The sequence below is a fragment of the Rhodamnia argentea genome, chromosome 9, assembly GCF_020921035.1.
Source record: "Rhodamnia argentea isolate NSW1041297 chromosome 9, ASM2092103v1, whole genome shotgun sequence".
NCBI lineage: Eukaryota > Viridiplantae > Streptophyta > Magnoliopsida > Myrtales > Myrtaceae > Rhodamnia > Rhodamnia argentea.
Window position 1 is genome coordinate 23,883,705 of NC_063158.1, and position 141,077 is coordinate 24,024,781.

At 41.5% G+C, this 141,077-nt stretch overlaps 9 protein-coding genes and 1 pseudogene across 15 annotated transcripts; all 10 read left to right on the forward strand.

Annotated features, from left to right (window-relative positions):
• The first annotated feature begins 1,974 nt into the window (after nt 1–1,974).
• LOC115739698 (G-type lectin S-receptor-like serine/threonine-protein kinase At1g11330) lies at nt 1,975–5,441 on the forward strand. 2 transcript variants are annotated; one of them, XM_048285714.1, is made up of 7 exons: nt 1,975–3,438; nt 3,712–3,816; nt 3,908–4,095; nt 4,175–4,385; nt 4,582–4,819; nt 4,907–5,057; nt 5,139–5,441. In XM_048285714.1, the coding sequence occupies exons 1-7, from the start codon at nt 2,139–2,141 to the stop codon at nt 5,439–5,441; spliced, it is 2,496 nt and encodes an 831-aa protein (XP_048141671.1). In that variant the 5' UTR covers nt 1,975–2,138. The 2 variants fall into 2 exon arrangements, with proteins under 2 accessions (XP_048141671.1, XP_048141672.1); XM_048285715.1 differs by having other exon boundaries at nt 3,911–4,095.
• Nucleotides 5,442–20,204: 14,763 nt separating this feature from the next.
• On the forward strand, nt 20,205–25,553 carry LOC115739699 (annotated as a pseudogene).
• Nucleotides 25,554–25,919: 366 nt separating this feature from the next.
• On the forward strand, nt 25,920–51,275 carry LOC115739790 (G-type lectin S-receptor-like serine/threonine-protein kinase At1g11330). The gene is made up of 14 exons (XM_030673044.2): nt 25,920–26,252; nt 26,587–26,691; nt 38,482–38,684; nt 38,773–38,983; nt 39,202–39,439; nt 39,525–39,675; nt 39,764–40,064; nt 47,661–48,983; nt 49,297–49,401; nt 49,493–49,695; nt 49,785–49,995; nt 50,213–50,450; nt 50,536–50,686; nt 50,775–51,275. Exons 1-14 carry the CDS (start codon nt 26,051–26,053, stop codon nt 51,081–51,083), a joined length of 3,951 nt encoding a protein of 1,316 aa, XP_030528904.2. The 5' UTR covers nt 25,920–26,050; the 3' UTR covers nt 51,084–51,275.
• Nucleotides 51,276–52,091: 816 nt separating this feature from the next.
• On the forward strand, nt 52,092–55,864 carry LOC115739793 (G-type lectin S-receptor-like serine/threonine-protein kinase At1g11330). Its single transcript, XM_030673053.2, has 6 exons — nt 52,092–53,693; nt 53,888–54,171; nt 54,266–54,476; nt 54,703–54,940; nt 55,027–55,177; nt 55,265–55,864. Exons 1-6 carry the CDS (start codon nt 52,391–52,393, stop codon nt 55,571–55,573), a joined length of 2,496 nt encoding a protein of 831 aa, XP_030528913.1. The 5' UTR covers nt 52,092–52,390; the 3' UTR covers nt 55,574–55,864.
• An 11,992-nt stretch (nt 55,865–67,856) lies between these two features.
• On the forward strand, nt 67,857–74,443 carry LOC115739788 (receptor-like serine/threonine-protein kinase SD1-8). 3 transcript variants are annotated; one of them, XM_030673041.2, is made up of 7 exons: nt 67,861–69,340; nt 72,366–72,539; nt 72,639–72,829; nt 72,927–73,137; nt 73,245–73,482; nt 73,569–73,719; nt 73,871–74,443. In XM_030673041.2, exons 1-7 carry the CDS (start codon nt 68,032–68,034, stop codon nt 74,177–74,179), a joined length of 2,583 nt encoding a protein of 860 aa, XP_030528901.1. In that variant the 5' UTR covers nt 67,861–68,031; the 3' UTR covers nt 74,180–74,443. The 3 variants fall into 3 exon arrangements, with proteins under 3 accessions (XP_048141125.1, XP_030528901.1, XP_048141126.1); XM_048285168.1 differs by lacking the exons at nt 73,569–73,719; nt 73,871–74,443 and having other exon boundaries at nt 67,857–69,340; nt 73,219–73,410; XM_048285169.1 differs by lacking the exons at nt 67,861–69,340; nt 72,366–72,539; nt 72,639–72,829 and having other exon boundaries at nt 72,996–73,137; nt 73,219–73,482.
• A 3,624-nt stretch (nt 74,444–78,067) lies between these two features.
• LOC125312454 (G-type lectin S-receptor-like serine/threonine-protein kinase At4g27290) lies at nt 78,068–82,241 on the forward strand. Its single transcript, XM_030673056.2, has 7 exons — nt 78,068–79,540; nt 79,989–80,123; nt 80,644–80,795; nt 80,936–81,146; nt 81,235–81,472; nt 81,553–81,703; nt 81,784–82,241. The coding sequence occupies exons 1-7, from the start codon at nt 78,295–78,297 to the stop codon at nt 82,090–82,092; spliced, it is 2,442 nt and encodes an 813-aa protein (XP_030528916.1). The 5' UTR covers nt 78,068–78,294; the 3' UTR covers nt 82,093–82,241.
• A 3,021-nt stretch (nt 82,242–85,262) lies between these two features.
• LOC115739794 (G-type lectin S-receptor-like serine/threonine-protein kinase At4g27290) lies at nt 85,263–89,376 on the forward strand. Its single transcript, XM_030673059.2, has 7 exons — nt 85,263–86,645; nt 87,160–87,294; nt 87,818–87,969; nt 88,109–88,319; nt 88,408–88,645; nt 88,725–88,875; nt 88,979–89,376. The coding sequence occupies exons 1-7, from the start codon at nt 85,400–85,402 to the stop codon at nt 89,285–89,287; spliced, it is 2,442 nt and encodes an 813-aa protein (XP_030528919.1). The 5' UTR covers nt 85,263–85,399; the 3' UTR covers nt 89,288–89,376.
• A 2,379-nt stretch (nt 89,377–91,755) lies between these two features.
• Nucleotides 91,756–108,804, forward strand: LOC115739792 (G-type lectin S-receptor-like serine/threonine-protein kinase RKS1). 2 transcript variants are annotated; one of them, XR_007199683.1, is made up of 8 exons: nt 91,756–93,249; nt 93,453–93,575; nt 93,958–94,163; nt 94,634–94,844; nt 94,933–95,170; nt 95,368–95,518; nt 95,621–96,063; nt 108,793–108,804. XR_007199683.1 is itself a non-coding variant. In XM_030673047.2 (7 exons), exons 1-7 carry the CDS (start codon nt 91,971–91,973, stop codon nt 95,927–95,929), a joined length of 2,517 nt encoding a protein of 838 aa, XP_030528907.1. In that variant the 5' UTR covers nt 91,756–91,970; the 3' UTR covers nt 95,930–96,215. The 2 variants fall into 2 exon arrangements, 1 of the variants encoding a protein (XP_030528907.1); XM_030673047.2 differs by lacking the exon at nt 108,793–108,804 and having other exon boundaries at nt 95,621–96,215.
• Nucleotides 108,805–124,471: 15,667 nt separating this feature from the next.
• On the forward strand, nt 124,472–125,300 carry LOC125316479 (G-type lectin S-receptor-like serine/threonine-protein kinase RKS1). The gene has a single exon (XM_048284818.1). The coding sequence runs from the start codon at nt 124,599–124,601 to the stop codon at nt 125,298–125,300; it is 702 nt and encodes a 233-aa protein (XP_048140775.1). The 5' UTR covers nt 124,472–124,598.
• Nucleotides 125,301–127,949: 2,649 nt separating this feature from the next.
• Nucleotides 127,950–131,822, forward strand: LOC115733162 (G-type lectin S-receptor-like serine/threonine-protein kinase RKS1). Of its 3 annotated transcripts, none has more exons than XM_048285170.1 (7): nt 127,950–129,332; nt 129,518–129,640; nt 129,784–129,989; nt 130,463–130,673; nt 130,755–130,992; nt 131,190–131,340; nt 131,422–131,822. In XM_048285170.1, the coding sequence occupies exons 1-7, from the start codon at nt 128,051–128,053 to the stop codon at nt 131,749–131,751; spliced, it is 2,541 nt and encodes an 846-aa protein (XP_048141127.1). In that variant the 5' UTR covers nt 127,950–128,050; the 3' UTR covers nt 131,752–131,822. The 3 variants fall into 3 exon arrangements, with proteins under 3 accessions (XP_048141127.1, XP_048141129.1, XP_048141128.1); XM_048285172.1 differs by having other exon boundaries at nt 131,446–131,822; XM_048285171.1 differs by having other exon boundaries at nt 129,787–129,989.
• Nucleotides 131,823–141,077: the final 9,255 nt, after the last annotated feature.

The window sequence follows — 141,077 nt, forward strand, 5'->3', positions numbered from 1 at the left end:
ACGTGATGATGAAAATTGTCCTTAAGGTATTATTGCCCCCATTACTGTTGCTGCCGGGCTTAAAGATACTAGACCTCCATGATAAACACCACAGTCACAGAGAAACAAGTTCACTAATTAGACAATTTCTCTGTTGAAATTTCGCATTAAGGCTCTGTTTGTGTCGCGAAAAATGCGAGGTATTCGAAAAATATTTTCTGGAAAGTTATTTTCGGGGAAAATGACAATGTTTTCCATTATTTGACTAAACTATGAAAAAGACCCAAAAAATATTTTCCATTTTTTGGTATGAAAAATCGGATTTGATTTTTCTCCATATAATCCTTTTAGTAATTTTTTGTTCTTTTATTTTCATTTTTTTAGTTTTTTAATTTGAATTTTTTATTTATCTATATATTTTTTTCTCTACTATTTTTTTTTTATTTTTTTCCTTTCTATTTTGGCTGGTCACCGGCCACAACGATGGCTGCCAACCTGCCGAAGGCGAGCTTGAGGCTTGGTTGGTCCCAATTATCTTAGGCTCCCTTGAGGCCGGTGAGCCACGAGCTCGAGCTCGTCTAAGGCTAGTGAGCTCCGGCCTCGCTTGCCGCCCAAGCTTCGAGTTTGCCGGCCCGCGTCATGGCCGATCGCCAAGGTCCCCGGTTGATGGAGGAAGGAGCAAGGAGCAATGGGCGGAGGAAGGAGGAACAAGGAGAAAAGAAAAAAAAGAAAAGAAAAAGAGATAAAGAAAAAAGAAGAAAAGAAACAAATAAAAAATAAAACTTTCGAATTTTAAAAAATAAATAAAAAATGAAAAGTAAGTAAAACAATATTTATGAAGAAAGGAAGTGTGAAAGAGAAGAGAAAGGAAATACGAGGAAAATGTTTTCCTCTTCTCAAAAAGAAAAAAAATATATATTTTCTCCAATTTTGAAGGGTTTTTTCTATGGGTAGAAAATATTTTCTTAGACTAACTTATTTTCTACTAACCAAATGCCACAAAATCTAAAAAAAAAAAAAATTCTTGGAAGTTGTTTTCCACAAAATAAATGGAGCCTGAATGTGTTATCAAACTTGTGTATGAAAAGCGAAGGATAATGAAGAATACTGTGAAGAAACGAGAGTCAGGAAGAAGAGACGGTTGTTGTTCTTTAATACGTGTAATGAACAATCAGTGATTGGGCCTATTCACTTACAACTAATCAATATATCTCTTGGGAATAGGAAACTTATCCAAACCATCACCCTTTTCCATGCTCAACCAATGCTTCTATTCATGTCAACAATTGCTTCGTTTCATATCCAACAATCACCTCTTTTTTTTATAACAATCTATTTCAATAATCTCCCATTTAGTTTGTTGTATGTATTAAATCATAAATATTCTCCAGAACCCTTGTCTGAAGGAGATATTCAAAGCTATGCATAACGCGAAGCTTGAACGTAAAACTTCATAAATTGTTTCCGATCAAACCAAAATCCGTACTAGATTTCTGTCGAACCCCACAGCTTCACAACTTCCTAAACTATCATTGCCACATATACCTACAGCTCGACAACTCTTCAATCAAACGTCACGGTTCAAAATTCACATAACTTCAAATATACAGCCTAACTCCCAAAACTACTCTGATTATATGAATAAAGGGCTTGAATACTTACCAGAGGCTGCAAAACGCAGTTATTCCGATTTGTCGGGTGTCAAACGAATTTTTCTCATTGTTTTCCCTTCTCCTTTTCTTGTCCTTTTCTCTTCTTTTCTTTTCCTCTGTTTACGGCTTCTTCTCCCCTTTTTATATTCTCGGGCGTCTTTCTTCAACTAAGGGGGTGAACCTTTCATTATTATTATTTTTTTTGCGTTTCAAATTGTTGACTTTTGACTAGTCTAACCGACCAAATACATACTTTTAACGTCGAATAAGGGTCAACTAGCACAGAAATAAAGCATTGGATCCATATATCTCCATCGGAAAAGAATCATAGTTGGCAGTAACAGTCTAGGCCATGTTGACATCTTTCTCGCTTCAGAATTGTGATATGTTTCTTCTGTACTAAACTTCAGTTTCAGGATTCTGGTGGTTCTTGGTCCTGTTCTCTGTCAAAGCCAGTAATGCCGCTTGTTCTTTGCTGTTGCTGACACGAAAGATTCAGGTTTCATCATGACACTTCTGCGGAAAGCAAACTTATTTACTCTTGTTTCAATGCTCTGTTGTGCCTTGAAGTTTTGCGTTGGAGGGGATGTCATCACAGCAACTGAGCACATCCAAGACCCCGGAAGTATAGTGTCGAGTGGAGGTCTCTACAAATTGGGGTTCTTTAGCCCGAATAGTTCGGCGAATCGGTATGTTGGAATTTGGCACAACAAGATCCCTGCATATAGTGTCCTCTGGGTTGCCAACCGTGATAAACCAATTTTAGATTCTACTGGGGTCATGATGATATCTGATGACGGTAATCTGGTGCTAATGAATGGGAAGAAGGAAGTTATTTGGTCATCAAACGTTTCGACCTCCATAACAAACTCGAGTGCCCAAATATTAGATTCGGGAAACCTTGTCTTGATAAAAGGAAGTTCGAGTTCTGTTGCGAATGATTCAGGCATACTCTGGCAAAGTTTTGACCATGGGTCCGACTCATTTCTCTCAACAATGAAGCTCAGCACTAGCGTAAGAACAAATGAGAAGCACGTATTCACATCCTGGGAAAGCCCTTCTGATCCATCAATAGGAAGCTTCTCACTTAGTCTCGAACTGCTGAACATTCCTGAAGTTGTCATTTGGAATGGCAGTACATTGTATTGGCGGAGTGGTCCATGGAATGGTAGTGTCTTCATTGGAATATATAACATGCGTTCGGTCTATCTTGATGGGTGGACCTTAGTAAATGACAAGGAAGGAACTATCTATCTAACCTACAATTTTGCTGAGGCGTCTTACATTTCCTACTTTTTATTGAAGTCAAATGGAATTTTTGTGCAGCCATACTGGCACGAAGAGCAGAATGATTGGCAGAATGTTTGGTTGACTCGGGATAGTCTTTGTGATGTTTATGGCACATGCGGGCCATTTGGAATCTGCGACACCAACACAGTACCTATTTGCAGCTGCTTGAGAGGCTTCGAGCCTAAGAATATCGAAGAATGGGGGAGAGGGAATTGGTCTGCAGGATGTGTCCGGAGGTCATCGCTTCAATGCGAAAGGATTATTAATGGAAGAACTAAAGCAGGAAAAGAGGACGGATTTTTGAAGATAGAGAATGCAAAAGTGCCATATTATGCAGTTTTGTTTTCCCCTTTGGAAGACCAATGTCAGAAGCTGTGCTTAAATAACTGTTCGTGTGCAGCATACGCGTATGATGCTGGCATCGGTTGCATGTACTGGAGCGGAGACTTAATCGACATACAGAAGTTCTCCATTGAAGGAGCTGACCTTTACATCCGACTGGCCCACACAGAATTTGGTAAGTTCGTTACGCAATTTAAGTTCTGATCCATTCAGGTACCATTGTCACAACTGACGGTTAAGCATAACTAGTATAATCCTCATATCCCATTCCAAGGGAAATTTTTTTTTTTTTTTAAAGGATATGATATCACATGCTTGTTGGCTGTGATTTTCCAAGTCCAACCGCTAGCTGTTTCTCCTTCTGGTACCCTCAACATTAGATGCTGAATGAGGGTTCGCAGCATGCATTTTGTTCAGCAGCTGCTTATGTCATCAATCTGATATGCAGGTGAAAAGAGAGACCTGAGAGTAATCATAGCAACTGCTGTGATTGTGGGAACAATTGTTTTCATTGTTCTGTGCTTTTTCTGGAGAAAGCTGAAGAAACGGCGAGGTAATTGGTTATGGTGCTACTAGATTTGGTACTCATGCAGTTCGATTGTTTTCTGGATGGATGAAATAGCTGACTATGTTTATGTAATCAGCAGTAAGAAGACGCACAGAAGGAGAAGCCTCATTAGAAGTTTCCGGCGAAAACATGCTTGGAGAGAAACTGGGCAAAGCTAATGTCCAGGAGCTAGTACTATATAAATTGGAAGAATTGGCCACAGCAACAAGTAACTTCAGCGACACCAATAGGCTAGCGCAGGGTGGTTTTGGGCCAGTATACAAGGTAACAAGTTACCGTTCGAAGGGATAGTGACGTCTTTTCACTTTGCTAATTTCCTCGACTCACAAGTCCTTGTGTGCAGGGGAGACTGTCAAATGGCAAAGAAATAGCGGTCAAAAGACTATCGAAAGCTTCAGGACAAGGGTTCCGGGAATTCATGAATGAAATGGAGGTCATTTGTAAGGTCCAACATCAAAATCTTGTTAAAATCCTTGGATGTTGTGTCGAAGGAGATGAGAACATAATAATCTATGAGTTCATGCCAAACAAGAGTCTCGACACTTTTCTTTTTGGTAAGATATGTCTTCTGTTAATGTTTGCCGTCTAATCCCACTTTTAGCGTTCTCAATGTCAGCGATGCATTGGACTCTATGCTGCACATAATTGTTATTTCCAGCTTGCATTTGAACTTCTTTGTGTGCATTTCACTATATCCCAGTCACAAAAATGATGCAAATTGTTTGCATTTTGCTTATGTTTTCTATTCAGATCCACTCAAGCGCGAACATCTTGATTGGAGAAGAAGGTCCAACATCATTGATGGAATCTGTCGAGCCCTCCTGTACCTTCACCGGGACTCTAGACTAAGAATAATTCATAGAGATCTAAAGGCAAGCAATATCCTGTTGGATGAAGAGCTCAATCCAAAAATTTCAGACTTTGGTATGGCAAGGATCTTTGAAGGCAACGAAGATCAAGCAAATACACGAAGAGTCATGGGGACCTAGTTAGTACTTCTCTGCATTTTGAATTTCCTACCAGCTTTATTTTTTATTCTGCATCAGGAATCTAAACGTTTATGATGGGAATCCAGTGGTTACATGGCGCCTGAATATGCAATGGAAGGGCGTTTTTCAGAAAAATCAGATGTCTTTAGCTTTGGTGTATTATTGCTAGAGATCATAAGTGGACGACGGAACACTAGCTCTATCGAGGAAGATCGATCCTTGAGCCTTCTGGGATTTGTAAGCTCTCACTGATGTAGAGCTGTGATTCATTTCCATAAACTGACATCCCAGTAGTAACTTGACTCGAGTTTTGTGCAGGCGTGGAAGTTGTGGAAAGAAGGCAATGCTCTAGCACTAGCAGACCCAAAAATATCTGTTAGACGCTTTGAAACAGAGGTTTTAAGATGCGTAAATGTGGGTCTTCTTTGCACACAACTTGCAAAAGATAGGCCCACCATTCCGACCGTCATTTCATTGCTCCACGGCGAAATGGTGGATCTTCCTAGCCCGAACCAGCCAGCGTACACTGAGAGGCAACCAATCCAACACACAGATGGCTCCGAACAAAGCCAAAATAGAGGTTCTATCAACGTCACTCTCGCATCTATTGAAGGCCGATGACTGGTGTTCTTGAAATGTACATCTTTCCGTGTTTGATTGCCCTCTCTATCGCGAATGAGAATAAGACGAGGATTCTTCACCGTGGGCAAGGGCATCCAACATTCTCGAGCAGGCATTGCCTTGGAAGCCTCCCACCACACTCCCTTTCTGTCAAGGAATGCGAAGTGCGGGATAACCTCACTCTATACATATATAGTGTTGAAGAAATTATATTAGATTTTGAAAGAAACAAAACTGCTATGTCATGTTGAAAAGACTTTGTGAAATACTCTAAGGATATTCTACAAATATATCATTATGCCTTATGTACTTAATCTCCTAAATGTTTATATTCTGATAGAGGCAGGTTTCGTGGAGAGAGGTAGACTCATTTGAGTTACTTATGGCGAGATATATTCCAGAACTTCAAATGATCCTCATTGTTGTTATAAACATATTCTTTATGTTTATTAGGCAAAATATCCCTCACTAATGGTCAATAATCTGGTTTGGTATTTTGTTACTCAGTTATATTGACTAACGAGCAATATAAAAGATAATCTCATAACTTTCTATATGAGGAGTCTTGATTGATTGGCAATCAGCCGGTAGATAATTTTTTTTTATTAGAAGCTTGATTTGTAGATTCGAGGATTTGATTCTATGGGCAAACAAATCCTTTCAAATCTTTGATGTCTTAAACCTCAAAGGCTACGTGATTCTTATCCATCGATTTGTCGACGGCTAGTTTGAAGAATGATCCTTGGTGTGGTTCTATCGGGAAAAGCTTAGGAGACGAGGAGTATATAATGAGCACAAAGTTCGAAGGAAAAGAAAAGATCAAGACTTCATCATCCATATTTCAAGAGAGCTACACTTACTCTAAATTGTCTACTCAAGCTTATAAGTGAGATCTTGTGAGAGGTATAATACAAAGTTCAAGTGTGTAAACTGAGATAGCTTTGGTAAAAACAACACTCGCTTATGTTGAAATGCTTGTGTTGAAGCCATCATATCTTTCTGTAATTTCTCATTTGAGTACTCAGTGGAATTCAGCCAGGCGGCTGTTTGTATGTAAGAGTGGACGTGAACTTTACCGAAAGCCAAACCACTATGATCATTTGTGCTGCTATTTTCTATATCTATTGGTGTCTCATAGAAGCATTGCACAGTTCTGTTCACTATTAATCTATTCTCCCACTCTAGATGATTATTTTATTAAACATCACATAGAACCTTGATTATCATTGACCATTGGAATTCTCCTTCTTTTGCTAAACCTGAGTTTTTGGGAGCTTTACGACATACTTTGAAAAAATCTAAATCGAAGGGATAGCCAGTTTTCCAAGCAGGGTGTGCCTGGGCCTCGGGGATCTAGATCCAGGCTCAGGGACCCTAGTCAAGGACGCCAGGACCTGAGTTTTGGCACCGGGTCTTGGGTCCGGGCTATTGAGGACCCCAATTCTGGCTCCGGGAATTGGGCACAGGGCGCACCCCGGTTCCCCATCAGCGGGGCACCATGACGGTTGATACCGTTGGCCACTTAGAAGTCTTGCACCCACAACTTGGTTCTCTCTATCCCTTTTTCCTCTGGTGCATTGCAACAGGACAGCTGTAAAGATAGCGTCCAAACTCAATCCCTTTCAAAAGCATGTCCTGTCTTTGTGACGCAGGGAAAGAGTTAACAAGAAAAGCTTTCCAAGCATATACTGAAATTGATTGAACAATAATACCGATTACATAGGGCGGACGTTCTTTATATTAATAGGACTTCTTGAGAAATTAAATAAGAATCAAATCTAATCCTAATCAAATAAAAATCAAATTAAATCAAACATAATTCAAATCAAATATCGCGATCGGATATATCGCAAAGTTTCCTAAAATAGAAAACTGGTTGAAAACCTATCTAAACGACTCCAAAACGCGAAAATCCATTGTATGTCACAACAAAGTAGTGATAATTGATCAAAAGACTATTTCGCTCCAGCCGACCAAATTTGAGCGCAATCCGAGCTCGCCAGCCCCAAATCAGTAAAATCGACCTAATTTCTACCGATCACATTTTTCCAAAAAATCACACGCTAATTGTTCTACATCATTTTGCACCGATTTTCCTCTGTCAGTGTTCTTGAATCATCGAGAGAGTGGGCCTCCGTCGCTGTGGTTTTTCGTGCAAACGACTTTGACTGACCTCGTCATTGATCTTGGAGTCATTGAAGTCACGCTATCTAGTCCCCCGCTTCTCACGGGCGCACTTGACAGATTCAAAGGCAACTGATGGTTTGACGTGGGATGGATGTTTGTAACTTGAACTGTGGATGGCCCTGAGATGGATGTAACACACATTTTTTGGTCTGGGGTTGCTGATCATCGTTGGACGCCACAGAGCGGTGGCTGGACATGTAACGCCTCGAAAATTGAGCGATCAAAATAGTAAAATCTAGTCTATGGAACGACTAGAAAATTTTAATTTAATGCCCAAGATCGGATATTAAGAAATTAGAAATCGGAAATTGGAAATTTCCGGGATCGTTACTCGAATTGGAATAAATTCCGATTAATTGAGTAATTGCGTATTAGAATTAGAAAATTTCACATTAATCCTCGTTCAGGCTAAATTGACTAGAGTTCGGATTACATAACCCTCCGTTGGGTTTCTGGACGCCCGAATTACCTAGGGTGTGAAATTATGAAAATACCCTTGGCCAAAGTTAGAAATTACGAAAATGCCCCAAGGGTTTTATTTGTGAAAAGACAAGGTTATCAGTGAGATGGGCCCCACCTTATCATCTCAGCCTACTTGGTCAAAATTCCAGATCTCTCTCTCTCTCTCTCCCTCACAGCTGCCCAAGTACATGTACACCCCCCCTCTCAACCGACTTGCAGCAGCCCTCCTTCTTTCTCTTAGTTCTTCATTTTTCAACCATTAGACCCATTGCATGAGCTACCGGGACCAACTACAACACTCACGGAACCCCCTCGACACCACCGGACCACCGCCGCACCGCCGGAGTCGCCGGAAGGCCGGTGTAAGAAGCCTTCCCGACCCTGCCTTGTTTTTCGTCGAGTTTGGGTGCTCTTGCCTTTTTGCCTGCGGTTGTTGGAGATCAGCCACCACCACCCATCCCGACCCCCACCTTAGACCTTCCCCGACCTCCAGCCACCACTTCCGATCTCCGGTGATAGCCGCGAAGCCGCCGGAGAAGGCAAAATAGCCGCCGACCCATTTTGCTCTGTTTTGGGCCTCGGGAGTGCCGATTCTGTTCTTGACACCCAACCGCCGCCACACTGCCCTTTTGCGCCGAACTCCGACTACCATAGACTCCTTGACACCCCTACAAACCATTGCCATCAGCCCCACGAAGCCCCGTCGCTGCTGGAGCCCCGAAACAACATCCGACCACCCGCCCTGTTTCGGCCTCCCCTGGCCTGTTTCGCCATTGCGGCTTTCGTTGGTTGTTGCCGACGTTTGCTCCGGCCACCACGAGCCACGGCCGACCACTCCCAGCTACCTTATAGCCCCCGCAAGCCTCTTGCCACCGCCACAATGCCCACCGGAAAGGCCGCCACGATCGCAAACAGCCGGCCCCATAGCCCGCCCCGTTCTGCTGCACCCTGTTTCTGGGCTAGGCCGGATCTGTTGGGCCCGTTTGGTCGACCTGCGTATTGGGCCTCGGCCCAATCTGTTGTGGGTTGTTAAGTTGGGCCTTGTAGTAGACCGGTGGGCCCATTGCGCCGTGAGTTTGGGCTCGTAATCCGAATTCTTCGGTCGCGATTCGATCGAGCCCAACGCATGCGCCGAAGATTTCCAAGGACCGCCGCAGCATTCGCTTCACCTATTTGACGGTGAGTCGACCTCTAATCCTTGGTTAGGTCATTAATTACGTTCGGATTAGTTTATTTAGATTATTAGGTGTTTAGGTAGCTCTATTAGGGCCAATTTAGGTTAGAAACTTGGTTTAAGTTTAATGGCCCTAATTGGTCAAGCTAGTCTAATTAGCTAGGATTTTATGGCTAATTGGATGAGATTGATTGATTGAATGTTTGTTATTGCTTAACCGAGAGCGAGCGATAGACTAGAGACGAGCGTACGATCGATTGACTAATCGAATCGGTTAATATTAAGTTGTCTCTTGAATTGAGCTTAAATGTGCATAATTCGATCAAATATTCATGATTGAATTGATTGACTTGCTTGGATCGATCGTTTCTATCAATTATCCGATTGAATACTTTGATTGACTATTAATGGATTGGATGTTCGATTTGAGGGTAAAATCGCCCCGTGATGCATGCGAAGATCAGTGCATAATTTCGTGCAGTCATATGACTATATTTGGCGTCAATTGTATGTGTTGACGTGAAAACGGCCTTGGGTCAAGGCTTTGTGCATGACTATGCGAGCATCCGCCTATAAGGAAAATTGATTAATTGGCTTGATCGATTGGCATACTTGTGTGGCCATGTGATGGTTATCGTCGGCCCGGGGGTACCAAGGGGATCATTATCGTTGGCCCGGAGGTACCAGGGAACGATATCCGAGATATTTATTATATCCGTCCTGGGGGTACCAAGGGAATTATGATCGTCGGCCCAGGGGTACCAGGGGACGATATCGGATATGTCCGTCCCGGGGGTACCCGGGGGACTATCGATTATCATGACCGACAAAAATGGAACGATGCATCGTCTTACCTGAAAAAGCACCGATTAACGAGAGCACTAGCACCCACCGACTAGTGTGCCTGATTGAATGGCCTTAATCATGTCGATCGAATCGTGTGGGGGTGTTACGTAGATTAATATCTATACGATATTCTGCTAGTGAGTTAAATTGGGGTGACGTTGATTGTCGTATTAAGTTGTCCTTATATTTTGTGTGGCTTCTTAGCGGGTAAGTTGCATATGGTTGAGATATCTGCACTGTGAGATATGATTGATTAATAGAATGTTACGGACGAATCAACGCCCTGGCCGGGCTTAGGCATTGACTCACGGGGATTTATTTCTTACCCCGTTGTGGTTAACCTTTTTTAGGTCCGAAATGATGGAATTTAAGGTTACGTTGGAATTAATGCTGAGGGCTATGTTGACATAGCCCTCTACCCGGAATAGATGTGAGTTGACCCTATCCACTCCGAATTGTGGAGCTAAATGGTGTATTGTCTTGATTGGATAAGACAAGTTTGTCAATAAAATGATGTTTTTGCATTAACATGTTTCCCGCTTGTCTATCCTGGTGATGTGATATTGTCGAGGAGTGTCATACATTTCCACATGCGTAATTGATCTCAAAGGTCAATAGCGTGCACGGGTCGCTATTCTTTATGACCCGAGGGACGAGTTGGCGGGGATGCCGCGTGCTCGATGATCGGGTTGTGACATCCCCGCCCAAGGTGGTATCAGAGCAAGGTCGGCCCGATCCATCCGGTCATTAGCCTGGAGTGCTAAGGAGCGATGAGAAATGGGATAGTTAGTAGAATTATATGCCTTATGCATGTGATTGTTGCTTGTGTTTTAAAGTTTTGGGGTTGCCTTCTTATCGCGCTTTGCTATGGGGTGAGCGGAACTCCGTACGATACCTGCAAAATGAGTGAGCGCAGTGGAAGAACACCCCGAGCTAGACCAGCTAGGCACGTTAGGTAGAACCCGACGATCGCGGGACCAGCTAGGCCCGTTAGGTAGAACCCGACGATCGCGGAGATCATGGAAGGTGAAAGAGCACCTCGAGTTAGGCTCGCCAAGCAAGACCCAAGGATCAATGGGATCCTTGAGGCGCTAGGAACAATGAGTGACTTGATGGGACGGCAGGTAGGAAACCGTAATGCCGCCATCACTACTAAAGCCCCACCAAGGAATTCACCAACTGGAATTATGAATGATGGATACCAACCACAAAGGTTGGTGGAACAATTCCTAAAGCTGAAGCCGCCCAAGTTCACTAGTAGTGGAGATCCTAAGGCTACTACCTTGTGGATCGAGGAACTTGAGAAGGCATTTGACCCTCCGAGGTGTGCTGATGAGAATAAGGTCATTCTGGCCGTGTATCGGCTATAGGGAAATGCGAGTGCTTGGTGGAGAGCCACCGGGGATAGGATTTTTCCAGAGGGTATGGTCCCAATGTGGGATGCCTTTGTGGAAGCATTTAATAACAAGTATTTCTCTGATCTTGCGAGGGAGCAAAAGATGGCTGAATTCCTTCGTTTATGCCAAAACCAAAGGATTGTGGATGAATATGAGGCGAAGTTTGCTCACCTATCAAAGTATGCCCCGAGAATGATTGAGGATCCTATCGATAGGGCAATGAGATTTCGAGATGGGCTGAAGCCCGAAATCAAAAGTGTCCTAATGCCATTGAACCCGAAGGATTATGATGACTTGTATGAGCGAGATCGGTCAGAAAGAGCAGCCGCATCCGCATCGCGGTTTATGCCCTCTAGAAAAAGTGATCGCCGGAATGGGAAGAGGCCGGCATCGGGAGAAAAATACCATCTCCGAATCGATCGCAAGAGCGCCGTAGGGAAGCCAACACATCACCATGTCGGTGAGTGTTGATTCTATAAACATAGGCATGGAACGACTCCGTGTCCCTTTAGGATGGGAGCTTGCTTTGGCCGTAGTCGGTATGATCACCAGGTGAAGGATTGTCCGTAAAGAAAAAGGGGAACGCACGCTCAATCACCACCAGGAGGACAATTGCGAAGGAACGATCCGGAGGGCAACCTTAACCAATCTCGCTAAGGAATAGTGAATTGTCTGTGGTAGGATGTTCTGACGGTCGGTTGCTCCCAGATAGTTGTAGTGAAGAATGCCGGTCGATAGACTTGGCTTGTGAATATGAGTTGCAATAAGGTGACTGGTATTTTTGTGTATTATGTAAGATCGAACTAGTGCGGTGTTTTGATGGTTTAGTTACTAACTTTCGATAATGCTCCCGATTGGTGATGCTGTTAAGCTATGCAAGAAAGGTAGTGAGAATTAGGAAGTTCTAAGTTTCGATTTGAATTGGTAAAAGCATTTGGGTTGAACGGTTCTCTTGTGGATGAGGAATAGCTAAATAATATGATTGTGATTTTGGGTTGTTATAGACTAAGCCTCAAAAGGCAAAGACTCAGCTTGAATCATTGGGATCAACGAATAGTCCATTTGAAGGGATTGTGGATATGGAATTGTAGTAATCGACACTAGAGAGCATAAATTTGAAATTGGGCATCATCTTAACAAGTTCAAGTTACTGATTTTGTTGACGGCCCCAATTGTTGAAGCAAGCATCGCAAAGACATCTCGAGATATCGATACATGCTATGGGATTAGTAAAGAGTCATCAACTACTGCTGCCAGAGCATGGCTTGAGAAAACGAGGATATTATTTATAAAAAAAGGGGCTCAAGATTTTTCTCTCGCAGTATGATCACCGGTGACGCCTTTGAGAAGATTAGCATTTATAACATGAATTATTCGTAAATTTGGTCGATAAGAAGTTAAGTAGTAAATATTGAATAGTGGAGACGATCTTGACCCCATGCATTTAAGACCATGTGAGCTAGTTGGTTGATGACTCAATAATGTCGTGGTGGAGTGTACTTCGCTGGAGAATTGTAACCATTGGAGCCTCGGGCAAATGTGAGGAATGAAAGATGGTGGAAACGAACAATAAAGGTTTGTAATGACAGGTTATGAGTTGATGGTGCAATGAGGCTCGTTAGCTGGCTCTGTAAGTTGTTGGGATCGATGCTGACTCAGTATAAGGTTAAGATTGCGAGATGTGGCAATTGGGGAAGATGAGTGATAAGAGGACGCAGCGAAAGCTTGGTGAGACCACAAAGTTGAGAGAGATAATGCCCATAAGAGTTTTGCTTGAGACTCGGACTAGTCACAAGTAACGGCTAAGTTGAGGAAGCCACTGAGATATCAAAGGTCGCCTATGACCTGGACCATGGCTCAACCTACCCGTTGATTGCGCCGTTGATCGAGGTGACGACCTTGAATCAAGCACGAAGCGGCAAATAAGTTAGCCATGGATCCAATGAGAGACGATTGGTACTAGAACCCCGTACCAACCGCGCACTAGTCGAGGACCGATCACCCTAGGGTGTGTGACGTGTTGTTGGAAGAATACGGATCGAGACGAATCAATCCTGCATCAACTTGAGTTGGTCATGAGAGGTAATCTCGATAGTGTTCGATTGTACCATCGGTCTAGGAACGGGTGATTCCAACCCTAAACCAAGATAATCAAGGTGGCCCTTGACTCGTCGATTGTTCGTGAGTCGAGCTGTCTTAGCGGAATGAGTGGTCTGACTCTCGGTTCGAATAAGTACACGAAGTCAACGATTCCATGAATATTCCAATGGCTGCCAAGTGATAGTTCCAATCATGGAACGTCAAGGAAGAAATCAATCATCAGTTGATCTTACCCATTCGAAGAGAATGCTCAAATTGCCATTAGTGTTGATTGTAAATGGCCCCCGTAAAATAAGAAGAGAGGCGGTGACAAGTCTTGTTTGTTGATAGTCAAAAAGTATCGATTGATATGTGAGGATGGCTGACCTTGCGGTTAACTATGGCTACTGTATGACATTCGACATTTGGTTTGGATGGCAAGTTTAGATGATGACAATTTAAGTGTGAGTTGTTGGAGTTTGACAACCCAACTTATTTAGACATATAATGGGTGTGAATTGGGACAAGTTGATATTTGAGGAGAGGAGATAAGAATTAATTTGGAGCAAGTATTGTCCGATGAACAAAAAGAACGTTATAAGATGCCATTGACTTTGTCCTTCAAGATTGGGTAGTGGTATAAATTTCGGGGACGAAATTTCCTAAGATGGGGAGAGTTGTAACGCCTTGAAAATTGGGCAATCAAAATAGTAAAATCTAGTCTATGGAACGACTAGAAAATTTTAAATTAATGCCCAAGATCAGATATTAAGAAATTAGAAATCGGAAATTGGAAATTTCTGGGATCGTTACTCGAATTGGAATAAATTCCGATTAATTGAGTAATTGCGCATTGGAATTAGAAAATTTCACATTAATCCTCGTTCGAGCTAAATTGACTCGAGTTCGGATTAAATAACTCTCCGTCGGGTTTCTGGACGCTCGGATTACCTAGGGTGTGAAATTACGAAAATACCCTTGGCCAAAGTTAGAAATTACGAAAATGCCCCAAGGGTTTTATTTGTGAAAAGACAAGGTTATTAGTGAGATGGGCCCCACCTTATCATCTCAGCCTACTTGGTCAAAATTCCAGATTTCTCTCTCTCTCTCCCTCACAGTTGCCCAAGTACGGGTACACCCCCCCCTCTCAACCGACTTGCAGCTGCCCTCCTTCTTCCTCTTCGTTCTTCATTTTTCAACCATTAGACCCATTGCATGAGATACCAGGACCAATTACAACACTCACGGAACCCCCTCGACACCATTGGACCACCGCCACACCGCCGGAGTCGCCGGAAGGCCGGCCGCAAGAAGCCTTCCGGACACGCCCCGTTTTCCGTCGGGTTTGGGTGCTCTTGCCTTTTTGCCTCTAGTTGTTGGAGATTAGCCACCACCACCCATCCCGACCCCCTCCTTAGACCTTACCTGACCTCCAGCCACCACTTCCGATCGCCGGTGACCGCCGCGAAGCCGCCGAAGAAGCCAAAACAGCCGCCGACCCGGCCTGCTCTGTTTTGGGCCTCGGGAGTGCCGATTCTGTTCTTGACATCCAACCGCCGCCACACTGCCCTTCTACACCGAACTCCGACCACCATAGACTCCCCGACACCCCTACAAACCATCGCCACTAGCCCCACGAAGCCCCGTCGCTGCCGGAGCCGCGAAATGACCCCCGACCACCGCCCCTGTTTTGGCCTCCCTTGCCCTGTTTCGCCACTGCAGCCTCTGTTGGCTGCTACCGGCGTTTGCTCTGGCTACCACGAGCCACGGCCGACCACCCCCGGCTACCTCACAGCCCCCGCAAGCCTCTTGCCACTTGCTACTGCCACAACGCCCGCTGGAAAGGCCACCACGGCCGCAAACGGCCGGCCCCATAGCTCCGCCCGTTCTGCTGCACTCTGTTTACGGGCTGGGCCGGATCTGTTGGGCCCGTTTGGTCGACTCGCGTATTGGGCCTTGGCCCAATCTGTTGTGGGTTGTTAAGTTGGGCCTTGTAGTAGACCGGTGGGCCCATTGCGCCGTGAGTTTGGGCCCGTAATCCGAAGTTCTTCGGTCGCGATTCGATCGAGCCCAACACATGCGCCGAAGATTTCCAAGGACCGCCGCAGCATTCGCTTCACCTATTTGACGGTGAGTCGACCTCTAATCCTTGGTTAGGTCATTAATTACGTTCGGATTAGTTTATTTAGATTATTAGGTGTTTAGGTAGCTCGATTAGGGCCAATTTAGGTTAGAAACTTGGTTTAAGTTTAATGGCCCTAATTGGTTAAGCTAGTCTAATTAGCTAGGATTCTATGACTAATTGGATGAGATTGATTGATTGAATGTTTGTTATTGCTTAATCGAGAGCGAGCAATTGACTAGAGACGAGCGTACGATCGATTGACTAATCGAATCGGTTAATATTAAGTTGTCTCTTGAATTGAGCTTAAATGTGCATAATTCGATCAAATATTCATGATTGAATTGATTGACTTGCTTGGATCGATCGTTTATATCGATTGTCTAATTGAATACTTTGATTGACTATTGATGGATTGGATGTTCGATTTGAGGGTAAAATCGCCCCGTGAAAACGGCCTTGGGTCACGGCTTTGTGTAAGATCGTGCGAGCATCCGCCTATAAGGAAAATTGATTAATTGGCTTGATCGATTGACATACTTGTGTGGCCATGTGATGGTTATCGTCGGCCCGGGGGTACCAAGGGACGATATCTAATACACCTAATGTATCCATCTCGGGGGTACCAGGGGGATCATTATCGTTGGCCCTGGGGTACCAGGGAACGATATCCAATATATTTATTATATCCGTCCCGAGGGTACCATGGGAATTATGATCGTCGGCCCGAGGGTACTAGGGGACGATATCGATTATGTCCGTCCCGGGGGTACCAGGGAGACTATCGGTTATCATGACCGACGTAAATGGAACGATGCATCGTCTTACTCGAAAAAGCACCGATTAACGAGAGCACCGGCACCCACCGACTAGTGTGCCCGATCGAATGGCCTTAATCATGTTGACCGAACTGTGTGGGGTGTTACGTGGATTAATATCTATACGATATTCTGCTAGTGAGTTAAATTGGGGGTGACGTTGATTGTCGTATCAAGTTGTCCTTATATTTTGTGTGGCTTCTTAGCGGGTAAGTTGCATATGGTTGAGATATCTATACCGTGAGATATGATTGATTAATAGAATGTTCCGGACGAATCAATGCCCTAGCCGGGCTTAGGCGTTGACTCACTGGGATTTATTTCTCACCCCGTTGTGGTTAACCTTTTTCGTGTCCGAAATGATGGAATTTATGGTTCCGTTGGAATTGATGCTGAGGGCTATGTTGATATAGCCCTCTACTTGGAGTAGATGTGAGTTGACCCTACCCACTCTGAACTATGGAGCTAAATGGGGTATTGTCTTGATTGGATAAGACAAGTTTGTCAATAAAATGATGTTTTTGCATTAACATGTTTCCCGCTTGTCTATCCCGGTGATATGATATTGTCCGGGAGTGTCATACGTTTCGACATGCGTAGTTGATCTCAAAGGTCGGTATCGTGTCTGGGACGCTATTTTTTATGACCCGAGGGACGAGTTGGCGGGGATGCTGCGTGCTCGAGGATCGGGGTGTGACGGGACAAAGGTGAAGTTATTGTGGTGGTTTGAAAATCAGATGTTTGTGGTGTTACATGGAGAAAGGAGTGAACATGTGTTATCAAGCTTGGCCCAAAAGATGTAAAAGGAAGATTTAGAAAGAAGGTTGGATCAATGTGAAAAGGGTGATTAAGTCAAGAAAAATTCTAATTCTGGACTCATAATCGCAAATTAGCTTCTGAAATCAAGAAATTATTGAAATACACTCACATTTTGTGGGCAATGATGATCACTTTTCATCATATTCTAATGTAGAAACTCAAAACTCATGTTTAATGCATCAACATCTTCAAGGTGCAGACTAGACCAACAGTCTTGAGAGTCACAAGTCCTCTGCCTAGAAGACTTATGCACAAACCAATTTGGCCTCTAGCTGGTAAAAGTAGTGACATTGACGGCAACAGCCAATGTGGGAAATCTTGTGGTTGGAGTGATGAGACTGTTTTCAGATTCTCCACTGTAAATCTCTTCATGGAGCTTCTCAAACCCATCAGTCAGGATAATTTCCAGGACACTAAGAAATTTATCTTCCACCACATGGTTTTCCCTCCATAATTTTTATTTCCACCCCTTTGTTCCAACCTTCAGGTTGTGGCTTCTGACGTCTTTGGTCCTCTCTCTATCAGAAGCCAGTAGCAAAGCCTGTTTCTTGGTCGTTGTCGAGAAGAAAGATTCACGCAGTCGTGATGCTTCCGGGAAGAGCAAGATTGTTTATGCTGGGAAACTTTGCATTGGAGGAGATGCCATCACAACATCTGGGTACATCCAAGATCAGTATGACTGTTGACACCTAAATTTTGATTTTTAGAAAAATCATTCATATAAGTATAAAATGAGAGTTATTCATAATTCTCACAAAAAATAAATTTTCATGCATTGCATATTTAATTTTCATCGGTCAAGTGTACGTCATGTCAGCTAGGGCCGGAGATGAGTTAATTGAGCATGGTTCCGACAGATGACCGAGTTAAAATCAACTCGAAAGTCACTAGAGAGGGTGTAGAATTTTTTTGGACTCAAAACAGCCCGTTCGAGCTCTTAAAATTGCAAAAAGGCCTTAATTAGTTACCCATTTTATTAGTTAAGGTCCAAGTGAGTCCGAAATCACAAAACGAGCCCATAAAACATTGAAAAGTAGCCCGTTTCACTCCCCTCATTCATTTGGCCGAAAATTGTAAGAGTCTAAGTCTAGTAGGACTCCTCAAGATCAGAATTTTCGATCTAACGATCAACATCTAATTGGAGCTTTTGATCTAACGGTTTAACTAAACCCTACAACTCAAAGCCCTACTTTTCTCTATAAATACATCTTTATGCCTAGGGTTGAAGGGTCGGAAAATTTTCTACTCTCACTTGAGAACTCACGTGGAATAACAAGGGGTGAGGGAGATCAACTTTTTTTGCTGGGCTCTTAGCTCCCTGGATAGGCCAAGAATAACAAGGGAAAGTCCCTGGCTGTTCAGTCCGAAAAATCTGCTTGGAGCTCCTAGGCGTACGCGATACTCCTTAGCCGATTAATCTTGAGAGATTTGCTCACCAATATTTTTCGGTTCAAGCTTTGAATTAGGTAACAAAGAATTCTATGTCGTATCTTAGAATTTGTTATCTATGTGATTGATTCCTTGCCTTTGTACCTTATTCTTTGCTAAATTTCAATGACTGATATTGGCCCGGGTTACAAGAAGTTGTCGAATTGAAAGCATGCATGAAAAATTCGGATTTTTACTCATGATATCACTAGATCCGAAAATATGAACATGATTTGGTTGAATTTTACTTCGTCTTGTTTGTCTTGATTGAATTTGGATTACCTTGCGTATTCTAAAATTGATTAGATAAAAGCGAATTTTGGCAAATAAGTTAGTGATATTCAATTGAGATTTGGTGGATCGTTCATGGATAATGATTAATCTTTGTATATCAAATTTGAACTTTTCCGCATATCTTTTGGCTTGTGGATGATCATGCATATCTTGAGCATATTTTTGGATTCTTTAGGGGATAACTATTTGGTATATCTTATGGATAATCTTCGAATGGTTGGATTAGAATTTTTTTCGAAAATCTGAATATTTTGGATAAGATCGCATCCCGATTGAAAATTTCAGACATATCTTTAAAATCTGGGAAATTATCTAAAAAATTCCTCTCAAATCTCAAGAGATAATCTTTCCTATTTTTAAGAGATATGAAATCCTTTGTGGATAGGAGCTTATCTCCTTGAAAATTTCAGAATCCCTTAAGGATTTTTAAAAAAAATTCAATAAATATTTGCACATCTTTAAACAAACATGCCTATAATGTATGCTCCCCGGTGCCTAGTCCCGTCGGAAAATTAAATCACACGCCTTAGCCATGATCTCGTGGAATGGGATGGTGATTTAAATATAGAAATTCGTATTCTGCCCTTTGGCGAGAAGGGATGTTGTATTTCTATATATTATCCGCATACTGGCTCGAATCTTCGAGGATGTAGCGGATAAAATCTCGCTCCGGCCCGGATCTTCGGGAATGAGAAGATTTATCGGAAAATCGGATTTAAAGGTATATTATGGGCATTTTTGTTTAATCTTGTTCAAATTCATTTGTTTCAATTTGAAAATCCGAAAATAAAAAAGAAGGGAAAATCCGAAAATAAAAAAAGGGAAATCAAAATCACAAATCATCAATCGGAAAAGACATTTTCATGAAATTTGGTACCGAAAGGGTATTAATTAAAAATTAACATAATCAAATCTCCGAACCCTAAACCTCCGGTTAGCAGAAAATAAAGTATTCTCCCGTACTTTATTTAGGTATCTAATCTACCTACCAAAAAAGATTAGTGGCGGCTCCTAAATTGAAAATCAAACCTAAGTTGCGAATTGGTAGGGCTTGGGAGAGTCCGTATTAGGTTAGTTAATTCATCTAATTAACCTAATAATCCATTAACCTAAAAATCTAATTTTTAGGTCGCGACAATGACATCGAGTGGAGGGCGATACAAATTGGGATTCTTTAGCACTAATGGTTCTGCACATCGATATGTTGGAATTTGGCAGAACAAGATTCGTGCATATGATGTCTTATGTGAGGTGAACAGGGAGACACCGACTTTAGACTCTTCTGGTATTGTGATGATATCTGATGACGGTAATCTTGTGATGATGAATGGAAAGAAGGAAGTAGTTTGGTCATCCAATGTTTGGACGTCCGCAATGGATAGAACAGCTCAATTGTTAGATTCTGGAAACCATGTCCTGCTCAAACAGGGTTCCAGCTCCAGTGCAAATGATTCGAACATACTCAGGCAAAGTTTTGACCACATGTCCGACTCATTCCTGGCAAAAATGAAGCTCAGCACTAGCGTAAGAACAAATGAGAGGAGGTTCTTATCATCTCTGGAAAGCCCTTCCGATCCACCGGTTGGAAGCTTCATGGATACTCTGAACCACTGAACATTCCCGAATTGTCCTTTGGAATGGCAGCATCCGGTATTGGTGGAGTGGTCCATGGAATGGTAACATTTTCATTGAAGTGCCCCTCATGCACTCTGTGTATCTTAATGAGTTCAATTTAGTAGATGATAAGGATGGAACTATCTATCTTACTTACAATTTTGGTGAGTTGTCATATATCTCATAGTACATAGTGAAGCCAAATGGAAATCTAGTGCAGCCATCCTGGCCTGAAAAGGATAATTATTGGGTGATCTATTGATCATCCTGGGAGAGTGATTGTGATGTTTATAGAAAGTGCGGGCCATTCGTATTCTGCAATGCCAATGTATCGCCTATTTGCAACTGCTTGAGAGGCTCTGAGCCTAAAAACATTAAAGGGTGGAGCAGAGGGAATTGGTCCGGGGGATGCATCCGGAGGTCATTGCTGCAATGTGAAAAGATAAATGATGGTAGCACTAAAGCGGGGAAAAAAGGATGGACTTGTGAAAATAGAGAATGCAAAAGTGCCAAATTATGAAAGCTGGTATTCCCCTTTGGATGACCACTGCTGGAAGCTGTGCTTAGGTAATTGTTCAAGTTTAGTGTATGCATATGATGCTGGCATTAGTTGCTTGTACTGGGGCGGAGACGTGATTGACACACAGAAGTTCTCCTTCTCTGGAACTGACCTTTACATCTGACTGGCCCACACAGAACATGGTAAGATCATGCATCAATCCTAGTTCTGATCAATTAGGTATCACATCGCAACTGATTCCTAGATGCTGATGGTTAAGAATTATCAAGTATACTTTTTATGAACTCAAGAATCCATAAAATCTTTAAAAAGAAATGAAAAAAGGACATGGATTTCAAGTGCGTTTTGGCTTTATCTGCGAAGGCTAATTTTTAACTATATTTCTTTTTCGGCCATTAAATCTTGGCTGTTGAACGGGGGTTCTAAAATGCTTTTTGCCCAGTGGCTGCTTATATGGAGCCACCAGAGCCATCAGTTAATGCCTTTAGTCAAGAGAGAGATCTGATAGCCATCATAGCAACAGCAGTGATTGTGGGTGCAACCGTTTTCATATTTCAATGTGCTTTTGCTGGAGAAGGTCGAACAAAGACAACGTAATTACTTTATGCAGTCATTCGGATTGGTATCTTGCAAATCGTTCCGTGCACGCACTCAATTACTCACTTTGTTTATGGAATCTGAAGTAAGAAAAAGCACAGAAATTTGGTTTTCTGACGGAGGAGCATCATTAGTGGTTTCTGGTAGAAACATGCTTGGAGAGAATTTGGGGAAAGTTAATGTCCAGGAGCTAGTGCTGTATAAATTGGAAGAACTGGCGGCAGCAACAATCAACTTTAGTGACAGCAAGAAGCTAGCACAAGGTGGTTTCGGGGTCAGTATATAGGGTAATAATTGCTGCGTGAAGGACAGTAATGTTTTTTTATGTTTCTGCAGGGGAGACTGTTAAATGGGAAAGAAATAGCAGTCAAAAGATTATCAAAAGTCTCAGGACAGGGGTACAAGGAGTTTATGAATGAAATGGAGGTCATTTCTGTAGTCCAACATTGAAATCTTGTTAGAGTCCCTGGATGTTGTGTTGAAGGAGATGAGAATATGATAATCTACGATTTCATGCCAAACAAAAGTCTAGACGCTTTTATTTTTGGTAAGATTCACTTCTTTTTAAGATTGTCGAAATCTAGTCCCACTTTCTTTTTTGCCAAGCAAAGAAAACGATGAGTCTCATTCTTCATATTAGCCATGCATTTGACTGTTCTTGCTGCACATAATTTCTATCTTCATCATAGTTTTAACTTCTCTCTGTGCATTTGACTCTACTCTAGTCTAAAAATGATGGAAGTATTCGGCACTCTGCTTATATTGTCTACCCAGATCCTCTCAAAGGGGAACAACTGAAGTGGAAGAGACGGTTCAACATTATCGATGGAATTTGTCATGGCCTACTGTATCTTCACTGGGATTCTAGGCTTAGGATAATTCACAGAGATTTGAAAGCAAGTAATATCCTGTTGGATGAAGAGCTCAATCCAAATTGGAGGCAACGAAGATCAAGCAGATAGGAAGAGTTGTGGGATCCTAGTTGGTATCTCTTCACATTTTGAAGTTCGTAACGACTGCATTTTCTACTCAGCGCAAGCAATCTGAACATGTTTGATGAAACGCAGTGGTTACATGGCTCCCGAATATGCAATGGATGGGCGATTTTCGGAAAAATCAGATGTCTTCAGCTTCGGGGTGCTATTGTTAGAGATCATAAGTGGAAGACAGAACACTGACGTCAATGAGGAAGATCGATCCTTGAGCCTTCTAGGATTCATAAGCGGTCACTCAGATAGAACTCTGACTTAATTCGCATAACTGTGGCAAATTGACTCCAGCTTTTTGCAGGCATCGAAGTTGTGGAAAGAAGACAATGTTCTAGCACTGGTGGACCCAAAAATATTTGTCCTATGCTTTGAAACAGAGGTTACACGGTGTGTAAAAGTGGGTCTTCTTTGCACACAAGAACTCGCAAAAGATAGGCCTGCAGTTTCAACTGTTATTTCGATGCTCCACAGCGAAATTGTGGATCTTCCTAGTCCAAACCAACCTGCTTTCACTGAGAGGCAAACAAGCTGAGATACTGATTTCTTGGAACCAAGCCTGGATGGAGGTTCTATCAACCATGTCACTCTTACCACCATAGTAGGCCAGTGAAGATTGTTCTTGAAATGGACATTCGTGAAAACTTGAACTCAATGCTGAACCTCTATCACAATACTGTAATCGTTTCCTCTTGTTTTCCAGAAGTACTATGTTCACTGTTCATGGGTTCTTATGTCTAGTGGTGCTGGCAATTGTTTTGAACGGGTCAACTTCTGTAAGTAGGTGACTCTTTGGTGCTGATCAAGCAAGTTAAGCATGAAGTGTATGTTGGAGCAGTGCTCTCTTAGAATGAGATATGCTGAGCTAGATTCAGTTCATTTGAGCAACATTCAGTTTGTGCCAATACAAGTTACTGAAATCTGGCAGTGAGACCACCAAAATAAAAGCACTTGCAAGTTGCAGCATGCGACATAACACGATCCGCTGGGTAAAGGCCTCAGTTGCACAGGTTAAGAGAGTTGAAAGGATTTTCTTTTTCATTGAATGGAACACTCTTGTGGATTTTCCCTTCCAACACATTTTAGGGCCACAAAAAATGGAGGGTAAGGGGAGTGTACGTTGACAATGGCAGAGTGAATATGAAAATGACTGATTTTCGTGATGTGAAATTGGAGGAGAAGTAATTTTGATAGGTTGGAAGTTATCAATCACACGAAAAAGTTGCCAGATGGTAAAAATTTATACAATTATGAGAAGCTACCCCGCATAATACAAAAGCCAGATGAAATCCATACGTTTTTTCATGCAAAATGTTGTTAATCACCTACTAAAATTATTCCTTAGCTTTATATAGCAATAGATTTTTCCTCATGAAAACTCACTAATCATGTCAAAATAGTGATTCCGGACGTGTTACAATGGTGCCCAGGTAGCACACCGGGGACAAGCTCTCAAAGTCCTTCATCTGACAACAGGGTTTGCTTGTGGTCTCTCTTCTTACACGACGAATCGATTGTCGCCTTGGGCGGTTGAAAGAGTTGGGAACTCTAACGATGTGATCTCAGTGGAGACGACTTGACCATGTAAGAGTTTTTTTGACTTGGGCTACATTGATTGAGATTGTAATTAACCGTTTTAAGGGATTGGTCTCATAAAGTTTTCAAAAGAGGGCCCAAAAGTGAACCTTGTCTCGAAAGAGACTGGTCAAAAATGTGAAATTTAATGCGCTAAGCAAAAATTAAGAGTCAACTGAACATATCCTAAAAATCTAATGACCAAATGCAAAGGAAAATGGTTGATATGATGAACAACTAATTTAAGTGAAGATCACAGAGATCCGATGTGCAACTCTTGTACGCTGAATAGTCAACTCTGCAAGAAGCTGTTGGGCCCTTAGCTAGAAAAACCAGATTCTTCAATACCGCATTCTCCGTGGAGATCCTTAAGTCCAATAGCCGGGGACTATGCAATGATAATAAGGCCATGTGGGTATCCCTTGTAGTGGGAAACTGCCTAGGCCTTCCTCTGCAGAATTCTGATTTTCATCTTGAGTCCTCAAATTCACTTGCAGCTCGTGGTGTTCTTCGCACTTTCTCTACCAAAGCCTGTAGTGCTGCAGCAGCGTGCCGTGTTATAGGTTGTTGCTGAGGAGGAAAGATTCAAGTTGTCATCATGGTATTTCTGGGAAGAGCAAGATTGTTCTCTCTCTTGGTAATGTCAAATATGTTAAAAAATTTTGCATTGGAGGAGATGTCATCACAGCAACCGAGTATATCCAAGACCCTGGAAGTATAGCATCAAGTGGAGGTCTCTACAAAATGGGATTCTTTAGCCCTAATGGTTCTGCGAATCGCTTTGTGGGGATTTGGCATGATAACTTTCCTACATCTTATGTTCTCGGGGTAGCGAACAGGGAGAATCCGATTTTAGATTCTTCTGGTGTTGTGATGATCTCCGACAGTGGTAATCTTCTGGTCCTGAATGGAAAGAGGGAATTGGTTTGGTCATCAAATGTTTCCAACTTTGTAACCGATGCAAAAGCTCAGTTGTTAGATTCTGGGAACATTGTCTTGCTCAAACAGAGCTCTAACTCTAGTGCAACTGATGCAGAAACTCTCTGGGAAAGTTTCCAGCACATGACCGATTCATTCCTAGTGGAAATGAAGCTCAGCACTAACTCAAGAACAAATCAGAAGCAGGCACTAACATCTTGGAAAAGCCCTTCTGATCCTTCAATTGGAAGCTTCTCGGCGAGTCTTGATCCATGAAACAGTCCTTAACTATTCATTTGGAATGGCAGTTCTCTGTATTGGCGGGGTGGTCCATGGAATGGTAATATTTTCATTGGAGTACCTGAGATGCAATCCATTTTTATTGATGGGTTTTACTTGGTCGACGATCATGAAGGAACAGTCTTTCTGACTTACAGTTCCGAGGCATTTTATTTGTCATACCTGTTATTGACATCAGATGGGGATTTGGTGCAACCATATTTGGATCAGAATTGCTGTTCCTGGGGGTTCGTTTGGGCATCTTGGGTGAGCAATTGTGATGTCTATGGCCAGTGCGGGCTGTTTGGAATCTGTAATGCCAAGAAATCACCAATTGGCAACTGCTTGAGACGCTTTGAGCCTAAGAACTTCGAGGAATGGAGCAGAGGAAACTGGGCCAATGGATGTGTTCGGAAGTCGTTGCTACAATGCAATGGAACTACAAATGGTAGCAGTGAAGCCAGCAAAAAGGATGGATATTTAAAGCTGAACTTATGAAAGTGCCAAATTTTGGAATTTGGTTTTCTACTACTGAAGACGATTGCCAAGGAAAATGCTGCAGTAATAGTTCATGTGTCGCATATGCATATGACACTGGTGTCGGCTGCATGCACTGTAGTCGAGACCTTATTGACCTACAGAAGTTCTCCACTGGAGGAACAACTCTTTACGTTCGGCTGGCCCATTCAGAACATGGTAAATTAACTTTATTCTTAGATGATGGTTTTGATCAATTTGGCACTGCAGCTTATGTATAGTGCTCAATATGGCTCGACTCATTCTTCCAGACTCAATGGTTTGCATTGGCAAATCAACACATGCGCACATGGAGCACACTTAAATATAGGCACGAACATGGTCTAACATGGAGTCCTGGAAAAGGGACAGATTTCACACATCTTCTTGACTATGACCAGGTCTCATTATTATCTATAAAACAAGTGTTCAAAAGTTGTTCATTCAGATGTTGCTTACGAGAAGCATCAACATCCCATGAGACATCAGTTTATGTCTCCATTCTGATCTGCAGATGAAAAGAGACATCTGAGAGAAATCATAGCAACTACAGTCATAACAGGAACACTCATTGTCATCGTCACAATATGGCTTTCCAGGAGGAAGGCGAAAAAACGAGGTAACGAGTAATGCAGCTTTCAGATCTTGGTACACAATCAGTTCTGAGTTTGCATCGTTTAACTAACAAAGATTTATGTCTGGATCAGCAATAAAGGAAAGCAAGGAAAAGCATTTATCCAACGGAGAAGCACCTTTAGTGGTTTCTAGTGAAAAAATGCTAGGTGAGAACTTGAGCAGAGTTAAATTCCAGGAGTTTGTGCAATATAAAATTGAAGAATTGGCTGCGGCAACAGGAAACTTTGGTGTCGCCAATAAGCTTGGACAGGGTGGTTTTGGGCCAGTATATAAGGTAAAAGTATACATGCAAAGTATTATAAATGCAGTGTGTGTGTGTTCATCTTATTAGCTCATGTAGTCCCTGCGTACAGGGGACACTACCAAATGGTCAGGAAATCGCAATCAAGAGGATATCGAGAGCCTCAGGACAAGGGCAGCAAGAATTTATGAACGAAATGGTGGTCATTTGTAAGGTCCAGCATCGAAATGTTGTTAGACTTCTCGGATGCTGTGTTGAAGGATATGAGAAAATGTTTATCTATGAATTCATGCCAACCAAGAGTGTAGACCTTTTCTTTTTGGCGATATTTCGCTTATTTTAATGTTGCCTCAAACTGTCATTCATACCACTCTATTCGGAGATGCTTCAAGTTTTTTGTTTGGCCTTTGAACTTCCTTCTGTGCATTTCACCTTTTTCCAGTTGCAAAAAATGAATTTTTCGCATCATACTTCTATTGTCTACTCAGATCCACTTAAAAGTGTACAATTGGATTGGAGCACACGGTCCAGCATAATCGATGGAATTTGTTGAGGTCTTCTCTATCTTCATAGGGACTCTAGACTACGGATTATTCACAGAGATCTGAAGTCAAGCAATATCCTGCTTGATGCAGAGCTCAATCCAAAAATTTCAGACTTTGGAATGGCTTGGATATTTGGTGGGAACGAGAATCAAGCTAATACACGAAGAGTTGTGGGAACAGAGTTAGTACCTCTTCAATTTTGACGTTCCTAGTGATTCTATTCTCTACTCACAGTAAGGAATGTGAAGCGGTTTGATATTTATGCAGTGGTTACATGGCTCCCGAATACGCAACGGAAGGTTGGTTTTTGGAAAAATCAGATGTCTTTAACTTTGGCATATTATTACTGGAAATCGTAAGTGGAAGACAGAACACTAGTTTTCATGAGGAAGATCAATGCTTGAGCCTTCTAGGACTGGTAGGCTCTCATTGGTATTCAAGTTGGAACTGCATTCTTTTTTCATGAACTGGAACTCCAATAGCAAATGGACTTGCTTAATTTACAGGCATGGAAGTCATGGAATGAAGACAATGCTTTAGCACTAGTGGACCCAACATGCCTGTTGCATGCTTTGAGGTTGAGCTTTTAAGGTGTATAACTGTGGGCCTTCTTTGTACACAAGAAAGGGCAAAAGACAGGCCTTCCATGTCAACTGTTATTTCAATGATCAACAGTGAAATTGTGGATCTTCCTCGTCCGAAGCAACCTCCATTCACCGCGAGGAAAATAACCCAAGACACAGATTCCTCCGGACATAGCCAAAAGACATGTTCTGCCAACAATGTTACCCTATCTGTTCTTCAAGGCAGATGACATGATCTGAACTTTTGAACGATTCTTACTGCCAACGAGTTCGACTAGGTTTATTTTTACACAATCTTGCTTGGAAATGTATAGAAATGCAAAACATGAACTATTTTTTTCCGCTTTACAGTTCTTTAGCACACACATTTGTGTCATCAAAAGGTGGGGTTCAAAATAATTGGGACCTGTTGCTGGAAATAATGCTTCTACTCCTTATCTCAGGAGGCAGTGGCTTAGGTAGAAGTTCTGGAAAAATTGCAAACTACTCCCCTCCACTGTGGGGTGAATTGCAATTAGGCCCCTCACCTTCAAATGTTTGCAACTATCCCTTGACATTTCTATTTGTTCCAAATTTGAATCCAAATCTTGGCAACGATAGGAATAACGTCAAATCTGCAATAACCTCAAGTGTTCACTATTGTTCATCTCGCATCAGAAATTCAATGGCATGGCTAGCTCAAAAAATACCAGTAATTCAGTTGATGTGACAAAAATATAGCTGATTTTACTCGACTCTGCAGTCCTTGTCGATCGATTGTGTGGTGTCAATCAGAATGACTAGTTGCCAGCATCTGGAAACGATCTATGTGCGTGGAAATGCTCATGAAGTTACAAAGAAAGTGGCAATTCAAGGAAAGCAATTGGGGCCACAATGTTGAATGAAAAAGCAATGCTGGAAGCATAATATACGTAACGCAATACCGTTTGTTGTGACCAGAAAATACAAACGGAGATAGTAACTCTAAGAAACTGATAACAACTTCAATAACAATAACCAAGTCGATATTTATATGATCTTTATAAATAAATATTACAAGACAAAAATAAAGTTGATAGACACTATAAACTCGAAAGAATGAGACAAGAGGTGAGGTACGGATTACCGATCTCCTTAAGGCGATTAGTTCCTCCTAACAATGTTAAACAGTTTTGCGAACAAGACCTCCCAAGATACAACACATCGAATCCGTTTGTATCAGAACTATACAAGCAGAATCCAGTTGAATGCTTCTGGGAACCGACGCACTTAGAGCACGACTACATAGAAAACTAGAAGAGTACTTCGAGGAGTTATTGTCTTTTGAACGAAAGAGACATGTCTATTTATAAACAAGAAAACCAGCTGTAAAAAACTAAAAAGACATGAACTCAAGAGTCATGTTGGCTATGCTCACATTTGTTGAGCGGTTAACACGTAGTAACAACAATATTAAAGTCATAAATTACACTAGAATGAAGAGTCACGTTGAGCAATTAGGACATGATTCGAAGTGATATAACTAATGCGCATAAACTAAAGAGACGTGGACTGAATAGATGTCTCACTAAAGGTGAGCCATTAATATCCTATGATTACAACAATACCTCAAACAATGGCTCAGCAAAACATTTTTCACTCAAAGAATTCTAAGTTTACCTATGCAGGTCGTTAGTGAAAGCCTATCGGACTTACTTAACAAGTCAATGGATTAAGACTTGAATCGTTAGTTGTTTGTGTAAACCTAGACAATAGATCTCACATAAAGTCCCTCAGATTCAAGATTGGTTCTCGATTGTGTTCATTTTTTTCGGCCCTAAACCTTTTAGGATTCATTCGTGCTTTAAAAAATCTAGCCTTAAAGAATTTTCCTAGAGTTGGACAGTTCCATGCATATATGTGCATTCATATCAAAGGTATCCTATCATACCTTACTAGATGTTGAAATCCAAGTTATATGAATTACAATAACGTAAAACGCTGTAGGAAGCACATTTGGCACACTAGAGTTTTCAAGATTTCTGTTGTCCTGTTGTAGTGAATCATCACATCTAAAAATTGCACTTTGCTATTATGATCAACTGACCACAACTCATACTTAGACACATAAAACATATGAAATATAAATAAATTAAAAATCTCGAAAAAGGAAGCCCAAATTAGTAATTTCAAATTACACATTTATCATCGGAGGTCATAAAATATTGCAGAATCATAATAAAGACATAAAACAAGAAAAACATAAAAACAGCTTCTAAGTTCCGAGTTTCAATTTTCGGGCCTGACACCTGCCAAGATATAATTTGTTGATCGGATCTATTACAACAATTCGACCAAAAAAAAAAAACAAAAAAGGTCCTATCCGGAGCAGCCCAATCGAGGGAACCGGCCGGACCCCAAACCGTGCGTGACACCCGAGACCCGGACCACCTCTCAAGTCTCGACCCATTTTCAAACGGCTTGGTTCGCTTGTGGTCTCTCTTCCTCCACGCCGAAACGACAGCGATGGCTCAATTCGTTCCTTCCAACACGTCCTGTCGTTCCTTCCCCACCGTCCCCTCCGTCGTCGTCCCATGCGAGTAAAGACCGAGAGAGCTGGTGTCACAACCCGAACCCTACGAACCGTCGACATCCCACCTGGCCTCGCTTGCGTACGGTTTTCCAGGATCCTCAGGCCAACAATATTATACAACACATGCGGAAGCAACAAAATCTCCGTACAGAAAACCAATAAATCTACGATAACCTGGGATGGTAAAAACACACATATGTACATATATACATAGTTGTTACAAACTGTCAAACCTAGGGCTTCGGGGGCCTTTGTACAAGCCTGTGACCACCTAACAAAAGACATGTGGTCGAAGCCCGCTACACAACCAAAACAAAGTACTCTACAAAAGTCGAGAGGCCAACTATCCTAAGCCTCAACCTCGCTATCTCAAGCGGCTACTCAGCTTCCGAAGGCTCCACCATTTCTCCCGGCGTCTCAATCTGCGGGTCGGATCATTGCAGCGGAGGGTCTGAAAAACAACGAACCCACGACGGGGTGAGATAAAAATCTCAGTAGGAAAATCTCTAACCCTAGATCAGGTCGCTAGTGCCTCCAGACACAATCTAGGCGAGCAACAATTTCCAACAACTCTTTCTTTCTTACCCAAAAATTCCCCAATTAAATTCCAGAAAATTCCATTCTTTCTCCGAAAATTCTCACACCTTCTCAAATATTCTACGTTACTCAGTCCGACAATAAAATATTCTACGTACTCCGGGGCCCATTTTTAACACATCCGGCCATAATATAAATATCCACATTACTCCAAAAATATTCCACGTCACTCCAGAATATTCCACGTTACTCCAAACATATTCCACGTCACTCTAGAATATTCCACGTTACTCCGGAATATTCCACGTTACTCCAAATATATTCCACGTCACTCCAAAATATTCCACGTTACTCCAAAAATATTCCATGTTACTCCACCGCCATCATAAGTTCATCAAATTGAGCCTCGGACCTTTATGGAACACGGCTCTATATATATCAAGGTCTCAGACACATAGGAATACGACCCACGGATCTCGGTCTCGGACACATAGGAACACGACCGGATCAAGTCTCGGACAATTAGTCGAACACGACTCACTTTGGTCTCGGACGACTTAATTGAACACGACTTTCTTGCTTTCTCGGTCTCGGACAATCAAACGAATACGGATCACTTTGGCCTCGGACGACTTGATTGAATACGACCCTCACATTTCCTCGGTCTCGGACAATCGGACGAATACGGCTCACTTTGGCCTCGGACGACTTGATTGAATACGACCCTCACATTTCCTCGGTCTCAGACAATCAAACGAATACGGCTCACTTTGGCCTCGGACGACTTGATTGAATACGACCCTTCTCATTTTCTCGGAATAGATCGGGACCACGTGATTCACTCACGTTAGAGAATTAATAATTTGGGGTCACCCGATTAATTCACACTAATCCAAATATTAATTCAGACTACCCGATCAATTAATACTACCATAGTATCCAATCCACGTCATGCGACCATATTACGCTAACGTAGCAATTTATAAATCACGCGCCACTAAAATTATACTAACGTGGAAATTTATCACGGCCGAACAATAATAATTTTCTAACATATAATTAATTCACGACCATAGTACTATACTATAACAATGTCACATTTAATTAGCACCGTGGCATAACGACTTTATGTCACATAAAAGTAACCCTAGTTAATATATTAACTAACCATGGTTCAAAAATTAACTAGAGTTAAATACTAACCTAACCATGATTAAACTATAGCATAAAGTAACTCTAGTTAGGGCATAAAGTAACTAGGGTTGGTAGGGTAACCATGGTCAAACTTTGACCAAACAAATATCCTCTTGCAATTACTATTCATTGCAAGAACAAGCATATCTCACCTCCATTTCTGCAATTTTCGTCCAGCCCCTCCACAAGCTCAAATCCAACACTTTTCTCCATCAAAAATTCACAATTTCATGGTCTTTTAGCAACCTAACCACCTAATTTAGGTTTAGAAACAATCCTACCTCAAAAACTCGCAAAAAAACTCCGTTGAACGGTTGAGGAAAAGCTTGAACCAATCGGCGATTCCGGCGATCCTTGCACGGCCGGCGACTCGGCGACGATCTAGCGACTCCAAGCGCTCCAAAGCGACACCAAAGAAGGCTTGAAGAATTTTCGGCAACGGAGGGTGAGAGAGAGGGTGTTCGGCCAAGTGAGGGAGAGGGAGAGTGAGGTAGAGAGAAAGTGAGCTAGAGAGAGAGAGAGAGTCTTTGGATAATGAAGAAGAAGATGCCAATATAATAATTAATATAGGTTAATAATAATTAATTATGCTCCCAAAGTCAAGAGAAAAATAATTATCTCCCCTCATTGACTAGTCAATCTCGGCTAAAAGGGAAAATGGCCAAAATACCCTTAGTTCCAAGTGAAAAATGAGGTATTTTTCGAGGGCAAATGGGTCCTTTCCCATATCCAGTCCAAATATACTTTTCCCGAACCTCTTTGGGGCGAACCGCGAAGGAATTTCACACAGGATGAGGAAACGTCCAAAATTTTATTTATTGAAACCCCTGAAGGTCCGACGTCAAATTCTGAAGCTCGATTCGCGATCAATCTCGATCAATAGAATTTTCAGCGTATCTCAAACTAACGGGCGGCTTTTAGGAGCTACGCGTATCGACCCGTGATTAAAATCACGTTTAAGAATTACTCGAGCCATGGCGACCTTGGTTGTCAATCAATTGCGAGGGTCAATCACTAGTCCCGATGGACACGATCGTTTAAAAAATAATTCGGGGACGTTCGGAACCCATACGAGGTCGAACGGAATCACCCGTGATCCAAGCGTTGGGTATTATCCAAATCGTTCCTTAATTATTCTAGGATCGGCCTATATTGGTTCAAAATATTCCCTCGACAATTTTCATGGTCAAAGACTCAGTCCATGACCAAGTTCTAAGGTCCACGTACTTGATTTTCCTAGCTAGCCATTCCCATTTGGTTAGTCTACTCGAGAGGGATCGGTTCCGAGTGAGATTCAACTAAAGTACATCGATGAGACTTTTCATTTATTCAAGGCTTCAAAACGAGCCAGATTACAGGATGTCACAGCTGGGAGATCGTGAACGATGTGGTCTCCTCGGTGGAGACGACTTTGACCCACCGCCACTCGTTCATTCTTCGTCCCCTCGTATTGAGGTTGATGTCTTGTATTCTGTTATTCAAGAGATTATGAGGCGGTTCCGAAAGGCCCCCTGCGACTGGACAGCAAGGGTTTCGCTATATATGTTTAGGGCGAAACAGGTCTCTATGATATAGAGAGGGTGAGAGAAAGAGCGGCTGTACAGTTTTTTACGTTATTAGTGAAACAGATCTCATCTCCCCATAGACGTAGGTAGGCGGAACATCTCCGCTGCCGAACCACGTAAATTCTTGTATTATGCGAATTTCCATTACTTTCTTGCATCGTTGATAGGATCGAATTTAGATATTCGACACCTCGGTCCCATCTCCCCCGACCCACACAGCTGTAACGAGCCATTGAAGTGCGAAGATGTGATGTCCGGTCATCGTCCTCGTCCTCGTCCTCGTCCTACTCCTCTCACGCGTGGCTTGACAAGTGTAGTGCGATCTGAATTTGGTGACTCAAGTCGTCCGCAGCCTTGAGACGAGGAACAGGTGCAGAAAGATTAGGGTTTCGGGGGGAAATTAGAGATCTTTCTTTGTGGTTCTTGAAGAAGAAAGTTTGGACAAATGCAGTTCAGCCATGAGATGGCAAAGTTGGTAACTTCTAGAAGGGCACCTGTGTGAAATGCGAACAAGATATTAACTATGCTTAATGTTCTTATTTGATATAATATCCGCTAGATAATTTCTTTTGCCTTTTCGATTGCAATTAATTAATGATGCTTAATGGAAACAATTATCCTATGACGTAGTTTACCTGGATTACCGATCCAACCACTCACCAACGGAAGTTGACATTGATATAAGGTATTAAATTTGGGTGTTCGAGGCCTTAATATGTTAAATTTGGACAAAAGTACGGCAGAAGTGTCAATATTTGTGTATGGCGCTCACTTTAGTGCCAATAATTTTTTTTTAGATCACTTAAGTGCTAATTTTTTTGAAAAACGATTATTTCAATGCCAACTCCGATGAGTATCGCCGGAAAGTATACATGGCGTCTATGTGGCTCGCCGAAGCATCCTAGTCAGCAAAAAAAAATCAATAAAAAAAATCCAAGTAATATTAAAAAAATTACAAATAAACTAAAAAGCTAAAAATAAGCTAAAAAAAACAAAAAATTTAAAAAAAAATCTAACATTGCAACGGCGCCTACCATTGCCGGCTAGCCGACGATGAGTGGGGGAGTGCCCGGTCACCGATGGCCGAGGCCCCGCAGACCCCTGGCAAGGCCTCGGCGGGGGTCGCCGGGGATTAGTGACCTCGCCGGGTACTCCCCACCCATCGTCGGCCACCGCCGACAATGGTGGGAGGCGGCAAGAATGCCGTTGCAAATGCAAGCTTTTTTTTTTTTTTTTAAGTTATTTTTCTGTTTACTTTAAATTTTTTTCAAAAATAAACTTAATTTTTAGGTCCACCTGGCATCTACGTGGATTGAATTTCAAAAGAAAAATTGCCACATGGGTGCCGTGTGGACAAACTTTTTTAAAAAAAATTCCACATAATGGTAAGAAATTAAAAAAAAAATGACACATGTATTGTTTGGCATAGGGGTGAGCAAAAAGGACCACCCGGACCGGATCGGGACCGATGGTCCGGTTCCCGGTTTTAGGGGGATCCGGTCCGATTCCCGGTTCCTAAAATTGGAACCGGTGACCGGGTGGTCCGGTTCCCGGTTCCTAAAATTGGAACCGGTGACCGGGTGGTCCGGTTCCCGGTTCCAAGGCCCAGGACCGGATTGGACAGGACCGGTCCTTTTTTTTTTAAATTTTTTTTAAAAAACAAACCTAATGTTTACTTGTTGTTTAGGTTTAGGTCATTTAGAGTTCGATCCGGAGCTGCCAATTGAAGAGGCCTTGACTCCACCGAGCTCGTGGTACACCAACCCTTATTTCCTCGACCTTGAGCTCGACCACGTCTTCTATCAAAGTGTGCATACACTTTTTGGAACCGCGGACCGGAAACCCTTAGAACCGCCCGGGAACCGGACCGGACCGACGGTCCAATCCGGTTCCCGGTTCCGAGGGTGGCCGGTCCAGTCCGCGGTTCCGAAAAGTGGGAACCGGGACCACCGGTCCGGTTCCCGATTTTGTATGGGAACCGGACCGGACCGGGAACCCCTCACCCCTAGTTTGGCATGAATGAGCACTTAAGTAATCATTTTTGCTCGAATTGGCACTTAAGTGATTGTTTTTTCTCCGATTTGGCACTTAAGTGATCCAAAAAAATAAGATTGGCACTAAAGTGAGTGTCGTACACAAATATTGACACTCCTGCTGTACTTTTGCTGTTAAATTTGTGACGATGCACATGTTGTTGGCACCTTTTAAGAAAATTAAAAAAAAAGTCAAAGGTTAAGGGTTTATTTGAAATGAGTTTTTCACCCTTGAATGGTCTTTTCGAAAATAATTTGTGAAAAAATCATGTGATTTTACATGAGTTCAAATGCTAATATTCATATGCTATATGAAATTGGAGGTGCTCAATACTTCAAATGAAATTTAAGAAGCTAAGCAGAAAATGAAAGTTGACTGAACATATCCTGAGAATCTCATGACCAAGAACAAGAAAATTGCTAGAATGCAACACCTATTGTGAATTGTAGGCACCACAATCTTAAACTCTCTGAAAAGCTGCGGGTCATTAGCTAGAAAAATCAGATTCTTCAATACCGCCTTTTCCATGGAGCTCCTTCTTCCATTAGCCAGGGACCATGCAAATGATAGTTAGGCTATGTGGGTATCTTTTGTAGTGGGAAACAACCATCACCTTCAACCGCTAGGCCTTCCTCTGCAGAATTCTGGTTCCCATATTCTGTCCTCGAATTCGCTTGTGGCTTGTGGTAGTGCTCTGGCGGCATGCCTTGTTATAGGTCATTGCTGAGGAGGAAAGATTCAAGTTGTCATCATGATATTTCTGGTAAAAGCAAGATTGTTCTCTCTCTTTCTAATCTCTCATTATGTTGCAAAATTTTGCATTGGAGGAGATGTCATCACGGCAGCTGAGTATATCCAAGACCCTGGAAGTATAACATCAAGTGGAGGCATCTATAGAATGGGATTCTTTAGCCCTAATGGTTCTGCAAATCACTACGTCGGGATTTGGTACAATAATGTTCCTACATATAATGTTCTCTGGGTAGCGAACAGGGAGAATCCGATTTTAGACTCTTCCGGTGTCGTGACGATATTGGGTGATGGTAATCTAGTGGTCTTGAATGGAAAGAGGGAATTAGTTTGGTCATCAAATATTTCCAACCCAGAAGCAACCGATGCAAAAGCTCCGTTGTTAGATTCTGGGAACCTTGTCTTGCTCAAACAGAGCTCTAACTCTAGTGCAACTGATGCAGAAACTCTCTGGGAAAGTTTCCAGCACATGACAGACTCATTCTTAGCGAAAATGAAGTTCAGCACTAGCTCAAGCACAAACGAGAAGCAGGCACTAACATCTTGGAAAAGCCCTTCTGATCCATCAATTGGAAGCTTCTCGGCGAGTCTTGATCTACAAAACATTCCTGAACTTTCCATTTGGAATGGCAGTTCTCGGTATTGGCGGAGTGGTCCAATTGGATTACCTGAGATGCAGCCAGTCTATATTAATGGGTTTAACCTGGTGGACGATCATGAAGGAACAGTCTATCTGAATTACAGTTTTGATCAGGCGTCTTACTTGTCATACTTGTTTTTGAAATCAAATGGGGAGTTGGTGCAACCATATTGGGATCAGAAAAGCGGTTCCTGGCGGAGTGATTGGTCATCTCGGGTGAGCGATTGTGATGTCTATGGCAAGTGCGGACCATTTGGAATCTGCAATGCCAAGAAATCACCAATTTGTAGCTGCTTGAGAGGCTTTGAGCCTAAAAACTCTCAGGAATGGAGTAGAGGAAATTGGACCAGTGGATGCATTCGCAAGTCGCTGCTGCAGTGCAATGCAACTACAAATGTTAGCAGTACAGCCAGCAAAAAGGATGGATTTTTAAAGCTCGAAACAATGAAAGTGCCAAATTCTGCTATTTTCTTTTCTACCCTCGAAGGGGATTGCCCAGGAAATTGCTCAATCAATTGTTCATGTGTAGCATATGCATATGATTCTGGTGTCGGCTGCATGCTCTGGATACGAGACCTAATTTACCTACAGAAGTTCTCCATTGGAGGAACGACTCTTTACGTTCGGCTGGCCCACTCAGAACTTGGTAAATTAACTTTACTCTTAGATGACGGTTCTTATCAATTTGGTACTCAGAACTAGGCTCGATTCATTCTTCAAGATGCGGAAGTTTTCGTTAGGAAACCATCACTCACGCGCATATGCATGGTCAAATATATGCTCCAGCAGTGTTTAATATGGAGCCCTGATAAAGGAACAGCGTTTGCATTGCTTCTTGACTATGACCACGTTTCATTATTAGCTATAAAGCAAAGGTTCCAAAATGATTCAACATAGTCTCATGCATCAGTTTAATGGCTCTGATCTGATCTACAGATGAAAAAAGAAATCTGAGAGAAATCATAGCAGCTACAGTCGTCATTGGAACTCTCATTGTAATCATCTCAATATGGTTTGCCTGGAGGAAGGTTAAAAAACGAGGTAACGAGTAATGCAGCTGTTTTGAATCTTGGAATTGCCAATAATTTCTGAGTTTGCATGGATTAAATAACAAAAAAATTTGCTGGATCAGCAGGAAAGGAAAGCAAGGAAAAACATTTGTCCAGTGGAGAAGCCCCTTTAGTGGTTTCTAATGAAAAAATGCTTGGAGAGAACTTGAGCAGAGTTGAATTCCAGGAGTTTGTGAAATATAAAATTGGAGAATTGGCTGCAGCAACTGGAAACTTTGTTGAGGCCAACAAGCTTGGACGGGGTGGTTTTGGGCCAGTATATAAGGTATAAGTATGAATGTAGAGTTAGTTTTATAAATGCAGGTGTGTATGCGCGTGTTAATTTTAGTAGCTCATGTGGTCCCTGTGTACAGGGGACACTGCCAAACGGTCAGGAAATCGCAATCAAGAGGCTCTCAAAAGCCTCGGGACAAGGGCAGCAGGAATTTATGAACGAAATGGTGGTCATTTGTAAGGTCCAACATCGAAATCTTGTTAGACTTCTCGGATGCTGCGTTGAAGGAGATGAGAGAATGTTAATCTATGAATTCATGCCAAACAAGAGTCTAGACACGTTTCTCTTTGGTAATATTTCGCTTATTTGAATGTTGCCTCAGACTTTTACTTATACCATATATCCCGAAATCCTCGTTTGTATAGTTAGCCATTTAAACAGGGTTTGACTGTTCTTGCTGCAGATGCTATGAGCTTTCTGTTTGGCTTTGGACTTCTGTCCATTTCACTCTTTTCCAGTAGCAAAAATGAATTTTTCGCATTAAACTTCTATGTCATGTCTTATTCAGATCCACTTAAACGAGTACATTTGGATTGGAGAACTCGGTTCAACATAGTTGATGGAATCTGTCGAGGACTGCTTTATCTTCATAGGGACTCTAGGCTAAGGATTATTCATAGAGATTTGAAGGCGGGCAATATCCTGCTGGATGAAGAGCTCAATCCAAAAATTTCAGACTTTGGAATGGCTCGGATATTTGGGGGAAATGAAAATCAAGCTAATACACGAAGAGTTGTGGGAACCTAGTTAGTACCTCTTTAACTTTGACGTTCCTAGTGATTTTATTCTCTACTCAGAATAAGGAATCTGAACCTGTTTGACGGAATGCAGTGGGTACATGGCTCCTGAATACGCAATGGAAGGGCGATTTTCAGAAAAATCAGATGTCTTTAGCTTCGGCATATTATTACTGGAGATCATAAGTGGAAGACGGAACAGCAGTTTTCATGAGGAAGATGAATGCTTGAGCCTTCTAGGACTGGTAAGCTCTCATCGATATAGAAGTTGGAACTGCATTCTATTTTGATAAACTGGAACTCCAATAGTAAATTGACTTGATTGACTGGCAGGCATGGAAGTTATGGAATGAAGACAATGTTTTAGAATTAGTGGACCCGAACATACCTGTAACATGCTTCGCGGTTGAGCTTTCGAGGTGCATAAATGTGGGGCTTCTTTGTACACAAGAAAGGGCAAAAGATAGGCCTTCCATATCAACTGTTATTTCGATGATCAACAGTGAAATTGTGGATCTTCCCCGTCCGAAGCAACCTGCATTCACGGTGAGGAAAATAACCCAAGACACAGATTCCTCCGGACAAAGCCACAAGACATGTTCTGCCAACGATGTTACTCTAACCGCTCTTCACGGCAGATGACATGATCTGAACTTTTGAACGATTCTTGCTGCCAACAAGTTCGACTAGCTTTATTTTTACACAATCTTGCTTGGAAATTGTTGGATTTTATGGGGGTGTACGGGAAGTACCGTGGTCCGCCTATGTAGGCTAGTACACCCCTTTTACCCATATGCATAACTACAAAGGCAGTTATCATTTTTGACGTGAAAAGTCACGTTACAAGTGACGTTTAACTCTCCCTTCTCTATCAGTTCTACATAACAAAAGAACAGAGAAGACAAATATATGATGACACTCTCTTGATCCTATCACGAATGCGAAATCGGTAGACGACGGATTCTCTCGCTGTATTGTAGACACTTAATCTGTGAAAACCTAAGGTATATCCTTTCTGTGATATATTTTTCCGATCGGTGATTCAAGATGATCCTATGACTTGTTGATTTAGAGTAATTCCGCTGTGTATGTAATCGGGATACGTTCCCCTCAGAAATGTATAGAAACGCAAAACATGAATTATTTTTTCCACTTTTGCAGTTCTTTACCACACATATGTGTCATCAAAAGGTGGGGTTCAAATACTTGGTACCTTCTGCTGGGAATAATGTTTCTACTACTCATGTCACGCCCCGACCCTCGGGTACGTAATATCCCTACCAAATCGCCTCGGGTCATAATGATAACGTCCCAGGCACGCTATCGACCCACGATAACATATGGCACATGCGGAAACGAACAAACTCGCAACCATACAAAACAACGGGGATAGTCAAACATATCACCCGTAACTGTAGGATATCAAAATACATATCTATCGGATACTAGCTAGCCCTATAGAGCTACAGACAAGGCAAGGTCAAATCCTCATCTACTCCAAAAAGAATCAACGGCTCCCGGCCTACGAACTTCATCACTTCGGACCTGAAAATGTTTCCACAAAGGGGTGAGATAAAAATCCCACCGAGTCAACGCCTAAGCCTCGACAAGGGCGATGATTCGTCCGTATACGATATCAGGCAATCACATATTCATATCAATCACATGCAACTTACTTGACATTAAGTCACGCAGATGTGCATCATGAATATAACGTGAGACCATGCCAACTCGAGATGATCATCGAGGCAATCAAGAACCATGGTACACTCAAACATAAAGCAACCTTGGACATCACACGTAGTCCATTTATTAATGATGATTTTCGTGAATGAAATTCTTTGGATCCATACAACGCAATGCTGGGGTCCATTAATTCGACCCGCACAACACAATGCCGGAATCGACTTCTGATAAACAGGCATCGTCCCGACTCCTTTCGGCGACGGCAACCACAAGCGATAACTCAATATCTCAAGTAGGCATTCCCCTAAAGGGCTTCGGTCCGTCACAAGCTGCGACCGGCAACCGACAATCCATGACTCGACATGGAAGGTCGGGCAACCGACAAGTCGTGTGATCCGTACAAAAAGATACGATACGAACTTGACGGGCCACGAATCATCATCCATTATGTGCTCACTCAATTCATCCATTAGTCATGCCACTTACTTTATTTAAATTATAACCAGATGCCCAAAACTTGACCACAGGCCATTTTCATGCTACGTGCATCACAAGAGACAATTGAATGCATATCGTTATCTACCAGTTTTAGCAAGTAAATACAGGATGGACGGTTATCAAACGATCATACAATCATGACAGTCAATGGCCTTCTATTTATAGACAATCCATGCTAATAAGTCAAGTTAAATATAAACCCAACTCGACTATGTCAACTAAAATCCATAATAACAAAATTATCGTTAATCAATTATTAACTAATCAATCGCTCTTAGCTAATCAATCATTAGCTCACTATCAAGCAAGGCCAAGCACAAAATAAGCAATCTCAAATAAGACAACCATAATTATGAGTAACCCAACCGATTAGGGCCATTTAACCTAAATCCACTTTCTCACCCAACCGGCCCTAAATCGAACTACCTAAACGCCTAATAATATAGGAAGACTAATCCAAACGTAATTAAAGACCTAATCAAGGATTAGAGGTCAACTCACCGTTAATTGCGCGAGTTTGGGCCAACGGCGATCCTCGGAAAAATTCCTCGGCACGAACTTTGGGCTCGAACGGATCGCGAACTAAAATCCTCAAACTACGGGCCCAACTTTTGATCTAATGAGTCCGCGGGCCTAATAGAAGGCCCAACTTTGTGCCCAAATTAATTGGGCCTCAGCCCAGCTCGCGGGCCCGCAGAATTGGCCCAAACAGACCTGGCCCAGCTCAAAAACAGGGCACTCACAGCAGAAACAGGGCAGGGCAGGCGGTGAGGTGGCTGTTCGTGGCTGTGGTGGCTTTTCCGGCGGGCTTTGAGGCGGCGGCAGGTGACAGGAAGCTTGAGGTGACCTTGAGATAGCTGGAGGTGGTCGGCGGTGGCTTGAGGTGGCCGGAGCAGGCGTCGGCAGCAAGCAGAATCGGTACAGGCAGATTCGCGGGTGCAGGGGAGAAGAAACAGGGGAGGTGGTCGGGGGCTGTTCCGGGGCTCCGGCAGCGACGGGGCTTCGCAAGGCTGGTGGTGATGGTTCAAGGGGATATAGGGGAGTCTATGGTGGTCGGAGTTGGGTGGAGGAAGGCCTAGTGGCGGCGGATGGTGGGTGAAAACAGAACCAATGCAACTGAGGGCCAAAACAGGGCAAACCGGGGTTTGGGGCTGTTCCCGCCTTTCCGGCGGCTTCGCGGCGGTTGCAGGCGGCGCAGGATGGTTGATAGTGGTCTAGGGAAGGCTGGAGTTTCCGTGGAAGGCGGCGATGGCAGCCGGAACTCAAGCAGCAAGTGCCGAGCAACTGCAACAGCAGATTCGGCCCAAAACAGGGCAGTCCGCCCGACGTGATTCCAGCCGGTTCTCCGGCGACTCCGGCGGTGCGGCGACGGTCCGGTTGTGTCGAGGGGATTTTGTGAGTGTCGTAGTTTGTCCTGGTAGCTTGTGCAGTGGGTGTCGTGGTTGAAAAATGAAGAACGAAGAGGAAGAAAGAGGAGTAGTGCAAGTCGGTTTGGGGGGGTGGGTGGGGGTAACGTGTGCAAGAGAGAGAGAGAGAGAATTCTGGAAATTTTGACTAAGGCTGAGCTGATAAGGTGGGGTCCACTGAGTTAATAGCCTTGTCTCTTAGCTCATAAAACCCTGGGGGTATTTTCGTAATTTTACATTTTGGCCGGGGGTATTTTGGTAATTTTGCACCTTAGGTAATTCGAGCGTCCGGAAACCCGACGGTGGGTTATTTAATCCAAACTCGAGTCAAAATAGCTCAAACAAAGATTGATATGAAATTTTCTAATTCTAAGACGCAATTACTCATTTAATCGGAATTTATTCCAATTCGAGTAACGGTCCCGGAAATTCCCAATTTTCGATTTCCAAATTCTCAAAATATAATTTTGAGAGACAAAACGAAATTCACGGTCATTCTATAGTTTGAATTTCACTATTTACGTAAGATGAGTTTCAGGGCGTCACAACTCATCTCGGGAGGCAGTGGTCTAGATGAAGTTCTGGAGAGATTGCACGCTACCCCCCTCCTCTATGGGGTGAATTGCAATTAGCCCCCACCTTCAAATGTTTGCAACTATCGCTTGACGTTTCTATTTGTTCCCAATTTGAATCCAAATCTTGGCAACGCTAGGAATAACGTCAAATCTGCAGTAGCCTCAAGTGTTCACTGGTGCTCATCTCGCATCAGAAATTCAATGACGTGGCTAGCTCGAAAAATTCCACTAATTCGGTTGGCATGAGAAAGGTATAGCAGATTTTACTCGACACGGCAGTTGTTGTCGCTTGATTGTACGATTTCAATCAGTATGACTTGCTGTAAGCAGCTGGAAACGATCTATGTTGCGTGGAAATGCTGATGAAGTAACAAAGAAAGTGGCAATTCAAGGAAAGCAATTGGGGCCACAATGTAGAATGAGGGCAACGATATAAAATTTTCCATGGCATGCTCTCTCTGACTGGTAAATCCTCCAAGACTCAAAAGATTCAACTAATCCAGTTGATGGGTTGCTGATTTTACTCAACGCAGCAGAGGATTTGGATCACCCGACATTGGAATTTCTGTGACATGTTTACCATTACTCAAATCGTGCCATCTAAATGAAAATGGACGGCTTTATTTGAGAGAGGGTTGGGATTCAAAACTTTTCAAATCACAAAAAAATTCCTGCCCAATTTTTTTCCCTCCTCCTCAACAAATGACGTGGCCCATTATTGGCCTTCCATTTTCATTTGGACGGCTTGATTTGAGTAATGGCAAGCATGTCACGTAAACTCCAATGTCAGCCGATCCAGATCCACGCAGCAGTCCTTGTTAATCGATTGCATGATGCCGATCAGTTTAATCGGTTGTAAGCAACTGGAAACCAAGTGCATAGAAATGTTCATGACACTGCAAATAAAATGGCAATTGAAGGAAAGCAATTGGGGCCACAATCTCGAATGAAGGCAAGGCAACAACCTGAAATCAGGCTTGCTACATTTGAGCTTCTTTCAGCGTGCATTTCACTCTAACTCGGTCGCAAAAATGACACAAAACTTCTGCTTATGCTGTCTATTCAGGTCCATTCAAGCGTGAAAGTCTCGATCGAAGAAGAATGGTTCAACATTATTCATGAAAGATCAATCCTTGAGCCTTATAGGATTTTTGACCCGATATGATGTAGAACGCTGATTTGTTCCCGCACGACAACTTGCGAAAATATCTGTTAGATGCTTTGAAAAAGAGGTCTTAATGTGCATAAACGTGGGCGGTCCTCTTTGCACACTAGAACTTGCAAAAAATGGGCCCGCTAGTTCACCGAGAAACAACTAATCCGGGACCCAGATAGCTCCGAACCAACCTGCATTTACTGAGAGGCAAACAACGTTGGAAGCATAATTTACGTAACGCAATGCTGTTTGTTATAACCAGAAGATTTAAACAGAGCTAATAAGTTTGAGAAAGCGATAACAACTTCGGTAACAATAATCAAGTTGATATTTATGTGATGAAATAAACTTGTCAGATACTATAAACTCGAAAAGAATTAGACAAGAGGTGTGGTATGGATTATCGATATCCTTAAGACGATTAGTTTATGCCAACGATGTTAAATAGTATTACGAACTAGGCCTTCTTAGATACAACACATTGAACCCGTTTGTATAAACAAGACTCAATCGAACATTTATGGAAACCGGCACACCTAAAGCATGATTAGAGAGAAAACTAGAAGAGTACTTTAAGGAGTTACTTGTCTTTTGAACCTATAAGACACGTTTATTCATAGATAACGAAAAAGCTAGAAAAATAAATAAATAAAAGAACATGAGCTCAAGAGTCGTATCAATTATGTTCACATTTGTTGAGCCATTAGCCCTTACTAACGAATAACGTTAATGTCAGAAATTGCAGTAGAACCAAGAATCAAGTTGAGTCAGTATCGCATAATTGCAATAAGTAGGACATGATCCGAAGAGACATAACTGTCGTACAAGAATTGAAGAGACATCTTTCTAATGTAGTTGAGCCATTAATACAATAATTCTTCACATAATAGCTCTGCACAATATTTTTTGTTAAGAATTCTAAGTGTGCCTATGAAATTAGACTACATCAAAATAGGTAACTTTCGCTTTAACTTTTTTTAGTGGAAGGCCGTCAGCTTACTTAAATAGTGATAGACTAAGCCTTGAACCGTCACTTGTTGAACGGGCCTATTACAACAACAACAACGGGCAAATCCGGAGCCGCCCGATCGAAGGAACCGACCGGTCCCCCAAACCGTGCGGGACGCTCGGGAGCAGGACCACCTCTCGAGTCTCAAGTCCTTTTTTCACACGGCTTGGTTATGGTTCGCTCGTGGCCTCTCATCTCGCACGCCGAAACGACAGCGACGACACTATTTGGAAAGCGTCACAAGGGCAGTAAGAGTCCTCCTCCAACACGTCCTGTCGCTCCTTCCCCACCGTCCCCTCCGCCGTCATCGTCTCGTGCGAGGAGGATTTCGACAGACCTGGGGAGTGTGAACGATGTGATCTCAGTGGAGACGACTTTGACCCACCGCGCCACCGCTCATTCTTCGTCCTTCCCTCAGTCCCATCGCACCCAACCCACATGGCTGTAAAAGGGTCACTGAAGATGTGATGTCCGGTCGTCCTCGTCCTCGTCCTCATCCTCCTTCTACTCCTCTTGCGCGTGGCTTGATAGGTGCGGTAGTCGCTGGAAGTTGTGGCGTAGCATTGACTTTCGTAGCTCGAGTCGTCCGCAGCCTCTGAGACAAGGAGTTGGTGGAGATCGCTTTCTGTGGTTCTTGAAGAAGATAAGAGTAATCTGGGCTAATGTAGTTCGGCCATCGGACGGCAAAGTTGGCAACTTGTAGAAGGGCGAAATGCGAATAAGATATAACTTTTCTTAATTTTCTTATGTAATCTATGTAAGTACAAAATATTTTCTTATGCCTTTTCGATTGACATTGATTAACTATGCTTAATGGAAACGATCAGCCTATGACGTAGTTAATCGAGATTAGTGACGACTGAATAAAGAAAGTTGACAATGATGTAAAGTATTAAATTTGGGTGCTCATGGTCTTAATAAGTTAAAATTTGTGATGATTAGTGCATCGAGGGAGTTTCGAATATTTTGAATTGTAAGAGAAATAAAATGAAAAGTCGAGGCATCTTTGAAATGAAGTTTGTTTCTCCCTTTAATGGTTTTGATTTGGGCAAAGCGTGAAGTCATAAAACTTGCTATGAGAGTGTAATCGTGTGCTAAAACTTGTCAAGAAATTGTAATCGAGTCCTAAAACTTAAAAAAAAAAAAAAGTGCAATCAAGTCCTTCCGTTAATTGCATTTTTTGGTAATTTTAGGATTCGATTGCACTCTTTTTTTGTTTGTCGTAAACTCGATTGCACTTTATTGACAAGTTTTAGGACTTGATTACAACTTTTGACTGTTTTAGGACTCAATTACACTTTTCTGAAGAAGTGTAGACTTGATTGCACTTTCTGAAAATTTTAGAACTCAATTGCATTTTCGTGACAAGCTTTACATGAGTTCAAATGCTAATATCAATATGCTATGTGAAATTGGAGATGCACAGCATTTCGAATGAAATTTAAGACGCTAAGCAGAAAATGGAAGTCTGACTGAACATTTCCTGAGAATCTCATGACCAAGTACAGGAAAATTGTTGATATGAAAGGAGTGTTTTAGGTGAAGACGATAGAGATCCAATATGAACGCCAATGCTGAATATTAGAGACCACAATCTCTGCGAAAAAGCTGCCGACCATTAGCAAGAAAAATCAGATTCTTCAATACCGCTTTCTTCATGGAGCACCTTAAGTCCATTAGCCTTTAGCCGGGGACTACGCAAATGATTGTTAGGGCATGTGGGTGTCTCTTGTAGGGGGAAACCGCCATCACCTTTGACCACTAGGCCTTCCTCTGCAGAATTCTGGTCTCCATCTTCTGTCCTCGAATTCACTCGCAGCTCGTGGTGTTCTTTGCGCTTTCTCTACCAAAGCCAGTAGTGCTGCGGCGGCGTGCCTTGTTATAGGTTGTTGCTGAGGAGGAAAGATTCAAGTTGTTACCATGGTATTTCTGGGAAAAGCAAGATTGTTCTCCCTCTATCTAATGTCTCATTATTTTGTAAACTATTGCATTGGAGGAGATGTCATCACGGCAACAGAGTATATCCAAGACCCTGGAAGTATAACATCAAGTGGAGGTATCTACAGAATGGGATTCTTTGGCCCAAATGGTTCTGCAAATCGCTACGTCGGGATTTGGTACAGTAACGTTCCTTCATATAATGTTCTCTGGGTAGCGAACAGGGAGAAACCGATTTTAGACTCTTCCGGTATAGTGACGATATCGGGTGATGGTAATCTAGTGGTCTTGAATGGAAAGAGGGAATTAGTTTGGTCATCAAATGTTTCCAACCCAGAAGTAACTGATGCAAAAGCTCAGTTGTTAGATTCTGGAAACCTTGTCTTGCTCAATCAGAGCTCTAACTCTAGTGCAACTGATGCAGAAAAACTTTGGGAAAGTTTCCAGCACATGACAGATTCATTCCTAGCAAAAATGAAGCTCATCACTAGCTCAAGCACAAATGAGACGCAGGCACTAACATCCTGGAAAAGCCCTTCTGATCCATCAATTGGAAGCTTCTCGGCGAGTCTTGACCCGCAAAACATTCCTGAACTTATCATTTGGAATGGCAGTTCTCGGTATTGGCGGAGTGGTCCATGGAATGGTAATATATTCATTGGAGTACCTAAGATGCAGTCAGTCTATATTAATGGGTACAGCCTGCAGGACGATCATGAAGGAACTGTCTATCTGACCTACAGTTTTGCTGAGGCATCTTACTTCTCATACTTGTTGTTGAAATCAAATGGGGATTTGGTGCAACCATATTGGGATCAGAATAACAGTTCCTGGGAGATTGATTGGTCATCTCGGGTGAGCGATTGTGATGTCTATGGCAAGTGCGGACCATTTGGAATCTGCAATGCCAAGAAATCACCAATTTGTAGCTGCTTGAGAGGCTTTGAGCCTAAAAACTCTCAGGAATGGAGTAGAGGAAATTGGACCAGTGGATGCATTCGCAAGTCGCCGTTGCAGTGCAATGCAACTACAAATGTTAGCAGTACAACCGGGAAAAAGGATGGATTTTTAAAGCTCGAAACAATGAAATTGCCAAATTCTGCTATTTTCTTTTCTACCCTCGAAGGTGATTGCCCAGGAAATTGCTCAATCAATTGTTCATGTGTAGCATATGCATATGATTCTGGTGTCGGCTGCATGCTCTGGATAGAAGACCTAATTGACCTACAGAAGTTCTCCGTTGGAGGAACGACTCTTTACGTTCGGCTGGCCCACTCAGAACTTGGTAAATTAACTTTACTCTTAGATGACGGTTCTTATCAATTTGGTACTGCCTCTTATGTTTAGATAGATCAATACACTAGGCTCGACTCATTCTTCAAGATGCGGAAGTTTTCGTTAGCAAACCAACACGCACTCGCACATGCATGCTCAAATATATGCTCCAGCAGGGTTTAATATGGAGCCCTGATGAAGGAACAGCGTTTGCATTGCTTCTTGACTATGACCACGTTTCATTATTAGCTATAAAGCAAAGGTTCCAAAATGATTCAACATAGTCTGATGCATCAGTTTTATGTCTCCGGTCTGATCTCCAGATGAAAAGAGACATCTGAGAGAAATCATAGCAACTACAGTTGTCATTGGAACTCTCATTGTCATCGTCACAATATGGTTTGCCAGGAGGAAGGTTAAAAAACTAGGTAACGAGTAATGCAACTGTTTTGAATCTTGGAATTGCCAATAATTTCTGAGTTTGCATGGATTAAATAACAAAAAATTTTGCTGGATCAGCAGTAAAGGAAAGGAAGGAAAAACATTTATCCAGTGGAGAAGGCCCTTCAGTGGTTTCTAATGGAAACATGCTTGGAGGGAACTTGAGCAGAGTTGAATTCCAGGAGTTTGTGAAATATAAAATTGGAGAATTGGCTGCAGCAACAGGAAACTTTGGTGAGGCCAATAAGCTTGGACGGGGTGGTTTCGGGCCAGTATATAAGGTATATATGTATGTATGTAGAGTTAAGTTTTATAAATGCAGGTGTGTCCGCGTGTTAATTTTAGTAGCTCATGTAGTCCCTGTGTACAGGGGACACTACCAAACGGTCAAGAAATTGCAATCAAGAGGCTCTCGAAAGCCTCGGGACAAGGGCAGCAGGAATTTATGAATGAAATGGTGGTCATTTGTAAAGTCCAACATCGAAATCTTGTTAGACTTCTCGGATGCTGCGTTGAAGGAGATGAGAGAATGTTAATCTATGAATTCATGCCAAACAAGAGTCTAGACACGTTTCTCTTTGGTAATATTTCGCTTATTTCAATGTTGCCTCAGACTTTTACGTATACCAGATATCCCGAAAGCCTCGTTTGTATAGTTAGCCATTTGAACAGGATTGACTGTTCTTGCTGCAGATGCTATGAGCTTTCTGTTTGGCTTTGGACTTCTGTCCATTTCACTCTTTTCCAGTCGCAAAAATGAATTTTTCGCATTAAACTTCTATGACATGTCTTATTCAGATCCACTTAAACGAGTACATTTGGATTGGAGAACACGGTTCAACATAGTTGATGGAATTTGTCGAGGTCTGCTTTATCTTCATAGGGACTCTAGGCTAAGGATTATTCATAGAGATTTGAAGGCAGGCAATATCCTGCTGGATGAAGAGCTCAATCCAAAAATTTCAGACTTTGGAATGGCTCGGATATTTGGGGGAAACGAAAACCAAGCTAATACACGAAGAGTTGTGGGAACCTAGTTAGTACCTCTTTAACTTTGACGTTATTAGTGATTTTATTCTCTACTCAGAATAAGGAATCTGAACATGTTTGACGGAATGCAGTGGGTACATGGCTCCTGAATACGCAATGGAAGGGCGATTTTCGGAAAAATCAGATGTCTTTAGCTTCGGCATATTACTACTGGAGATCATAAGTGGAAGACGGAACAGCAGTTTTCATGAGGAAGATGAATGCTTGAGCCTTCTAGGACTGGTAAGCTCTCATCGATATAGAAGTTGGAACTGCATTCTATTTTGATAAACTGGAACTCCAACAGTAAATTGACTTGATTGATTGGCAGGCATGGAAGTTATGGAATGAAGACAATGTTTTAGAATTAGTGGACCCGAACATACCTGTAACATGCTTCGCGGTTGAGCTTTCGAGGTGCATAAATGTGGGGCTTCTTTGTACACAAGAAAAGGCAAAAGATAGGCCTTCCATATCAACTGTTATTTCGATGATCAACAGCGAAATTGTGGATCTTCCTCGTCCAAAGCAACCTGCATTCACGGTGAGGAAAATAACCCAAGACACAGATTCCTCCGGACAAAGCCACAAGACATGTTCTGCCAACGATGTTACTCTCACTGCTCTTCACGGCAGATGACATGATCTGAACTTTTGCTCGGTTCTCACTACATGTCCTGTTCTTACTCTTTCGAGTTCGACTAGTTTTATTTTTACACATTCTTGCCTGGAAATGTAGAGAAACACAAAACATGAACTTTTTTTTTTCCACTTTGCAGTTCTTTGCTACACATATTTGTGTCATCAAAAGTTGGGGTTCAAATTTTTGGTACCTTCTGTTGGGATTAATGCTTTCTACTTCCCATCTCAGGAGGCTGTGGTTTAGATAAAAGTTATGGAAAAATTGCGAACAACCCCCCTCCACTGTCTGAATTGCAATTAGTCCCCTCCTTCAAATGTTTGCAACTACTCCTCGACGTTTCTATTTGTTCCGAATTTGAATCCAAATCTTGGCAACGCTGGAAATACTCCCAAATTTGCAATACCCTCAAGTGTTTACTAATGTTCATCTCACATCATAATTCGATGACACGGCTAGCTCAAAAAATTCCGACACTGCAGTCATTGCCCATTGAATGTACGGTTACAATCAATATTAAGTGCGTGGAAATGTACATGAACCTACCAAGAATGTGGCAATTCACAGAAAGCAATTTTGGCCACAATACTGAATGAAGACAAGAATCTAAAATTTCCAGGGCATGCTCTCTCTTACTGGTCACTTTCAAAGACTCGAATGCTTTTTTTTTCTGGCATTCATACGAGGAAAGCGATCAGTACGACTAGTTGTAAGCAACTGGAAACTCAGTCCAATTGAAATGTTCATGAATCGACAATATACGAGGAAAGCAATTGGGACTACAACGTTGGATGAAGGCAGCGATCTTAAATTTCCATGGCAGGCTCTCTCTGACTGGTAATTCTCCAAGACAGATTCTTTTTCTAAAGTTGAACTCGTCAATGGGGCTAAAATCCTGACGTAGGAACTCAAGCACTAGTTGTCAATGGTCTCACGTTTGGCTCGCTAGATCAATATCGTTGACTCATTAGTCAATGTGAAGTGACACTTCAAGAATGTCGATGAGAGCCAAAGACGACCGTGTGGAAAACTTTTGAAAGGCCAGTTTCAACCCACTAGCGAGAGAAAATCATGACATGATGGCGATAGTTGACGAGGAAAATCGTCTTGCTAGAGCAATATAAATTTGTTCATGGAGATGCTTAACCCATCTTGTGCAGTGGAGAAGTTCACCTTTATCTTCAACCACAAGGTTTTCTCTCTGTACTTGTGATTTCCACCTCCTGTCCTAAACTTCAGATTGTGTCTTCCTGATGTTCCAAAGGTAGCAAAACCAGTTGTTGCTGAGAAGAAAGGTTCAAGGAGTCATGATACTTCTGGGAAAAGTAAGGATATTATTCTCTCTCTTTATTTTGTTTCGTTATGCTGCGGAATTTTGCATGGGAGGAGATGTCATTACAGCATCTGAGTACATCCAAGACCCTGGAAGTATCATATCAAGTGGAGGTCTCTACAAGCTGGGATTCTTTAGCCCCAATGGAACTACAAACCGGTATGTCGGAGTTTGGCATAACAAGATCCCTAAATTTAACGTATTTTGGGTTGCGAACAGGGACAAGCCGGTTTTAGATTCGTCTGGCGTCATGACCATATCCAATGATGGTAATCTCGTGATAATGAATGGAAAGAAGGAAGTAGTTTGGTCAACAAACGTTTCCACCTCTGGAGCTAATGCGAAAGCCCAATTGTTAGATACTGGAAATCTTGTCTTGCTCAAACAAAGTTCTAATACTGGCACAAATGGTACAGTAACTGTATGGGAAGGTTTCCAGAACATGTGTGATACATTCATGGCAAAAATGAAGCTTATCACCGATGAGAATACAAATGAGAAACAGGTACTCACATCGTGGAAGAGCCCTTCTGATCCATCGGTTGGAAGTTTCTCGATTAGTCTTGAACCGCTCAATATTCCTGAAGTTTTCCTTTGGAATGGCACTACACTACATTGGCGGAGTGGTCCTTGGAATGGTAAGGTTTTCATCGGAATTCCCCAGATGCAATCAGTCTATCTTGATGGATTTAGCTTAGTGGATGATAAAGAAGGAACTGCCTATCTGACTTACAATTTTGCGGAGGTGTCTTATTTGTCGTTCTTTTATATGAGGTCAAATGGGGAGTTGTTGCAGCCATTCTGGGATGAAAAATATAACCATTGGCGAATCGATTGGTCAACCCGAGAGTCCGAATGTGATGTTTATGGCAAGTGCGGGTCGTTTGGATTCTGCGATGCCAAGAAATCACCAATTTGCAGCTGCTTGAGAGGCTTTGAACCTAAGAAAGTTGAAGAATGGAGCAGAGGGAATTGGTCCAGCGGATGCGTCAAGAGGTCATTGCTGCAATGTGAAAGGATGAAAAATGGTAGTACTAAAGCAGGAAAAATGGATGGATTTGTAAAGCTCGAGACTGTGAAAGTGCCGAATTATGCAATCTGGTCATCTGCTTTGGAAGATGATTGCCGAGAGCAGTGCCTCAGTAATTGTTCGTGTGCAGCATATGCTTTTGATGCCGGCGTGGGTTGCATGTACTGGAGCGGAGACCTAACCGACGTACGGCAGTTTACCAATGGAGGTACTACTCTGTATGTTCGACTGGCCCATACAGAACTTGGTAAGTTCATCCCTAAATTTAATTTCTATCAATCTGGTAACGCTGACTTACTGCTAGGTAGTTAGGAATTTCAATCTATGTGATATTCCAGGTGGAGTTGTGACCGATGAAAGGTAGCCAAACAATACTCTTTTTTCGTCTTAATATCTGCTTCCATCTCAGACATCATTGTATGTCCGTATTTTGATATGCAGAAGGAAAAAGAGATCTAAGAGCAATTATAGCGACTGCAGTTGTTGTGGCAACACTTATTTTCAGTATTTGTGCTTTCTTCGCCTGGAAGAAGTCCAAAAAACGAGGAGGCAAAGACACAGAACAATTTGCAGAGGCTTCTAGTGAGAACATGCTTGGAGAGAGCTTTCGCAAAGTTAATCTCCAGGAGCTTGTGCTATATAAATTGGAAGAGCTGGCTGCAGCAACAAGCAACTTTAGCGACGCTAACAAGCTAGGAGAGGGTGGTTTTGGGGCAGTATATAAGGTAATACTTTGTCATGTAGAGGGCAGCAGCTACGGTTTTACTTCTTTTTTTCTTTTTTCAAATTTCAGCAGCTCATTTAAGTCCTTTTGTACAGGGGAGATTGTTAAATGGAAAAGAAATAGCAGTCAAAAGACTATCAGGGGCCTCAGGACAAGGATTGCAGGAATTTATTAATGAAATGGTCGTGATTTCGAAGGTCCAGCATCGAAATCTAGTTCGACTCCTTGGATGCAGTGCCGAACAAGATGAGAAACTACTAGTCTATGAGTTCATGCCAAACAAGGGTCTAGATGCATTTCTTTTTGGTAATATCCCATTTCTTGCAGCATTCCCTCGATCTATCATCGAATAACAGTTTATAGGGAGGTCTAATTTATAATTTTAGCTGTTTAAAGCGTATCTAGCTGTTTCCTATTGCACATACTTCACATTTTTGGTTCACATGGGAACCTCTTTTTGTGCATTCAACTCTTCTCTAGTCACAAAACTAACACATTATTTTATGAATGTCACTTCTGTTGTCTACTTCAGATCCGCTCAAACGAGAGCAACTGGATTGGAGAAGACGGTTCAACATTATTGATGGAATTTGTCGAGGCCTACTGTACCTTCACCGTGACTCCAGACTACGGATAATTCATAGAGATCTTAAGACGAGTAATATCCTGTTGGATCAAGAGCTCAATCCAAGAATTTCAGACTTCGGAACGGCTAGGATATTTGGGGGAAAAGAAGATCAAGCAGATACGCTAAGAGTTGTGGGAACCTAGTAAGTCTTACTTATATTATGAGTCTCTTACTGGTTTAATTTTCCTACCTAGCATAAGGAATATGAAAGTGTTTCTTGGAATGCAGTGGTTACATGGCTCCAGAATATGCGATGGAAGGGCGGTTTTCGGAAAAATCAGATGTCTTTAGCTTCGGGGTACTATTGCTGGAAATTGTAAGTGGAAGACACAACACTACCTTCAATGAGGAAGATCAATCCTTGAGCCTGTTGGGATTGGTAAGCTGTTACAAACAGAGAGATCACCCTATTTCCATCAACTCAATTCCAAAAATAATTGGACTTGAATTCTGTTTTCTTTGGCAGGCATGGAAATATTGGGAGGAAGACAATGTACTAGCTCTAGTGGACCCTAAAATTTCTGTTGGAGGCTTTGAGGTTGAGATCAAGAGGTGCATAACCGTGGGGCTGCTTTGTGCACAAGAACTCCCAAAAGATAGGCCTACCATTTCAACTGTTATTTCAATGGTTAACAATGAAATCATTGGTCTTCCTACTCCAGACAAACCTGCATTCACCGAGAGGCAAACAACCACCGACACAAGTTCCTCCAGACAAAGGCAGAAGAAATATTCTGCCAACCATGTCACTCTTACAGCTCTTGAAGGCAGATAAATGAGGATGCCCAAACCAATACGTTTGGAGGTTCATCTCAGAGATGCAAACTATAGGCAGCTCGTGTCTTGGACATGGAGTGAATAATGAGTTCTAGTATGATCTTATTTACATGTACTGTTTTTAAGGCACAGCCTTTGTTTTTGTTTTTTTCCCCCTTAGTCGAGTTTAATCTTGCTTGGAAATGTATGGACATAAAGTTGTGCAATAGCACATTACAATACGTTGGGTGGCAGTAAGGCCTCACTTGTTTGTGTCATTCCAGAGTTGGGGTGGGCAAATATTTGGCAATTTCTGTGTTGGTACAGCAATTGCTCTTTAGCAAGAAGCTCTGTTCGATTAAGGAGGCTAGTTTGAAACAAGAAAGGGAATGCCATTACACAAGACTTTTCGCAGTAATGTCAATCAATGAAACTAGAACTCAGGTGAACTTTTTCTTCCTTGTCGTGCGTGTGCTCTTGTTGAATTTTGCCTGTTTTCTTCCAGAGTTCCAATTGTCTGAAATCATATTAGTAACTAAAGCATCAGGCACTGCGAAAACAATCAGATAAACTTCTTTCATTGTTGGTTCTTAATACATTGAAGAATCTTCTGACTTTAACTCTACGGAAAGCATTGTCGATGAGAATGTCCTGTGGGCATTGTAAAAATGCCAATCAAAGTTTCGAAGAAACAACAGAGAATAACAATGTTTAGAAATGGTTTTGGAGGATTAGCCGATAGGTGCTTTGGAATTTGTCAAGAGAATCACCCTCTGAAATAAGCTGAAAACAAAGTTGAGTCGGCCTATAGGGGCTTGCCGGGAAAGAGAAAAGGAGGGTTGACACCAAGTCATTACAACAGAAAAGGAAAAGCAGCCATGAATGTCCCATGGAGATGAGTCAAGAATAGACACTCTTTTTATCTTATGATGCACAATTTTTATTCATGAAGAATCTTAGGATAACTTCTTTTTCTTTTGCAAGATGAAAATTTTCCTGATACTTTGTGCATGCTTGTGTATGATACTGTTGCAGGACACATTCTTGTGTTACGATATTGTTACAGGAGTAGGGGATCTTCCTATTCTGACCGCGTAAAAAACCAGCAACCAGAGATCCATAAGACTCCAAAGATGCCCCACACGCTACGGTTTGAAACTACGACATTTGATGATTTATAAAGCAACGACCTGAAAAGGAACTCCTGAACTGCATAAAACAATCCAAGAAGACAAAACGACGAAAAACAGCTTGTGCTCGACAAGGCCGTCCTGTTCTTCCCGAATTCCCACTACCAAACCGTCCATTAAGGGACAATAGCAAATGGCTAGGAATACATTGGACCCACTTTGTCAACGGGTGTAAAGGTTATGCTGTAGCCTAGAGGAATTGATACCGCCATTGGCCATATGGGCATATAATCAAAACTCTTACTTACTATTCTATATACGCATTAAAGATGCAAATTTAGCAAGAATGTGGGGAATGAGTACTTCTCAATTTGGCAGGTCGGATAGAAGTATAGAAAGTAATGTCACAGTTTTAGTCTCTATCGAGTGAACAGAAAAAGATTGAATCTGTAATGGAAATAAAGTGGTAAGCAGCTTGGAATTCTTGATGATAATGTTTAATTTAGCTAATCATTATTTGCGACCTCGCGAAACTAATGAAAAGTGAAATGTAGAAGTTACTTCTGATAGAGCCTGCACCTGAGAACCAGCCAAGCCTCAAATGGAGGTCGTCCAAGACGTCACAACCATGGACACAACGAAAGACTTCAAGTCCTTTCACAAAACTTGGTCTGTAGTCTTTCTGATTCAATTATTCCAAGCGGGCATAATTCACGTTAAAGGAACCACGTAAAATGATGTGTTACGTGCTGTTTTCTGTTTTTCAATTAGCAACATTATCTGGTGGGAATCCTGTAAAGCTCCTTACAATGACGGGCGAATCTCTAATCCGTTGGTTCATGCCATATATGACTTTTCCCTTTGATTTTCACATCATCTGTCTAGTACTTGTAGCAGTTTGACAAGAAATAGGAGGGTCGCCAAGATTGCTAAGCTATCATTCATGGGTGCAGGACTTCTTTAACTTTCTAGTAATTGTTGCCAGGCCTGTACAGAAACTATATATAGAGAAAGTGGACTAAGATGAATGAAGCGGGATTCATGCTTTAGTCTGCAACATAACAACAAATTTCAAGAAACGGATAATGGAATTTGCGAAGCCACAAAGTCCCCTATATGTTGCAGCTTGAGAGGGTTTGAGCCAGAAAACGTTGAAGAACGGAGCAGACAGAATTGGTCTAGCGGGTGCTCCCGGTGATCATTATCGCAATGTAGCAGGATTACCAAAAGGTAGAACTACCTCAGGAAAAAAGGATGGAAAATAAAGGTAGAGATGGTAAAAAAGTTCCAGATTCTGCAATCTAGTCATGTCCTTTTCAGAAGATGGGTGCCAGGGACATGCGACACCGGCATCGATTGCATGTACACCATACTATAAAGGCTAGATTTCCCCATGAGAGAAGTTTCATCTCCATCTCCGTCACTCAAAACTTCGCTTTCCCTTAACCCCTTTCATCTATCTATTCTGGCTACAGGGCAAGGTAGATGCCAGTTTGCTTAAGACTAGGAGTTCGAAGTGGTATGGATCTAATGAGCTATTCCTCGCATTGCCTCCTTGTTGAAGGCAATTGCCACTAATCCCCATTGCTGTCCTGAGCCTTCTTTTCTTATTTATTATAGGAATCTCAATCGGGTAAGCTAGGAACCTCATAGACATGTATTGGGGTTATCTCATATCGATTATGGAAATGGCTGGTGGTCGGTTTATAAGAGTGTGAGGGAAAGTTTCATCCTTTAAGCTAGCTTTTAGGATGAGAGAAACCCAAAACCACCCAGCAATCTGAAATTCTCCAAGGGACCGATCGTTAGGATCATGTGGCCCCACAGAGCCGGCTAACAATTTGGTACTGCAAATTGCCCCTAGATATTCTAATAAGTCGACTCATTGCAGACTAGCTGAACAAGAAAGTTCAGAAAAAAAGAGTCTAATTCTGAAGTGACAAATGGTTCTTTCATCTGTATTTTGCGACATGCACCATAATTTTTAACCAGTTGATCTGATAAACGTTTACTAATGTCATCATATATGGCCCAATAACCACAACCCATTATAAAGCCCAAGCCCAACCCATTTTCCCTTTCTTCTCAATAGATGGTGCAACGGAACGTAAAAGGAAAGAAGACGACAGCGGCGGCAAAAGCAAGGAAAATAGAAGAAGGCCTCGTAAAGTGGAAAAGGAGAAAAGAGAGAATTTTTCGCACGTAGCCGTTTCGAACGTCACGACAAGCCGAATCAACTCCAAATGCAACACTTTGTAAGTATTCAAGTCCACTGTTTAATTAATCGGAGTAATTTTCGGGACATAAATTTTGAGTTATGTGAATATTGAACCGTGAGGTTTGAGATTGAGGAGTTGTCGAGCTGTGTGTATATATGAAAATGATAGTTGTGGGTGTTGTGGAGCCGTAAATTTGACGAAAATCGATTCTGAAGTACGGGTTCATCGGAATGAATTTTTGAAATTGCGTGTGCGATTTACGCGTAATCGACAATGAACATTCGTTATAAATTAGTTTCTATATTAGCGTGTAGGAGTCGGTTGGTTGGTGATTAAGCATAGTTAAATCGAATCATTTGTTAAAGAAATTATTACCCGGATTTTTCATATCGTTTTAGAATTAATTGATAGGAATATGAGTGTTTTGACTCGAGCAACCTTCCTTCTTTAGTTTTGGGCATTCACAAGTGAGTAATGCTGTCTCTTTTTCGAGTTCTAAATTGATATTTTGAAAACTTGGTTTAGTTATATTATGAGTTAAGAAATGACATTTTTTGTGGTATAAAAGTATGAATCGCCCATTTACTACCTTGTGTATTTGTCAATGGTGTGAGAAGCGTTTTAGTTATGATACTGTAAAACGTTCAATATAATTGCTTTTCAAATATGGTTTACGGAATGAATTCTTAAATGATTTGAGATTCGTTTGTACGAAAGACATAATAGTTGATGAACCGAGTTATTGGAGATTAATGTTTTGATTTACGAAAAGTATTATGCTGTGAAATGTTATATGATTCCGTTTGAGAAATTGATTTATAATGCATATCTCGGATTGTTTTTGTGGATTATTGGGGATGACGGATTGATGTTTATGATTGTTGCAAATCCAGTGAAGAGTTGTAAGTATGCATACTGCACAAGGGTTGAGCGATACACAAGGATATGTGTCTCGCATGAGCCACCTTTAGGGCCTTGTACTATGCAAAGGCTAAGGGCAACGTGTGAGTCTTATGGGATCTACCTTTGAGCTGTGTTTGGTCGTCTGGATAAAAGTTATTGTATCCTATATTTGGTAAGCTATTCAGGACAGGATAAAGTCAGATATAGAGGGGATATAGATAGGATAAAAAAAATCCTAGGGAGTGAGGTGGTGTAAACCAGGATAGGATTTCTCTTGTCCAACTATTTTTAAGAAAATCCTACACTCTTCTTTTCCTTTTTTGTCGTTCACACGCATGACTAATCTCTCACATCATGGCAAAACCATCTTCTTCTTCGTAGCTCTAATCAAACAAATTCAAGTTCCATCTCCGGCATGGAGCCACAGGCGATTTTGCTTCCTCGCAAGTTTGTGTCTCTCTCTCTCCCCTTTTTTTTTTTTTCTTTTGCTTGCGAATTTTCATTTATGTTCGAGTCTCTCTGTTCGGTTCTTGACGAATCGTAACATGCCATCATTTTATTTGTGATTGCCCCGTCAATTGAGAAATCAGTGTGCCACGTCTTGTCTTGTCTCTCTTATTACTTTGCGTACAAACACATCATACAAACACATCTTACGATTACTTGCTGTTATTAAGCTTCATATATCTAGCTATTTTTATACCAGAAAATTTCTACAACGATTGAGATCACTTCGTACAAGATCAATGCTAACCAGAAAGAATTAGTCTGAGCAACCAATCTACTTCTTTTTGGCCACAGAGTAAACAATCTACTTACCTTTAGGCAGATCTTGAATTTTGGAATTTAGGATAGCCTTAGAGAGAGACGGGTAGAGTTCCTTTAATTACATTTTGAGGATCTGGCATTTAATTAATAATCTATTGGTAGTTCCTGATAGGGCCTTCTTATGGTCAGAGAGTTGATTTATGCACTCATGATTTCTGTGGTACATTGCAGTCCATCCACGTTAAGTTATTGATGATCTGCTGCTACTAGAAAAGTAAGGAATTGTAGGAGTGTCAAGTTCGGTAAAATAAAAGGGTTGCTTTATGATGACCCGAGGTCCATGATTAAGTCAAGATACCTGCACCTTCACAAATAGGATAACTGGAATGTTCTACTCTGCTTAGTCCCTTTAATGTGCGAACTTCGTGCGTTGAGTTGCTCTTTTACTATTAAAACTTGCAATGTTGGTTTAATGTAATCGAAGTCGTTCTTATTTTTTTCATCGTTTGAAGGATGTACTAAGAGGTACCCAGCCCTGTGCTAAAATTGCAACCCTTATACACAAAACAGATTGCATTTAATATTCCTACGAACTAGAAGTATAAAATTGGTCTTTCCTGCTATACCAGAAGAGAAGGGTGTGTGAAATAGCTTTTCAAAGTTGCCTCAATGATTGTTAGCCACCTAAACATGTGGTGCTGCATGCTCTCTCTTGGCTTTTGGTTTCTGATTCATCCTTAAATGTTTATAATCTCAATGTGTCTATATTGTATTTCCCCTTTCTATTTGGTATGGCAAAATTCTTTTGATAGATAGCTTGTAGAAATTTGACTTAAATTTGTCGGATTCATTTTCATGCATGCTGTCCATATCCATTCGTTATGCAAACAACAATCACCAAAGATTGTTTTTGTTTAGGAATGGAAGGTGGAGATTTTAGTCAAACTCAGTGGAAGGGGACCAAAAGAGAGACCGACATGTATGGACAGTTGATGAAGAAAATGCGCTTCTAGATGGTCTTGAAGAACTAGTTGCGCAAGGAATGAAAGATGATAAAGGGTTCAAGAGTGATTACATGATTATTTTAGAGAAGTGGTTTGAAGAAAAGTTCCCTAATTTTGGCATCAATAATCTTCACATAGAGTCGAACAATTTTTTGTGAACTTCTTGTGGTTTGAGAACATTCAACTATTTTTTGGATTTCAAGAAGAAGATAGGAAGATATTTGTGGAACAACTACTTCAAGAGATGATGGATGGGAAAGACTGATGATTTGTTTTCTAAATGTGTAACTTAGTGTGAAGTTTGGAGCTTGGTTTATAGTTTGTGCGGTATTAAGTGAGTTTGGCATGGTTGGAGCAATGAGTCACAGTACATTTGTGCAAGTTGGAAAGGGAAAGTTGTCCCTAATTTTGTCTGTAAGTAATTGTCATTTTGCCTTTGTTGTTTTATAAAAATGACAACGTTGGATAATTGTTCTTTTTTCTATTTCTCGGAATCATATATGTTATGAATGTGCTATTTCTTGTGTAAGTCTAGACCATTTTTTTTTTATAGTTGTTGTGGTGTTTAAAGAATTAAGCAGGGTTGCTATTTCTTAGATTAATAAGATCAATATTTTTCATGGGCGCTACACAGGGGCATATATGTCGTTTATATGGATATTCAGTTTCTCCCAAATAATGAATGGGATAGGATATAAAGATATCTGACTTTAAATCAGTAGTTCACCAAACAGTAGATAGGATATAAGAAAATTATGGGATTTCTTATCATATCCTATCCAGTCATATCCTGACTAGAAATCCAGGCAACCAAACGCCGTTGTAGAGCCTTGAGATGTCATGTAATATGAAATTTATCAATGGGATAGACCATTGATGTGTAACATGAGATTAATCAATGAAATAGGCCATTGATGTATGATTCGATGTTGTTGATTTACAATGAGTATCTCTGATACGTATAAATTTTTATTGATAAAATATGACTCATATTTAGTGGGATTATGAGCTTTTATGTTCTGTGTAAATATACATAGTGGATGCTCGATCCGCTTAGAAGAGATATTCACTACTCGGTGAGCGGTGGCTGCTCACACTGGTTTGTTAGCATGTTTTCCAGGTCCCTCGGTTTGCATCGAGTAGGATGAGAGAGTTGATAGAGAGAAACTTTTGATAATTGAATTTTGGGTATACATTGGAGATGTATACATACGTTTTATAGGATTACATAATCAATGATATGTTGATTTGAGTTTGAAACTGCTTATTTCAAGTGGAGAGAAGGATGGCCATGTCGTTACCCTTATTCCTATATGATACGATGTGACAAATGTGGTGACAAAAAAAACAAATTGGACATGTTGAGTAAGTTTGAAAAACTGATTTTAAAAATCAAGTGAGTTAGAGGACTTAATTATACAAAAAAAAAAAGGAAAATTATCCAATAAGTCCTTAACTTATTGCGTATTTTTCAATTCAGTCCTAAATATTTTAATTGTGTTAGTTGAATGCTAAACAGTTTCAGGTTTTGCCAATTAGATCAATCCGGTCAATTTTGGCCGAAAATCGCTAACATGGACGTCAAGCGTCCTACATGGCTCGGTTGATGTTGACATGGATAATTTTTAATATTTTTTCAAACTTTTTATTATTTTATTATTTGTTCTTTTTGTTTTCTATATATTTTTTCCTTCTTCCTGCGTTAATGCCCGAGCCTCTGCCATGGCCAGCGATCGGCAATGTCACCCTCATTGGGATCAGGCAAGAGGGGACCTTGCCGGACTCTAGCTAGGCCAACCCTCACCTAAAGCTATCAAGGCCGACCCTCACTAGCCTTCAGCGAGGGTATCACCGATAGTTGCCTTCAGTCGGTCCCTAGCCATTGCCGAGGCTCAACGACCGGCAGAGGAAGAAGAGAAAAAAAAAAATAAAGAAAAAATAAAAATAAAATAATAAAATAATGTTAAAATATTATTGTCTTATCGGTGTGGGTTAAACCATGTGAGATGGTCAACATTTAGGTCAGCGATTTTCAGTCAAAATTGACTGAATAGCCTTAATTAGAAAAACGTGAAAAAGTTTTAGGATTCAATTGACACAAATAAGAAGTTTAGAATTAGAATTGACAAAAGTATAATAAATTTAAGATTTTTTTGTACTACTTTTCCTATAGAAAATGTTCGATGATCGTATCGAAAACTTGGCAAGGTTTCGGAGACCAAAGCTGGATTTGACCTGCTAGAATAAGTTCGACCACTTTATTTTTTCCCTCCTCCTGCTCCCGACCTGTGTGGTGCATGTATGATCGACTAAGCCCGCCCCCACCTTCAGCCCTAGCCATCATTGAGACAATTCCAGTCACCCTTGCCACGCTAGGGCATCATCTCTCTCTCATAATTGTGGTGAGAGGTCGCGAGCTCATACCTAAGGTCATTGGTCTCAAGCCACTGACAATCAACTTCCTAGGCCTAACTGCAATGGCCACTTATAATATTTTTTTTTTTCATGTCCTATCTCTAACTCTGCTCTCTCCGATTTTTACTATGCCTCTTTACAGAGCGCAGGAGTCGAACCCCACACTTATGATAAGAGCTAGCGTCCCCACCCCCCCAATCCCTTTACCAGTAGGACCGCATACCTATTAGCCACTCATGACAGTTCATAATTTGATAGAATGTGAATATTTTAATGATATGGGTGAATCTCGACACTTAATTTTCAACTTGTCTACGTGTCAACTATTCCAAACAGATAAGTTTTGTAATCGAATTGGCTCACTAAATTTAAAGAATCCCCATCCCATGGATTCAATTGCCAGGTCGTGTCATATTTGCCTAATACCAAGCATTGCAACTCTCCATAGCGCAGGCACAAATTTAAAAAAAAAAAAAAGCAAATGGGAATGTTGGTCCCAAAGACTATGAAAGCAAAAGTTAGGAGCATCTCTTGCCTTTGAAGCTTTTAGTTTGAAGATGTCAAGAGGGGCAACCCATCTTGCATTCTTGAACATCTTTTCTTGGCAGGCTCTAGGACATGGAGTTGCCGTCAATTTGGGCCGGCAGATAAAGATAAAGAAGCACGACATTCTCAGCCACTTCCCAAAAAGGATTGTCGGCACATAATTGGAATGATATCAACAAAATGTTTGGCACATACACCTAAGAATTCAATCTAGAAGGATGCTTTATTATGATTTATATCTAAATATATTTATGTATGTATGTATTATGAATAAAGGGCACGATCAAGATCAGTTGATCGATTAAGAAAGAATATTATTTAAAATGAGGCATTAGAGAAACCCCATGGAAAGCAACAACAATGATAGAAACAAACTGATGGCTGTTGATTTGGCACACTAAATTAGACTATAGGGGCGGCCTATTGTCAAAATTGGTCATCTTTTTTGCTACTACACCTACTCTTCGACACGACAATAATTTGCATACCATATGAAAAAGTCACATACGACATGCCAACATGATTATAAAGCTCGGCCTTGTTTATTTGAACTGAGTCTCCTAAAAGAGCACTCTCACTAACCACACAAAATGACGACCCTTTTGAAGATCTATCGTAAACCGATTCAAAATGATCGCACAGATAATAGAAGAAAAATAGACGATACATGGTTTACCCAAATTCACCCCAAAATAGGGTTACGTCATGCAAAGAAATTTCACTATGATTTTGGTTTACAGCCGCGCAACTCGTTACAATGATCAGCCAAAAAATGAGCAAATATATATATGTCCTAAACGGGCCCAAAACCTAATCTATTCGAAACCCCTTTAATCCCTCAACAAATGAGTTAACTTAAACAAAAGCTCAAACCTGTTGAGCTGAACTCCCGCCCGCTGACCGGGAAGCGGGACATTCGTGTCGGGGGCGCTACCCTCGAACCCCCGTATCCCATGTGCATGGGTCACATATCGTCGGATCATACTTCGGTTTTCTTAAGCTCACGTGGGCGTGCCCGGTGTGAGAAACAAGGATCCCCAAAGTATTCGCCAACTCCAACACCTTCGGAGTGCTTATATGTCGCTCGGCAGGACCTCTCCCGGCCGAACGTTACGGTGACAACACAAAACCGGTTTAATGCTCCGTTTGTTTTTTGGAAAATGAATGATTTCGAAAAAAATTTCATAAAAATGATTGCTTGTATCACTTACATAAATGAGAAAAAAAAATTAATTATCCACAAAATCATTTAGACATAAATATTATCGCTAATGATTGATTAATTATTTCAAGCGATACGAGCGATGATTTTTAGGAAAATATTTTTCAAATCATTCATTTTTCTTAAAACAAACGAAGCTCAAGTGTATGTTTTTTTCAATTTGGATGAACAACATTATTTAACGAATCACGTGGTATAAGTATTGTTTAAAATAATTGGTACTTTTCTATACTAGATGATTCTGCTGGTGGTGTCCATCCATGACTTTTTGGTTCCACATTCTTCTATGGTCATAGAATAGATTTGCCTCTCGGCGATACTTTTCTATTGAAGAACAATGACTCGCGAGTCACCAACACGAAGTAGGCCCAGACCTTTGCTTATTATTCCTCATTGACTCCGTCTGCACAGCCACCCAAGAGCGATGTCTTTTGATGTTGTTGCTCGAAATGACTTATACATCAGCATATAAGCTAGGGATGCTCGTGCTAGTTTCATAAATACGAAACCCATTAGCTTTCATGAAAGTTACATGCAGAGCGACGATTTACGTTAGGAGTGAGCGATTCCAAGATCGATCCACATTTCACCTGAAATCTCGAACCTATCTATCGGAATCGGTTCTTCGATTTTTGAAATTTTGAACTTACCTTGTATATCCTGAAACTTGAAAGCTACCCCGTTACAAATTCGAGGGTCGATTCTAAGGTCTACTCAAGTTCCGTATGTATTTTTAATTGAACGATTGTATTAAATCATCACCTCTAATGATCATCAGTTTCTGTTGCAATCCATTAATCACAACTCATATTTAGACATACGAAGAATATGAAACTTAATAAAGTCTAAGTCTAAGTCATGTATATCGCCGTAAATAGAAGCTCAAACTAGTGGTTTCGGATTGAACGCTAATTGCAAAGACACATAGAGTAAGAAAAATACAAAAACTTATTTCGGGTTCCACCCGGAGCCTGAAATTTATCGTCGGTAACCGTATCTCTAATTTATGAAATCTAGAACCCACCCTGCACATCTTAAAACCTAAAACCGGACTGCCAACTTGTCCGATTCTCTGATTCCAAATTCTACTCCGAGACCATGCTGATTACTAATTTACGTAAGCAGTCCTTATCAGATTGGCCTCCAGTTCACACGAGCAGTCCTTCTAATCTAGCCAGCAACCTACCTTGCCAATGTCCCCATTGTCAGATTGGAGAAGCAAGAATCACGGGGAGAAATGTGGCGGCAAGGGAATCTTTTCATGGCGAGTGAGAACGTAATTCTAAGTAAGAAAAGCTCCACGGACTTTACAATCATACAAAAATGTCGCACTTAGGACTTATCTGATATCTCGCTATATTCTTGATGAGAATTGAATCTTCTCCATAGAGAGACAAAAGTAGGAGACGAACACGAGGGCCCCCATCCGCTATACTTCTGTGTCTTTGTATCTTCTCGTATCGACGTTTGGCGTGGCTCGGCGTGGGGCGACTTTGAATCTGTCCATTGGTAGCTCAAATACCATGGTGACTCCCGGTTTCTGTCGGTACGTGCCAATTCAAGTTTGAAATGGTCGATCACAATTTCTATTGTAATGGACGGGAGAAAAACATGTCCATGTAGAAAATGCAAGTTTTTCTTTCTTTCTTTTTGTTTCTCTCTTTTTTAGGTGGGGGAGTGTGATAGCACTTTTTCTTTTCTGAATCTTTTCATAACAGAATATGTTTTGCTGACGATCCGACAATCTTGTCATTTATTTCCGGCCACACGATCTCCTAATTAATGAGTGATTCATGCAAAACGTGCGGTGATGGTGTATGGATCTGCGATTGAGTTTGTACCGTTCCTGACAGTACCGTTAAGGAATTATTTTTCTTTCATAATTTTGTGAGACGGTGAACAAAAAGGGCGCTGGAAAATATCTGTCACAAAAGGAGTTAGGTGACCTTCCTATATTGACCTAGGAAAACACGTTTGGACAAAGCCCAACTAAGGCCCAACGTTTTACATTATTCAAAACTTTGGACCCCATTTTTTTCTGAATTAGCGGACATTGTGTTGTTTTCCAAGGCTTTGGCTGAATCAAACGAAGAAAATCGAACAAAACCGGACAAAAAAAAAAAGGGAAGTCGGGGTCAAACCATCTGTCATTTCCCCTCTCTCCCTATCAAACCTCACCACCAAATGTCTTGAACATGAAGGCAAAACAGAGCACCGCAAGAGCTTTGCAGAGAGAGAGATCTCCTAACCAAAGCCACCATTAGTGGAGAATGAGTGGAGCCGCAGCTCTCCGTGCCTGCTTCACTTTACTCATCATCATCACCATCGATTTCTTCGCCACTAGCGCGACCTCCTCGGACACCATCTCTGCAAACGAATCGCTCGCCGGCGACCAGACCCTCGTCTCTGCGAACGAGGTCTTCGAGCTCGGGTTCTTCACGCCAGACAGCACCAACTACTACGTGGGCATCTGGTACAAGAACATCCCGGACAGGACGTACGTCTGGGTGGCCAACAGGGATACTCCCGTCACGAACTCATCCTCATCCGTGTTCAAGATTGGGGACAAGGGCGACAACGTGGTCATTCTCGATCAGGAAGCTGCGACCGGGACCGTCCTCTGGTCATCGAACCAAACCAAGGCCAATTCGAGCCCGGTGAACCCAGTTGCTCAGCTCCTCGACAATGGCAATCTCGTGGTCAGAGAAGAGGGTGATGAGAGCAGCAGCAGCGGCTTCTTGTGGCAGAGCTTTGATTTTCCCACGGACACCCTCTTGCCGGACATGAAGCTAGGGTGGGACTTGAGCCAGGGCCTTGACAGGTTCTTAAATTCCTGGAAGAGCCCACAAGACCCGTCCCCAGGGGACTTCTCGTTCAAGCTCGATTTCCACGGATACCCGGAAGCTTTTCTCTGGGACCAAGGCAAGAAGCTGTACCGGAGCGGCCCGTGGAACGGGATCCGGTTCAGTGGCGTCCCGGAGATGAAGTCCACGAGCGACATCGACTTCACCTTCGTCTCGGATCAACAGCAAGTCTACTACTCCTACGAGGTGAACAACCCGAACATGATCTCGAGGCTGACGGTGAACTCAACAGGGACTCTCCAGAGGTTCACATGGGTCGAAGACAGCAAGTCCTGGAGCATGTTCTGGGACGCCCCGAAAGACCAGTGCGACGACTTCGGTGAGTGCGGCCCTTACGGGATCTGCGACACCAACGGCTCGCCGGTCTGCAACTGCACGTCGGGGTTCAGTCCCAAGAACCCGCAGGCATGGTACTTGAGGGAAGGGTCAGACGGGTGCGTGAGGGAGAGAGAACTGGACTGCTCGAGCGACGGGTTCTTGCCATTGAAGGGGCTGAAGCTCCCCGAGAGCAGCAACGCGTTCGTGGACATGGAGATGAGCCTGGAGGATTGTCAAAAGGGGTGCGCCAGCAATTGCTCCTGCACCGGCTATTCGAGCGCGAACATCAGCAACGGCGAGGCCGGCTGCGTGATGTGGTTTGGCGATCTGCTGGACATGAGGCATTATCTGGATGGTGGGCAAGATTTCTACGTCAAGCTGTCTGCTTCCGACATTGGTAAGTTCTTGTGTTGCTTCGATCTCTCTCTCTCTCTTTTTTTACATTTTCTGTTTGTCTTGATTTCTCCAGATTGCTCGCTGAAACATCTTTGATTGTCGGATCCTGCACGAACTGTGAACTAGAAATTGATGTACCAATAGATGCCAAGCATGTTAGGGAATTTATAATATTAACGACCGGCGAAATCATCAGAAAAATGAAGATAGAACCCGCTAATTTCGAGCTCGATTCGAAATTCAATTGCATGATTAGTGCCTTAAACCATACTCTTGGTCTCCAGTAGCTCATCTTTTTTTTTTTTTTTGGAGAATTTGAAATGATGTTGAGTTTGGGAGTCTCGTAAGGACCAAATTACCCAACTTTTGACTGCTTCTTGTGAAAAAAATGGGAACACCCTCTTAATCATGTGTAGGCGACAGGTCGGTTCGAAACATTAATAGTAGTAGACAGAAACGACCTGGGGATTGGCGGGGTGGGCTTCATTCGACGTGGGCCCCACCGAAAATTGGTTGGTGAGGCTGTCACACTTAGATCTTATTGTGGCGCACGTGCTCCGGGACGGAGCACATGCGCCACATGTGCGGGCCCCACGGCGACCCCCCCACGTCTCCCTGTGGAAGACGACGAATCACCACCTAAGCTCGTCATGTAAGTTTTCGATTTTGTAGCGTAAGATAGGTCAATAAGCTGCACGGTTCACACACAAATTAGATTTCGTAGACCACCAAATGTGAACCGCTTCATATTATAAGTTGTCTGCCTGATTTTGATTTGTGTCTTACTTGATTTTTTTTAAGTACGTTCCACCTCATTGAGGATGAAATTAATGTTTTTTTGTTTCATGAAAAGATGAATTGATTCTAAGTATGGGAAAAATGAAAGGTAGAATAATTTGCGCAGGATTGTCTGTGGTACGATGCTAGACCAAGCAACCAAAAGGGAAACTAGCAATGGGCCGGTTGTCCCACATTCTTTTATAGTTTAGATGGTTAAAGTATTATGTACGACACATTATGTTTGTTGTACAACAGATGTCGTACCTTCCTATAGTAGTGAAACTATAGTACGATGAATTTATTCGTAAATATGACATACCATGGTAAAAAATGTGCATGGAAAAAAAAATCACAACTTATCAGAGTATCATTAAACATCCTTCCCCTTTGAAATTAGAAATCAACGCACAATGCTTTCTTCTTGAGTACGGCAAATTGTATTATGAGTGCTATTAAAAATTTTGGATCTGCACAATAGAACGGCATACATCTTGTTAATAATGTTGTAAAATGTTAAAAAAAAAATGGCGTACCATAACTTTAGCTTGGAATATGACAAATCCCGTATAGTTGTATAGAAGAAAATTTGTAACTTACAATATTAAAAATTAATGTATGAAGATTTTGGTTTTAAGTAAGACTAATTGTCATACGACTTGGAAAATCTTTGTTTATTATTAAGAAAGGCATACATCGATTGGCCTTAATTACGATAATACATTATACTCAAGATCGTATGATACTAAAACATAAAGTACGAGGATTTCGACATATCGATAATACGATGAATCGTCGTACAATCATATAATAATAATAAAAAGAAAAGTGAAAAAATACAGAGAAAGGATCGTGTCGAGGCCGAAGCCCCGCCACCTCCTTGCTGGCATAAGGCTGCTTGCCCTCGCTAGATATGGTCGAGAGGGCAAGGGGCCTTTCCTATGCGGCGGTAGCACTGTGGTCACCACCACCGAGCAAGGGTAGACCGATACAAGTTGTCGCTCGGTGGTGGCAACCTTGGCGGCGCCACAGTACTGGAGAGGGTCGGCCGCGTTGTCACAGCCAGCGAGAGTTGCCGGGCACGGCGGTTGTGGCAACCTTCTCGCCGCCCCGAACGCGCTAGGGTAATTATTAGCACATATATAGATAGGTCCGTGCTATCCAGCTGACTTGTCATACCCACAAGCTGACGTAAGCGCGGCGTCTGTGATTGTTAATTCTGTTCGGGCCCCCGTCGATGTAGCTTAGGTACTCCTTGAATGCGTTGCTTGATTGAAAATACCGAATGGCATAATCAAAAAAGTTGATTAAACGATGATGTGGCTGGGCCCACGGGGGTAGCTCAATAAAGGACGGTGGCCGGCCGTGGGCCCCTACTAGCAGATGCCCTCGATCTAATCCTTAACGCCTTGAGCCGACACTTTTGACTTTTCCTAGGTTCAGGATTCTTTCTTCGGCGCCTTGTTCTTTTCACTCCCTGCTTCCTTCCAAGCAGTTCCGTAAAGAGCCGATCGTGGGGTTTTTAAGTTAAAAATATATCTTCAGGCGGCGATAATACTTGTCAAGGGGCGTTAGGTTTTGGAACTTTTTCAAGAGCCCAAGTCAAATTTGGTGCCTTGAGATGGGCCTCAATGTTGAAACTAGTAAGATGAATCGCTTGGAAAAGGGTTTCACTTTTGAATGTTGATTCATCTGCTTTTCCGGTTTTGGGAAGGGTAGCTTTACATCGAGTCGGATCCCTGTCGATCATGCCGGGTCATCCTGTTGGTGATTAGAATAGGACCGAATGTGTTTGTTTTGATCATGTCGCTCGCGATAAGACGGACGAGTTTATTTCCTCAGAGACCTGAGACACATAGGACGGAAGTCCGTGACATATTTCTTGCATAAGAGGGGATGAAATTAGTATGAATTTGAGGTCGTATTTTTCTGTCCGTTCTTCTGGCTATGGCTCGAGGCATTTCCCGGTTCTCCATTTGCAAATGTAAAGCGGCGGGTTATCAAGAATTCAGTTGTGAACAAAGTAAAATCGATGGAAATTACAGTAACCCTTTACGAAGTCAGCTAATTGGACATTGAATTCCTAACAGTCGCCTGGCTATTTTCCTGACTAAGTAAATTTTACCATATCATATATGAGTATAAGCAATGTGATTTCCAGTTTATCAGACTGAAGGAGCTCTCTGTAGTAATCTTTATCGAATATAAGGTATAACTTGTTATGTTCCAAATTTCTTTTGATGTATTAGTGGCTTACGGTGGACTGGTCGCTCAAAATAGTTCGACCAACGGACTCGGGACATTAGCAATAGTAGGCATTGCTGGCGGCGGCGGCGGCGTTCTGTTATTAGCCCTCGCTGCCTTTCTCATGTGGAAGAGGAAGACTATGCCGATTCGACGCGGAAGAAACACTGAACCAAAAGGTAGTTTTAGAGTCTTACTTACGATAGCTTGTACTTAATGAATCGGCACGCCGTAGGAAATACTATTTTGGTATGACGACTGCTTCTTTGCGCGACCAGGAGCTCGTGAGAGAAGCCAAGATTTTTTGTTAAATGAAGTAGTCGTCTCCAGCAAGAGAGAGTATTCGGGAGAGAACAAGCCGGAGGATATAGAGTTACCATTGTTCGATTTCAACGCGATTGCTTCGGCAACCAAGAACTTCTGTGATGAAAACAAGCTCGGGCAAGGCGGTTTTGGCTGTGTTTACAAGGTGAGCTCTTCATTTTCAAAAGACGAATGTGACCAGATATATGGAATGGAGGAAGCATCTTGAGAGCTTCATTTTTTATTTTTTTTTGGTGCTTCAGTGTAGGATTGAAGAAGGCCCAGTAGTAGCGGTTAAAAGGCTCTCGAAGAATTCCGGGCAAGGAATTGAAGAATTCAAGAATGAGGTTCGATTGATTGCTCGGCTTCAACACCGAAATCTAGTGCGACTTGTCGGCTGCTGCGTCGAGATGGACGAGAAGATCCTAATTTACGAGTACATGGAGCATAAAAGTCTGGATTCTGTTCTATTCAGTAAGTTCCTGGAATTACTCCTTTCTTTTTTTTTAATCATATTATCAAAATGGATTAGCAAGGTTCGAGTTTCGGTTTTAGGATCATCACCAGCTAAGTCTGTGCAGGTAAAACGAAGAGCTCCATGCTAAATTGGGAGAGGCGGTTTAACGTCATCTGCGGGATCGCTCGAGGTCTTCTTTATCTTCACCAGGACTCCAGGTTCAGAATCATACATAGGGATCTCAAAGCGAGCAACATCTTGCTCGATGGGGAGTTGAACCCCAAAATCTCGGACTTTGGCATGGCCCGGATTTTTGGCAGAGATCAGGTCGACGCGAATACGAGGAGAGTCGTTGGCACGTAGTAAGTACCATGGAACATTGTTTTGAACAAATGCCAGGATCATATTTCTGAAATTGCACTAATTCCATTTTGCTTAAAACCCGCAGCGGGTACATGGCCCCCGAATATGCCATGGATGGACTATTTTCAGAGAAGTCCGACGTGTTCAGCTTCGGCGTGTTGGTCTTGGAGATTGTAAGCGGTAAAAAGAACCGGGGATTCTATTATGCGAACAACGAACTGAACCTTCTTGGACATGTAAGTATAGAGAGATGCTCATCCATGGAAAGATGAATTAGTTATCTGAAACAGAACCTTATATACATGCCATCTGATTGATGTTGCTACTGAAGTGTTTCCATTTTGTCCCATAACCACATATAACTGAACGTTGTCTTGTTAACTGCAGGCATGGAAGTTGTGGAAAGAAGGGAAGGGTTTGGAGCTAGTGGATTCAGCGGTGGGAGATGCATACTCGATGAATGAAGTATTGAGATGCATTCAGGTCGGCCTTTTGTGTGTCCAAGAGCACGCGGACGACAGGCCGGCCATGTCGTCTGTGGTTTTGACGCTGAGCAGCGAGAACCCGACGATGCCGCACCCCAAAAGTCCCGGCTTTTGCTTAGGAAGGGCCATAGAGACGGATTCATCGTCAAGCAAGCATGACGAGACATGCACTGTGAACCAAGTTACGGTCACAATCCTTGATGCCAGATAGAGATTGTTGTCATGCCCTGATCCAATACATTTGTACATCTGAAACTCCAAAGGTTTCTGTCCATATATGTGTATTCTTAGGCCTTCCTTCTACTCAAATTCTTTTGCATTTGTTATTGTGGAGAGAGGAGGGGGGTTTACCAATTTTGGTGCAGACATGAAGTTCATTGGTCTGTATCTGTCTGAAGTAAAAGTCCTTGACATTGACACACCACAGCTCAAACAGTTCAGTTGACTCCAGCAATGTGATGAAGTTCACAGAAAACAGAAACATCGTTGCAATTGCAATTGCAATTGTGATTCGATGCTGAAGTGATCGATTGTGCTCTTTGCCGACCGTGATTACTCGACCAGGTCGGTCCAATTTCCTGTCAATTTTTTGTTTTTTTGAAACAAAGAAAGGGTCGTTGCACAGAAGCAGACATAAGATATCTAGAGCAGGGATCATCATCTTAATATGTAGTAGTAGACCCTCAAGACTGGGCTGCTGATTATCCAATGAACTTCACCTGTCTTCATGTCTTAGTGTGAGAACTGAGAACTATTCTCCATGGTAAATCGGGCACGGAACAGCAGTAAAGTGTCGGTTTATATGTCGACCGGACAATGTGTTGGAAAAAATCAATGAAAGGGAGTAACAATGTGGTCGGACTTTGAGGCGTGTAATCACTCTCTTTTAGGATCAATTTGCCCCACAAAGTTGATACGGGTTTCTGGAAAATTCCCTTCGGGATACAACAAAGTCGTGATGAGATTACTGGATAGCAATTCCAGTAAATCTCCTAAAACTCTCTACGAAACAATAAAGATTGGCTGTCTCTCTTTTGAAGGAAAATGAAAGAAATAAAAGTTGACTCAGAAATTGAACAAAATTGTCCTTTATATAACACTAATAGAACACACCGCTTGGTGTCAAAACTGCCCATGTACGAACGCACCTATTCATGTCCGAAACATCGCACTTATTCATGTTCGAAACATCGCACCAATTCATGTCCGAAACATTACAATTCGGACATGATTGTTCGTGAGTGATAACAATCATTCAGACACAACCGTTGATTTCGAAAAGGAAAAATAATAATAATAATTAAGGCGCAACTATTCATGTCCGAACAATCATAATTAATAATATAGAATATAAATATAAAAGAATTGATTTCGAAAAGGAAAAATAATAATAATAATTAAGGCGCAACTGTTCATGTCTGAACAATCATAATTAATAATATAGAATATAAATATAAAAGAATTGATTTCGAAAAGGAAAAATAATAATAATAATTAAGGTTTATTTCCGTCCGCGGCGCGCAAAGTGCGTCAAAATCGAGCAATCACAAGCGCACCCGCACGCGGATATAGTGGGGTCTAGCCCATTTGCCATTTCTTTATTCCGAAAGACTATTGTGACCTTCTAACTAATAAAGAGACTTGCACTCTTCTTTTTATCCTATGTGGGATTGAAAATGTAGCTTTTGTTTTAACAAACAAACTTCAACACAATGTACCTTGCGAAACCGAAACAGCGACGAGCTCCGTTCGAATAAACACGGAGACTGCGAATTATGAACGTTCCCAGAGATGAGAAGTGAAATGTGTTGCCCGCCGCTACTCCAACTACTGTGGAAGCAGTTCAGAATAAAAAGAAGGCAAAATGACAGAATGAATCTCAACCTTTCCCAGATTTCTAATTCGATCCGACCTTTCAATCCTATAACACAGAAGAATTCAATACTTCGAATTTGTTTCAAATCTATCAGTTCAAGAGGTAAGGATTTATTCTGATAATCTAAATAGATAGGATTAAGTTGATAAAGAGGAGAAACGACGAGGGCATTTACCGCTCCTATAAAGAATAATAGAACGTTAGAAAAATTGGAAAGGAGTGAATAACAAAATGGTTTTCATGGTTATATCAATTTATGGCTTCAACAAGGGGTGATCAGCTACCGGGTGACCTAATTTTCACCCTCGAATTGGGAACCGGACCCAAAGAGCAGGTTCCAGTTTATGGAACCGGGAACTAGTCGACTCGGGGTGGACTCATCCGGGAACCAAAACGACTCCTTTTTTTTCCCCCTATTCCCGGCAAGACTGCAAGTGTTGTTGTATAGTCTAAACTACTACATTAATAATGATTACTAAAACAAGCTCATGACAAGTGAATACACGAACAAAGCTATAATGAGCGAGAGGCATCAGTCGCAAGGGAGGGATGATTGCTGCGTGACTGAGACTAAGAGAAGTGAAGCGATAGGCATGAGCGACGGACATGACCGAGTCTTAGCAAGAAAAGAATGCGACTCAAGGTTTTGGAAATTTAGAATAATAAAAATTAAAAGAAAAAGTTCGGTCCGGTCTGAAAGGTCCGGGTGGATAGGTCCATACCTGGAATCGAAAATCGGCCGATGTTAACTGGATCCAAATTTTAGAAATCGGGAACCGATTTGTTCCCATCCTTTTGATCACCTTTAACGTCAACAAAATACTTGAGTAGGAAAAACAAACATAACAAAAAAACGAATTTCCATTCAAAACGCATGCTCATAATGGCCAGGGCAACTGCCATGAGCTGCAACGACCAATATTATAATGTAGTCCAATCCTACTTTTAGACAAGGAATTCGTAACATGGGGGGCGGCAGAGGATGCTTTTTCCACACATGAACATGTTTCTTCTAGAACCTAGGCCATGTCGTAATGGGGTGGTCTTATTGAAATTCAACGTCGGTAGCCTTTCATGCCAACCACGTAACGACCCAGACACGGCGAGGACACAATTTCATAATTTTTTTTTAGGTCATTAAGTTAATAACGTCATTATGGTGCTAACAAGTACGAGGTGATGACACAAAATGTTTTTTAACCTTTTTTCTTAATATATAATGCGATTTTTTACTCCCTCTCTCTCTCTCTTTCTCTCTCTTATTTGACATGGCTTTTGAATTTTCAATAATATGTTCAGTGTAAACCCTCAGTTGAAATTCCTCATGGTGTTCGCTAATGTGAACGATGACGCTATTCGTTTGGACGCATTAGCATCCATATAAGTTCGTTGCCCAATCAATCCTAAACATGTTGTTGGAATGCCAATTTAGTTATAAGCATTCTTATTTTGTCAATTTAGTCCTATACCTTTGCGCAAAACTCCAACATAATTATTTCAATAAATTTTCATCAAGTTATCGTTGGTCCTCCTAAATGGCACACCGCCACGCCACGTTAGCGATTTCCGATGAAAATTGGTCGAAACGACTATATTGCAATTTCTCACAGAGGTTTAGAAGGTAAATTGATGAAATTAGAAAGTTTACCAACTGAATTAGATATTCATACAGTATGCTCAAGACTGATTAGATTACTTCCTCCCTCCATTCCTCTCCACTATCTCTATTCTTCTCCCCGATTTTAAACTGCTCACCCTGATTTATTTTCCTTTCTGCACACACCGACATGCCCTCGCGCTAGATGTCATGTAGCGAATTTGGTAAATCAATCTTTGTGTTATTGAATTTCATGCCACTTATCTTAGTAAGATGATATTGATTTACATACAAAGAATATCAAATGTACGGACTTGGAACGTGGTTTTCCCACGTGACATTTAATGTGTTTAGGTGGCCTTTCAAGAGACAGATAGAGGGTGGGGGCTTGCGGCCGGCATTGACGACATTTAATCTTTTGTTCCGAACGCTGGCTCCGGGTCAGACTTACTTTTTTTTTTTTTGGTCCAAAGTCAGACTTACTTTACACGCCTAAATCAAGGCGGTCTTTCTTGGTGACTTCTGGAGCCAAAGCAAAGGGAAAGACGCGAGTTTACTGTCACAATGACCCGCAGAGTTCTACTCGTTTCGTTTATTTTCGACGAAAACGATGTTTTCTACTTGGCAAAGTTCGTGTGAGATTGCACGTTTTCCCACCTTTTGACCTGTTCCGAGCTTTAGGTCCCTCAAAAATCAAAACTTTGTCGTCGCGTGCGACTGTTCGATCAACCTCTCTGACCATTCAAAGCAAGTACACCATGAGCAGCAATCCCTCTCCTCCCCCACACCGAAAAGGCCCACTTCGCAAGGCTGCAGCTCCGCGCATCGCCTGCCGCCTATCGACACCGAAGCCATGATCTTTCCTCTGTTTCTCGCTTTCTGTTGCTCTCTTGGATCGCCGCTGGCACAGTCCGCGGACACTCTGTCGGCCAACCAGACACTGCAAGATGGACAGAGCTTGGTTTCATCTGGGCAAATCTTTGAATTTGGCTTCTTTACTGTTGACAACTCGAGTGCCAGGTACTTGGGCATTTGGTACAAGAACAAACCTCTCCAAGTCACTTGGGTGGCCAACAGGGACAACCCAATCGCCAATTTCTCAGCAGAATTGACACTGAGCTCACAAGGGTCAGTGTCTCTGCAAAATGGGTCCGTTAATTACTGGTCTGTGACCCCAGTTGGGGCTGTGAACGAGCCGTTCCTGAGGCTTCTGGACAATGGCAATCTCGTCTTGAGTGATGCAAGTGTTTCTGATGATTCAGAGGACTATCTCTGGCAGAGCTTTGATAACATAACTGACACTTTGCTGCCGGAGATGAAACTGGGATGGAATTTGAGGACCGGTTTGAAGCGGAACATGACTTCGTGGGCCTCGACAACCGATCCGTCGAGCGGCCAGTACACGTTTAGCCTCGAGCCGCCCGATGCTCCGCAGTTGATTCTGTGGAAAGGGAGCCAGAAGCAGTACAGATGGGGGCCCTGGAATGGAAAGAGGTTCAGTGGGAGTAATGAGCTCAAGGCCAATCCAATATTTGAGCCGATTTTTAATTCCAGCCCTGAAGAGGTGTATTACACATACAAAGTGGTAGATAATTCGACCCTATCGAGATTCGTCGTGACCCCGGAGGGTGCGATTCAATATCTTGCTTGGTTGGACAGCCAATGGACGAATTTGGTTACTTTACAGAGGGACTATTGTGATACTTATGGCATGTGTGGGCCGTATGGGACTTGCTATGATTCCTCTGATGAAAATTGCAGGTGCTTGAAGGGGTTCAGGAAAAACGATTCGAACCCCCTTGATTGGACCGGTGGGTGCTCCCGGACATGGGGTTTGAGTTGTGGAAATGGTGACGGCTTTGTGAAGTTCAAGGGTTTGAAGCTGCCAGATAATTCGCATCTGTCGGGGAATACAAGCTCGAGCCTTGAGGAATGCAAGACGGAATGTTTGAAGAATTGCTCTTGTATGGCATTCACTAGGGTAGATGTCCACGGGAATGGTGGGGACTGTCTTCTGTGGTTTGTGGATTTGGTTGACACGAAGAACTATCCTTCAGGCGGAGATGTGCTGTATATACGAATGGCACGGGCAGAGATAGGTATTGTTCCATCGAGCTCTAAGTGATTTTCATTTGTCATTCTCGGTAGCTTTAAAGAAGTTTTCATTTGAATAGCTGCCAAGGAAATCCTTGCCTGGAAATGCTTTATCTGGATCTGATGACATAGTTATAGTTAATGTTCCCATTGAAGAAACTCATATTCGACCACCATTGTGTTTGTGTCACATGCTGTAAGATCTTTCAAATAGGATCTCTAAGCCCTGGGAGTTTATTAAGAAATGCTTCTTTCTGTATGTGCAATCACATAGCATCTACTAGTTTTGCGCATTCATATATGCTCTATGTTAGATAAAACAAATGAGCACAAGAAACTTTTCTGCAATGTAGAAAGCACAGTGGAACAGATAAGAACTATTGCCATGTGGTTACTTAGCTCTCTGTTTGAGTATGACAGCCCATGATTATTTCGAAATTTTTTGATGAACAGATGCAATCACTCGAACTAAGAGGAGAAGGCGTATAATAACCGCTGTTGGTATTTCTGTCTCGACTGTATGTGGATTGCTTGTATTGGCATTCATTGGCTTGTACACTCTGCGAAGAAGGAAAGAGAGGGCAAGAGGTAAAGTCATTATCACAGCATAAAACTATTTATTGCAAACCGCATGATTCTCGCTTCTCATTTTGAATAAGAAATGTAAGAAATCGTTGAAACTATGTTCGTGACTCTGTATCTTTACGTGTTCCTTTCTTGTGCATCATGCTAAAAATGTTTCCTTCAATGAAAGCATACCTGAAAGGCCTATAAATAAATTAACATCCTTAATGCGGGTCTAAGAAAACAATGATTGGCTTAGCATCACATCCAGCTTAAATCTGGGAGAACGGTATCCCCGATAATTATTTTCGGGTTCCTGATCATCAAGTCAGAGCGAATAGTAACCACTTCGAGGAAACAAATGATAACCACTTTGTGGAAACAAATGCTTCCTAAAGCTGCTTTAATTGCTATCTGTTCGCTTTAATTCCCTTTTCTCAGCGAACCAGTGGGATATGCTGCACTTCTTGTCATATTTTTGAGAATGCAGTGCGTACTTACGCATTTGTTTATGCTGATGGCTGATTTATATCCTCTGTCACAGCTGAATATGGAGTCTATCGAGATTCGGGAGATGGTGCTCCGGAAGATGACCTTGAATTACCCCTTCTTGATATCGGCGTGGTTGCTCATGCCACTAGCAATTTCTCTTTCCAAAACAAGATTGGGCAGGGCGGGTTCGGTGAAGTATACGAGGTACTTTTTTGGCCCAAAGTATATGAGGTAGTTCGAAAGTCGCATTTTCTCGTATTAACTCCATGAAGATTGTTTTTCGATACAAAAAGATGATTTATAATTCCTTTCGACTTCGATCTTATTAATACCGTATCTGCCAGGGTGTATTACCTACTGGACAAGAAGTTGCTGTGAAGAAGCTCTCACTGAACTCTGGGCAGGGCCTGAAAGAGTTCAAGAATGAGGTCATACTGATTGCCAAACTTCAACACCGGAATCTTGTGAAGCTCTTAGGATGCTGCATTCATGGAGATGAAAGAATGCTAATCTACGAGTACTTGCCGAACAAGAGCTTGGACCACCACCTTTTTGGTGTGATCATCACTCCATTTACACTTTTTCAACCTGCTTGAACACTATACATTTTTTCCCTGAATAACTTTGTCTCAATTTTGTGAAGATCCAAATAGACGTAAACTTGTGACCTGGAAGACACGCTTCAGCATTATCATGGGGATTGCACGTGGACTTCTCTATCTCCATGAAGACTCCAGGCTGAGAATTATCCACCGAGACCTCAAACCGAGCAACATCTTACTAGACAGTGAGATGAACCCTAAAATCTCAGATTTTGGAATTGCAAAAATATTTACCATAGAGAATGCTGGAGAAATGACCAACAGAATAGTTGGGACATAGTAAGTTATATTTAGAGTTTGTTTCAAGGGATATTTTCGAAGATTTGTGGCTATGCTGACACTCTATTACCATCCTGCAGCGGTTATATGTCTCCCGAGTATGCATTGAAAGGCCACTTTTCAGTAAAATCAGATGTGTTTAGCTTTGGAGTACTGTTACTGGAGATTGTAAGCGGCCACAAGAATTGGGGATTTTATCACCCAGACCATGACCTCAATCTCGTGGGACACGTAAGTATTGCCTCAGATTGGATGCTAAGTCCATCTTTTGCTCTATGATTTGGATTTACTTGGTTTTAACGTACTTTCAGGCATGGAAACTGTGGACCGAGGGGAATGCGCTAGGACTAGTAGATGCCCTGATCGAGCAAGAATTTCCCATGAAGGAAGTGATGAGGTGCATCCAGGTAGGACTCTTGTGCGTGCAGCAGCGACCGGAAGACCGGCCAACAATGTCATCAGTCGTGCTTATGCTGGTCAGCGAGACTTCTGATGTTCCTCAACCCAAGGAACCGGGATTTAGTGCTGAGAGCTTCGTTGTGGGCACCGACTCATCCTCTAGTAGCAAAATACTTCACATTTCCAATTATATGACTATGACAGCTCCGGAGAGTAGATGAAAAGAATACTCAGAGTGATGAGAAGAGTAACACGCGACACATACTTTTAAACTCGAAAAGAATGTGGGGCATAGATTTGTACAGATGCTTCATATTTTTTTTTTCTTCTGCAATAGATTGATGCATAAGATGTAGATATTCATGCAGAATGTTCACTACTCCTGGGTAAGCTAACAGCTTTGGCTGCCTTATTCCTTCAACGATGACTCTAAAGTTCAGCAAAAAGGAGTTCTGAAACTTGATATGGTATTGAATCCTTCACTTCACCATACGGACATAGTGAGGCGCGGCTGTACCGGCTCAGAGCAATGATCAAGTCTGCTCTACGTGTCGCATGACTTATCGGAGAAGTTCGAGCCAAGAAAAGAAAACGAGACCTGCAACGCTATACGTTTTTCCCCCATGATTCCTGAACAGTGGCCTAGCGGAGTAATGAGAGCAGTCAATTAGTTTGAGAACTTTTTATACAATCTTCAGCATCACCTGAGATTATGCCAACCTGAACACGACCCTAGTCCAAAGTCAGGTCCAACAACTAAATCCTGTTTGCAAATGAGGTTTTCTTGAACGTGAACTACATTAACTTGCGCATGAAAAATGGTATTTGCCAGTTTTATGATTCCGTAAGCCATCATCGTATGTGATGGGTTGAATACAGCGGTTCATCCTTGTCAGGCAATTAAGAGTTGGAGGTCCCATACATGACATAGGGAAGGAAAGCTGAGTCGTTGTCTCTGGACATTATGTGCCATTTTTGATGAGGTCGGTCTACTGGGTTTTACATAAAATCCATTAAATTTAAATAGCTTAGATGGGTTTAAGGTGCATTTTACTGGTCCATCTAAAGTTTTTGCTGAAAATTGAAAAGAAAAACCTAGATAATGACTTTACCTCTTGCCGCCAAGACATTTACGAACAATTTGATACATGATCTTATTACAATAATCTGTGGACTCTTCCACTATGGAGGTTACCTAATATCATCCGCCCCTCTGTTTCTCGAAAAACTGCCTTATTAGTTATAAATCTATTGCATGGACGTCAATTCAGTTCTTGTTATTTTGCCAATTCAGTCCTACATCTTTCCGAGAAGCTCCAATGTAATTCTCCTGGCCATTTTTTGTTGAAAATCGCTAGCATGGCAGTCAAGTCATTGTCAACCGTCCTAAAATGGCACACCACCACGTCAGCTATTTTTGATGAAAATTGGCTACAATGATTACGTTGTCATTTCGTACAAATGTTTATGACTAAATTGATGAAACTGAAAAGTTTACTATTAAATTGACAGCAATACAATATGTTTAAGAGTGATTGGACAATTTTCCCCTCCATGCCTCTCCACTTCTTTGTTCTCCTTTCCCACTTCAAACCGCTCGCCCTAATTTTCCCTTTCTTCACATATCGACACATGTGCGCTCGCAGTAATTATCTTATTACGAATTCGGAAAATTAACCATCGTATTACGAAGTTTTTGTCAATTATCTTAATAAGATAATAGGATATGTTCACTAGAAGTCCTAAAACTTATCACAAAAGTGCAATTGAATCCTAAAACTTGCAAAAAGTGCAATCGAATCCTAAAACTTGGTAAATTAGTAAAATCAAATCCTTTGGTTAATATTTTTTTTATTAATGGAAAATGCTGACGAGATAATTTTTAACTTAACTTTTTTTTTATTATATGTGGGATTTTGTTATTTTTATTCATATTTTTTAAAAATATAATAAGAAAAATTTAAATTTTATTTTAAAAGACAAAACTTAGAAAAGAATGGGGAAAGGCAGAGCTCGCTAGTTGGGGGTTGCCACCCATCGCCGAAGGGGCCGGCAACCTCCGCGGGGCGGGGCGAGGGTGGCCTCGCCCTCACCTAGTTAGGGCGACGTCGGACCTTGCGTGGGGCGGGCGACCATCGCCCTCTCTCAGGACCGCCAGCCCCTCCAGAGATGAGCATGGGCAGTGCCCTAGGCTCTGCCATTCTATTTTTTTTTTTCCAATTTTTTAAAAAATAAAATGTTAATTTTCCTTTTCTAGTTTTTTAATAAATTTTCAAAAGTTTCTGAAAAAATAATAAATATAATTACTGCCATATGAGAGAGAAAAATTAATTTAAAATGCCACGTCAGCATTTTTCATTGATTAAATTGACGGTGTTAACGAAAGGGTTTGATTTCACTAATTTAATAAGTTCTAGGATTTAATTGTACTTTTTATAAATTTTAAGATTCAATTACACTTTCATGATTAATTTTAGGACTTTTAATGAACATATCTTTATTATAATATTAGTCTACAAAAATGTCAAATTGTCACATTTAGAGATAGAGGAGGGGACGGCATCGACGGGAGCAGTGACGATGCATTGTCGAATTACAGGCCTTGGTTGATTAGGCGGTCTTCCCCGTTGACTTTGGGAACAAAAGCAAGAAAAGGTTACTGTCACAATGACGCCAATATCTTTCGTTGACTTCTGAAGTGAACATTATTTTAATTAAAGGCGTGAAAGCCTCTCATTATATCAAATAAAGCCCTAATCAAAAGTAATTTTTGCCTTTTACTTGTTGAATTTTTTTCTTTTTGTTCTTTTACTATTTTTCTTTCTTTTTGGCCGACGGCCGGCGAACCACCGATGATGCCCAAATAGGGCTGGATGAGGGTCGCCTCCCCCTGGCGCGACCGGCCCTCCCAAGTCGAGGGTCATCTCACCCGGATTCGGTCGGCCCTAGCTAGGCGAGGCGAGGCCGCCCCTATGGCCGGCGAGGGCGGCTCTAGCCGGGCGAGGCGAGGTGAGGCCGTCCCCGTGGCCGGCAAGGGCAGCCCTCGCCGGATCAAGCGAGGGCCACCCTCGCCCCACCCTTTTCGGGCATTGCACTAAGCACTAGCGAAGAAAAAATAGAAAAAATAGAAAAAAAAATTAAAAAACGAAAATATTCTTGATAATTCTTTTTTTTAGATAATGAGAATAGATTTATTTAAAATAATATCCATTTCAGATTAAAACGCTAGTACTTGAGGTCTTTATTTGAAATTTTCTCATTTATTTTCGACGAAAACGATTTTCTAATTGATAAATTTCATGCCGACGTGCACGTTTGCCGCCCTTGACCGTTCCAAGCGCAGTTGCTCAAAAATCAAATTTTTGCCGTCGTATGCGACGATTTGATCAACCGCTCTGACCATTCAAAGCAGCACACCATGAACAACGACCGCTCTCGTCCACCGATACACAAAGACCTTCCGATGCGCTCCCCATTTCGCCAGGCTGCAACTCCACGCATCGCCCGCCTCCTCCGGCCATCAGAGCCATGGTCTTTCCTCTGTTTCTCGCTTTCTGCTGCTTTCTTGGATCGTCGCTGGCGCAAACCACAGACACTCTATCAGCCAACCAGACACTGCAAGATGGACAGAGCTTGGTTTCATCTGGGCAAGTCTTTGAATTTGGATTCTTTACTGTTGACAACTCGAGTGCCAGGTATTTGGGCATTTGGTACAAGAACATTCCTCTGCAAGTCACTTGGGTGGCCAACAGGAACAACCCAATCGCCAATTTCTCAGCAGAATTGGCACTGAGCTCACAAGGGTCAGTGTCTCTCCAAAATGGGTCCATAAAGTACTGGTCTGTGACCCCAGTTGGGGCTGTTAGCGAGCCGTTCCTGAGGCTCCTGGACAATGGCAATCTCGTTTTGAGTGATGCAAGTGTTTCTGGTGATTCAGGGGACTATCTCTGGCAGAGTTTTGATAACATAACTGACACTATGCTGCCGGAGATGAAACTCGGGTGGAACTTGAGGACCGGTTTGAAGAGGACCATGACTTCGTGGGCCTCGGCAGTTGATCCGTCGACTGGTCAGTACACGTTTAGCCTTGAGCCACCTGATGCTCCGCAGTTGATTCTGTGGAAAGGGAGCCAGAAGCAGAATAGATGGGGGCCCTGGAATGGAGAGAGGTTCAGTGGGAGTAATGAGCTCCAGGCCAATTCGGTATTCCGCCCGATTTTCAATTCCAGCCCTGAAGAGGTGTATTACTCATTCGAGGTGGTCGATAATTCGACCCTAGCGAGATTCGTTGTGAACCCAGAGGGCGCGGTTCAATATTTCGCTTGGTTGGACAATCAATGGACGCCTTTGGTTACCTTACAGAGGGACTACTGTGATACTTATGGCATCTGTGGGCCGTATGGGACTTGTTATGATTCCTCTGATGGAAATTGCAGGTGCTTGAAGGGTTTCAGGAAAAACGATACAAACCCCCTTGATTGGACCGGTGGGTGCTCCCGGACATGGGGTTTGAGTTGTGGAAATGGTGAAGGCTTTGTGAAGTACAAGGGTTTGAAGCTGCCAGATAATTCACGTCTGTCGGGGAATACGAGCTCGAGCCTTGAGGAATGCGAGACAGAATGCTTGAAGAATTGCTCTTGTATGGCATTCACGAGGGTAGATGTCCATGGTAATGGCGGGGATTGTCTTCTGTGGTTTGTGGATTTGGTTGACATGAAGAACTATCCTTCGGGCGGAGATGTGCTGTATATACGAATGGCACGGGCGGAGATAGGTACTGATACATCTAGCTCTAAGCAGTTTTCACTTGTCATCTCTCAGTAGCTTTAAAGAAGTTCTCATTTGAATAGGTGCCAAGGAAATCCATGGCCTTGCCTGGAAATGCTTTATGTGGATGTGATGACATAGTTATAGTTAACGTTCGCATTGAATAGGCTCATATTCGATCATCATTGTGTTAGTGTCACATGCACTAAGATCTGTCGCTGGAATAGGATCTTTAAGCCCTGTGTTAGTGTCACATGCACTAAGATCTGTCGCTGGAATAGGATCTTTAAGCCCTGGGAGTTTATCAAGAAATGCTTCTTTCTGTACGTGCAATCACATAGCATCTGCTAGTTTTGCGCATTCATATATGCTTTATGTTAGATAAAACAAACGAGTGCAAGAAACATTTCAGCAATGTAGAAAGCACAGTGGCAGAGATAAGAACTATTGCCATGTGGTTACTTAGCTCTCTGTTTTTTAGTATGACAGCACATGATTATTTCGAACTTTTGGATGAACAGATGCAATTGCTCGAGCTAAGAGGAGAAGGCGTATAATAACCGCCGTCAGCATCTCTCTCTCAACTGTATGTGGAATGCTTATATTAGCATTCATTTGCTGGTACGCTCTCCGAAGAAAGAAAGAGAGGACAAGAGGTAAAATCATTATCACAGCATAAAACTATTTATCGCAAACGGGATGATCCTCACTTCTCTCATTTTGAATAAGAATAGTAAGAAATCACTGAAAGTATGTTCATGACTCCATATCTTTACATGCTCCTTTCTTGCACATCATGCTAAAAATATTTCCTTCAATGAAAGCATAACTGAAAGGCCTATAAATATATGAACACCCTTAATGTGGGCCTAAGAAAACAATGATTGGCTCAGCATCACATCCAGCTTAAATCTGAGATAACGCTATCCCCGATCATTATTTTCGGGTTCCTGATCAGCAAGTTAGAGCGAATAGTAATTACTTCGAGGAAGCAAATGAAAACCACTTTGTGCAGACAAACGCTTCCAAAAGTTGCTTTAATTGCTATCTGTTAGCTTTAATTCCCTTTTCTCAGCGAACACGCAGGATATGCTGGGCTTTTTGTCGTATTTTTTGAGATTGCAGTGCATACTTATGCGTTTGTTTATGCTGATGGCTGATTTTTTTCCTCTGTCACAGATGAATACGTAGTTTATCGAGATTCAGGAGATGGTGGTCTGGAGGACAACCTTGAATTACCCCTTCTTGATATCGCTGTGGTTGCTGATGCCACTAGAAATTTCTCTTTCCAAAACAAGGTTGGACAGGGCGGGTTTGGTGAAGTATACAAGGTACTTTTTTGGCCAAAGTATAGAAGGTAGTTCGAAAGTCGCATTTTCTCATTTTAACTCCATGAAGATTGTTTTTCGATACAAAAAGATAATTTGTAATTCTTTTCTACTTCGATCTTATTAATACGCTGTCTGCCAGGGTGTATTACCTACTGGACAAGAAGTTGCTGTGAAGAAGCTCTCACTGAACTCTGGGCAGGGCCTGAAAGAGTTCAAGAACGAGGTCATACTGATTGCCAAACTTCAACACCGGAATCTTGTGAAGCTCTTAGGATGCTGCATTCACGGAGATGAAAGAATGCTGATCTACGAGTACTTGCCGAACAAAAGTTTGGACCACCACCTTTTTGGTGCGATCATCACTCCATTTACACTTTTTCAACCTGCTTGAACATTATACAGTTTTTCCCTGAACAACTTGTCTCAAATTTTGTGAAGTTCCAGATAGACGTAAACTCGTGACCTGGAAGACACGCTTCAGCATTATCATGGGGATTGCACGTGGACTTCTCTATCTCCATGAAGACTCCAGGCTGAGAATTATCCATCGAGACCTCAAACCGAGCAACATCTTACTAGACAGTGAGATGAACCCTAAAATCTCAGATTTCGGAATTGCAAAAATATTTACCGTAGAGAATGCTGGAGAAATGACCAACAGAATAGTTGGGACATAGTAAGTTATCCTATCATTTGTTTCAAGGGATATTTTCGAAGGTTTGTGGCTATACTGATTCTCTGTTTCCGTCTTACAGTGGTTATATGTCTCCCGAGTACGCACTGAAAGGCCACTTTTCAGTAAAATCAGACGTGTTCAGTTTTGGAGTACTGTTACTGGAGATTGTAAGTGGCCACAAGAATTGGGGATTTTATCACCCGGACCATGACCTCAATCTCGTGGGACATGTAAGTATTGCCCTGCTTATGCTTAGCTCGGATTCGATGCCAAGTCCTTCATGTTTTATTGCTCTATGATATGTATTAACTTGGTTATAATGTACTTTTTCAGGCATGGAAACTGTGGACCGAGGGGAATGCACTAGGACTAGTAGATGCCCTGATCGAGCAAGAATTTCCCATGAAGGAAGTGATGAGGTGCATCCAGGTAGGACTCCTGTGCGTGCAGCAGCGACCGGAAGACCGGCCGACAATGTCATCGGTCGTGCTTATGCTGGTGAGCGAGACTTCTGATGTTCCTCAACCCAAGGAACCAGGATTTGGTGCTGAGAGCTTCGTTGTGAGCACCGATTCATCCTCTAGTGTCAAAATATTTCACTTTTCCAATGATATGACTATGACAGCTCCGGAGAGTAGATGAAAAAAGTACTCGAGTGAGGAGAAGGGTAACATGCGATACGTACTTTCATACATGAAAAGAATGTGGGGCGCAGATGTGTACAGATTCTTTATATTGTTATTTTTTTTTTTTTTTTTGTTGCTATAATTTGATGCATAAGAGTTAGATATTCATGCACAGTGTCACTACTTCGGGTTAAGCTAACAGCTTTGCCTGCCTTATTCCTTCAACGATGACTCAAAGTTCTGAAACTTGATATGGTATTGAATCCTTCACTTCACCATATGGAAATAGTGAGGCGCCATTGTACTGGCTCAGAGCAATGATCAAGTCTATTATAAAAACAAGACCTGCGTGGCGATCCACTTTTCCGACGTGACATCACAGAATCCGGTGTTCCTGTAAACTGATAACCTAAGTTGGTCGCCGGACGTTATCGGTCCCCTCCACACCGTGCCATATCCCCGAATAGCAGAAGAACGCATGCTTCATGTAAATTAAACCGATAACCTAAAATTGTGCAGAGCTCTGTTCTGCCAGAGAACCAGTATGATGAAGCTCATCTTGGTTCATCTTTAGTTGATATCATTCCGTTCAGACAAGCAACAATTTTTCAAGCAAGTTCTCCAACTAACTTCAGTTCCCACACCCTAAACGAAAACTGTGAATTATTTTGTAGGGCCATGGCTAACTGTTATATAAGTTGTGGGTTAACATTTTACGTACTAAAATATTGTAAGTTCATCAGTGTAAAGTACAAACTGATGACAACAAAATATCGTGATTAATTATACACTCAAGTGATGAAAAGTATTAGAAACTGTAAACAAAATCTGTAAACAAGTGATTAGCAAAATTTTTGGCTCGGATTTTCTAACATAAAATTGGAAGTGCTAACTTTAAAAATGTGAATAGATGATTATTTAATTTGCTCTCCAATCATCATCATAATGGACACGTAGGCTGCGTATAATAACGTTTCTATTCCCGGAACAACTTTTAGAACATAAACATTTTTTTTTTGTTTCTATTCCCAGCAACGATTTTTGGGAACAAAAATGCGCTTGGTAACCGCAAAAAAAATCTGTTCTCGGAATAAAAAAAAAACAGAAACATTTTTGGTAATCGTATAAAATTTCTGTTTCGGAACAAAAAAGAAGAAGAAAAGAAATGCGTTTGGTAACTGCAAAAAAATTGTTCCTAATTTTTTTTCATTTAATTAAGGGGACTATATATATATTAAAATTAAAATGTCTTTATCTTTTTAACTTACTAAATCAAATTAAATCTCATTTGTTCAATTTACTAAATCAAATTGGACCAATATATGTATAAGTAATTTATGCACGATTTATCAAATGATGATATGGACGAGATCAACTATAAAAAAAAAAAAAACTGAAAGAGAAGATGAATTGGAATTAGACAACGAGAACATCAAATATGTTTTCTATAGATAAGAAAAATTATAATTATGAGTTACACGTAAATGTTCCCAAGTAGTTAAAAATATGATTACCTTTAAACGGGGACCCTAGAAAAATATTAATTGCACTTTGAGTGAAATCGGGGACTAAAATGAAAAATATTTGTGCATTTAGGTTCTTTTAGTCCAATTGTGCAATTTTTCCAAATATGAGGACTGAAATGAGATGCAAGGTATCAAAATCTCATGTCATGACTTTAAAAGTAAAAATTTTGGCTACAATGATTTAAAATGAAATTTTTTAGTCAATTTAGGATTATGTTCAATGAAGAGGCATGTGGTCCCAAACTGAATTTTTTTTAAATTTAAGGGACCAAAATGAAAAGGGAATTAAAATAAGAATATGGACTATTTTTGCACATTTTTCTGACCACAAATACTATTTTTTCTTATTTTCGGTTATTTTTATAATAAAAAAATCTGCAAAATGTCAAATATTACAAAAAATATTTTTTGTTCAAAATTGGTTGCTAGGGCTAGGCCAAAGCTTCCAAGGTTGATTTGTATTTTTATGAATTTTTTCATATTTTTAATTAATTTTTTAAAATAAAATGGTCAAAAATTAAGTGTCAACATCATGCAAGAACAAAAGAGAAAAAAATGTGTTAAAAAACAAAATTGTTCTCAATTGTTTCTATAAAATATTCCAAATGTGTTTCTAAAAAGTGTTTCGGGAACACAGAATCAAGTTTTTCTTATTTTTTGTTTTTGTTCCAAAAGTATTTCTGTTTCTCAAAAGTGTTTAATGTATGCATTTCTATTTCCAAAGTGTTTTTGGAACACTTTGAAAATAGAAACACTTTTTCTAGAACGTTTTCACACAGACCCGTAGTCTCTGTTTCTTTGAACCTTCTTCCTTCACGATAATTAACTTGGACCTTTCTGGGATTTTTCAAAAGTGAAAGGGAAAGGATGTTGACTGGCTCATCCGATGGCGTTCCCCTTGAATCCCTTCTTTTTAAAACATGTTCCGTTGACTTCTAAGCAAGCGACAGAGGTCTAAGTAGGGCAAGGAATCTACTTGATAAATGAAGGAGAAGCCCGACAGGAACGGGGCAAAGTCAAGCTTGGACGGGGGTCGTTGAAGTCGCCTGCTCCTGGTACATTCTCCACTGGGGTAGATTGAGAAGATTCGGCTTTGATGGTTATGGAGAAAAACCCACATCTCTGCTTTCTTGCCTGAAACATAAGCAGGCTGCATCCCCATGTGAGTAAAGCATGAACACTCGTACAGTGTCATTGCTCATCCTGGTTTTGTGTCTTCTGCTTCATTTGATTGATTCTTTGGACACCCTTGCTCCGAACGGCACCGTGAAAGATGGTGATGTCTTAATCTCCCAAGGAAGAAGATTTGCTCTGGGTTTCTTCAGCCCGGGTAATTCGAGCTTGCGTTACGTGGGGATTTGGTACTACGGACAACCGGAGCGAACCGTCGTCTGGGTTGCTAACAGAGAGAATCCCGTGAATGATACGTCAGGAGTTCTTGCGATTGATCGCCATGGAAACTTAGTGATCAATGAAAAGAGTAGCAGCTTCCCCATTTGGTCAGCCAATGTTTCGTCCATGAGTTCAAACGATTATGCTACTGCTCAGCTTTTGGATACAGGTAATCTGGTTTTGAAACATGATTTGAGCGAAGTGGTTATTTGGCAGAGCTTTGATTATCCCACGGATACCTTTCTTCCGTCCATGAAGCTTGGGTTGGACCGGAGAACAGGTTTGAACTGGTTCTTGACATCTTGGAAATCCGAAGATGATCCAGCACCGGGCAGCTTTTCATACAGGTTTGAACCAACAGGGTACCCACAGTTGTTCGTTTACAAGGATCGAGCTCCGTATTGGCGGGGGGGAGCGATAATTGAGCAACTGCCGGGTGGCGCTCCAGAGATGACTAACGATTTTATCTCTAATCTCACAATTGTGAATAACGCGACAGAGGTTTCTCTGATGTATGGCGTCATCAATGCATCGGTTCTCACCAGATATGTGGTGCATGAGTCGGGGTTCCTTAAACACTTCATGTGGCAAGATGAAGGGCAGCGGTGGACTGAGTTTAATTATCATCCAAAGGAACTGTGTGACTACTACAGCAAGTGTGGGCCTAATGGCAACTGTGGTGCAAACACCGCAGACCAGTTTGACTGCACTTGCCTTCCAGGCTTCGAGCCCAAGTCTCCAGGCGATTGGTACCTAAGGGATGGAACAGGTGGGTGCAAGAGGAGGCAAAATGTGTCACTGTGCCGGAGTGGGGAAGGTTTCGTGAAGGTGAAACGGCTGAAGTTGCCGGACACTTCGACAGCGCATGTCAACATGAGCCTGAGCTTGAAGGAGTGTGAGCAGGAATGCCTGAGGGATTGCAATTGCATGGCTTATGCAATCGCAAATAAAAGCATGGGGGAACATGGATGCCTCAAATGGTATGGGGACTTAGTGGATACAAGAGCATATTCAGACTTGGGTGAAGATTTATATGTGCGGGTGGATGCAATTGACTTAGGTATTCATTGCTAATATCTACTTCAAATACTTTTTGCTGCTGTTCTGTGGTTGTAATTGTTGTCCAAAATTCTCCTGATCTCTTGTCTTGACGAAACTGTTGGCTTCTGATAGTTCATATTATGAACTGGACTTGTTGCATGAATTTTCCTCACATTTGCACATTCAATGTCATTGGCACACTGCTCGTGCCTTCTTTCACAGCTCGCTATAGGAAAAGGAGTAGTCTTGTCAAGAAGGCTGTGGTGGCAGCGATATCGGTATCTGCACTATTATTGCTGCTCTTAGGCTCCCTTATGTACTGCCTTCTGTTGAAGAGGAAAAGAGGTGAGATGATATAGCCTTGATAGAAGCTTTTTCTGCCATATTTATTCCTGTCTGTTTTACCAATAGGTACTTATTTCAATGTCTAGGGTTAAGAAATCACTTAAATTTAGCTGGAGCTAATCTAGCCAGGATTTTAGGCTCAAGGGTGGTTGATATCAATACTGCAAACCTTGATCAATGAAGCTTGCCAGACGCTAGATAATTAGAGAATGCTGTATTGCAGTCCATCTTGAAATTAAGCCTATGTGAAATGGTCTTGAGGAACAAATGATAAGGTTGTTGATGGAGGAAAATTTTGGATTGTTCCTTCCTCTGCAAAAAGGAAACGTTACAGAATTGCTTTCGTTTTCTTTCTCGATGATTTTATTCAACTGTGTGCCAGCAGATAGAAGAGGGCGTAATCCTCTTGTCAGTGTCACCACAAGCTCAACGTATTGCGATGAACTTCCAGGTCTGAAAGACCTCGACAGCAACGGCAGAAGAAAAACAGATCTGCCACTCTTTCATTTTGGAACTGTAGCTGCAGCCACAAACAATTTTTCCTCAGCCAATGAGCTTGGCCAAGGCGGGTTTGGATCTGTATACAAGGTAATCAATCTCCCTTTGAATCCAAATGGTTATTAAATACTAAATGTGTAGTCTACCAACTTCATTTGTCTGTTGCTCATGGGGATTGATGTCCTCGGATAAAATTGCCAGAAACGAGCTAGTTTTATTGTAATGAACCTTTTGCTATTTTGAAATTGTCGAAAGGTATTGCGATCTAGTTACTTCTGCTTCATCTATGGAGGTGTCTCTGTAGCGATTCTGATCTTCCAGTCATCACAAAACCAGGAAGTGACTAACAAAAGACGAGGGAGAAGAAGTGGAGAAGAGCACAAGTCTATGTTGCTTCTTTATTTTTCTAGGTCATACAACTTGTAATGAGTTTAAACGACACATCCTCTTGGCAAGTTCAACTGCCTAATAAATCTTAAAATCTATTCATTACAGCTTTCAAGTGACTGGCGTCATCTGCCAGGCTAAATAATAATCTTGTGATGTGAACATTTTCGCAGGGCGTGGTGGATAACGGAACAGAAGTAGCAGTTAAAAGACTCTCGAAATATTCTGGACAAGGAAATGAAGAGTTCAAGAATGAAGTCAGATTGATTGCCAAACTCCAACACCGGAATCTGGTGAAAATTTTAGGTTGCTGCATTCAAGAAGATGAGAAACTGTTAATTTATGAGTATTTGCCCAATAAAAGCTTGGATTCCTTCCTCTTTGGTAAGTCCTCTCTTCTACTGTCCAGAATTTCGGTCCTACAGAGAGTATGATGGATAATAACTTGACGAAATCCCGAAATTGGGTCCAGATGATACAAAGAGGTCACTTCTGGATTGGGGAAAAAGGTTCGACATCGCGTATGGGGTAGCTCGAGGACTCATGTATTTACACCAGGATTCGACATTGAGGATAATCCATAGAGATTTGAAAGCTAGCAATGTCTTACTGGATGTTGCATTGAAACCCAAGATTTCAGATTTTGGGATTGCTAGGATATGTGGAGGAGACCAAATTGAAGGAAAAACGAAGCGTGTGGTCGGGACATAGTAAGTGTTTTTCTTGAGCGTTAAATTCTGCTTCACTTGATTAGACAGTGAGAAATTAGAACAAAGAAAACGAACTCGGTTCTGACTATTTTCTTTCATACTAAAGCTTCAAGCTTTAGTTATCTCCCCTGAAGTTCAATAGGTAAGCTTATTCGGTGAATAAGATGCTGATAACTTCCCTTTTTTGGCTTCTGTAGTGGGTACATGGCACCAGAGTATGCTATCCAAGGCCGGTTTTCAATAAAATCAGATGTGTACAGTTATGGTGTTTTGTTGTTGGAGATCATTACAGGCCAACGAAATAGTGGTTGCTATCATTTGAACCCCTGTTGCCATTTAATTGGCCATGTAAGTATGAAACTTTGCATAATTCACTGCAATGCATAATTTGACCAGCCTCTCCATTCGCATTATCCCAATCCAAGGCGTTTGGTATGTCTTCTTTCCCAGGTATGGCAGCTGTGGAAAGAAGGAAAATGCATGGAAATTGTGGACAAATCAATGGACAAGACATATTCTGATGAAGAAATGGTATCGAGGTGCATTCAAATCGGTTTTTTATGCGTGCAAAGGTATGCATTGGATAGACCAACTATGTCCACAGTGGTATTCATGTTGGGGAATGCGGATGCGGTACTTCCAACCCCGAAGCAGCCCGCGTTCATCGATGAGAGTTCCTTCAATGGAGATATCCAGTCAACATGTAACCTAACATGTTCTGTTAACGGAGTTACAAATACTGTAGTTGAAGCTCGCTAGTCCCGTGCCATCACAAGTGAACTGCGTAATCTGCTGAACTATGAGAAATCGAGATGCTCATGGTATCGGTAGATAGATGGCACCTAAAGGCTCATCGTGTCGTATATGAGCTAAACTGTACTTCTTGTGCTTATGTGTGCTTATGAGAAAAGCTAATATGTTAAGACTAGATACAACACACTACTGTAAAAAATTTCCTTGATCTATTAATTGAGCTCAATCTTTGCCTCTTAAACAGAGACTTGTACATGAAAATTGCTGTTGCCGCAGCATTCTCTTTCTCCCACAATCATCTAATTGTCATCCTATCTCATTTTACCTCTTCCTTTTTCGCCATATGTTTGCATCGCAAGTTCATAATAGAGACCTTGCCCTCAAGAAGACAGGGATCACTGCTTGACCCACAAGCTTGAACATGGAAATCGATTAAGATCGGAGGGTGACAGTGACACTGAAACTGACTTTAGGCAAAGGGTCATCTAGAATCATAGTCTTTAGATCTTTTCACTCACTTCGTTGGTCACGCTGCCAAGCATACGTTGTTCCACTAACTTTCGTTTCCTCCTCATAGTAGATGCGACCTCTGTCGAAATGCTATCCACGCATGAAGCATATGAAAAATTCTACGAAGGACTAACCGAGTGAAAAAAATAATCGAAGTTAGAAATTAAATTGTTCAAATGTCTCATCCAAAATTCTACGGCGATCGTACGCATCACCTCCGCTTCCTCCTGACCGTTGCTTTTGTCGTGTCCTGTCCTTTTCCCTCTCATCTCAATTCCGAAGAAAAATTGGACATCATCCATCAAAACTTCCTTCGACGTCCGCTCATAACTAAAATTCAACCGGACGAAAAACATTCCATGCCGAAGCCAGCGGGTCCAGATCGATCGCTAGTGTTTGGTGAGCGCCTGCGTCAAACCTACTAGTCAAAACCCAATGTATTACAGTTGGGTTTCAGGTCGAGGCATGTTGATTTGTAGTGTATTGCAAAAATGTGTTCTTGTCGGCGAATAATTAACAGAAAAAAGGCAGCACTTGGCTCTCGTTCGTTCTCATCTTTGGAGTTCTTAGACGGAGGATTGCTTCCACACTTACGAGAATTTTCAAATCGGACAACATCATATCATGTTGATTTGCTTCTCTCTCCCCTTCTCCCGTTATTACAGCAATTTTGATCCTTTTTAACTCCTATGATTATAGCCCCCGTCTTATCAGCAACTCTAGTATAATTCAATCAATTTCTTTTTGGTTTTACAAAAAATTAACGCTTTGAAAAATATTTTTCTAAAATGATCGCTTGTATTACTTGAAATAATTAATCAATAAAAAAAATATTTTTTTGGGTGGAAAAAATATTTTTATTGATGTCGAGAATAGTTTTCATTCATTTATTTTTGTAAATAATAGAAAAACGTTTTCCAAATCGGTCGTTTTTTGTGAAGCGAACAAAGCTTAAGTTCTAATCTCGCCTTTGAGGGGAGATTTATATTTTTTAGGGTTTTAATCCTGCCTTTTCCTGTCTATGGTATTACTTTAAGTCCGTATCTTTAGGGTTTTAATCCCGCCTCCATCGATCCTTATCATGCCCCCAATTTTTTTTCTTTGCAAAATTGGGTATGGTGCTGGACTTCCTCTCAGTGCAAAAGTTGCTGATGTTGTTGAGAATGCAGTGTGGCAATGGCCTGCTGCAAGTTCTGAAGGACCGCTGCAAATTCAAGCAGCCTCGTTTGGGAATATTTCTCCTAATATGGAGTTGACTGATAAGGTCATTGGAAAGCTTCTTCTTCAGGGCAGTTCACTACAAATAGTTCTCGGAGCAAGATCCGATCTTCTCTGCGGAACTGCCTCAGCAAAATGGTGTGGTTCACGTCTACTATCGCTGAACATAGTTTCATTGGCTGGTTGGCCATTTTGAACAAGTTCCCTATCAGGAAGAGCTTGAAGAAATGGGATCCTGTTTTAAATGATGTTTGTCTCTTTTGTGGCTCTTTTCCTGGGTGAAGAGATTACCTTTTTCGTGATAGGGAAATTTGCAAGGATTGGTAAACACGAGCTGATAGGAGGTGTGGAGCTAGAGTTAATCGAGTGACGAGGAGTTGCGACACTGAGCTGCACTGGATCTGTGCTAACTGGAAAGGAAGAGCCATCAAATGTATCAATTTTGAAGTTGCGCGGCGTGCAGCTAAGTACCATATATGGCTCATGAGGAATGAGATGCAGCAAGAGGTTGACTTTGATGTTACTAGTGCTGCTATCTTCTCCGGAGTCCGAGGGGATGTTTCTACAAAATGGGCAGCACGCTCACTTGTAGTTCTCTAGCTAAGCCTCAGTGAAGAGGAAAATTTGTGGTTCCTAGAGGTTATGATGTTGTGGTTCGATCCTGGAGATTTGTTTCCTGGTGGTCTTGAATGTTGGCTTGTTTAGTGAGTCTTTCGCACTGTCGTTCTAAGCTGCTTTGATGGAGGTGAGGTCATTTGAAGTTGGGAATACTTGTTTCTCTGCTATGCTTGTGCTCACACTTTGATTATAATCTGTTAATAATAAGAAAGTAAGGACCAACCGAGTGTTGGTTGAGCCACATCATCGCAAAGCTCCTTTCTGTACCACTTCCCTTCCCTCTACATTAATTAGATAAAACAATCTTCAACTATTCCAGTAATCTAATACTAATTTTCTAACAAAATGCAAGAGGGAAGATGAAGTGGAAAAAAAATGAAACTTGCAATCAAACAGTTTATATAGTAAATCCAATTACCTTTGTATGATGTCCTTTCGTTACTCATTTCACTAAACCCTTGCAATGGAAAAATTACCAAAAAAACTTAAACCTATTGCAATTATACCCATTGAGTCATAACGTTTTTTTTTTTTTTTTGCCAATTTAGTCATCAATTTTTTACATTTATGTCAATTTAGTTCTTTTGGCCAACTTTGGCCGGCCAACAATGACCAGCATCGATGTGGACGCTAGTCTTGACGTGGACAATTTTTAATAATATTATAATATTTTTTTAAATTTCTTTATTTTTTTCTTCTTTTTCTTTTTCTTTTTCTTTTTCTCTTTCTTTTCTTCTCCTCCTTCATCCGATCACCGGATCGGGAACCGCCAAAGCCGGCGAGGGCGAGGTCGAGCCTCACCATGGCTAGGCGACCTTGGCCTCACCCGGAGATGGCGAGGTTCGACCGCGCCGGATCTAGGCGAGGCCTACCTCACCATGGTTGGGCGAGCTTGGCCGCCATGGCTACCCTAGACTCTAACGAGGTTTTAAAGAAAGCCTAGATAGATTGGAAGGGGTTCATAATATTGCAGGAAAAAAGAGTGGTCCTCATACAAATAATAGAAATGAATTTGAGACAGAAGGAATGGAATGGAAAAAGCTGACCAACGGGGGGGGGTTATCAATCTAAATTGAAAATGCGACGTCTGGCCTCGCCAGCTTTCAATGAGGCCAACCTCACCATAGTGGGGTGAGCTCGGCCATCATGGCTGCCCGAGCCCGAGCTCTCCCAGCTATGTGAATTCGGCCTCACCGTCGCTGGCTTGGCTCGACTCGGCTTGGGCAAGGTTGACCTTGTCCTCGCCGTCTCTAGCCGTTTGCCAATCCGGCGATTGCCTGGAGGAAGGAAGAGAAGAAAACAAAAAGAAAAAGAAAGAAAAGAAAAAGAGGAAAAATATATTAATACTATTAAAAATTATCCATGTTAGTATCAACGTTCACATCAATCCAGCTGGCCAAAGTTGGCCGGAAAGACCGAATTGGCATAAACGCAAAAGATTTAGGACTCAATAAACACAAAAAAAAGGTTTAGAGTTGAATTAGCACAATTGCAATAGGTTTAGGATCTTTTTAGTAATTTCCACCTCTTGCAATGCATGAGGCATTTCGACTATTGTTGAATAACACTCTGTTTACCGAGGAAAAAAAGAAGTAGAAGAGCACATGAAAGTTTCACTTTCTTTGAACCTTCCTTCACAACAATTTTATTTAAGAATATATCTCTAGTTTGAGCTCAAGAAGCAAACCCAATCCAAGTAGGTTTTCTAGTTTCAGCAAGTTTCCTATTTTCGAAACATAGATTGTCTACTTGGTTACTACGCATACTAGAGAAAATAAGAGAAGGGCGGCGCTATTTCTACTCTCATTTTGGCTAAGGCACTCCTCTATTCAATCAATATACCGAAATACCTTTCTCCCTCTTCACTCTTCAAGTTATTATTTCTTTTTTTTAAACAATCTAACCTACATAACTGCCTTTATTTCTATTTTCCCTTTTAAATATCAAATTCACAATATAAATGTCAAATTACACATAATAAAAAATCATTCTATAATGCATCATGTTATCACTTTCCTAAAGAAGTTTGTTATTCTTAATTGATCATGCTTTTAATTAGAAAAAGCTATATAAAATGTTAGAAATTTCTAGTTATAACGACTTATGAACACACAATTAACTGTCTATTTTTTATGAAATAGTTTGAGGAAATTTATTTCAAAGTTGAAATTTAAAATCCAATATAACTATCAAGCATATTTTGATCTTGTGGAAGACTTGTAGGTTTCTAAAATTACAAATCGCTTATTGTGCTTTTCTATTTTATTTTTTTTAGCTTTTCACATTTTAATATGAATTGCGAGATGGGGCTGACAATTTGTTCACACATTCTGCACTTTTATACTAGTGTAAGTTGATCCACTTGCTATGAGATTGAATTTACAATTGATATTAATTCCTTTCTTTGTATCAAGAGTTTTTTTTTTTGGTTGAATTTGTATCAAGAGTTGAACAACACGAAATTTCATGTTTTTTCCTTTATGTTTTTATCCTTTGTTAATACATATCTAAGTACAAATATGTTTGACATTTTATTATGCTTTTAACAAATTAATCTTTTCCATTTTGTGATCAATTTTACTTTTCCATTTTTATCAAGATCGACGAAAAATACAAGTAGATTTGTGGATTAGCATGATAAAAAAAGACACATTTAATTGAATAAAAAGGAGGGTATTTTAGTAAGTTAACTAGCAAAAAGGAGTGTCTTAGCCAAAATGGGAGTGGAAATAGCGCCACCCTAAGAGAAATGTTATAAGTCCGTGAGTTTTCTGAGTGACTTCTTTGATGGTGAAATAGCACTTGTAAACTTTTGCTTTGGGTGTAATTGGTTGCTACAAACACTTTAAGTAATGGAATGTTGTAACCTGTGTAGTATCTTATTCATTGTGTATTTCTTAGCAGCTAACTCTCCTGTGGAGTAGGTATCGACACTCGGACCGAACCAGGTAAATCTCCGATGTCATCATCATTCATTGTTGATTTCTCCAGTAATTTCTTCTTCCTACATTTAGACTTGAATTGCAAAATCCATTAGCTTCCATGTTATTTTCACAACAATTGGTACTAGAACTAAGGTTAGGGTTTTTACGGTTGACTTAGGGCTTGTCTGATCTCTACCTGAAATTTTTGTCATTGCAATTATTTCTAGAGTAAAAGTTGAGATTGAAGAGCTCAATGAGAGAAATAACTTTGTGTTGTGGATCATTAAGATGAGTGTCCTGTTAACAATCCAAGGTTTAATGAAGGCGTTGGATGTTAAGGATAAATGATAACATGGTAGGGTAAAAGGGAGTACTGGTTGAGCCACATCAACACAAAACTCCATTCCCTTCCACTTCCCTTTTCATTAATTTAAAACAATTACCTCCTACATTAATTAGATAAAAATGCTTAACTATTCCAATTACCTACATTGATTTTGCTAAAAAAATTTAAAAGGATTATTTTAAGCAATAAAAAAGTTTAATTACTGCACTTACCTAATTAACATTATGATGTTCCTAGCAAAAGTTGGATTCTTTTAGTGGGAAATAAAATTTTTATTTAGTGACCATGATGCAAAATAGAAATTAATTGAAATTAGGGAATAGTACACACTAATTGCAAAAAGAATTTTAAGTGTTTAATGATTCATTAACATGATGCAAAATAGAAACCGTAAAACAATGACTAGTTAGTCATTTAATAAAATAAAACAGACAAAAAATATGTATTGATGGGAACTTAAAGGATGGAGAAACATATATCAGTTTTTCATTGGCAAAAGGACATCATAAGTGTCAACATTGGTATACAACGCTCACTTTAGTGCCAAATTTCCTTTCTTCGGATAACTTAAGTGCCAATTTTTTTGAAAGATGATTATTTGAGTGCCAACTCTAGTACGCTTGATCAAAAATCCTTGTGGCATTTTTTTGTAGTAATAGCTTAAGCCTACGTGGCTCACTGGAGGAACCAGTAAGCAATAAAAAAAGCTAAAACTTAAATAATATATCAAAAAATAAGCTAAAAACTAAAACAAAAAAGTAAAAAAAAAAGATAGAACTTACAGAGGCAAGGGCTTGCACGGTCCTCGCCACCGCCACTCCACTATCACTAGCTATTGGCCAAGGCTCGGCGACCCCCGCCAGCCATCCCTAACCTCGCTAGCCATTGCCTGGCAATGGTGGGTGCCAAGGCTCCGCGACCCTCACCAACCATCCCCTAACCTCGTTGACCATTGCCGGGCGATGGTACGGTAACTGCGATGAGGGCTGTGCAAGCCTTTCCTTTTTAAAATTATTTATTTATTTATTTATGTTTTGTAGTTTTTAGCTTATTTTTTAAATTTAATTTATTTGTTCATAAAAATTAGCTTATTTTTAAGTGCAGAAGTCCACATGGACTGAATTTTTTTTAAAAAATTGTCATGTGGATTGACTTTTTTAAAAAATTGACATTTAATATTAAAAAATAACAGTAAATTCCACGTAATGAATTTGGCCGGAATTTCTCGCTATTGGCACTTAAGTAATTTTTTTTCTCTAATTTGGTGATGAAGTGAGCCAGCGAAAATTTTTGACACTATAGTGAGTACTGTACACAAACTTTAGCACTTCTAGTGTCCTTTTACCCTTTTTCATTTATAGATGTGGAATAAGCATACATATAAAAAAACACAAGTGCTTGCTTATTATCATATACTATTTCAATTATAGTTAACGAGTTTTATTCCAAAAAGTGATAGGTTAGTTGTGTCACCCAAAAATTTATCCTACGTAATCTAGTTATAAAGCTTTTGAATTAGAAAATAGAAGAACGAATAGGTCGAAAATTTGACTCGAAAGTTAATACGGTATAAGCCGATATCGGGGACCAACCTAAAGCAGACCCGGCGTCCAACGACAATGGCGGCCCCGACGACCCCGGCAGTCGTGCTGGCCGGCATGGCAACTTCGATGACTAAGCCCATGATGGCGACGACAACGATGATTTGGCCGACGGTAGCGGCTTGGCGGTAGATCGATGGAGACCCAAGTTGACCCAATCTTAGATCTTGCCAAAACTTGTTCTCCACGGCTAATATCATTCTACGGTAAGCAAAAGATAGGAAAAGTCAAAGATCTTCTAGAATTAGAATCTTCGGCCATCATGATTAAATCTTCAATTCACCTAAGTAATATAATTTCATTGGATGCCTAACCTAATTTTAATGAATATAAGACAAAAATTCATGATGATTTCGGCGACAAACTCCTCTAATTGGGCCATTTAGAGATAATGATACCCTAAGAAATTTAGAAAGTCAAGGAAATGCCTCTAAGTTGATCAAGGAAGGAGGGAGGCGTGTACAAGTTTTCCGAAAATTTTCTGAAGGTTCTTGTCTTTCACTTCACAGTATGGAAATTGTCCTCTTATGGGTGGTAGGCCACCACTTAAAGTAGATGTGCTACATTCAACCTTATCAAAAGAAAAGGACAATAATGTAGTAAGACCATAAAAAAGACTTGTACCATCAGAAATTCCCCCACCCCCGTGCACGCCTCCTCCCCTCTCTCGGCACCCATCTTCTTCTTACTCTCTTGTTTTTCTCGTGCTACTCCATCTCCATCTCGGCTTCTCACTATCTTGTAACGCTTGAGGTTGGTTTGACTTCGTCATGCGAGTCTCTAGCTCTAGGCTAAGGCGATTGGTTCGGTGCTCGAGTCCGGTTATGTGTATAGAGGTCATTAGGACAAGAATATATAATAGTTTATGCATGGCGTGGAGTAATTTATGGAGGAAAATCCTGTTGATTTAGACAAGATTACGAACTATATTAAGCATTCCTATAGTCCTACGTGGTTGTATTCTGATGAATATACGATGGTTCACGCAGGTTATGTACGTGTGCGGTTTTACGTTATATGTTTGATGTTCGTATTATCGCTAAAATTTAAGATAATACACCTATTGGGTGCGAACATCATAAATGCATGGACACTAAGAAAAGACAAGATCCTTCATCTCTCAAAGTGACGTAGATGCCTCGTCTCGGTTGCGGGATGCACTCACGCCAATGGGATGCCACAGGGAGAGTTTCGGGATGCTACCACTCCAACGGGCAATGTCTTGGTCGAGCCAAGAGAACCCCGAGCCGGGAGTTTTGGGATGCCGCGGAGTGCGATGCTAGGTTGATGCCAGAGGAACCGGTTGATGCTGGGACAATGACGATGTTATAAAAAGTTTATGCTCGCATGTTTATATTCATGCATTTTCAAAAGTATAGCTTACCTTTGTATAGTAACTAATTAGTATTGCATTTGTTATTGATCTTCCATCGACTTTGCTCTGGGAGTGGTATGACTGGTTAGACGTTGAACTATTTTCTTATCCTAGAACTAGCGACTTTACTTACCGAGCGTTGTCTCACCCCATTATTATTTTTTCAGACTTGTAGGTATGGGTTCTCAAAGCTTCTCACTTTGGCACACCAATCAAAATTGAGATGGCCTCCGTAAACGTGTTTGACGTGGACGAGGACGCGTTCTATAGACGCTACGATTCTATTGTTTGGGTAAAGGTGGGCTTGGCACATCGCATCCCATATCATTTCTCGGTGTGGTATCTGGTGGTTAAGGGAGTCGAACTTGGGCCCCTCCTGAGTTACAACGGTCCGGCTGGACCTAGTAGTAGGGGTGCCAGCCACGGTTGAAAGATGTGCTACGGAGGAAGAGACTAATTTTGGAGGTTGTGGCCGGTAGCAGTAGTAGGTCCCCCAGCCTTTTGATGTAGCGTATATTATATGAATATAAAGTAAATGGTGGTCGAACGAAGCCCTAGAGGGCTATGTAAAATATTCTGGCGCATGGTAAATGAATGGAGTGTTTCCTGTAAGCGCTCTAATGGTAATGTCTTCGTAGTTGTCTATATGCTCCTGCATGTCGCTAATGAAATGGAAAAGAAAAAGAAACTAAGGGTCGAACCCGGAGGCGACGCGTCCTGGGGTGTCACCTTAGTTATTCATACATATATGTCTTAACAAACCATAAGTTACAAATAATTTTCCTAATGAGGTTTGTTGGTTTGCTCTCATATTTGATGGAGTGATGGTCCCAAAGATGGTTTAAGAATTGGACAAGATGATTTTACTTTATTTCTTACGAGTATTTAAAGCACAGAATAGCTAATGCTTTATGGAAAGACATTAGCTAGGATAAATGTGATACATATCTTTCCCGACCTATGACTTATATACATGGAAAGATAAAATCCTATATACAATGAAAGATAAAAGTATTTGTTAGTTTTGGAAACTCTCGTTGCACTTGCCAAGAGTATAAGAATTGCTTGGCTGGTCTTGATCCGATTGAGAACAATCTTTGAATTTGCTTTGCTGTTGATCCGATTGAGAGCAATCTTTGAAATTGATTTGTTGTTGAGATATGCTTTCTCCAATACGCCCCTGCAAGAGAGGCGTTCCATCGCAAATGCCAATCTTGGACCGTAAATGAGTAAATCGTTGTTGTGCAAGAGGCTTTGTTATCGCATCTGCGAGTTGATCATGGGTAGACACATGACTTACTCGTAACAAACCTTTGTTAACCACGTCACGAACAAAGTGGTAATCAATGGCTGTGTTTCATCTTGGAGTGAAAAATAGGATTAGCGCACATATATATAGCACAAATATTATCGCAATAGATACTAGGTGTGGTCGAAGAAGATACTCCAAGTTCAAGCAGTAGAGATTGAATCCATGTGAGTTCAAAAGCTATTGCAGCAATCGCGCGATACTCGACTTCGGTGGATGAGCGAGCAACAGATCGTTGCTTTCGAGAGCATCACGATATAGGATTATTACCAATATAAACTATGTATGCAGTTGTAAACTTACGATCATCCCGATTGCTCACCCAATCAGCATCATAGAATGCATAGAGAGATGGAGATGGACTGTTTTGCAAGTGTAGGCCCGGATTTGTAGTCCCTTTCGGATAACGTAAAACACATTTAATAGCACTCCAATGCAACTCTGTTGGTTGGTGCATAAACTAAAAGAGTTTATTGATGACAAAAGCAATATCGGGCCTTGTAAATGTTAGATATTGAAGAGCACCAACGATCTTCCTATATTTAGTTGCATCCGTATGAGGTGACCCATCAACAAGAGTGAGAGAGCTCCCAGTAGCCATGGGGGTGGTAATCTCCTTGGCTCCTAACCTGGTTGCTCGATCAAGAATGTCCCTTATATGTTTATGTTGTGGGAGAAGGAGACCATTCTTCATGCTGATCACCTCAACTTCCAAGAAGTAATATAAATCTCCTAGATCCTTTAATGAAAATTTACCCGCAAGAGCACTCACGAACTTTTGCAAAAAATTCATATCACTTCCTATCGGGATCAAATCATCTGCATAAACCAAAAATAAGCAATGATGCCATCATGTTTGTATATAAGTGCGAGTAATTTGATTTGGATTGCATGAATCCAAATAAGATAACAAAGGAACTAAGTGCTTGATACCACGCACGAGGGGCTTGTTTAAGACCATAAATAGCCTTCTTCAATCGACATATGTGATTAGGATGTGACTAATTGACAAATCCTAGTGGTTGTTGCATACAGGCTTTCTCCATAAGAATGCCATATAAGAAGGCATTATTAACATCCAATTGTAGAAGGGTCCAACTGTTTGATAATACTAGACAAAGAACAACCCGTATTGTTGTAGGTTTAACAAATGGACTAAACATATGATCGGTTAAGTCTTGGCTGTTGGTGAAATCCCTTGGCGACAAGTCGTGCCTTATATCGAGCTATGCTACCATCTGAGTTTCGCTTGCTTCGAAATATCCACTTGCAACCAATGACATTATGATGAGGCTCGGGCGGTACAAGTTGCCATGTACCATTTTGGAAAATTGAATTCCTTTGACATAGCAAGGTGTCACTTTGGATCTTTTAAGGCCCGAGAAACACACGTTGGTTCAAGTGATGGAGGTAGAGAATGTTTGAAGGATGAATGTATTTGTTTGTGTTTGTAAATATTAATCTGGGAGCGAGTGATCATTGGATGTGAACGTGTGGGCATTGGTGGAATTGTGTTTGAGGGGTCGAATGAAGTGTTTGAGTCCACATGAGACATAGATGGACCTGCGGTAACTAATGATGGATTTGCACTCGGGTACGTTAAATTCGTGTTCTCCACCAAATTTGTGAGGCCGGTCGAATGTTGATCTAGAACTTCTCCAGCCATTGAACTTGAAAGACTTGATTGATCATGTATTGTGTGACTAAATTGTCTGGTGTTGGAAAATATGGCTGAATTCTTTATTAAAAAATGAGAGGGTGCATAGGTACTTTGATATAGTAGAGACGAGGATTAAGAATTGGTATGATGTGGTGATTTAGCGTGTTTGGAGTAAAGAAAAATTAACTCATAAAAAACCACATGACGTGAGACAAATACTTTGCTTTGTTGAGGATTGTAACACTTGTAAGCACTTTGATTGAGTGAGTAACCAAGAAGAATACAAGGTTTCGATCGATATTAGTTTGTGTTTGTGATATGGTTTAAGTCAAGGATAACATAAACAACCAAAAATTCGAAGTTTCGAGTAGTTTGGACATGAATCGAATAAAGACTCAAAAGGAGCTTTGAGTCCCAATACGTGCATAGGCAGACAATTTATGAGAAATGTAGCGCCTTGGAAAGCATGAGACCAAACTGAAGATGGAAGAGACGCTTGATGAAGCAATGCAAGACCAGTTTCGACAACATGTCTATCACGATGCTCAGCAATACCATTATGTTGGAGTGTGTGGGGAGGTGTTTGTAAATGTGTAATCCCATAAGACAAGAAAAATCCTTTTAATTTTTGATATTCTCCTCCACCATCAAAATAAATTGTTACAATGGGATTTTAAAAGTAATTCTCCACCAGCTTCTTGAATTTTGGAAATAGAGAGAAAAGCTCGAATTTCTGTTTGATTGGGTATAGCCGGATATATCGGGTATAGCCAAATATATCTGGTATAATAATCCACAAAAATAACATAATACGAAAAGCCATCTATTAATTTCACTAGAGCGGGACCCCAGGCGTCGGTGTAAATGAGATTAAGAGATTGTCGGTTAGACAATGTAGAATCACCAAATGGAAGTTTATGACTTTTATTACATTGACACGACTTGCACAAAAAACTGGAACAAGACTTGGAAAGAGAAGTAATTGACTTTAATTTTAAAAGAAACTCTAAGATCTGATGAGAGGGATGGCCAAGACATCGATGCCAATCACTAGAGGATGCACGAACACCAATCATAGTTGAGGATGGTGTATGAGTCACATGGAGTGAAGATGGAAGTTTATAGATATCATTGTTATTCGGGCCTTGTGTGAGAGTCGCCCTCGTGTGCAGATCCCGCACTAAAAAATGGTCGGGAAAAAGTTCCACGGACATATGGTTAGTCTTGCAAAACTTTGAAATAGATTTCAGATTTTTACTAATATCGGGAACACATAAAACATCCGATAATGAATATGAAGCAGTGGAGGAGGAAAGTTTAGTTGAACCTGTGTGTGTTATTTGCAAACCTAAGCCATCACCAATAGCAATTTCGTCCGCGCCTTCATAATTAGAGTGCAAAGAGATATTTTCCAGGCTTGAGGTGACTTGATGAGATGCTCTAGAGTCCATGAGCCATCCTCGTTTGGCTTAGCGAGATAACACCGTGCTATTTGCAATAGGAGGAGGGGAGAAATGTTGTTTGTCCTAATAGCATTGCTTGGTTGAGTGACCTACCCTTTCACATAATTGGCACCGGACTCGTGCTTTTTGAATGGGCTGATTATGGTCATAATTGCTGCTCCTTCTCCAATGAGGTTGTCGCGTAGACAGGAGGGAGTTTGAGCCTCGATTCGAAGAATGGCGCTGGTTGGTGTTCCTGTAAGAACCTCTTTTGGCAAAATTTGCAGTGATAATAGTTGATTCACTCTGACTGTGTTCCCTTTTTAGATATTACTCGAAATCGACAAGTTTATCATGGAGTTCCTCAAAGGAAATGGGTGATTTACGTGCTCTAATGGCAACATAAATTATCTTGAATTCGGAGCCAAGCCCATTTAGAAAATGTATTATTAAATCATCATCACTAATGGGAGAATTGATGGTGGCAAGTTCATAGCAATACCTTTGACGAATTGCAAATACGCAGCTACCGATCGAGTGTTGCGTTTTGTGAACATTAAGCGTTCCTTGAGACTCATGACGCACGAACGTGTCTTGTTGGCAAAGAGATGCGAAAGTTTGTTCCATGCCTCATGTGCTATTTTGGCAAAAGCAATGAGAAGAACGATTGAGTCTAAGGAGGAAGCTATGATTGCATGAAGCAATAGTTGATCTTGGCGTACCCAATGAGAATAAGATGGATTGACAGAAGTTTTTCCATTAATAGTGATGGTGCTAGATGGACACAATAGCGTTCCATCTACATACCCCATTAAATCGTAGCACAGGACCCGAGAATTAAATTGAGCCAACTAGGACAGATAATTCATCGAAGTTAACTTGATAGGTAGTTGCACAGCTGCATTGATCGACACAAGCATGGTGGCGTTATTTGAAGAAGGGATAGTGACTATCAAAGGAGTGTTTGAGGATGCTTTCGCCATTGAAAAAAAAAATGAACGATATGCTTGTGAGCAGTATGCTCCGATACCATGTAAGAATTGGACAAGATGATTTTACTTTATTTTTTACGAGTATTTAAAGCATAGGATAGTTAATGCTTTATGGAAAGACATCAGCTAGAATAAATGCAATACATATCTTTCCCGACCTATGACTTATATACATGGAAAGATAAAATCCTATATACAAAGAAAGATAAAAGTATTTGTCAGTTTTGGAAACTCTCGCTGCACTTGTCAAAAGTATAAGAATTGCTTGGCTGGTCTTGATTTGATTGAAAACAATCTTTGAAATTGCTTTGCTGTTGATCCGATTGAGAGTGACTCGATTGAGAGCAATCTTTGAAATTGCTTTGCTTTTGACATATGCTTTCTCCAATAGTTGGCAGCTTAGTATATGGTGGTTTCTAGATTTCTCATTTACTTGGTGAAGTTGTGGGGGAAAATTGTACAAAAATTCATAAACTTATTGCACTTTTACCAATTTAAATCTAAAACTTTTAATTTTTTCATTTGAGTCAATTCGGTTAATTTTGGCTGAAAATTGCTGACTTGAACACCATACGTCCTACGTTGCACGAACGGTCGGTGACATGGATAATTTTTCATATTTTTCAAATTATTTAATTACTTTTTCCCTTGTGTTATGTTTTCCTTCTTTAATTTTTTTTTTTTTGTACTTTTTCCCTCCGCTAGCCATCATTGTCGATAGTCGACGAGTGTCGTTGGCCTCGGGCGAGGGTTGACCTTGCCCGTTTTGGCCAACGGCTGCCCTCATTGAGGTGGCGAGGGCGGCCCTTGCATAAAGTTGATGAAGAAAAAAAGGAAAAGAGAAAAAAAGAAATGAAAAAAGAAATAAAGAAGGAAAATAGAAGAAAAGAAAAAATAGTTCGAAAAATATTAAAATATTATTAAAAAAAATTTTAGCTTAACGTTGGCCTTGTTACGTAGGGCAGTTGGACAAGCTATTTTTAGCGAAATATAAAAAGGTTTAGGACTTAATTAATATAAATGTAAGAGGGGGGATTTTTTTGGATGATTTTTTCGAAGTTGTGCTCACCTTTACGTGCAACGCACGGCGGTTCCCCTAGAATTGCCAGCAAGCAATGTGGCCTATTGACTTGGACTTTTCGGGGTTTTTTTTCAAAAGTCAATAACTACTTCCGTTGACTCGTGAGTTCACCCTTATCTGTGTGCTTTTGTGTCTCTCAGTGAATGATGCAGGCAAAAAGGAACACCCAGAGAATTGCCAGTTCCGAAGTTTCTGGTTTAGTGGTTATGAAGCAGAAGCCATATATCTCTGCTTTCTTGCCTAAAACATAAGCACGCTGCATCCCCATCTAAGAACGACATGAACACTCGAACAGCGCCCTTACACATCCTGTTTTTATTTCTTCTGCTTCATTTGGTTGATTCTTTGGACGGGCTTTTTTCCAAACCAGGTGGAAAAAACAAACTAATTACCAAACCAGGTGTTGACTTTTTTTATTTACCAAATCAGGTGTCGCTTGGCGGTCATAATGCCGAGCGACACCCGGCTCGGCAGTCACACTGCCGGTCGGCGGGGCCCTTGTGGACCGGCCCCTGCTCGGCACCATGGATGCCGAGCGGACTGCCGCTCGGCACCGTTGATGCTGAGCGGGTGCCGAATGACCCGGCGCCCACCCCAACCCCACACATTGGACACACAACGTAAGATATGTTGGTGCTTTGGGACAAATTTTAGGGGGTGCAATTGTGCTGACAGTGGATGATATGGAAATATCCCCTGTTTACGAAAAACGTCTCTCTCACCGAGAGGGAATGATTCGAGAGTAAAAAGACGAAAAGGGGGTCATTCCCGAGAAGTGAGCTTGGGTTGATATGTGAATGATGGAAGCTAAAGGGGCAAAAAGGTAATTTTCGTATGTGCATGCATTTGGACTTGGTCGGGGGTATCCTCGCACTCCAAAGGGCTAGGTGATTACGAAAATTCATGTGTAATTGACTAATCTTAGGGAACCAAACTCTTAGCTAGGGCTGAAGCTTGAATTCATCCGAACAAAAAAAAAAAATCACGCGACAAACTAAGAAGTCTCACAAGCAATCGGCTGATTTAACAACCCGTGGATTAAGGGCATAGCGATTTCGGCGCGTCGCGAGAATTCTTATAATTATGTATGTGTATGTAGCCACCGATATCACACGAAAGCATATGATATTCATGCCTCATGTTTGAATGAGGAGGGGCGCAAAAAATAAAAAAATAAAAAGGCATTCTCTTGTCGAATGAGACTCTCATCACTTGCACGGGCCTCCGAGAAACAAAGCAAAGGATTACCCAAAAAAAAAAGGAAAAAGAAAAAAAAAGGTCATCAAGACAATTGGCTTTTGACTATGCATGAAAATCAAAGATGGTGCAGAAACTAAGATGCCTCTTCGGCTATTCAAAGAATGGCTTATTCGTAACATGCAATTTGCAATTTTTTATTTTATTTTAATCATGTTTTGTCAATCAATAGTTACCGAAGTTGCTTTCTTGTGTAAGTGGAGCAAAAAAAACATGGCTGGTGAACAAACTGAAAAGTTCAATGTACATGATATTGAAGAGATTAATTTACATCGAAAGGACATTAAGGCCGTCTTTTTTCTTTTTGGGGGGGTTGGTCGAAGTTCATTTTAGTACTTGGAAAGAGGCAAATTTCGCGAGCCGATGTTGACTTTTTGAGTAGACCATAAAGCTCATTAGGGTTCAAGTCATTGTCTAGCTTACGTGGATTGGAGTAATCTCGTATTAAACAACAGATCAGAGTGTGGAGCGATATAAGATGGATTCCGAATACGATGTTTGCTACGTTTTAGGAAGAATCTTGAGGAGATTAGTGACCGCGGAACGACTAGAACCGCTCTTCTTCCCACTTAAAATTGATTAGAAAGCGTAGGGTGGGTAGAGCAAAATAGATGTTAGAGAAATGCTTTCAGTTGATGGTTGGAATATATGAAAGTGGGGACAAGAAAAGTCCCGAGGTAGATAGACAATAATGATTTGGGGCTATTGAGGTCGTCTCTTTCCTCATCCCTTTTATGCTCATGGCTTGAGCATTTTCTTATTTCTTCCATTCTTCACCCTCGTCCACTTCTGGTTCTTAGTCCTCCTCTTCTTCTTCTTCTCGCCCGTGGGAGTAAAGCCTTCCCCATTCGTGTCGGGCTTTCCAATCTCGGGTTGACAATCCTCGCAGAACCAAAGAACATCCCCATGGAAAACTACGGTCTCTAGGCAATAGCTGAAAAACAGATAAAAAAAAAATGAGGCCGACATTCCAAATTTTTAACAGCGAGCATTCTCTTGCATGCATGCATACGAGGATGCACATGTATCATTATGTGATGTAATTATAGAGGGTGTGAGGGGCGAACTTACCGGTGGACAGCGTATTCCTTACGGTCGTTACAATAGATCAAAGTCTCCTCAAAACCAGTATCTCCGCATTGGAGGCGCACAATCGCCCGCACGAACATAAAATCAGGATAGACCTCAAACCTTATTTGGATTTTTAGGCATTTAAAAATGTACGGCCTTTAAAACCGATCAAGCTAATTCTCACAAAATGGAAACCAAAATTGTGATGGTTGTGAAAAACAGCGATAACGAGTGAACCTTTATGAGAAATTAGCGACGAAAAGTCTAGGACCGCCAGAATATGCGTACCATTCCCTTCGCTGGATTCACCGCCACGAATGTAGAATCCCCGTCCTGGCCGTGGCATGGGGGTACTCGCCGCGCTCGGCGGCTCGGTCTTGTTGGACGAGAGAATCCATCCTGTCCTTCCTTTCTTTCACGAAGCACTTAAGAATGAGAGAAAAATAACCGGGCCTAACTTCGTTTTTGCGCTCCGAAACCGACTTCCTTCCCGTCCAATTTATATTGCGAGATTTGGGGGAGGCCCTCACGGCTTTGCAGCCTCTATTTGGGGGAGCCCCCCCTGGCCCCGGCCACGGCTCTACAACACCCGTGGGGTGCTGCGGAGGGGTGGGGCCCGCTCGGTAGTCAGACTGCCGAGCGGGTCCCACCCCTCCGTAGCACCCCCCACGGGTCTGCAGAGCCGCGGCGGGGGGTGGGGGGGGCTCCAAATAGAGGCTGCAAGAGAGAGAGAGAGAGAGAGAGAGAGAGAGAGGTCATGTTACTTCAAATTTGAGAGAGAGAGAGAGAGAGAGAGAGAGAGAGAGAGAGAGTGAGTGAGAGAGAGAAAGTGAGTGAGAGGGAGAGGTCATGTTACTTCCCAAAGCACAGAACCGAGTACTTGGTTAGGGGGGCCTCCCCCAACCAAGTACGTTGCAGTGCCAATAATGGCACTGCATGAACAAAAATAAAGAAAGAAAAGCAAGACGTTGCAGTGCCAATAATGGCACTGCATGAACAAAAATAAAGAAAGAAAAGTAGTACGTTGCGGTGCCAATAATGGCACCGCAGCACCTATGGGAGGCCTCCCCTACACCTTATTGTGTGCGGACGTAGCTTCTATTGCGTCTGCACGCGGGGGGCGTTGCGGCGCCATTCACGGGTTTGATTAATTCAGTTTGAATTATTCTCTTTTTGCATTTGAAAAGTCCATGATGCCCAAGTTTTTTGGCTCCATACAAGGTGGGAAGGGATACTCCGACGACGTGTATGTGTGCAATTACATGTAGTAATTATATGTGCACAAAGTAGGAAACTATTGGCCGTAGATTAATTAAGTAATTATATGTACACATAAATGATGAAATATCGCGCAATTGAGATATTGTAATGTCACAAAAAAAATTACACATGTAATATAAAAATCAACTAAAAAAATGAACGTAATAAATATGAATGTTGAACGGTATTATAACATTACAAAAGTGTCATCAAACTATTCTACATAATTGACACAAGCGTCATCTAATCCCGGGCCGATCTGTGTGCACATGTTTGCCTGTTGTGCCCCGATTTCCCGCAGTTCGTGCAATGGTTACGTGAATCGCTATTGCTCGGGGTTCTTCAGTCCATCTCATTACATATCCGAGATGCACGAGGCCTTCCTTTCTTCCTAATACGCCTTGGATCCGGAACTAATGGCAACTCATTAGCTTTATCCCAGTAGTCATGATGCCCTAACGGATGAAACATGTACCGATAGCATCGAAGGGTTTTGTCCAACGTATAGCATTCATCTACGAACCCAGTGTAATCAATTGCATGTAGTTGTCATACTGCAATTACGTGGGAACAAGGAATTTTCAACTGTTCAAATTTCCCACATGTGCATGTTCGCTCGTGTAGATGCACTTTGTATTTGTTGCCCCCGGATCCTCTAGTTCTATCATGTGCGGTTTTCACTTCGTAAATCCCTCTTTCAGAGTTGAAACATCTTACCCGATGCCTCTTTGCCTTTTTGCTATTTTTGTGGAGCGTTTCACCCGCAATTTGCATAAATTGCCATTGGTTGGCCTTCTGCATCGTGTACATCGTTCTCCTCGTGTCAAAATAATGAGACAACTGGTAGAATATCTTTTCCACCATGGCTGTTATTGGCAAACCACGAACGAGTTTCAGCATCCCGTTGACCGATTCAACCAAATTTGTGGTCATCGACCCATATTTCTTCCCTCCATCATAAGCCTTTGTCCATTTCTCCCTTGGAATCTGATCACACCATTCAGCTATGGGTTGATCGACCTCCCTAATTCGGCTCATGATGAAATCGAACTTCCGTCATTGATTCGCATAAGCTGCACATTACAACAATAATCGATACAGTATATTATAATAAAATTTTTTAAAAAGTTTTGAGGTGGGAATTCACGAAATTCAACATTTACCTGCCATTTGAACATATTTTATCCCGTCGGTATTTTTGAAATATTTTTTGTAGTTGCCGACAATATGAAGAATGCAATATCTATGGTGGGCATGTGGAGGACGCCACTGTCTTGTCTGCATTGCTTGTTGAATCCCGATATGTCCGTCCGATATCACACAAATATCATCCCTTCTAGTGACATATCTCCGCAGCATATTCATAAACCACCGCCGATTGTCAACATTTTCCCTATCAACCACAGCAAGTGCCAATGGGAAATTATGATTATTCCCATCAAGTGAGGCCGCACAAAGGAGCGTTCCTCGGTATTTTCCATACAAGAAAGTACCGTCGACAAATATAACAGGCCGACAACATTTGAAACCTTCAATTGTTTGCCCGAAAGTCCAAAACATGCGGTCGAAAACCGTGTAGCTCTCATCCTCAGCCATGCGATCCTCGATCACGAAATGAGAACCTGGATTCTCTTTCATCATTGCGTTCATGTACCTCATCAACCTACCATATGACTCATCCCATCCTCCAAATTCTTTGGCAATCGCCAATTGTTTGGCATTCCAGATTTTACGGTAAGTAGGTTGGAAGTTAAGCTTGTCTTGAATCTCCGCCATGATCGCCTTGATTTTGATATCCGGTTGGGCGGAGACTATTTGTTGGATGAAGCTGCATATGTACATTTGATCGAGGTGCGGATGATCTGCAGATGTATGTATATTATTGTATGTATGTGGGCCATTATACTTACTTATTTTTCAAAACATGCAACCCACTTTTGTGATCGCGCGGAGCCTCCAGCCGCATGGTCCATTCGGATTATCACACTTGATGACATATTCTCTCTTCTTCGTGGTATCATAGAAAAACCTATGATTTCTTCTCATTGAGTACTCTTTGGCGTTAGTCAGTACCGCATCCCATGATGGAAAAATCTGCCCAACAGCAAATTCTTTTGACGGATCAAATACCGTACCACCCGGCTTTGCTCTTGTATCGTCTTACATCATATCAAAGTCGATCTTCGAATAGGATGGTGGATGTACCAATGGCTGAATGGGGTTACTATCTTGCGTGTTATAGTAACTCTCCATATTGTCAGATTCAATAGCTTCGGCATCACTATCATCACTGTCCATCCAACTATCATTGTCTTCATCGCTAACCTCATCATGGTCATTATCATCATTATCACCATCATCATCATTATTATCGTTATTATCATCGGACTCACCCGGTTGATTACGCACAGCATCTTCTTCTTCTTCTTATTCTGCTTCTTCCGCTCCTTCTTGTTCTTCTTCTTCTTCACAAACATTGGACCATTCCCCCGTATGGTAATCATGTATCACCCGGTGTTCATCTACAATGACATAAAACACTACAAACCCCATTCCAATAGATCGATTGGCAAACCGCTGGATCATCCAAACAGTATTATCATCACGCACGTCCATTATATCATACACGACAAACCCTTGTGTGACATTTGGGTATCTATAGATGATGCTATGAATGTACTGGTTTCCGGTAATATTCAACGCGCTCTCAATCGTAGCACGTAATGCATCTAATGTCCATATGTTTGCAAACTCGAACCAGGTAGATTCTCCGTCTTCGTAATCATTTCCATAATCTTTTTGCACTATTCTACCTCCCCAATGCACAATTGCAATAGATGTAGACGCCATTCTGTTAAACAAATTATAAATTATTTGGTGGCTACATTTTACGAAACATTAGAACAAGCAATATATCAAATGAAATAAACATTCTGCTAAAGAAATGTTTCCAAAAATAAAATTCAATAAATTTTAAATGTTGCAATTATTTCACATATAAATAACAACCCAAAAAATAAATATATACTTACGAAACTGTAAAAAAAAGGTACAACGAAATTAACCTCAAACTATCGATGGAGAGCACGTGCCGAATGAATCTTTCTTAAGCGCCAAGAGAATACACCGAGCAACAAGGTTGGCTTTGCACCAAATCACAACTTCTAGAAAAAAAAATTTCAAAAATTAATTTCAATATAACGCATATATTAATAACAAATATAAAAAACACACACTGTAATATACACTTACCGAAGCAACGGAGAGTGCAACAATTTCTGAGCCTAAGGCAATTGAGGGTTTTTGTGTGAAATAGAGGGAATGCGAGAGTTGGAACATGAGAGAGGGAGAGTGCGAGAGTGAGAGAGAGAGGGGCTTCAGCTGTGCTTTAAATACAACCAAAGAGAGGCTGTAGCACCCGTGAATGTGCTTGAGCGCGAATAATGGTGCGGCAATAATAGGAGGTGGGGGCACCCCCTCCTATGGATGGCGCCGCAGGGAGGGGGAGGCCCCCCTAGGCTGCAGCATGGCGCCGCAGCCGTATGGAAGGGGTTGCACCTCACCCCCTAATCTTGCAGCGCCATTATTGGCGCCGCAGTCTGTAGGGGGGAGGGGGCTGCCCCTTCACATGGGTTGCGGTGCCAATAATGGTACCGCACCCGTGGGAGGCCTCTGCAGCGCCTTCACGGGCAATGCAGAATAGCCTTCAGCTCTATTTTTTAAGTAGAATCGAAGGTACTCTCATTCCTCATCATCGGTTATCTTCCTTGGATTGCTTACTCAACTCTCGCGTTCTTCCTTGATCACTCACTAAAGTTACGAAATTTTGTCATTCTTCTCAATTCTTTTGATATGGCATAGAGGAGTCACATTCAGCCAGGGCCTGAGGTTGATTCACTACTTAGGGGGCAGGCCGCACACGGATCACAAGTTTTATGGGACGCCGAGGTGATTGCGGAATTTAGCATGTTAACCGTCATTAATTCGGCTCATTATGAAAATTGTCACTAATAGTTCAGGTGACAATTTTGCGTATACCTGCAACTGCAGTTCTTAGATGTCAGCGAGCGGCGCAACACGTAGGTGAACTTGATCCGCGAATAGTCCCTTATCCGCAAGATACGGGATTTTACGGTGTTTATAAAATGGGGTTTGTCCAGCTTGATTGGCATTTGATTACAGCATTGGTCGAGCGATGGAGGCCCGAGACCCATACCTTTCATATGCCGGAAGGTGAAGTTACGATCACGCTGCGAGACGTTGCGATGATTACGGGGCTTCCTATCGAGGGACTTGATTCTACCGGCCCTACCGATTGGAATTGGGGTGATCTCTGTGATCATCCGCTTGGTGCTCGGCGAGCTCAATCGCGCGGCACACAAATAAATTTAAGATGGTTGAGTGAAAATTTTCATCATCTTCCGGAAGATGCCGATGAGGTCACTGTACTATATCATGCTAGGGCATTCATTCTCCGCCTGATTGGAGGATATATTTTCGCGGACAAATCAGGTGCTCGAGTTAGTTTGCTATTTCTCCCACTATTGGCGAACATCGAGGCCCCTACACAATACAATTGGGGTTCAGAAGCACTAGCATGGTTGTATCGGGAGCTATGCCGTGCAACCGATCCAAACGCGAGGCAAATGGGCGGTGCCCTACATGTACTCCAGATTTGGGCGTGGGAGCGTTTCAAATGTGTCTCCCCGGGTCTGACTTCCGCTGCTTCTTTCCCGGATGCACCTTTCGGTAGTCGGTATGTCATGTATTGCCTTTTTCATTTCGTGCGTCATTAATTTTTTTGCGGTGCGTATAGTACATGAAATCTAAAGTTTTATGTTTCTGTAGCCGGAGTCGAGGCCGAACTACAACCGACGTCCCCACGCATACCGTGACACATCCGCGCTACCAATTTGATCGAATGGGGACCGATGATGTAAGTAATGATAGCAACGAGTGGGTTCAATATCATGTTAATCTTTAAATTTAGCTTTGGTGTAATTTCATATATTTCATTACGATAACGGATTATTTGGGAGCCGTATGACGAAATTGAAGAAGATGTACCGGATTACTACTTTCACGGACAAAACTATTGGAGGGCGAAAGTCCCACTCATCATCCTTTGGATAGTTGAGTGGCACTATCCGCACCGTGTACTTCGGCGGTTGCGGTTGCAGCAGCCAATACCTAAGAATCCTCACGATCATAGTGGCTTGCATGGTCTTGATAACACGCCACCCAAGACCGATTGGGAGGATAAGTACAGACGGTGGATCGATTTGTGGAACGGACGTGCCGAACGTATAGTGCGGGGTAGACAATCAACGTAAACACTCCACTTTCATTCCGGATATATGGAGTGGTTCCGTCGACATACAAGGAAGTGGATTTCTATTGCAGGAGCTGCAATGGGTTCAACGGTTCGTACATTTTAATTTCAATTTATTTCACTACTTATTTTAAGTAACATAAATTATTGATATATTGTTAACTTTTGTTAATTTTGATATCATTACTAGGGTGACGGCGTCGAACGGATCTACATATCATGGATTCGGTCGGTCCATCTCCCGAAGCTTGGAAAGAAGTGAGGACGATAGCTAGGGCAATGTTATATGCCCGGAATGAGGAGCGGCGACTAACAATGATGTCAGCACCTCAACCAGGAACTACAACAACACCCTTTGGGCCGGACGAGGAGGATGACCCCCCCGAGACAGTTCACCCGACCCGGAGAAATCCTCGAGCTCATACATATGATGATGTCGTCCCGTATTCTATGGAATATCATACAACGGATTTCGCTCCCGAGTTCACTCCGGGGTTCAGCCAGCATTTCGATGCGGGGTTCACCTAGTTCGCCGGAACATTTGATGATCAACATCCGCAGACTCCGGCTAGTTCTCCTTGAGAATATGGACCCGATTTCTCTCATTCTTATCCAGTCCCTCCTACAGAAGGGTATGACATATTTTCACAAGATATGCCTTCGTCATCGAGACATCCTACTCGGTCGGACCCTCGTTCTCGTCGGTATGACACTAGGCCTCCCGATCAACGGAGACAACCTCATTGCGGAACAAGAGGTCATGTAGGAAGACAACATCGTTAGTACATGTAATTGCAATTAACTTGTCATCTATTATGAAGATTTCGTGTTTTTGTATATCTTATGCAATTATATGTCGTGTTTCCACACGTATCCATTTTTATTTATTTGAATAAAACACCAAAAAATAAAAAGCCACGGAAACGGTGCCCATGGTAACACAAATACGTAATTTTTTTGTTCATCACTAAAACCTTAAAAATTGTTGTACCACCAAAAACCGTAAACCCTGTGCATCAAAAGAGGATGGTGGAAGAAAAGCATTAGATGGAGCAATTTTAAAACACTAATCTCCATTCAAGAAGATCAGATGATTATTGGAAAAGTATAAGTGAGCGAGTGGAAACTTGTACTGTCATCACAAACAATTAGAGTAGTATAATATGGGAGTAGTAATGCATCTTTCAGCCCAAGTCGAGAATACAATGTGAACACCAATTGCAGTCAACGGATTCCAAAAAAAAAAAAATATATATTTGTTAACATCATAAGTCAAGAATGCATGTGGTGCGTGGAAAGCAAAGCGTCGGTGCATTGTTAGCATTATCAATCCAACAACCTTTGAAGATGATAATAATAATAATAATAAATTCCAACAACCATTATCCTGTTGTGACCTAGAGGGAATCCAATGTGGGACAACGGCCAAATTAGCAACGACATTATAAATATGACCAAGAGGACAACAATGACACTGTATCATCCGAATTATGGTGAGGAAAACTACACCACCGGAGATATCAAATTTGTTACACATTCGCCTTGATGTACTTTTGTGCATAGTTGTTATTAGGGCACTATTACGTGTAATTTTCTTTTTACAAATTACTAGAAGATATAGTTGTATTTAAATTTGGTTTAATTGAGTGAATGTTTTTTTTTATTATATTTCTCTTACTCAACTCTTAATCATTTTTACAAATTGAGAAAAATTAGAAAAAAAAATTAAGATTAACTTACAAAAAGAAATGGGCCCCGACCAACGGAGCCCGGAATGGGCCTTCAGCCCCTCCTAGCTAGCAAAGCACACCTACATGGGTCCACTCGGTCTTTGTGCCCGTGCCCACTTCCTTTTCTTCTTTCTCTACCATCGACACTCATGTCTTGAGCCTTTTCTTAGTTTTTCACCCTCTTCCTCTATTGGATGGTCTTACTCCCACGGGGATAAACTAATCGCAGCTACGGTCTCCTTCTTCCTTCTTGGGGAAATTAAGCCTAAGGGGTCTTGCGAAAATTCCCCGAGCATGGAGCTCACCGGCCAGCGTAATGGCCGATCGCCGCACGACTAGCCATTGCCGAGGTCCGCGGTTGACGGACGAAGGAGGAAGTGGTTAAACACTATGAAAGGGAATTTATTAGTGAAAAGAAGAAGTGAAAAAAGCGCAATCCTATTTTAGTCAATCAACTTGTATACAAAGCGCGTTTATTTATAACTAGGAAGATTACAAAGATTAATTGGACATTGTCATGTGAAGAAGACACGTCCAAGGGGCAACATGGCAAGTGGGCTCCAACTTTGAAATCACAAGGGAAACGGAGGTTCTTAGGATTCCAAATACCTAATGTTCTTCCAATGTCAAATACAGCCGACAAACAAGCAATATAACTAAGGATTCTCTGTCCGGTTTCAATCTCTCGTTTTGTCCTTGAATGTCTCAATCTTTCCACCATAAAAGTTGCCTAAGCCATTGCAACACGACACTCGAGTTCGACCGCTTGATGTGATAGTTCGCACTAAATCGCAGTCAAGATCACCACCATGCCTCCGGCACCTACCACCGCTAGGACCTTCCATCTATAGCCCGAAAAAAAAGTTCCCTCCTTAGGAATTTGAAGAAATTCACGTGATTGAGCACGAATAATGGATGTTGCTTTAGTATATTAGTGCTCTATAGTGTGCCAAAGAGCATTGATAGGGCCATCACTCCTCGACATCGCATTACTCGACATGATCACGCAATACCCTATAGAAGAAATAACCTCTTCTTTTGCCCAGGCTGGCCGCACAAGTAGGAAAAAAACGGGGTCACTTTCTTCTTTCCCCGATGCTCGAGAGACAACGCTCGGGGAGCGGAAGATGCCATTTATTTTGGGTCGAGGAGACCACGGACCACAGAGAAAGATCCAAGGAAAGGAACTCAAAACATCTGAATTCGAATTGAAGTCTGCTCGAGAGTTCGGATTCTCATCATCCCGGAATGGCCCTTCGGCCCCTCTTGGGTGTCTCAACATGAAAAGACATGGAAGAGATAGACAAAAAGCATTTGCATGGATGAGATAAGCTGGGATAATTATTTCGGAGTAAAATCCAAAAAATTGGATCGGTCGAACGATTAGCGGATCTCATAATGTAGAGCACACATGGGAGGTTTCTTCGGATTTATAAAAAAAAAAAAAAGGTTTCGACATGTCGTTTTCATGAGTTGAAACCCGAAGCCTGATTTTAATTCATTAAACCAAACTATTGTTTATTTACATCAACATGAACCAACTCAAAAGCAAAAACATGAATATCAAATTAGTAAACCTCGAATCAACCTTTTCAAGATTGAATATTGGTTTGGACATTTCGTCGAGCCCCTAGTGTGCATTAGATTTCCCAAACCAGTTTCTCTGAGCCTTGTTAATGGCCTTCAATCTCGACCCGTAATCAACATTAAGAACAAATCCAGAATAAGAGATATAATAAAACATGCAACCACCATGAGATACCCCATAGCCCATAACCACCATGATTCTGTATACATTCTATTCCGTACACTTGTAACCATTAATTAGGCATAATTCAAGTTTCGTACGAGATACATTTACAGCATGGGACACCCCATAGCCTATGACCACCATCAGAATCACGTTTCACGTTATGCTGTGACCTTTGCTCGGCTTTTGTGTTGTCGTTCGCTTAATTTTCACTTCTTTTATCTCAATAGTTTCCGCTAGTTAACTTTTTCAAAAAAGCCATAAATTTTGTTCGAATCATACCAACTATAACCTATTTATCTTTTTTTTTTTGTACCACCAAAAGCTCGAAATTTCTATCCGCACAACACATTTACCTTTCATCGTAGTTCCAACCGGTCAAAACATAGTAGATTTCGAATTCGAGTACATAGGGGAGGTTTCAGATTAAAAAAAAAATGGATTTTCACATGTAGGTTTCACGACATGAACTTGAAACTTGAAATTTGAAATTTGAAACATTTCTTTATTTTTTTTTATTCTATATCTTCATATAATTATGTGATAAACAATTAAATGTACGTAATTAAATTTAGATGGAAAGTTAATCAATGAAAATTATTTCATATTTTAAATGAAAAATAAAATTAATTAAAAATGGCGGATCAAGTGGTCAATGGCGGCCCACTGCCGCTCGGCATCAATAATGCCGAACGGCCGCCGCTCAGCATCCATAATGCCGAGCGGCTGCCGCTCGGCATCGCCGGTGCCGAGCAGGTGGGGAGCTACCATTTCCCCCGCCGACCGACAGATTGACTGCCGAGCCGGGTGTCGCTCGGCATTATGATCGCCGAGCGACACCCGATTTGGTAAATAAAAAAAGTCAACACCTGATTTGGTATTTAGTTTGTTTTGTTCACCTGGTTTGGAAAAAAGCCCTCTTTGGACACCCTCGCCCCAAAGGATACCCTGAGAGACGGTGATGTCTTCATCTCCCGAGGAAGGAAATTTACTCTCGGTTTCTTCAGCCCGGGTAATTCAAGCTTGCGGTATGTCGGGATTTGGTTCTATGGACTACCGGAGCGAGCCGTCATTTGGGTTGCTAACAGAGGAAATCCGGTGAATGGTACTTCAGGAGTTGTTGCATTTGATCATATGGAAACTTAGTGATCCATGAAAACAGTGGGAGCTTTCCCATTTGGTCAACCAATGTTTCCTCCATGACTTCGAACGATTCTACCACCGCCCAACTGTTGGATTCGGGTAATCTGGTTTTGAATCATGTTTTGAGCAAAGTGGTCATTTGGCAGGGCTTTGATTATCCCACGGATACCTTTCTTCCGTCCATGAAACTTGGGTTGGACCGGAGAACCGGTCTGAACTGGTTCCTGACATCTTGGAAGTCCGAAGATGATCCAGCACCGGGCAGTTGTTCATACCGGTTTGAACCAATGGGTGACCCACAGTTGTTCCTTTACAAGGATCGAGCTCCCTATTGGCGGGGTGGACCCATAATTGAGAGACTGCAAGGTGGCGTTCCCAAGGTGGCTTATGATCTTATTTTTAGCAACATCACAATTGCGAATAACGTGATGGAGGTTTCTCTGATGTATGGCGTCGCCAATGCATCGGTTATCGTTAGAATAGTGGTGCGTGAGTCAGGGTCAGTTAATCACTTCACATGGCACGATGAAGAGCAGCAGTGGACCGAATTTGCTTACTATCCAAAGGAGCAGTGTGACCACTACGGCACTGTGGGCCTAATGCCAACTGCGGTGCAAACAGCGCAGACCAGCTCGACTGCACATGCCTGCCCGGCTTCAAGCCCAAGTCTCCAAGCGATGGGTACCCATGGGACGGATCAGACGGGTGCAAGAGGAGGCAAGGTGCGTCAATGTGTCGACGTGGGGAAGGTTTCGTGAAGGTAGAACGGGTGAAGTTGCCAGACACTTCAACAGCACATGTCGACATGAGCCTGAGCTTGAAGGAGTGTGAGCAGGAATGCTTAAGGGACTGCAATTGCACAGCTTATTCGAGTGCGAATGAAAGTATGGGGGAGCATGGATGTCTCAAATGGTATGGAGATTTGATGGATACAAGGGCATTTTCAAACTTGGGTCAAGATTTTTATGTGCGGGTCGATGCAACTGACTTAGGTACTCATTGCTAATATCTACTTCAAATTCTTTGCTGCAATTGTGAGGTTGTAATTATTTTCCAATTTCTCCTGATCTCTTGTCTTGACGAAACAGTTTGCTTCTGATAGTTCATAAAATAAACTTCCCCTGTTGCTTTATTTCCGTAACATTTTTGCGTTCCATGTCCGCATGCCTTCTTTTACAGCTCGGTATAAGAAAAGAAGTATTCTTGTCAAGAAGGCGATGGTGGCAACGATACCGGTATCTGCAGTAGTGTTGCTGCTCTTAGGCTCCCTTATGTACTGCCTTCTGCTGAAGAGGAAAAGAGGTGTGGTAATCTTGCAAGGATAGAAGCTTTTTCTGCCATATAAATTACTTAAGTCTGTTTTACAAGTAATCTAGCCTGGATTTTAAGCATTACAGAAGTGCTTTCATTCTTTCTTAAGGTTTTTATTGAACTGTGTGACAGCAGATAGAAGAGGGCGTAATCATCTGTTTAGTGTCACGACAAGCTCAACATATTTCGAGGGACTTCCAGGTCTGAAAGAACTTGACAGCGAAGCTAGGCGAAAAACAGATATACCGGTCTTTGATTTTGGAACTGTAGCTGCAGCCACAAGCAATTTTTCCTCTGCCAATGAGCTTGGCTAAGGCGGTTTTGGATCCGTATATAAGGTAATTAATTTCCCTATTCAACTGAATCCAAATGGTTACTGAATATTAAATGTGTAGTCTATCAACTTCATTTGTCTGTTGCTCGTGGGGATTGATGTCCTCGAATAAAATTGTCTGAAACGAGCTAGTTTTATTGTAATGAAACGAGCTGTGCCATGTGATATAACACCCTAAAACTATCACACAAACTCACGCGTCCCATAAAATCTGTACCCCCAAACAAATCATAACCTAAGCTTTGACACCAAAGATATCACACCCCAAAACTACCAAAAGTAAGGGGTGACACGGCTGTCCTTCCACACAAAGTACAAAGAATCAAAATAACCAAAGAACCTGTTTACAAACTATACATATATCTCCAACCATATATATACATGATACCCCTCGGTCGTCAAAAGAATATATGCAACTAGAACTCAGCCAACCCAACAAACTATCAACAATCATATGTACAACTCCCTTAAATCGTACCCAAAATCCTACTACCAAAAGTTCTCGACGGCGCTCTCACCTTACTTGCCACTAACCGAGAAACCTGAAAAGCATGTAAGGTGAGAGGAATGAGCAACCAAAGCTTAGTGAATAATATATCTCTTCTAAGTGGATAGAACTTCCATAACAACATTTAAGACTTAAGACATAGCTAATTCATATCAAAATTAGAGTATAACAAACTTACAATAATAATGTCAAAACAAGTATCAATGGTAGAGTTCAATACTCAATCTCGTCAAGTTACATTTTAGGGGTCCATTCCATGGTCAATACTCAACTGAAGGCTCTAGAAGTGGCTATCACATGACTCGCGCCATGATATAGCATTTAGTCCTTGACTAATACATAACAACAGTACAAGGCTCTAGAGGTTACTCCCACGATACTCACATCCTCGTGTATCACCCAGCCCTTCACTAACAGATATATAGTATAAGGCTCTAGAGGTAACTCTCATGAGACTCTCGTCGCCGTGTAGCATATAGTCCTTGACTACAAGGCTCTAGAGGTGACTCCCACGAGACACAGGTTGTTGTGTAGCACTTAGTCCTTAATCAATCCAAATCACAATTTATTTCACAAATCAAACATGTAATCTTTACACAACACAACTCATACACCAGCAATACTTTCATAAAGCATTTTAACAAATCATTCCTGGCTTGTTCCACAAACCAGCTCGTATAGCAATACATAAAACCATTCTTAAAGCATTTGCAACTACTAAAATACAGTAAATGTCCGAGCCATTACATAACTCATATATAACTAAGCCAAAAGAAAAAGCTTTCAAAATATGAGTTCATAAGCTTGAAGAAAAGGTAGCACCACTCACTTGGGACCGCCAATGACCAAACAACAAACAATACTCGTGTCATTGAACTCGCGATTCGCACGCGGCTAATTGGAGTCGGGATAGCTTGGCGAGGGGTCATGGCAAGAACGCCTCTGCTTTTCCTTCTCTTTTCTTTCTTCCTTTTCTTCTTTCTTCTTTCTTCTTCCTCTGTTCCTTGCGTTTCTATTTTTCCCGGCGTGAAACTGAGCTCTCGATAATACAGAGCTAAAGCCCAACGTTCTCTTTTTGCTTTTGACTTTTCAACTTTATTTTTTTTTAACCGTGAGGCCCACTACCTTTATTTTTGACGTGTCCAATAACTCATATATTACAATGATAGCCTATATTGACTTGGACTTTTTGGGGTTTTGAGTTGACCTTTTCTATGTGATTTTGTGTCTCTCCGAATGATGCGTCTCAATTGCCATTTGAGAAGTTTCTGTCTTAATGGTTACAAGGCAAAAGCCTTATATCTCTGCTTTCCTGCCTGAAACATAAGCACGCTGCATCCCCATCTAAGAACGACATGAACACTCGATCAGTGTCCTTACCCATCCTGTTTTTATTTCTTCTACTTCATTTGATTGATTCTTTGGACACCCTTGCCCTGAACGATACCCTGAGAGACGGTGATGTCTTAATCTCCCGAGGAAGGAAATTTGCTCTCGGTTTCTTCAGCCCGGGTAATTCAAGCTTGCGTTACGTTGGGATTTGGTTCTATGGACTACCGGAGCGAACTGTCGTTTGGGTCGCTAACAGGGGGAATCCCGTGAATGATACTTCAGGAGTTGTTGCACTTGGTCATTATGGAAACTTAGTGATCCATGAAAACAGAGGGGGCTTTCCCATTTGGTCAACCAATGTTTCTTCGACGACTTTGAATGGTTCTACTACTGCCCAGCTTTTGGATTCAGGTAATCTGGTTCTGAATCATGATTTGAGCAAAGTGGTTATTTGGCAGAGCTTTGATTATCCCACAGATACCTTTCTTCCGTCCATGAAACTTGGGTTGGACCGGAGAACCGGTTTGAACTGGTTCCTGACATCTTGGAAGTCCGAAGATGATCCAGCACCAGGCAGTTGTTCATTCAGGTTTGAACCGACAGGGTACCCACAGTTGTTCCTTTACAAGGATCAAGCTCCATATTGGCGGGGCGGACCAATCCCTGAGAGACCGCAACGCGGCGTTCCCGAGGCAGCTTATTATCTTATTTTTAGCAATATCACAATTGTGAATAATGCGATGGAGGTTTCTCTGATGTATGGCGTCACCAATGCATCGGTAATTGTTAGAAGTGTGGTGCATGAGTCAGGGTCAGTTAATCACTTCACATGGCACGATGAAGAGCAGCGGTGGACCGAATTTGCTTACTATCCAAAGGAGCAGTGTGACCACTACAGCAACTGTGGGCCTAATGGCAACTGTGGTGCAAACAGCGCAGACCAGCTCGACTGCACATGCCTGCCTGGCTTTGAGCCCAAGTCTCCAAGCGATGGGTACCCATGGGATGGATCAGGCGGGTGCAAGAGGAGGCAAGGCGCGTCAATGTGTCGAAGTGGGGAAGGTTTCGTGAAGTTAAAACGGGTGAAGTTGCCAGACACTTCAACAGCACATGTCGACATGAGCCTGAGCTTGGAGGAGTGTGAGCAGGAATGCTTAAGGGACTGCAATTGCACAGCTTATTCAAGTGCGCCTGAAAGTGTGGGGGAGCATGGATGTCTCAAATGGTATGGAGATTTGATGGATACAAGGACATTTTCAGACTTGGGTGAAGATTTTTATGTTCGGGTCGATGCAACTGACTTAGGTACTCATTGCTAATATCTACTTCAAATACTTTGCTGCAATTGTGGGGTTGTAATAATTTTCCAATTTCTCCTGATCTCTTGTTTTGACGAAAAAGTTTGCTTCTCATAGTTCATCTAATAAACTTCCCTTGTTGCTTTATTTCCGTAACATTTGCGTTCAATGTCCTTGTGCCTTCTTTTACAGCTCAGTATAGGAAAAGAAGTACTCTTGTCAAGAAGGCGATGGTGCCAACGATATCGGTATCTGCAGTAGTGTTGCTGCTCTTAGGCTCCCTTATGTACTGCCTTTTGCTGAAGAGGAAAAGAGGTGTGGTAATCCTGCCTGGATAGAAGCTTTTTCTGCCATATAAATTACTTAAGTCTGTTTTACAAGTAATCTAGCCTGGATTTTAGGCATTACAGAAGTGCTTTCATTTTCTTTCTTAAGGTTTTTATTGAACTGTGTGACAGCAGATAGAAGAGGGCGTAATCATCTGTTAAGTGTTACCACAAGCTCAACATATTTTGAGGGACTTCCAGGTCTGAAAGAACTTGACAGCGAAGCTAGGCGAAAAACAGATATACCGGTCTTTGATTTTGGAACTGTAGCTGCAGCCACAAGCAATTTTTCCTCGGCCAATGAGCTTGGCCAAGGCGGTTTTGGATCCGTATATAAGGTAATTAATTTCCCTATTCAACTGAATCCAAATGGTTACTGAATATTAAATGCGTAGTCTATCAACTTCATTTGTCTGTTGCTCATGGGGATTGATGTCCTCGAATAAAATTGTCTGAAACGAGCTAGTTTTACTGTAATGAACCTTTTGCTATTTTGAAATTGTCGAAAGTTTTTGCAATCTGGTTACTTCTGCTGCATCTATGGAGGTGTCTCTGTAGCCATTCTGATCTTTTAGTCATCACAAATCCAGGAAGTGACTTACCAAAGACGAGGGAGAAGTAGTAGAGAAGAGCAGAAGTCCATGTTGCTTCTTTATTTTTCTAGGTCACTCGTAATAAGTGTAAATGACACATACTCTTGGCAAGTTTAACTATCTAATACGTTTTAAAATCTACTCATAACAGCTTCCGAGTGACCGGCTTTATCTGACAGGTCTAAATATTTACTCTTGCGATGTGTTCGTTTTCACAGGGCGTGATGAATAATGGAACAGAAATAGCAGTTAAAAGACTATCGAAATATTCTGGACAAGGAAATGCAGAGTTCAAGAATGAAGTCAGATTGATTGCCAAGCTCCAACACCGGAATCTGGTGAAAATCTTAGGTTGCTGCATTCAAGAAGACGAGAGACTGTTAATTTATGAGTATTTACCCAATAAAAGCTTGGATTCATTACTTTTTGGTAAGTCCTGTCTTTCAGTGGTCAGAATTTCGGGTCTACAGTATGGTATTAACTTTAAGGTTATCTGCGAATTCGGTCCAGATGAAACAAAGAGATCAATTCTGGATTGGGGAAAGAGGTTCGAAATTGCATATGGGGTAGCTCGAGGACTCATGTATTTACACCAGGATTCGACATTGAGGATAATCCACAGAGATTTGAAAGCTAGCAATGTCTTAATGGATGTTGCATTGAACCCCAAGATTTCAGATTTTGGGATGGCTAGGATATGTGGAGGAGACCAAATTGAAGGAAACACGAAGCGCGTGGTCGGGACATAGTAAGTGTTTTTCTTGAGAATTAGATTCTGCTTCACCTGATTAAACAGCGAGAAAATTAGAACAAAGAAAATGAACTTGGGCCAACCATTTTCTTTCATACTGAAGTTTCAACCTTCAGTTATGTTTCTGAAAATTCAACAAGGAAGTTCACGGTGAATGAGATGTTGATTACTGCTATCTCTTTTGGCTTTTGTAGTGGGTACATGGCACCAGAGTATGCTATGCAAGGCCGCTTTTCTATCAAATCGGATGTGTATAGTTATGGAGTTTTGTTGTTAGAGATCATTACAGGCCAACGAAATAGCGGGTGCTATCATATGAACCCATTTGGCAATTTAATTGGCCAGGTAAGTATGAAACTCTTGCATAATAATTCATTGTAATACACAATTTGAGCAGCGTCTACATTCACACCATCGCAATCCAAGTTGTTTGGTATGGGTTCTTCCCAGGTATGGGAGCTGTGGAAAGAGGGAAGACGCATGGACATTGTGGACACATCAATGGACAAGACATATTCCGAGGAGATGGTATCAAGGTGCATTCAAATAGGTCTTCTGTGCGTGCAGAGATACGCGTCGGACAGACCAACTATGTCCACATTGGTTTTCATGTTGGGGAATGCCGATGTGGTACTTCCATCCCCGAAACAGCCAGCGTTCATTGACGAGAGTGCCTCCCATGGAGATATCCCGGGGACATGTCAAGGAACATGTTCTGTTAACAGAATAACGACTACTGTAGTTGAAGCTAGGTAGACCCATGCCATCACAAATGAACTGCGTAATCTACTGAAGTTGAGAAATGAGATCCTTCCTGTGTCAGTAATGAGCTAGGTTCTTGTTCTTGTGCTTACGAGAAAAGTTTATCAATAGACTAGATACAATAGACTTTTGTTAAAATTTTCCTTGATTTTATCGGTTGGGCTCGTTCTTTGTCTCATAACCTGAGACTTGTATGTTGCGAAAACAGACCAGATCTTTAGAATCATATCGAGACACGAAAAAGACGACACTATCAGATAAAATAATTACCTGGAACAATAGTGGGCGTCGGAAATTTACGTGGTTCGGCCTTAATGTCGGAACTTATATCAACAGGAAGGGTGAGCAAATAACCCAGTCATTAATAAGATAATTATATGGTTACGATCCTCACGCACTCGAGTATTTCACGCATCTAAATTACACTCAACACCCACTGTGCTTACCACACAAACCTCCCAATGCACAAAAGAGAAAGAGATCAAGTCCTTTCCGGACCCAATGACAAAGATTGTAGAAGGACCAAGGACCTTCCAAGAATAATGATTGCTGTGTCTCATAAATTTTTGCGACTTTGGGAAGTCAAAAAAGTACAGACTCTAGCGGCTTTTGTTCAAGATATCAACATTTGTACAGTTAGCAGACGAGGAGTTAATGTCCTAGCTTCATTTATTGAGCAGCTTGTGGAAGTCTTCTCTTGCAGCCAAGGTCCCACCAAAAGCAGACCTCCACATGTACCGGGGGCCGGGGAGGGTCGTCGCCGGGCTTAGGGAAGGCCCAGACGACCTCCGGTGTCTTTCCCGGCGGCTGTGGTGGCAGCCAGCCTGCAATTGTTTGTTTTTTTTAAGTTTAGTTTAACTTTCTATACATCTTCAGTTTGTTTTTAAAATAGCCACGCTTATGATTTTTTAAAAGAATATGCCAGGCAACCTTCACGTGGACTGAATTTTTTAAACAATATCGCACGGCATATTAAAATTTTAGCTATAAATGCCATGTAATCAGTTTTATCAGAGTTTCTCCGATTTGACACTTAAATGATTGTTTTTTTTTCTCTAATTTGACACTTAAATGATTTGAAAGAAACTTTTGGCATTTAGATGAGCTTTGAACGCAACTTTTGACACTTGTAGTGTATTTCTCCCTCAGTCTGTGTCAATTATGTCATCTCGATTATTTTTTTTTTTTTTGTCAACTATCTCGATCATTGGCAGGCAGAGAAGTACAAAAATCGCTGGTATTAAAGTAATGCAAATAAACCATGTGATGAATATAGGAGCACCCAAATAGGAACGAAGAAAAGTGAAGCCTGGACAGGTGATGTCAAAGTCGCCGCTTCATGACACATTTTGACTCAACTCCATTGAGAAGGTTCGGTTTTGTTGGTTACGAGACAAAAGCCACATCTGTGTTTTCTTGCCTGAAACATAAGCATGCTGCTGCATCCTCATGTAAGTACGACATGAACACCCCAAAAGCGTCGTTACACATCATGTTTTTGTTTCTTCTTGTCGCGACCTTCTAAAAAAATAGACAAGTTAATTTTCGGGCTAATGGATTATCATGTTAATTAATTAACTAACCTAACTCGGACTCTCCCAAGTCCATACCAAATCGCAACTTAAGGTTCAAATAATTAACATGCAACGTGTTTTGAATTTGGAGTCGCCACTAATCATTTTCGGTAGGTTGATTAGAAACCTAAATAAAATAGCGGGAGAAAACTATTTTATTTCCGCGAACCAGAGATTTTGAATTCGGGGATTTGGTTACGCTAGATTTCTCTAACGCCCTTTCGGTACCATTTTCATGAAAAATATTTGATTTGGCAATTTTGATGGATTTTCCTTGAAATTCAAATATGCAATTTTTTTGGTTTTTTCTTCTTTTTTATGGGGATGTAAAACATTGAACTTTGTACGATATACACCATGGGTGATTTAGAAAGAAAGAAAACGCAGCCGATCCACGAGTATTTATAAAAATAAATTAACATATAATAATGCTAAAATTTGGAACACGTGGCATGTCTAAAATAAACAAACAAATGTTCAAACCAAACGATTACATTTTTGTAGATCGAGATGGAAAGGATTACCTTGTATTACACAAAATCTTACTCACATACACGTTATAGTTCCCTTCAAGATCTCGGAGCTGGAAGAACGCGGCTGTCGTCGAAAATGGCAAGCAATGGCGTTGTTGGGTGGTGAGAGACGAAATATGTGTCGGGACTCGTCGAAGATGATGCTCGACTAAAATTCTTTCTTCACTCTCGAATTTTCTCTTCTAATTTTTCTCAAGAACTCTCTTTTTCCTCTCTAAAAATTCCTCTCAAAAACTCCCTCAAAACTCTCTCAATTCTCTTCCACTCTCCCCCTCCTAAAACTCTTCTCAAGAGCTCTTTACCTTCTCTATCACCAAAATTCTCCTAATTCTCTTCAAATTTTCTCTCTAAAACTCTTCTCAAGAGCTCTCTACATTCTCTATCACCAAAATTCTCTTAATTCTCTTCAAATTTTCTCTCTAAAACTCTTCTCAAGAGCTCTCTCTTTTATAGGCAAAGTTCTTCATCCTTCATTCTTCACCTTCATTTCTTCACCTTCCATCTTCATCTTCTCTTCTTCATCTTCATTTCTTCACCTTCCATTTTCATCTTCCCTTCTTCATCTTCATTTCTTCACCTTCCATTTTCATCTTCCCTTCATTATCTTCCCTTCATCATCTTCCCTTCTTCATCTTCTTTTCATTATCTTCCCTTCATCATCTTCCCTTCTTCATCTTCTTTTGGTATTTGCAATACAGTCCCCGAAGTTCCAAGTATTTGCAATACAGTCCCCGAAATTTTAAGTATTTGCAATACAGTCCTTGAAGTTTCAAATCTTCTCGGTGTATTTTTCCATCCCGTGCCTAGTCTAGACGCATGCTAAATTAAGTGTTCTGCTTGCCCGATTATATGCCAATGCAATGTACGCTAAAAATAAATATGTGAGATGATTTTTTATAATTTTTATGCAAAAAATAGATTAATCAAAATTTAGGCGTCAACAGCTGCCCCTCTTTGAGTGGAGGCTCGTAGAGGTTCCGCTCAAAGACAAAATTGAATCCTAAATTTTGACAGTGCAAATTATGGATGAACTTTTTGGCGGGAGTTTTAATCCCATTTTTATGTAATGAAGTGATGCATGATATGCATGACTGTAAATAACATGTGTCATAATTTCCCTTTTTCATGTTAGAGAAACCTGCACATGGATCGCATACAAGAATACCTGTTTTACCAAATTTCTCGTAAGCTAATGGTTCTCTTAATTTCCAAGCTTCTTTTTGCGGATGCAAGGATTTTAAGGTATTTGGCCTATCTGTTATCAGAGACTTCTCCCTAATGCAAGACAGCGCAAGATATGTGTGTCGTTTGAGATCACAAGAGCTACGTCGTTGTGAGTCGAAAGAAGTGAAATCAAGTTCACAAGAGCTACGTCGTTGTGAGTTGATTAAATGTCGAAATCGCCAGTGCATATGTCTTCACGATTCGACAAAGGGGAATCAAAATCATAAGAGCTACGTCATTATGATTTGGTTTGGATCAAAACCATGGGTGCTTATGTCTTCATGATTTGATAAAGGAGCCGAAAATCATAAGAGCTATGTCATTATGAGCCGACTAAAGGTCAAGATCACCGGTGCATACGTCTTCGTGATTCGAGACCGAAATCATAAGAGCTACGTCGTTATGATTTGATAAGATGTCAAGATCGCCAGTGCATATGTCTTCACGTCCCGAGATTGAAACCATAAGAGCTACGTCGTTATGATTTGATAAGATGTCAAGCTCGCCAAAGGCATATGTCTTCACGTCCCGAGATTGAAACCATAAGAGCTACGTCGTTATGATTTGATAAGATGTCAAGATCGCCAGTGCATATGTCTACACGACTTGACGGAAGAGGCATATTGCCCGAATTGAACAATATTTGATAGGAGCACCATCGAATGGAATCGATAAGTACAAAAGGGGCATATTGCCTGAATTGAATCATAACAACTATCATCAGAAGAGTTGTTAATTTGAAAAGGGGTTCGGAAAACTTACCCGGGTTCTCCAAACGATTAATCAAGGAACGAAACAGATTGCTCGTATCGTACCTGGTAGGCATTTGCCAGCAAAACTTGCTCATTCAATAATCCTTGGATGAATTTCGAGACCTTGGGAGGGAACTCGAACATCGGGAATGTATTACCTATCATAGAATGTCAGAGGTAACACACACAAACATATTCAACAATGAGTATAATGCAATCACTCATACTATGGTTCATGCATAACCATTCTGTCAAGTTTGCATTACCAATTTTGTCCAGGGAGGTTCTCACATGACGAATACCTCGAATGTGAGCTGAATGGGGGGACTTCGATCCGAAAGGGCTTTCACTCACTCTCGAGAAAAGCTATTTATCCTGTTTGTAGGATTCAAAAGAAATCACTCAATCTTTCCATCATCGCATTCGATAAGGATCCGAGTAATCTCGCAATTGATACGACCGAGCCGATCGGGAGGTCTTGATTAGGACCGTAATGAGAGCTAGGTCAAAGGTTTACAAAGGGGACTCTAGTTGAGTCAAGGCTGCTGAAATGAGTTTCTTCATCATCTGCTCCGGATTTACAAGTCAAGAACCCCGCAAAAATGAGAGAGAAATAATCTTGCTCGAACCTCTTCGAGTGATGCTTAAAATCATTTAACTCTACGTTAACTCAAGTGCCCTAATCAGAAGAGACTTTGGAGGGTTATAATGTAGGCTAGGATTGGGGACCGAGGAACGAAAAGGCTCGTTTTGGCTCAGAAATTAAATGAGAAGGGGCTTGACGTTGGTGATCATCGTCGACTAGTCACCGATCTTGGTCTTCCGGAAATGTCTTCGTAAAGAATACCATCATTGAATGAGGGATGGTAGATTTCTACTGAAAATTGCACTTTGCAAACCGATTTCTTGGGGAATCTTCTTCACAACAAGTGTCTGTCAAGGATTTGCAAGAGACACAATGCAAACATGTACATGGAATTTACAACTTAACATGCAAAAATGTACATTCAAAATTTAGAAGTACTTTACAAATGAATGTGCATTGGCCTTACTTTTGGTAGGCACTTTGCTTTTCCTATGCTTGAAATTTTCGTATGAGATCAGCCTTTGCTTTTCTTACTCTCATTTTTCTTTTTTTCTTCTTTTTTTTTTTCAAGAAGAGATTTCTTTTCCTTTTTCTTTGAGAGCTCTTCGACATCTCTTTATTTTGCTTTTTTTTTTTTTTTTTTCGAGAGCGGGCCCTTCTCCTTTAAGCTGAGTTTGCCTCTCCCTTTTTTTTACAATCCCATGATTTTGAACCAGGAATTACAACAAAAATAAACATTTACAAAGAAAAATTATGTAAACATAAAAAATCTAGCATACAAGAAATGAGTTCATTCGGGAATTCTCTGTTGACCCGACCATCTCCAATTCTAATCCTTGGGAAAATGCTATCTTCGTCTTTGGAATGAGCAAATGATCACCAACAAGGGTTTAAGAAATGAATTTGCAGGCTCAAGTGGGTTATGCAAAGAATGAAGTGTATAGGATAGAGAAGTGAATGCTCTTCATCATCCTAAGGCACTTGAATTAAAATTCGAGTATAAATGCAAAGAAACACCCGAAGATTAATGTTAGTCCGAGCAAGAAAATTTCTAACCATTTACCTCGTGTTGCTGCTGGAATTAACTCGTCTGGACCCCGATGTGGGGTGGTTCTTGACAGGGGTAAATAAATGAAACCACCGCTCAAAAGGGGTAATCAATGGATCACCCGTAGTGTTTGGGATAGAGAACTGAATGCCTCTGTCATTTCGACTATCGTACCTTTTGCGAGAAAACCTTTTACCTTGTGAAATGCGGAACTTAGCCACCGTTCAACTCTCCCGAAAAAATGGGACGTGTTTGGGAAAGGATTGCCTTTCATCATCCTACCCCGCCCCATTCCATACATTCGATGTATCTTATGTAGTTCATGTTTCTTATTCAGAGTTGGTAAATTAAACATGAGGAACAGTCATGCGCAAACTATGCAATGTATGAGTGTTTTTTAGCATATAAAATGCAGCAACTTTTTATCTTTGTGGACAGAATTCGCAAGCACATAAGAAACTTCTTAGGGGCGTGGATTGGGAGTTGCCCCCGCTCATGCAAATGAGTTGCAAAACTTCATTATCCGGTTCGAGACATGAGATTGGCAAAAGCTCCAGGAATTTCTTATTAATTTTTCGGGGAGAATGGATACTTCCCTATCCGGAAAGGCAATGACCCTCGTAAAAATCAAAAGGGAAAGCATCAATGTACGTTCTCATGTCCTAAACGAGTTGAAACGATACCGCGTTACCCTTGTACGAATTTCTTGTGAACTTTGAATTGAAAGGATCAACTCATCTTGATCGGATTGTATGTCCGGGATGTTATTTCTCCGGTTTTGTAACCATCTAGGTTGAGCTTCAATTGGCATTGAATCGCGAAGCAAAAAATATTTTTATTAATCTTTGTACATTGATGTCAAATCCCGGGATCGAACCCGGGACGCCTCGGACCACTGTCATTCCCCCAACCACCAGGCCGTGGTGATGTTGGCGTCCACGGTTGGTTCGCTTTTTGCTATATTGTTCTCAAAACAGTTGGCAATCCCATGGAATTAAAGAAGCATTCATGTGAGATTGGTTCCACCTCTCTTGCTGGCCATTCCAATGATGGACTGATTTTGTCTTGGATCATACACCAACGATCGTTGTTCAAGGATCCATAATCACTTGCTTCGGATCACAACTCGGGAGGTCCTTCAGCTCCGAACCGGTTAATCAAGGTGGTGAGTTCATCATCAAAGTAATCTTCTGATTGATACTCGAATTGGGTAGTGTTACTTGCTAACACCGGCGACTGATTTCCCACTTTGTTTTCGCCGTGAGCAGCCTAACTCCTTAAGCTTGAGCTTTCGCCGTTGCCCACCATTATTTTAGCCACCATAAAAGAAGTGGTTGACATTTCGAGAACTGGCAAAGGACTTTCCGGTGAAGCATGAATGGTGTGTACTATCTCAAAAGCGTGGTAGCAATCTTCTTCATCATGAGCCGGCTCGATGTAAGGGATGACCGTTTCATTGAAAATCTGGTGATCTTCCTCTCCATGGACAATCACCAACTTCTGTTCGATCACGAACTTAATTTCTCCGATGAAGGCTTAATGAGACAGCTCCGGCGTTATGATCCAAGGTCAGCCTAGGAGAAGGTTAAAGGCCGAAGGAATATCCAAGACCTGGAAGAGAATGTCAAACAAAGAAGGCCCGATCTGAATCTTCAAGTTGATCTGCCCCAGCATATCTTTCTTTACGCCATCAAATGTGTGGACGGAAGTCTTGGCCGTTTGCAACCTAGCCAGGTCGATTCCAAGATGATTCAATGTGGCTAATGGGCAAATATTCAGTGCCGACTCGTTGTCAATGAGTACCCGAGCTACGTGAGTTTGCTTGTGTTTGACTGTTATGTGCAAAACTTTATTATGACCTTGCCCTTCAAGCGGAATCTCATCGTCGCCGAATGCGACTTGGTCATTTAGAAAGACCGTCCCTACAAAGTTCTCTAATTTATCCTGTTCAATATTCTCGGGTACGTGAATTTCACCGAGTACCTTCATTAAGGACTCCCGATGCTTTTCGGATGACCGTAGAAGTTCAAGTAGGGATACCTGAACCGGTGACTTCCGCAACGGGTCGACAATGCTATACTCACTCGCCTTGATTACAGCCAAGAATTCCTTAGCATCTTCCTCAGTAACTTGCTTAGTAGGTTGGTCACCGCTATAAGAGCGTCCCGATCTTGTTATTAGGGCAAGATCGTAGGACCAAGGAACGGCCTTGTGACTAACATACGGAAAAAGGTCAGGGTGAGGCAATGACGATTCCGAGTTCATCGTCCGTTGCATCTTCCAAGGCCGGCATGTCCGCTAACTCTGGGTCATTCTTGATCAAGTTAGTCACATTGGTATCTTGAAAGGTCCCGGGTTGGGTTAAAGCTGCAAGCTTCTGATTCGAGTCAATGATAATCTGGGATATAGTGGCCATTGTCCCGGTTTGACTTGCCCGGATTATGAATCCATTCTTCATGAGAGCGGAGACCTTTTCCTTCAACTGATCGAGTGATATCGGTTCACCGACCTCATAATATCCCCGCCCGATCGTAGCGTTGAGAACATCGGCTGCTTCAACCTTAACAGCACCAACCTGTCTGATTCCTGGCCTGAATACAGCATTAACTTTACCCGAATGATCCGGCAAAGGATTATTCTGGACATTTGGCTGTTTGTTGCCTTGGAATGAGAATGCCTTAGAATCAAGAAGATCTTGGATCCGATGCTTCAACACGAAACATTTGTCGGTGTCATGTCCAAGCTCCCCGCAGTGGTAATCACATTTCTTTGATGGATCATATCTTGGCGAGCTCGTGTTACTGGGTCGTAGAGGCTCGGAAGTCAGTAAACCTCTCTTACGTAGAACCGCGAGTACTTGCGACGGGGTTCCCGGTAGAGGGGTAAACCGCCGAGGGAACCGTTGATTCTCTCTTTGTCGTTGCATGCCGAAATTGGCCTGCTGCTGATTTGGAACCCGTACGACCGGCGTCCGGGTCGTGGGTTTTTGGCCGTAGGTCATGTTGACTCGTGGGGCCGGCTCCTTGTCTTTCCTTACCGCAAACCTCTTAGTCGTTGTGGTGACATCATCGTACCAGCCTTTCTTCATACCGTTCTCGATTTCTTCAGCCATTGCGATGAGATGGCTGAATGACGTGGCAGCGGATCCCAAAATTCGGGTTCTCATAACTTGCGGCAGAGTGGAAACAAACAATTTCATGAGCTCCCTTTCGGGAGGGACCGGTTTCAGTTGAGATGCCACGTTCCTCCACCCGGTAGGATCTCGCTTGATTGTTTCTCCTCTCTTCATCTCAAGTTGTTCAAGATCTTCTCCGGTGGTCAGCACGTCCAAGTTAAAGCTAAAATGTTTGATGAAATCATTAGCTGCCTTCTCCCAATCATCCATCCGGTAGATCTCGTAGTCCGTATACCATCTCATGGCAGCTTCTTTTAAACTAGCCTGGAAAGTCTGGACCATTAGGGGGCCGTTGATCGCATACTTGTTCATTCTTGCCTGGTACATCCGGACGTGCTGAACCGGGTTGGAAGTTCCATCATACTTCTCGAAGTCGGGCATCTTGAACTTTTCCGGCATCGTGACCTTTGAAAAGATAGACAGGTCAA

What these genes read in the sequence shown, in the direction of transcription:
- LOC115739698 (XM_048285714.1), top strand. Translation starts at nt 2,139, where the DNA reads ATGACACTTCTGCGGAAAGCAAACTTATTTACTCTTGTTTCAATGCTC. An exon ending in AAAGCTGAAGAAACGGCGAG is followed by an intron (nt 3,817 to 3,907) that starts GTAATTGGTTAT and finishes TTATGTAATCAG; the next exon opens with CAGTAAGAAGACGCACAGAA. An exon ending in CGAAGAGTCATGGGGACCTA is followed by an intron (nt 4,820 to 4,906) that starts GTTAGTACTTCT and finishes ATGGGAATCCAG; the next exon opens with TGGTTACATGGCGCCTGAAT.
- LOC115739790 (XM_030673044.2), top strand. Translation starts at nt 26,051, where the DNA reads ATGAAAGTGCCAAATTTTGGAATTTGGTTTTCTACTACTGAAGACGAT. An exon ending in TCTAGACACGTTTCTCTTTG is followed by an intron (nt 49,996 to 50,212) that starts GTAATATTTCGC and finishes TGTCTTATTCAG; the next exon opens with ATCCACTTAAACGAGTACAT. An exon ending in CGAAGAGTTGTGGGAACCTA is followed by an intron (nt 50,451 to 50,535) that starts GTTAGTACCTCT and finishes GACGGAATGCAG; the next exon opens with TGGGTACATGGCTCCTGAAT.
- LOC115739793 (XM_030673053.2), top strand. Translation starts at nt 52,391, where the DNA reads ATGATACTTCTGGGAAAAGTAAGGATATTATTCTCTCTCTTTATTTTG. An exon ending in TCTAGATGCATTTCTTTTTG is followed by an intron (nt 54,477 to 54,702) that starts GTAATATCCCAT and finishes TGTCTACTTCAG; the next exon opens with ATCCGCTCAAACGAGAGCAA. An exon ending in CCTTGAGCCTGTTGGGATTG is followed by an intron (nt 55,178 to 55,264) that starts GTAAGCTGTTAC and finishes TTTCTTTGGCAG; the next exon opens with GCATGGAAATATTGGGAGGA.
- LOC115739788 (XM_030673041.2), top strand. Translation starts at nt 68,032, where the DNA reads ATGAGTGGAGCCGCAGCTCTCCGTGCCTGCTTCACTTTACTCATCATC. An exon ending in GTTTTGGCTGTGTTTACAAG is followed by an intron (nt 72,830 to 72,926) that starts GTGAGCTCTTCA and finishes TTGGTGCTTCAG; the next exon opens with TGTAGGATTGAAGAAGGCCC. An exon ending in AGGAGAGTCGTTGGCACGTA is followed by an intron (nt 73,483 to 73,568) that starts GTAAGTACCATG and finishes TAAAACCCGCAG; the next exon opens with CGGGTACATGGCCCCCGAAT.
- LOC125312454 (XM_030673056.2), top strand. Translation starts at nt 78,295, where the DNA reads ATGATCTTTCCTCTGTTTCTCGCTTTCTGTTGCTCTCTTGGATCGCCG. An exon ending in AAGGAAAGAGAGGGCAAGAG is followed by an intron (nt 80,124 to 80,643) that starts GTAAAGTCATTA and finishes CCTCTGTCACAG; the next exon opens with CTGAATATGGAGTCTATCGA. An exon ending in AACAGAATAGTTGGGACATA is followed by an intron (nt 81,473 to 81,552) that starts GTAAGTTATATT and finishes ACCATCCTGCAG; the next exon opens with CGGTTATATGTCTCCCGAGT.
- LOC115739794 (XM_030673059.2), top strand. Translation starts at nt 85,400, where the DNA reads ATGGTCTTTCCTCTGTTTCTCGCTTTCTGCTGCTTTCTTGGATCGTCG. An exon ending in GGTTTGGTGAAGTATACAAG is followed by an intron (nt 87,970 to 88,108) that starts GTACTTTTTTGG and finishes GCTGTCTGCCAG; the next exon opens with GGTGTATTACCTACTGGACA. An exon ending in AACAGAATAGTTGGGACATA is followed by an intron (nt 88,646 to 88,724) that starts GTAAGTTATCCT and finishes TCCGTCTTACAG; the next exon opens with TGGTTATATGTCTCCCGAGT.
- LOC115739792 (XM_030673047.2), top strand. Translation starts at nt 91,971, where the DNA reads ATGAACACTCGTACAGTGTCATTGCTCATCCTGGTTTTGTGTCTTCTG. An exon ending in GGTGGATGCAATTGACTTAG is followed by an intron (nt 93,250 to 93,452) that starts GTATTCATTGCT and finishes CTTCTTTCACAG; the next exon opens with CTCGCTATAGGAAAAGGAGT. An exon ending in CTTGGATTCCTTCCTCTTTG is followed by an intron (nt 94,845 to 94,932) that starts GTAAGTCCTCTC and finishes AATTGGGTCCAG; the next exon opens with ATGATACAAAGAGGTCACTT.
- LOC125316479 (XM_048284818.1), top strand. Translation starts at nt 124,599, where the DNA reads ATGACTTCGAACGATTCTACCACCGCCCAACTGTTGGATTCGGGTAAT.
- LOC115733162 (XM_048285170.1), top strand. Translation starts at nt 128,051, where the DNA reads ATGAACACTCGATCAGTGTCCTTACCCATCCTGTTTTTATTTCTTCTA. An exon ending in TTTGCTGAAGAGGAAAAGAG is followed by an intron (nt 129,641 to 129,783) that starts GTGTGGTAATCC and finishes ACTGTGTGACAG; the next exon opens with CAGATAGAAGAGGGCGTAAT. An exon ending in AAGCGCGTGGTCGGGACATA is followed by an intron (nt 130,993 to 131,189) that starts GTAAGTGTTTTT and finishes TGGCTTTTGTAG; the next exon opens with TGGGTACATGGCACCAGAGT.